Genomic DNA, 125,768 nt, shown 5'->3' with positions numbered 1-125,768 from the left:
GATTTCCAGTTGATCTCATCTGTTTTTTTTTTTTGCGGTTCGCGGGCCTCTCACTGTTGTGGTCTCTCCCGTTGCGGAGCACAGGCTCCGGACGCGCAGGGTCAGCAGCCATGGCTCACGGGCCCAGCCCCTCCGCGGCATGTGGGATCTTCCCGGACCAGGGCACGAACCCATGTCCCCTGCATCGGCAGGCGGACTCTCAGCCACTGCGCCACAGGGAAGCCCTCTCATCTGGTTTTGAAGCTCCCCATATATGCACACATGTGTGCATATACATGCATACGTACACACATACAAAGACACATGTGTGCGCGTGCAGGCTCAAAAACACATGTATATATACAGACACAGATGCGCGCACACACGTGCACACACACGCATGCATACGCACCATTCCTATTTCCCACGAAGCCCATGCTCACCGCCCTGAGAACTTTGGCACTGAGGAATTGCAGCTCCACGATGAATCTGACGCCAGCTGCTTGCTTCAGGACCCAAGGAGGGGGACCTCATGAGCTGAGCTTTTCTTTGCTTGATTTTTCTCCAGAGATTCCTCTGTTTGGACTTGTGGGAACACCACCTCCCAGTTCCTGGAATTCCTGGTCCAGGTGTGAGATTTGAGGTTTCAGCTTCAGGATTTCAGTGTCCACATCTTGATCATTTGCTTTGCCCAGAGGCAGCTCAGAGCAAAGCAGAACTTGAGGGTTTGAGTCCTCAGTCCAAATACGTCCTCCCTGTGCTGTGTCACCTGGGGTGAGTGATCCACCTATCTGAGCCTTATTTTCCTCATTTATAAAATGGGAGAATGGTAGTATCTGATACCAGGCTTCTGCGAATCAGCACCAGCATGCTTCGAAGCCCACAAACGTTCACTGCACTGTTTCCATCGTTCTGTGACACTGGGAGTCTGTCATTGAGGTTTCCTGTTGGCCTGCTCCTCCTAAAAATAAAGTCCCAAGTTCGTGATGTGATGGGAGGACCACACGGGTGATCTTACAATATTCACTTCACCCCTTGGAATCTCAGTTTCCTCATTTGTAGAATGAGGAGATTACCCCCATCCTGGAGCATCAGCTGAGAAGTGTGTCCAAGCAAGGGATCTGGAGGAAAGCAATGCAGGCAGCCAACAGGTACCTGAGAAGGGGTGTCTTTGCGGACCACACGCCCAGACAAATGTTAGACTTGCTAATGCCCAGTGGTTGCCTGTATTGGCAGGGACAGCACCTCCCTCCTTGCTGGCTGCCATGAGGATCACCCCAATTTTTTGGTTTCTTATTGATGTAAAGTTCACATAACATAAAATTCACCATTTTAAAGTGAACAATTCAGTGACATTTAATACATTCACAGCGTTGTTCAAGGACCATCTCTATCTAGTTCCAGAACATACCCATCACCCCAAAAGGAAACCCAATGCTCATTAGCCGTCACTCCCCAGTCCCCCCTCCTCCAGCCCTAATAATGTCTACTCTGCTTTCCGTCTCTATGGATTTGCCTGTTCTGGACATTTCATAGAAATTGAAATTTCATATACTATGTGGACTTTTGTGTCTGGTTTCTTTCACTCAGCATGGTGTTTTCACAGTTCATCCATGTTGTAGCATGTGTCAGTGCTTCATTCCTTTTTACGGCTGAGTAATATTTCATTGTGCAGCTAGACCATATTTTCCTCATCCATTCATCTGTCAATGGACATTTGGATTATTTACTCCTTTTGGCGATTGTGAATAATGCTGCTGAAAACACTCGTGTATAAGTTCTGGCTTGAACACCTGCTTTCAATTCTTTGGGGTCTATACATAAAAGAGTGGAATTATGGGATCCTATAGCAACTCTACGTTTAATCTTTTGAGGAACTGCCAAGCTGTTTTCCTCGGCGTTGCTCCATATTCCAGCCTTTTTTGCCAACTGATCTGGGCGTCTTTAAAAGCCATGATCCTCTCCCTCATGGGGCAAACCCACTGAGGTCAACCCAGGGCAGGACTCTCAATGTCCACAGATATGAGGCGGAATCCTGGGAACAAAGCAAATAGAGGGAAGGTAGGGAGAAGTTAAGGGGTCTTTGGATGTAAAATATGATGACGTTTTTCACAAAACAGACCCTGGAGGACAAAATCCAAAGCGTGATGTGATTTTTGTAGGATCCAAAAGGATGAAATTGCAAAGTGTGGTGTGATTTTTGTAGAAAATATATAAAATGTAGACAGATTCCCCCACGCAGAGAGTGAGAGGGGTCTGCTCCAAACTGTCTGAGTCACGGGGAGTGGGGGGGGGCGAGGGAGAAGCTCTTCCCATCCCTTCCCCAGCCATGCGCCTGGGCACACCAAGAGTGCATGCTTAGGCAGTTTGAAAAGAAAACCCATTGAAGAACATTCAAAGGAAGTAAAAATGATGAAGTATGTGCTGGCGGCAATTGTCGGTCTTTGTTTCAGAGGCAGCTGTGGTCTTAGGAGAAAAAAGCACCAGATGTGAATCTAGACAGTCTCTTCCTGTGTCAAATGGGTGACTAAACATTGCTTCCTCCAGGACTGCTGTTTGTAGGCTGCCATGAAAGTCCCTCCAGCATCTCCCTGACAGTCTCTCAGTAGCCTCTGTCCATCTATCTGTTGGTTCACTCATTCACTCACTCATTCATTCACTCACTCATTCATTCTCTCACTCATTCATTCACTACATATTTGAGAAACACCTAACTGCTCCTTCCGGGTGGAACTTTCTTTCAAGATCTAAAACCAGTATGCAATTATTGGGTGGGCCAAAAATTCATTTTTTTTTCCATAAGATGGCTCTAGTAGCACTTAGTTGTCTTTAACTTCATTCAAAACAATTTTGTTAGATTGTATGTGACAGCTGTCATATCAGCGTGCATTTAAAAAAAAGACATCAAAATTTGTGTAGCCATTTTAATATTGAAGATGGAAGAAAAAAAGCAGCATTTTCGGCATATTATGCTTTATTATTTCAAGAAAGGTAAAAATGCAGCTGAGGGCTTCCCTGGTGGTGCAGTGGTTGAGAGTCCGCCTGCCGATGCAGGGGACACGGGTTCGTGCCCTGGTCCCGGAGGATCCCACATGCGGCGGAGCGGCTGGGCCCGTGAGCCATGGCCGCTGAGCCTGCGCGTCCGGAGCCTGTGGTCTGCAACGGGAGAGGCCACAACAGTGAGAGGCCCGCGTTCCGCAAAAAAAAAAAAAAAAGCAACTGAAACACACAAAAAGATTTGTGCAGTGTATGGAAAAGGTGCTATGACTGATCAGATGTGTCAGAAGTGGTTTGCGAAGTTTCGTGCCGGAGATTTCTCGCTGGATGATGCTCCACGGTCGGGTAGACTGGTTGAAATTGATAGCGATCGAATCGAAACAATAAGTGAGAACAATCAATGTTATACTACACGGGAGATAGCCAACATACTCAAAATAGCCAAATCAGGCGATGAAAATCACTTGCACCAGCTTGGTTATGTGACTTGCTTTGATGTTTGGGTTCCACATAAGTTAAGTGAAAAAAACTTTCTGACCATATTTCCCCATGCAATCCTCTACTGAAAGGTAATGAAAACGTTCTGTTTTTAAAACAAATTGTAATGGGCGATGAAAAATGGATACTGTATAACAATGTGGAACAGAAGAGATCGTGGGGCAAGCAAAATGAACCACCACCAACTACACCAAAGGCCAGTCTTCATCCAAAGAAGGTGATGTTGCATATGTGGTGGGATTGGAAGGGAGTCCTCTATTATGAGCTCTTTCCAGAAAACCAAACAATTAATTCCAACAAGTACTGCTCCCAATTAGACCAACTGATGAATCTGGTCTAATTGGACGCATTTGATGAAAAGCGTCCAGAATTAGTCAACGGAAAACACATAATCTGGGACTTGCCTGGTGGTCCAGTGGTAAAGAATCCACCCTACAATGCAGGGGATGCAGGTTCGATCCCTGGTCAGGGAACTAAGATCCCACATGCCACAGGGCAACTAAGCCCGCTTGCCACAACTACAGAGCTCGCATGCCTCAACTAGAGCCCGCGTGCTGCAAACTACAGAGCCCACACGCCCTGGAGCCCGCGCGTCACAACTAGAGAGAAGCCCTCACACCACAACGAAGATCCCGCGTGCCGCAACTAAGACCCGACACGGCCAAAAATAAATAAAAAATAAATCTTTAAAACAACAAAACAGAAAACACATAATCTTCCACCAGGGGGCTTCCCTGGTGGCGCAGTGGTTGTGAGTCCACCTGTCAGTGCGGGGGACGCGGGTTTGAGACCTGGTCCGGGAGGATCCCACGTGCTGTGGAGCAACTGGGCCCATGTGCCGCGGCCGCTGAGCCTGCGCTCTGGAGCCCGCGCACCACAGCTGCTGAGGCCCATGCGCCTGGATCCCGTGCTCTGCAGCGGGGGAGGCCACCACAATGAGAAGCCCACGCACAGCAGCGAAGACCCAACACAGCCAAAAATAAAAGTAAATAAAGAATTAAAAAAAATATCTTCCAGCAGGATAACGCAAGACCGCATGTTTCTTTGATGACCAGGCAAAAACTGTTACAGCTTGGCTGGGAAGTTCTGATTCATCCACTGTATTCACCAGACATTGTATATTCGGATTTCCATTTATTTCGGTCTTTACAAAATTCTATTAATGGAAAAAATTTCATTTTTCTAGAAGACTATAAAAGGCACCTGGAACAGTTCTTTGCTCAAAAAGATAAAAAGTTTTGGGAAGATGGAATTATGAAGTTGCCTGAAAAATGGCAGAAGGTAGTGGAACAAAACGGTGAATATGTTGCTCAATAAAGTTCTTGGTGAAAATGAAAAATGTGTCTTTTGTTTTTACTTAAAAAACCAAAGCGGGACTTCCCTGGTGGCTCAGTGGATAAGAATCTGCCTGCCAATGCAGGGGACACAGGTTCGATCCCTGGTCTGGGAAGATGCCACATGCCGTGGAGCAACTAAGCCCATGTGCCACAACTACTGAGTCTGCACTCTAGAGCCCGTGGACCACAACTACTGAGCCCACGTGCCACAACTACTGATGCCTGCGTGCCCTAGAGCCCATGCTCCGCAACAAGAGAAGCCCACACATCACAACAAAGAGTAGCCCCCGTTCGCCACAACTAGAGAAAGCCCGCGCAAAGCAACAAAGACTGAACACAGCCAACAAACAAACAAAAAAACCAAAGGCACTTTTTGGCGCACCCAATACAAACTGCAGTCAGTGATTTGAAGGAAACATCCAAGGTACAAAGAAAGGCCCATAATGGAGCCTCGTCTGGGAGATAACATTTCACTGGAGAACTGAAGGATGAATACGGGCATGCCAGGCAGAAGGAGTGGCATGTGCAAAGGCCCTGAGGTGCAAATGATCTCAGCTGTGGGAAGAGGAGTGAGATGAAGAGAGGAGGGAGGGAGACAAGGGTGAGGGGTTTCTGGGGTGGGAGACAAGTATAGATTTTGTCCTAAGGCAATGGAGAATCACCGAAGGCTTCAGAGCACAGAAGGGGCATGGCCCAATTTATGCTTTTTAAAAATTGTGGTAAAAGTTACATAACATAGTTACCATTTTAAAGTGTTTAATGCCACGGCAGTTAGCACATTCCCAATGTTGTATAACCATCACCTCTATGTAGTTCCAGAATACTTTCGTCATCCCAAAAGGAAACCCTGTCTCTGTTAGCAGTCGCTCCCCATTCCCTGTCCCCCAGCCCCTGGCAACCACCAGTCTGCTTTCTGTCTCTATGGATTTGCCTGTTCTGGACATTTCATATAAATGGGATCATACAACATGTGGCCTTTTACATCTGACTTCTCCAATGTATAGTTTTTAAAAGAGCAACTTAGAAGGACAAGAATGCAAATAGGCACCGTGCTGCTCCATCCACACTCCTCCATCCCACTCCGTGTTTAACAACAGGCACCTGTGTGATTGCCTGTGATTGCGAGGGGCTCCCCTGGGCTGCTGGAGCACCCGTTGCCTGCAAGACCAACAGAAGGCCAGAAGTGCCTTGAGTTGACATCCCCCAGGGCAGCCCTGATCAATAGCATAAGGTGTTTCCAGATCTCCCAGCAGGAGAGAGCCAAAGTCACCCTCCAGGGACTCTGCTGGATGCACGCCCCTCACCACTGAATCCCAGTCTCTGCTCTCTCCCCTTTTCTGAGCCTCAGTTTCCTCCTCTGTAAAATGGGTCATAGGGAGGGAGCATATTGCACTCAGTGAACAGTCAAAAGTCACACTGGGTTTACAAAAAGTAAGATCCACATTAAGAGTGCAAGGAAAGGACTTTTCCGAGTGCCGATGGGGTCCACTTTGGGAGAGGTGTCAGGCTCAGGAGTCAAGACCCAGCAGGAAAGGTGTCAGGTGGTTGGGAGCAGCTGGAGGCACAGCAGAGGCTCAGCACGTGGCTGCCAGCCTAGCCCTGGGAGGTCAGCCTCTGAAGGCTGCATTCATCTTCCCAGGAAAATCACAATCCTCTCTTTCCCCTCAGCCCCTCCCCAGCCCCCTTCTCCGCCCTAGTTTATTATTTACCCATTCAGGGCCACGATTTATTTTTGGACGAGGACGTCGCCCCTCCTCACTCTCGTGGCCACCCGCCAGAGCCCCGCGCTGGCCACGCTGAGAGAAGGAAGGCCAGAGAGAATCCAGCCTAGCTGAGAGAAGGCGGGTCCTCGAGGGAGGGTCTTGGTCACGCCTGGCTCTTGATCTTTTGTTTATCCTCATAGACAGCAACCAAGGGTGCGGGCGGCCGAATTTTTGGATTTCTCCACATTCCTGATGAACGAAGAGACTGACATGCCAGTTTACAGCACTGTGTTTGCTGTAGACATAAACAACGTCATTTCGAAATTGACATGGGTGAGCCAGGCATGGTTTGGGGTGGGTTGTGAAGTGTCCAAATATACACTCCTTTAGTTCATGCAGACAAATAAGGATGCATTCATTTTCATTTTTAAAATTATGTTTATTAAATTTTACAAAGTTGAATTCACCCTTAGTCCCCAACTTCAACTTGGCAAACTCTTATTCATCTGTCAAAACCCAATACACAGACTCCATCCTCCATCCTTCACATGTCCACACAAATGCTACATCTTTCTCCTCTCTGTGCTGTGAGAAAGGAATACTCCAGTACCATGGTCACCTGTTTATGACTCTGTGTCCCTCTCTGGACTCTGTTCTAGCACCCAGCACAGTGCCTGGCATATAGTGGGTGCTCAGTAAATGTGGAGGTTTGGGGGAACATTTTTAAAAACAGCTTTATTGAGATATAATCCACATATCATTCAATTCGCCCGTTTAAAATACATAGTTCAATGGTTTTTAGGATATTCACAGATGTGTGCAGCCGCCACCGAGATCAATTTTAGAACACTTTCACCACCCCCAAAATAAACCCTGTGCCCATTTCAGTCACTGCCAGTCCTCCCCACAACCCCTGGCAACCACTAATCTACTTTTTTTTAAAAATCTTTTTTTGTGTGTGTGGTTTGAGAGATGGAAATTATTTATTTGTTTGTTTGTTTATTTATTGGCTGTGTTGGGTCTTTGTTGCTTTGCATGGGCTTTCTCTAGTTGCGGCGAGTGGGGGCTACTCTTCGTTGTGGTGTGCGGGCTTCTCATTGTGGTGGCTTCTCTTGTGGCTGAGCACGGGCTCTAGGCACGCGGGCTTCAGTAGTTGTGGCATGAGGGCTCAGTAGTTGTGGCTCGCAGGTTCTAGAGCGCAGGCTCAGTAGTTATGGCGCACAAACTTAGTTGCTCCGTGGCATGTGGGATCTTCCCAGACCCATGTCCCCTGCATTGGCAGGCGGATTCTTAACCACTGTGCCACCAGGGAAGTCCCACTAATCTACTTTCTGTCTCTATGGATTTGCTTGTTCTGGACATTTCAAATAAATAGGATCATATAAATGGGATCATACTACATGTGGGCTTTTGTGTCTGGCTTCCCTCACTTAGCATGTCTTCAAGGTTCCTCCATATGGTAGCATGTATCAGTGCTTCATTCTTTTTGATGGCTGAATAATATTCCATCGTGCAGTTAGACCACATTTTGTCCATTCTTCTGTTGATGGACACTTGAGTTGTTTCCACGTTTTGCCTACTGTGAATAGTGCTGCTGTGGACATGTACATGGATGTTTTCACTTCTCTTGGGTATGTCCTGAGGACTCACAGTAAATGTTCCTGGTTATATTGAACCCTGTTAAACTGCAAAGAGTCACCTGGGTTCAGTAAATGAATGCTCCAACCTCACAGGCTTTGAAATCAGGAATGTGGGCTGGAATCTGCCCCCACTGGCTCATCTGTGAAGGGGACCACAGAGACTTCTGGATTCGTCGATTGCCTTGTAAGGACCTCAGGGCCCCATGAGTAGAAAATGCCCTTTCATCGTCAGCTGGTGTAATCACTTCCTCTCTCCTGGGTCTCTCCAAAATGAAATTTTTGTTCTTTGAGGCCAACTGGTCCACCACTCAGGGCTTTGGGGACCAAAGACAGCCCTGTCCATGGGACTGGAAACATCTAGATCTGTGATCTGGATCAGACCTTGGGGTTTTGGTGGGGGCTGATCTAGAGGCACCCTGCCCTGGGTTTATTTTGATTGAGGGTGGTGGGCTGGGTCAGCACGTTGGGGGTAGCCTGTGCCCAGGACTGTGAAACCTGAGGTCTCGAATGCATGTCCTTGGCCGGCAGGTGTCTTGGGTGGCATCTGAGGCTGAGGGCCTGGCCTGTGTCCAGTCAGGAAGGGCCGAGGTAGGCTGTTCTTGCCTCTGGACACTCTCACTTTGTCAAGGAAATCTCATCTCTAAAAAACAAGCCCTGGGGATTCCCTGGTGGTGCAGTGGTTAAGAATCCGCCTGCCAATGCAGGAGACACAGGTTCGAGCCCTGGTCCAGGAAGATCCCACATGCCGCGGAGCAACTAAGCCCGTGAGTCACAACTACTGAGCCTGCGCTCTAGAGCTCGCGTGTCACAACTACTGAGCCTGCATGCCACAACTACTGAAGCCCGTGCTCCTAGAGCCTGTGCTCTGCAACAAGAGAAGCCACCGCAATGAGAAGCCCGCTCACTGCAATGAAGAGTAGCCCCCACTCGCCGCAACTAGAGAAAGCCCATGTGGAGGAACGAAGACCCAACGCAGCCAAAAATAAATACACAAAATAAGTAAATTTTTTTTAAAAAGAAAGAAAAAAAAGCAATGTCACTGAGCTGTGCATTACTGTGTCAAAAATTCACAGCCGCCTCTCGAGGAATGAGAGGGCAGGGGTATTTGAGAGTCCTTGATATCCATCGCCATCTGGCCTTCCCTCCAGAAGTCCCCAGTGATCAATGTCACAGGGTTCCTGCATGCTGATTTCCCTTCAAACCTTCCACTTCTTTATTTTTGGCTGCACTACACGGCTTGTGGGATCTTAGTTCCCTGACCAGTCACTGAACCCAGGTCCTTGGCAGTGAAAGTGCGAAGTCCTAACCATTGGACCGCCAAGGAGTTCCCCAAACCTTCCACTTCTGACTACAAAATTACTAGCTGCCAGTGCTCTGAACTGAGCCCAAAATGAATGAATATTCTGAACTTCTCCTGAAAGAGAAGGAAGTTCCAGGAAGCTGAGGCCACTATGTTCCTGTCCACATCATTTGTTTACAAATATTATGTTGCCACACTGTGCATGGCCCCACACCAAGTGATGCTGGACTCACGAAACCTCAGTCCTCAAGATCCCCCCAGTCTGGGGAGCAAAGGCAAACACAGATTCCTCCAGTCCCATGGGGTCAGGGCTGGGTTGGAGGGAGGCGGAATTGGAGCTGGAGGACCCTAGAACAGGGAGCTGGGCCCTGCCTGGGGGTTTAAAGAAGACTTCCTGGAGGAGGGGGCAATGACGCTGGGTGTTGAAGGATGAATAGGAGTTCGATGGGTGGGGAAGAGATGGCAGTGACCCTGACAGAGGGAATTTGCAAGAGCATGAGTCCGAGGACATTGAGCGAACATGGGGAACTGTGAGCAGGTGGACACACGGAGTCATGGGGGACATTGCTTAAGGATCCCTGTCTGTAGAGTGACCTCGGAGGGAAGCATCTCCTGCAGAAGCAGTGGAAAGTCTTCCTCAAGGTCAGCCTCATATGCTCCATCCTGAGACTAGCTTCCACGTCAACATCCTGCAAGACTAAAGACTAGAGAGAAACTTTCTCTTACGGAAAACTTACACTGCAGTGTAAGTGGGCATCATCTCTGTGCCTCTGGGAGCAATAATAGGACATCCACTGCATGCTAACTCCTCATGGCCGGAGGCAAAAACAGCAGCTCAGGAAGGTTCAGGGCTTTGGATTCGAACACTCGGCTGCAGGCCTGGGCCAGACGGGGCCATCTCTTCCTTGAATCACTTCATTTCATCTTAACGCCCAACACTTGGGAGGAGAGAGTCTGATCTCCATTTATTGAACCTCCAAGAGAGGATTTCTGCTTGAGGGTTCATAGTGCTGGTGTCTCCAAGGAAATGCAGAGCCTGAGACCCCCACCTGCACCCATCTCCCTCTACCCCGAGCTCAAAACAGCAGGAGGCTGAGGCCCACTTTCAAGGCCAGTCCCTTCCAGAGGGAGCACCTGGAGTCACCCCAGGGTTTTACATGATCATTTTCCCCTAATTATAAAAATATTAAGCAATTTCCTGATGGAGAACCAAAGAAACAGAAAAGAAAACAAACAAACAAACAAAGACACAACCTGTCCCGCAGTCGCTCGGCTCAGAGATAATCTCCCCTGGCATTTCATGTACTGCCTCCCAGCATTTAAAAAATGGCCTTATTGAGAATAAGCAACTGACAAGATAAGGAGAAAGAAAACATAAGCAGAAATTACCTATCATTTCCAAAACAAGAACTCTTACTATTTTTTTTGACTTTTTGAAAGTTATTTTATTTATTTTTTATACAGCAGCTTCTTATTAGTTACCTATTTTATACATATTAGTGTATATATGTCAATCTCCCAGTTCATCCCACCACCACCAGCCCCCAGCCGCTTTCCCCCAAGAACTCTTTCTATTTTAAAGTATTTATTTTTCTTAGTATGCAACACCTCATGTCTACTGCAAGTGATTTAGAAAATACAGCTAGACCAAAGGCAGAACGGTTTCTTTTTATTCCTTCACCCATAGATGAGCCCCGTTAACTCCAGTTCTATGGTTTCTTCACACTATGAATGCTCATGAGATGAAGAACAGCAAATGCTTATGAGCAAAGACTCTGGACCCAGACAGCTCGGGTTCAAATCCTAGCTCTGCCAGCTGGCTGTGTGACTTTGGACAAGTAGCTTCAGCTCTCTGGGCCTCAGTTTTCTTATCTATACAACAGGAAGGATGATCATCATGCTTCCAAGGCACAGTGAAGATTGAGATAATGCACTTGCTGTGCTCAGAACATTTTTTACAACTTGATTTTTATACTTCTTTCCTCTGCTTACAAAGTTAAGATGTGCATACCATATACACAAAAATACACACACACACACACACACACACACACACACACAGAGCAACAGCTAATAGGAAGGGAAAGGTTGGCAACCCCACCCAGCAAAGCCCAGCCTAAAGCAAGTTAGGGCAAGAGACAAGCTGACGTCCAGCCTCAGCCTGATCCCACGGGGAGCCCTGGAGCATGAACAGCACCCCAGAGCCTGTCTCGCTCAGAGGTGAGGGGGCTGGGCTAATATATCCAAATCCACCCTCGCAGGGGCTATTATTTCTCTCCATTTTACAGAAGAGGAAGCTGGGACCCGGAAAGGGGTAGGTGACTTGTCCAGGGTCCAGACTTGATTCATGACATGGATGAAAGAGTCAAGTGATTAGGAAAAAAGCTAATTCTTAAATTTTTTTCCTTTTGTTGTTTTATTTTATTTGTTTATTTATTTATTGGATGAAACCATTTTATAGATTAAAAAATGAAACTCCTAAAAAAAAATGAAACTCCTGCAATTAGTGAAAGTACATATTGGTCCATCCTTTTTGAAGTAAAATTTGACATTATATCCCCAAAACCTTATAAATATGCATGCCTTTTTGCTTAGCAATTCTGCATTTAGAAATTTATCTTGAGGAAATAATCACATAAGTGCTCAGAAAATGTTGTTAATAATGATACAAAACTAGAAACAAAACATTCAGAAACACAGTATTGCTTACAAAACTTATGGTACCCTTGTACAGTGAAACGTATTTCAGAAGTGAAATACAATTATGCCTGCCTATATTTATTGTTATGGAAAGACATTTATGATATGTTATAATATGAAAATCCAGGTTACCAAATAGAGTGTGCTCCTTTTAAGCTATGTATAATATGTTATTTTATTTTAAATACAAAAATACTATATGCTCAGTGTGAAAAATTCAAATTTAGAGTCCTGTTGGACAAAGAGAGAAGCCCCACTTCGCCCTTTTGAGAGCAATTTGGCATGCATCCTTCCAGGTGGTTTACACCTGCCAGGTATAAATATACAGATGCAGACATTATATACAATTTTTTTCCCTTATTTTTACAGAAATGTGATTCTACTCTACATATTAATCTGCAAATTGTTTTGTTTACATACTGTTCTGTGAATATATGTGCACATCTATACATATAGATCTACCTCATTTTTTTTCCTTAAATGGACTACTTTAATCCCCCAGTGACATTTTTTGTAATGTTTTTTAAAATTTTTGGTAAATGTAAATTTATCTTTTTTATTTTTTCTTTATTATTGCGGTATGGCTTACACCCAGGAACATACATAAAGTGCATTAATTTTAGGTGTAGATTTTAGTTAATTTTTGAAATCTTTTTTCTTTAAAATTTATTTATTTATGGCTGCTTTGGGTCTTCATTGCTGTGCATGGGCTTTCTCTAGTTGTGGTGAGCGTGGGCTACTCTTCGTTGAGGTGTGTGGGCTTCTCATTGCGGTGGCTTCTCTTATTGCGGAGCACGGGCTCTAGGCGCTCAGGCTTCAGTAGTTGCGGCTCGTGGGCTCTAGAGCGCAGGCTCAGTAGTTGTGGTGCATGGGCTTAGTTGCTCCACGGCACGTGGGATCTTCCCGGACCAGGGCTCGAACCCGTGTCCCCTGCATTGGCAGGTAGATTCTTAACCACTGTGCCACTAGGGAAGTCCCTGGTTAATTTTTGATATGGGCACACCCAGGTAACCACCTCCCAAGTAAACCTGGCAGGTCCCCTGGTGCCCTTCCCAGTATATCATGTTTCAAATAGCTGTATGCATCTCACTATCTTCATAGAGGTTGTCCCCCACTTTAAAAAATAATTTTATTGTCTTCCATTATTTTCACTATCTGATCTTAATGTCTCAGCATTGCAAGTCTTTTTCTCCCTTTCATTAAACTTTGGTTTTTGTTTTTGCTTTCAAGTTCTTTTTTGTCTTTTTTCTTTTAATTGAAGTATAGTTGATTTACAATGTTGTGTTAGTTTCAGGTGTACAACATAGTGATTCAGTTATATATCTATGTATATGATTCAGTTATATATTCTTTTAAAGATTCTTTTCCCTTATAGGTTATTACAAAATATTGAGTATAGTTCCCTGTGCTATACAGTAGGTCCTTGTTGGTTATCTTCATTAAATTTTTATTTTAAAATAATTATAGATTCACGTGCAGTTGTAAAAATAAGACAGAGACTTGAAAGCATATATTCATACTAGAACTTGCATGTGAATATTTGTGGCAGCATTATTCATCATAGTCAAAAGTAGGAACAATGCAAATGTCTACCAACTGATGAATGGGTAAATTAAAAGTGAGACATCTATACCGTGGGAAATCATTCATCCACAAAAAGGAGTGAAAATACTGATACATGCCACAGCATGGATGAATCTTAAAAACATTATGCTAAGTGAAAGAAGCCAGACATAAAATAAAAGGTCACATATTATATGATTCTATTTATATAAAATGTTTAGAATAGGCAAATCTATATGTAGAGACAGAAAGTCGATTAGCGGCTGACAGGAGCTGGGGGAGGGGAAAATGAGAAGTGATTGCTAATGGGAACAGGGTTTCTTTTTCGAGGTGATGAAAATACTCTGGAATTAGATAGTGGTGATGATTGTACAACTTTGTGAATATACTAAAAACCACTGAGTTGAACACTTTCAAAGGGTGAATTGTATGACGTGAATTATATCTCAATAAAACTGTTGAAAACAAAGAAAACATACAGAGAGAATTAGGGTACCCTGCACCCCACTTCAACCAGTGGGAACATCCTGTGTGACTACAGTACATACAGGAAATTGACATGGATACAATCGACAGATTTTATTCAGATTTCTCCAGTTTTACATGCACTCATGTGTGCGCCTCATAGAATTTTAAAGAAATAATAATGGCAGTAGCTTGAGAGCCAGCTGCACAGCAGGCCTACTGGGACCCAATCCCACCACAGCTCTGCAAGGTGGGGACCATCTCCCAGAAGAGGCTCAGAGTTTAAAAAGGTGAACTTTTGTGTATGGCATGAGGTAGGAATCAAGGTTTGTTTTGTCCCACATGGATATTCAGTTGCTACAGAAAAATTTCTTAAAAAGTCCATGCATACCCAAGCTCACACAGGTAACCAGGGATAGGGCAGGGACTCCAACCCAGAAATATTCGACTTAACCCAGAACAGTCTCCAGGTCTCCTGTGGGCCTGTCTTAACGGCTAGCCAGCCAAGTGAGCTTTGCCCTGTCAGCAAAATGGAATGACTTTTTTAGAGCGTTTGCCAGAGGAAGCAGGGTGGGGAAGCACAGGCCAGCTCTAACTCGCTTCCTTCCTGCAGGGATGGCGAAACATCTCACTCTCTCTCCTTCCCACCCTGACCTCACCTTTAAATTTTTTTCCCCTTTTTCTGCCTTCTTCCGAGGGGGAAGGTAGTTGTCTGGACTGTGTGTGCTGTCCCAGTGCGGAAGGTCCAGCGTGTCTTTGCCAAGGGGACGTTCAAGTGCATGCCTACATATAGCACTTTTGTCCACTGGGAGAGGTGAACATGAGGCTCCCAGGACACCCTCAAACTGGCCCAGTTCCCCCCTAGTCTCCCCAAGTCAGGGAGAGGCTCCATCAAGCACCCAAATATCCAGGAGTCTCCCTAGATTTCTTGCCTCCCTCAGCCTCTAGAACATTCCTCCAGTGGCCAAATTCTCCCCCTGCTCAGGCAGGCCATCTCTCCCTCAGAAGGTTTGGGGATGGTCATGAAGCCAGGAGGCCTAGGGGCCACAGTTGGTGCCTAACAAATGTTGAATGGAGCCATAGTTATACTCCATGCCTCCTGACACCACTGTCCCTGAGTCCTTTCTCCCTACAGCAGCCACTGGGGGCTTTCCAGAACTTAAAAACCATATCAGGTTACTCTCCAGCTTACCCATGTCTCCCATCATCCTAGAATCCTACTCCCTGCAGCCCCCCAAGGAGGCCCAGTCCCTGCCCATCTCCTTGGCCTCCTCTTTCTCCCTCCCCACCCTTGCTCACCCTGCTCCAGCCTCACCACCCTCCTCAATGTTCCTCAAACACTCCCAGCTCCTTTCTACCTCAGGGCCTTTGCATGTGCTGTGCCCTCCCCCTGGGATGACTTTCCTCCTGATCCCAGTGTGCCTGACTCCTTCTACCCTTTCTGCTCTCGGTTCAAATGTTACCTCTCCAAATGCACTCCCCCGCCATGCTCTCCCAGCCATCTCCCCTTTCCTGTTCGATTTCCTTCTCAGTACCTATTGTCATGTGACCTCTCCTTATTTAGATATTTGCCTTCTATGCTTTTTGTACACCCCCACACCCAGCCCAGGGCCCATGACATGGTTAGACCTCAACATATCTTTATGGAATGAATGAATGGATGGATGAATAAATGAATAAATGAAGGGACGGAAGTGGTTAAGGGGCCAGAAGTCACAAGAACCTCTTCTGAGGTCCAGCTATGGGGTAGACTGTTTACACTTTCCCCAATTTGAAGAGGACCCCAGCCATGGCCACTGGGCATCTCTGGAAGGGGCCAGGACTGGGGTGGGATGTGAGGATGCAGCCCAGACCTGCACTCACCTGGCTTGGTGCCCTGGGGCAACCCCAGCCCTCTGAGCCTCAGTTTCCTTCTCTGGAAAACAGGCATAATGATTTTTCCTCTGCTCTCCTCTACCTGGTTTGGACCAGGGCAGAGTCCAGGAGTATCAGCTGCTGCCATTGCTGGGATGGTTGAGGAGCTGGGAGGCCTGAGTGTCATGGTTACACTCCATGCCCCTTTGGGTTCATAGTTGGCAGAGCTCCAAGTTCCTCTCTGCCTCCCCTTACCCCTGCTCCAGGGGCATATGTCATCTCTGCCCTGATTGAACCCCCGGAATGGGGAGTAGGTGGGGAATTTGGTCCTTGGGGTTCCCACCCCCACCTCACCCCAGTGAGGGAACATCCACGGGACCCTGAACTTCAGGGCAGCCCAGAAGGGGAGACTGAGACCCAGAGAGGCTTCCCTACTTGCCCAGCCTTGAGAAGGGAACTAAGGTGGGGGTCTTCCAAGCGACGCCTCTCTGGACCTCTCCAGTACAGGCTGAGGATGGCACCAGGGGGCCGAAGTTCAGGGAGGTTACCTTGTGCACCCAGAGGTAGAGTGGGGAGGGGGCAAAGCCGGGGTTCTCCTGAGACAACAGGGGCCCAGGCTGGCTCTGTTCCCTGCAGCACAATTGCAAAATCAGCCCAAACACTCCTGCTTGTGAATGCTGACAAGTGTCAGGTCTATGAGAGTCCAGTTTGTAGAAAAATGAGATGATTCTGAGCACCTTTCAATGGAGACCCAGGAAATTCCCCCTTCTTTCCTCCCTCCCCCCTCCCTTCCTCCCCCTCCTTCCTTCCTTCCTCTTTCCTTTCCTTCCTCCTTCCCTCCTTTCCTCCCTCTCTCCCTTCTTCCCTCCTTCCCTCCTTCTCTCTAATATGACCCCGAAGGTCTTTAGAAACATCCTTGCTTTCTGACCTCACTTGATGCTCCTGGATCCTCTGGCCCATTTCCTGCCCAGACCTGGAATCAGCCATTCCTCCAGGAGCCCCGGCTTCTTTCGTGGGAAATGGTATTTAGAGACCACAGTTGGCATCAGGGGTGCTCATTGCTGCACATCTGGTCACTGTTTCTAGGCCTTTTCAGTGGGCAGAGTGAGAGCATACTTCTTCTGTTTGAGAGACAATACATGCTGTATTCTTACTGATTTTCCAATTCAACTATTTAGGATCGCAGAATTTTACTTAACTTCTTTGCTTTATTGGTACATCTTTCCTCTAACCCTGAAAATCTTGGTTTCTAACATTGACAAAATGACTTAGCTGCTTTATCCAAAAAAAAAAAAAAAAAAAAAATATATATATATATATATATATATATAATAGTTACAGAATAGCAACACCAGTATTATTACTCATGCTATGATTCCCCACCAGGGAATAGGATTTATGTACTGTATACTGTGTTTAAATGACTGTGTTCTAAAGTCATCTGAAATAATTCCTGTTAGTGAGGTTAAGCCAACAGCTCAGAACCACAATTAGATTCATTTGTCTCTCTCTCTCTCTCTCTTGTTTTTTCTTTTTCTGGCCACTCCGCGCGGCTTGTGGGATCTTAGTTTCCCAACCACGTATTGAACCCAGGCCCTCCGCAGGGAAAGCACGGAGTCCTAACAACTGGATGGCCAGGGAATTCCCCATTTGTCTGATTTTTATGTCAAGTTTTTTGTTTCTCTCTCTCTCTCTTTCATTTAATTTTGTTTTGTAACCGTGCAAAACATTCACATGATCCCAAAGTCACATTTACAAAACAAGATAAACTCAGATAAATCAGCTTTTAGCCTGTCCCTTTTATCCTGTTTCTTCCTTTTAAATGTTGAGGTTTATTCTTCCATTTTAAATATAAGTAAATAGACATTCATAATCCCCCTTAGATAAATGATAGCCTATTACATGCACTTTTCTCCATCTTGCCCTTTGCACTTTATAACATACCTTGGAGATGACTCTGGTAATATAGAGCTTTTACTCATTGCTTTTTAAAAATATATATATTTTTTTTTTTTTTTGGCTGCATCAGGTCTTAGTTGCGGCACGCGGGATCTTTTCGTTGGGGCGTTTGGGCTACTCGTTGCAGCACGTGGGTCTGTCTCTAGTTGTGGCGCACACGCTCACCAGTTGCAGCATGAGAGCTCTCTAGTTGTGGCGTGTAGGCTCAGTAGCCCCGCGGCATGTGGGATCCCAGTTCCCTGACCAGAGATCGAACCAGCATTGCAAGATGGATTCCCAACCACTGGACCACCAGGGAAGTCCCATTACTCATTTCTTTTTACAGTGGTGTATTCCATTGGGTGGATGTATGGATAGTTCATCCCATCATCCCCTCTAGGTCATTTTCAGTCTTTGTTATTATCATGCATTTCCCACACATCTCTCTTTGGACAAGATTCCTAAAAGTAGAGTTGCTGGTTCAAAGGGCAAATGAACATGCAGATTTGCTGCATACTTCCACCATGCCATTATACTATTCTACATTCTCACCAGAGGTGAATAAGAGTACCTGTTTCTTCACAGCCTCACCAAGAATGAAGGGTCATATTTCTATCTCCATGTATATTTTCCCCCAAACAAAATGGAAGTTTATTTTCTGTCTTGTAAAAGTCCAGAGGTAGGTGGTCCAGGGCAGGCATGATGACTGCTCCACAAAGTCCTCTGGAATTCAGCCTTGTTTTCCCTGGTGGCCTCCATGCCCAATATCTCACGGTTCAAGATGGCTGCCTCAGCTCCAGCCATCACATCTGCATTCCAGGCATAGGAATGATGAAGGGATAGAGAAGGTAGCAAAGAGAGTGCCCTCCGTGTAGTTTTAATTTCCATTTCTCTTATTAGAGCAAGGTTGAGCATGTTTTCAGGGCTAGTGCACTTATTTAATGTGATCTCTTGTCCATTTCTAAATGTAGGGTAGTTGATTTTCTTCTTTATTTTTGGGAACTCTATATTAGGTATATTAACCCTTTGTCTGTGATATATATTGCAAGTGTTTTGTCAGACTTGGAGACTGAGGCTTAGAGAGGCCTAGGAGAGTGGGGCTCAGACAGGGGCTGGGGATCACGGTCCCATTTCTCTGCAGAGGAGCTTAGGCCGGCAGCCCCCTCCCTTCCACAGTGGACAACGTGGCCCTGCAGCTTCTCGCTGGAGCTGCCAGAGCAGACACCACAGTTCGAACACAACCATGGGTGGCTGGCCTGCCTAACCTTGCCCCCAGCATATTCTCAACTTCGTGGCACACTAATGCCCTTCCCCAGCCCCGCCCACTACGTGTGACTCCACCCCGTCTCTCCCACCAAATGGAACAATCCCACCCCCTCACTCCATGGTTCCACCCAGCCGTTGTGAGTAGCCCCGCCCCACCAGCCCCGTTTAAGCCCATCCTCCCAGATGCACACGACCTCTGCAGAGGTGCATTCCAGCTGGCCCCACCTGATGGGGTAGCCCCGGCCCAACCCCTCTGGCAGCCAGATTCAAGTCTTCTCCTCGATGCCCGCATCTATGTGTCCTCCAGCACCGTGCTGACCTCTCAGCCTCACCTTCCCCCTCTATACACTGAACGCAGGAATAGTGTCACCCCAAAACCTGCTCCGGCATGGCCTTGATGTGTGACCTTAGGCACGTCACTTCAGCTCTGTGACTTCAGTTTTCCTCTCTGTACAGTGGGTATATTAAGTTCCCTCCTCAAAACCCAGCCCCTCATTTCCCAGCTATGTCAACTTGGGCAAGGACCTTAACTGCTCTGTGCCTTAGTTTACCCACTCATAATGGGCTGTTGGGAGAACTTTGAGGAGGAAGATTGGACTCTCAGTATACAGCTGGCACTCAATAAATGTTTGGAGTTGTTCGCTTGGTTCTTCCAGGTAAGGAGATAAGGAAACAGGCAGTGATTGGAGGAGGTGGTGGCTGAGGGAGACGACAGCAAGTGGGGGGGCCCAGGGCCAGCACTGCAGACCCCAGGTGTTCCCATAGAAACCACTGCCCAGGCGAAGGCATGGAGGTTGGAATATGCTTGGTGCTTTTTTTTTTTTTTTTCTGCTATGGAGATTTTTTTTTTTCTAATTTACTTATTTCATTTATTTTTTTATTTTATTTTATTTTTATTATTATTTTTTTGCGGTACGTGGGCCTCTCACTGCTGCGACCTCTCCTGTTGTGGAGCACAGCTTCCGGACGCACAGGCCCAGCATCCATGGCTCACGGGCCCAGCCGCTCCGCGGCATGTGGGATCTTCCCGGACCGGGCACAAACCCGTGTCCCCTGCATCGGCAGGTGAACTCTCAACCACTGTGCCACCAGAGAAGCCCTATTTCATTTATTTTTTAATTTTTTTTTTGCTGTGTTGGGTCTTCGTTGCTGCACGCGGGCTTTCTCTAGTCATGGCGAGCAGGGGCTACTCTTCATTGCGGTACGCAGGCTTCTCACTGTGGTGGCTTCTCTTGTTGTGGAGCACGGGCTCTAGGCGCATGGGCTTCAGTAGTTGTGGCTCGTGGGGCTCTAGAGCGCAGGCTCAGTAGTTGTGGCGTGCGGGCTTAGTTGCTTCGCAGCATGTGGGATCTTCCCAGACCAGGGCCCGAACCCGTGTCCCCTGCATTGACAGGCGGATTCTTAACCACTGTGCCGCCAGGGAAGCCTGGCACTCTTTTCTTTTTACTATTCTTTTGGCTGTGCCGGGTCTTTGTTGTGGCACGTGGGTTTTTTTTTTTTTTTTTTTTTTTTAGTTGTGGCATGCAGGCTCTTAGTTGCAGCATGTGGGATCTAGTTCCCTGACCAGGGATTGAACCCGAGCACCCTGCATTGGAAGTGCGGAGTCTTAACCACTGGCCCACCAGGGAAGTCCCTGCTTGGGGCTTTTGAGAACGAGATTGTTGAGGCCAGCTGGAGTGGGGAGAGGGGCAGGTACTAGGCAGCTAAAAGCCAAAGAGGTGTGTGGGCAGCGGGGAGCTAGCGCAGATCCTCCTGTTAGCAGGACACCCTCCCCACGTGGGCCAACCGGAATTGGGTCAGGGAGGAGAAGAATGCATTAAACCTGCAGTTTCATGGGGCACGTGGTGAGGGAGGGGCTGAGAAGCCAAGTCCAGAAGCCGAGTCCTGGCCTGGAGTCTGCCTGGCTCTCCTCACATCTGCCCCCCCAAATACACCTCACGCCAACTCACACCCCAAGCCCCATACAAATTAAGCCATTGGGGAGAGTTGGAAGGGTGGGAAGGGAGCCAGGCCCACGTTCAAACCCCTGCACTGTCCCGCCCCTCCTGGCCTGTGGGCCTGTGGCCATGGCCATTACAGTACTTGGGCTCAGTTTTTGTATCTGTGGCATGGAGATGATCACGCTGAGCTTGGGAGGTCCAAATACCTCAGAGATGGGGAGGGTCTGGTCAGGGGTTGGTGGGTGTGGGGCGGGGAGGTCCTCTTTAAATGGCTGTAGAATGAGCAAATCCAGTCCACTCAATCTAGCCACTGTTCATTATCAGTAGTAGTTTGGGGATCCCAAAGGCTGACTCCACGACGAAGACTTGAGGGCTCCTGGATTACTTGGGAGGTGACTCCAGGAAGACCTAGTTGGGGGGTAAAGACCTAAGGTGGGGGGAGTTCTGCAGGCAACGCGGTGGGCAACCGGGGCTCCATCCCACTGAAGACCACGCGAGACAGGATAGCGCACACCGCAGAGTGGTCTCACCCCAGGAGTGAAGTCATAGTGGCTCGGGCTGCTCTAGTGTCACTGACCTGGCGCTTCCAGCCAGCCCCGCAGGCCCCACTAACATAGCATTCATGTAGTATTAGGTATTATAAGTAATCTAGAGATGATTGAAAGTATACAGGAGGATGTGCATAGCTTATATGCAAATACTGTACCATTTTATATAAGGGACTTGAGCATCCACAGATTTTGGTATACAAGGGGGGTCCTGGAACCAATTCCCCACGTGGATACCAAGGGACAACTGTAAGACATCTTCTTATCCCAAAGACATCCCTTGTCCCCCCACTTCTCTCCACCCCGATGCCCCCACTCAAGGTGCCCCAGTCTCTTCTCAGAGGTCCCAAGCCCTGCTTCCTCCTCCTCTCCCTACTTTGGCTGCAGCGGGCTTCTCCAAATCCTCCTGTGGCCTCCAGCCCACTAGGAATAAAACCCCAACTCCCCACCAAGACCCTGCTCCATCTTGCCCCTCCCAATGGCCCCGCCCCCAAGTGAGTTCAGACCACTCTGTGTGACTCTGGTTACACTGACATCCACCTCATCCCCACTGCTGGGCCGTTGCACATGCAGCACCCTCTATCAGAAACACCTTCTCCGGGGGACTTCCCTGATGGTCCAGTGGTAAAGAATCCCCCTTCCAATGCAGGGGACGCGGGTTCAATCCCTGGTCAGGGAACTAAGATCCCACATGTCACAGGGCAACTAAGCCAGCACGCCACAACTACTGACCCCACACACCTCAACTAGAGAGCCCACGCGCCCTGGAGCCCACATGCCACAACTAGAGAGAAGCCTTCGCACCGCAATGAAGAGCCTACACGCCGGCAATGAAAGATCCTGCATGCTGCAACGAAGAGGCCTTTATTTTGTTGGTTGGTTGGTTGGTTTTGATGCAAAATTCACATAACATCAAATTAACCATTGTAAAATGTACAGTCCTGTGGCATTTAGTACATTCACAGTGTTGTGCCGCCATCACCTCTAGCTAGTTTCAGAGCATTGATGAAAGCATCCCCCAAAAGGAAACCCCATACCTATTGAGCAGTCACTCCCCATGCCCCCTTGGGCCCCACTGGGGGTCTCTGATTTGAAGCCACATTTTGCAAAGTAAATGCCTCTAATATTTATGTGCAAATGTCAGATGTTCAAAGAAATGGACACACTCATTTCTTTGATGAGTGTGGAGCAGAGTGAGATATGGGTATCCCATATGGAAATATAGAAGCTGGTGTGGCCCTAAGTATACATAAGAAACCCTGAAAACGTGTGATTCCACTTTTAAGGCTATCTCCAAAAAGCATCCCTCAAGGAAGCAACCTAGATGCCCAACCATAGGGGATGAGTTTAATAAATCACGGAAGAGCCCCCAGCTGGACAATGATGAAGTCTTTCAACACCAGAGGATAGAATGGTACTGATCAGCGTGGAAAGTGGGCCCTCACTGACAAATCATGTGTGCCGTGTGATTCCATTGTGGCTGAGATAAATAAAGGGAAAAAAAATCTAGAGTGAAATAGATGATCGTGTTAGTAACAGTGGTTTCTGGGCATTGATTTTATTTTTAAAATTTCAGGGACTTCCCTGGTGGCGCAGTGGTTAAGAATCCGCCTGCCAATGCAGGGGACACGGGTTTGAGCCCTGGTCCGGGAAGGTCCCACATGCCGCGGAGCAACTATGCCCATGCGCCACAACTACTGAGCCTGCTCTCTAGAGCCCGTGAGCCACAACTACTGAGCCCATGTGCCACAAAGCCTGCACACCTAGAACCCATGCTCTATAACAAGAGAATCCAATGCAGTGAGAAACCCACGCACTGCAACGAAGGGTAACCCCACTTCACCGCAACTAGAGAAAGCCTGCACGCAGCAACGAAGACCCAACGCAGCCAAAAATAAATAAATAATTTAATTAATTAAAAAATTTTTTTCATTCACTCTAGATATTTACTGAGTGCCTGGTGTGTGCCAGCCCTTCTTTGCCAGTGTTTTTTAACTTAACAGTGAGCACCTGGCACATCATAGGTGCATCATAAAAATTCACCCAGGGAATTAAATGCTATAACAAAGGACCTTATTTAGATGATTTATGTCATGCTTGTTTGTGTTTTCTGAAACTGTTTTTATACTGAGCATATTACTCTGGCAGTCAGAAGAGAAAACACATAAAGCTAATTCCGTTAGAAAACATATGCATGTATGTTTCATGCCCTCCCCCCGCCCCTCATCATGGCTGTTTATCTTCCCAGCTGCCTCTCCTTTCCTCCAGTCTGGCTCTTCCTGACTTCTCATTGAGAGTGGAGTTGATACATCCCAGTTCCTAGGGTCTGGGGCTGGGCTGGGCCCCTAGAAAGTGTACAATTAAGATGAGATGGAGAGGGAATTCCCGGGCGGTCCAGTGGTTAGGACTTGGCACTTTCGCTGCCGTGGCCTGCGTTCAATCCCTGGTTGGGGAACTAAGATCTGCAAGCCGCAGGATGAGATGGAGAGATTTCCAGATGGGGGAACTGAGGCTCAGAGAGGTAAGTTGAGCTGTTCAATGTCACATAACACATAAGTGTCAGTGGAAGCTGTCTGCCCCCAGAGCTCTTTCTGCTACCTGGAATGGACTCAGGCCAAGCCTGGATTCCTTCCTACCCTGCAGCCATTTTATTAGGCTTATATGATGGTGGCTTTATTATTGATGGGGGGAGTTGCACCCCACATGGAGTTTGATTTCTCAATGGGCCACTGGCAGAAATCGCTGGTCTTTTCCTTCGTATACGTCTCACACTGGTGCTCCTTGTTCCCCAAGAAGCCTCAGCCCCAGGCCTAGGGACACCAAATCAGATACATTTGCTCTCTGCTCCCTGGGATCAGGCCTGAGCCAGGTGCTCTGCCTGGAAAATCTGGAGGGCTGCATGGAGGAGGGGGCACAGATTTGAGGCTCGGATGAGTAGAAGTGTGCTAGGTTGAGAAGTGGAGGAGGGACTTCTCTGGTGGTGCAGTGGATAAGAATCTGCCTGCCAATGCCGGCAACACGGGTTCGATCCCTATTCCGGGAAGATCCCACATGCTGCGGAGCAACTAAGCCTATGTACCACAACTACTGAAGCCCGCGCACCTAGAGCCCGGGCTCCACAACAAGAGAAGCCACTGCAATGAGAAGCCTGCGCACCGCAATGAAGAGTAGCCCCCATGTGCCACAACTAGAGAAAGCCCGCACACAGCAACGAAGACCCACACAGCCAAAAATAAATAAGTAAAATTATTAAAAAAAAAAAAAAGAAGTGGAAGACTAGCTGGGTGGATGTGAGGATGGAGGAGCTGGGGGTGGATCATGGATGATGCCTGCATCTCTAGGAGGATAGGTAGATGGATGGGTAGGTAGGTGAATGGTGGGTGGATGGATTGATGGATGGGTGGTTGGGTGGGAGGATGAATGGATGGGTGGATGGATGGACAATGGGTGGGTGGGTGGATGAGTAGATGGGTGCATAAGACAGAGCAGGCCACTCAGAACCACTCACCACCTGGCCGACCCAGTGGGGGCCCCTCAGCCTCCCTCCCTCTTGCCTCTGATCTTCTTCTCTCTGGAAGGTGCCCCCCCAGAACAGCAGAGACACCTCAGCCCAGCCACCAGACACATCCTGCCTGGGCCGCAAGGTGCAATGAGAGACCCCAACATGTGGTGAGACTGACACCCCTTCCCCAGACTCTGAGTTCCCCTGGTCTGTGCTCACTTTGGGATTTGTTATAACAAAGAATTAAACGATTTTGAAAAGTGGGGACCCAGAGTTCCAAGTTCCACAATCCCCCTGCTGGGGTCCCCAAGATGTGACTAGGAGGCTGAGTCCTAGTTGTCCCCACTACACTTATCACACTGGCCACCATTTGGGGAGGTGGGAGGGTCCCCGTGTGTCCCTCTGCTCTTGGGCACGCCCCTTCCCTCTCTCAGACTCAGTTTCTCCAGCTGTAAAAGTTGTCCACGAAAGCTCCCAACTGGGACCAGCTTCTAAGTTTACTGCTCTGATGTCACAGTCTTAAAGATCTGAATAATTTGCATTTTCCTTTCACGCTGGGTCCTGTAAATCACGCAGGCTACGCCGCTCCCACTGCATCAATCAACAAGCATTTATGCTGCGCCAGGTGAATGCAAGCCAAGCCAAGCCATGATTCCCCTCTCTGGAAGTGTGTGGCCGCTACTCTCAGGCCTCCCGGCTAGAATGACACAGAGCAAAATTCGAACCCAGGCCTCTGATTGCAGCCTGGAAGTAGTCTCCCCTGTGTATGCGGTTGGTGTCCAACGTGTGACCCTTTCTCTGTCCCTTAGTGGGCCCCCTCCTCCAATCCAGCCCAGGGCAAAGCAGGATCCTCTGTGACCTCCCTTGGGGCTACAGGATCCACGTGTTCCGGAAACCAGATGTTTCCGTCCTGTTGGAGGCCTGGGATTTCAGTGATAAGACCAGGGCCAGCATCAAGAGCTTTTGAGAGAGAGAAAGAGGAAGGCCAGACAAAGCAAAAAGAGAGTTACTGAGATGAGCTTTCTCCTGGAAGCCCTGGGAGGGATACACGCTTAGAGCCTGGGACTGTCCCCAAAGACATAATGATAGTGCTAATAACAATGTCATTTGTTTTTCAAGCACAGAGCGGGATACCCTCTGTTTCGTGATAAACGAAGGGGCAAGTATTAGAATCACCCTCCTCACTCCATTTGCCATGTGGTGTGCTGGTGAATCTTATCGCAGCATGTAAAAGCAAATCCTGTCCCTCTCCTGCTCAAAAGCCTCCCATGGCTCCCCAGTTCACATTCTTCACTGGGACCCAGAAGGTCCCTTCTGACCCAGTCTATGAAGCTCTCTGCCCACACGGTCCCCAACTGTCCCCCCGCACTCACCCTGCTCCAGCCACACCTGCCTCCTCGATGCCGCTCCAAGGGGCTGAGTGTGTTCCCACCTCAGGGCCTTTGCACATGCTGTTCCCCCTGAATCACCACCTCCTCAGAGCAGCCTTTGCCAGCCACCTGTCTTTGCCTGTTGCTCTGCTTGATTTTCTTTCCTTCGCACAATGCTGTCAGAAGCCAGCCTGCTCTGTCCTCTGTCATCCATTTTGTCCACCAGGTAGTTGTGAGCGCCCTGAGGGCAGAGCCTCCCACAATGCTAGCATGTAGTAGGTACTCAATGAACATGAGTTAACAAATGAAGAGCCCCATCTTAAAGAGGAGGAAACGGGATTTCCTGGCAGTCTGGTGGTTAGGACTCCGTGCTCTCACTGTTGAGGGCCTGGGTTCAATCCCTGGTTGCAGAACAAAGATCCCATCAGCTGCGTGGCGTGACAGAACAAAAAAAAAAAAGGAGGAGGAAACAGAGGCCCCCAGTGCATCCATGGAGACGGGCCGTTGGAACATTTGAGTCTGAGCCCAGATTGTATCAAATCTACCTGCAGGGAAGTGAATGCCCCCCCCACCCCCTCCAATGGGTAAATAAGGTTCCAAAGGCTGCACGGAGCAGGGCCTGGCCTGTCAGATCCAGGTTCGAGGCCAAGCTTTTCCACTCGGACATTTTCTAATTTGGGGAAGTGGCCTAATTCCCCTGATCCTCAGTTTCCTCTTCTATAAAAATGAAGTCAGAGGTCAGATCAAGGAGGCAGCCTGTGGGGCCCTGCCATGGGCTGCCATAACAGGCATCTCTCTCCCTCTTTGTGCCTTCCCACACTGCGCGACGATGGGGCCCCTGAGAGGCCTTTGCCCAAGTCAGGACTCTGAGGGACTCCCAGTCTGGGGTGGTGGCAGAGCCAGACAGAGATACCCCCTCATCATGTAGGGTCAGGGTTGGGGTAGTGGAGGAAGTCTGGGAAGGCTTCCTGGAAGAGGAAGTGTTGGCGCTGGCATTCCAGGCCATAGGTGGGGTCAAGTGCAAAGGCTCAGAAATGAGGCCAAATGCATAGGTTCAGAGATGGGGTTTAGCAGCTTGGCTGATGGAAATGAGGCGCTTGATTCTCCCTCTGAAACCTAACAAGAGAGCCATAGAAGGTGCTGGAGTAGGAAAGTGAGCAATGCCACCAGTTAAGGGGTCCTGGGGGTGGGAATGCTGGTTTAGGGGCTGGCCAGAGGGGTGAATCCTGACTCTAGCCTGTGCCTGGGGACCAGCAGCAACCTCCCCTGGCAGACTGAGGGAGGAGGACGCAGCATCTGAGTCACCCGGTTCCTGCAAGAACATTCGGCACCCAGCAGCCCCACATGGGCTGTCACGAAGCAGGAACACTGCCCCCGGAGCCCCTCCATGCAGACTTCCCCGAGACCTCCTGCTCTCTGTTCCCACAGCTGTTCCTTCAAGGCCACAGAAGGAGAGTAGTAGGAGGAGAGGGCAGGTGAAGGGGAGGCCATGTAGGTTGCTTGGCCAGAATTTGGGAGCTTGGGGGAAGGGAAGATTCCCTGGCTGAGGGTCCTGAGTGTCCTGGGGCTGCCAAAGCCTCTGGACTCTGTCTGGGATTGGGAAACTGAGGCTCAGAGAAAGTCAGGGTCTGCCCCTATTCTGCGCAGTGTATAGATACCTGGTTCTCTCCTAAGAGTTGAAACCCTGGGGAATTCCCTGGCGGTCCAGTGGTTAGGACTCCCCACTCTCAATGTTGAGGGCCTGGGTTCAATCCCTGCTCAGGAGACTAAGATCCCGCAAGCCGCACAGCGCGGCTGCTCCCCCGCCAAAAAAAAAGAGTTGAAACCTTGTCTGGAGCCTGCAATGTAAATCTGATCACATCCCTCCCTCTCTGGCTCCAAACTCTCCCACGGCTCCCCAGAACCCTCAATACTTCATTGCCATCCACGAGCTCCCACCTGGCTCCTTTAGCCCTCAGCATCCCCTTAGTCTCCTCCCTCACTCTGTTCTGACCACCCTGGCCTCCCTGCTGTTCCTCCAACACACCTAGCCCATCCCCACCTCGGGGACTTTGCACATGCTGCGCCTCTGCCCAGAGCACTCTTTGTGACTTATTATCCCCATCTGATCCCCCAGCAAAGGTGCGGAGAGAGGGGATCATGTGCCCAGGAACACACATCAAGTTGGTGTGAGTCAGGATTTATACCCAGGCCTGTCTGACTACCCCCCAATCCAAGCCCTCTCCCACAGATGGTGTCACGTTCAAAACAGGCCTCCAGACCAGTCCACCGTAGAGATGAATGATTCTCAGTCTCTCTAGGTTTTGCCACCCCAGGTGGGTGCCAAAGACTCTCAGTCCTTAGGCCCAAACCCGCTGCTCAGGGAGCTCCTGGGCCAACTTGACTCTCAAGTCTCCCACTGTCCCTCCTGATGTGGCCGTGATTTTTCTGCCCCACTTTCTGCCCTTCACATGAGTAGATGGTGGAGCCTTCAAGGACAACACAGCCAAAAATAATCAGGCCCTGACCTACCTCCCAAAAGTGGGGCAGCCCCGCCCAGCCACCTGGTATCGGGGAGGTAATTAGTACATGTGGCAAATGAGGGTAATTAGGTCTGTGGGAACTGAACCATGGATCCAGATTTGAAGTTTGGAGGGGGCTCAAGGGCCGCCTCCCTCAACCCCCAACCTGCCTTGGTCCTGGGAGGTTGAGTCCATAACCCAGTGCCAGACCCCCTGCACCAGCCCCTTCATGTCTGGGCCTGAGGGGGTCTCGTTCCATTACTTCCTGAGAGCTGTTTGTTTAATGAATTAACCTTGGCCTTGGGGAGAAATTGAATTGGATCTGAATTTTAGGTGGGGTCACTTTCTAGTGAAGAAAAATCACCAATAGTAAATCATCAAACTCTCCTCTGCCATGACCCCTGTGCGTCCACCCCATGCTGGGAGATGCCAAGCCCAAGAGAGGCCTCAGCCCAGCCCTTGAGATAACTTTAGGCTGGGGGAATCAGCGCTGGACACAGGTACCCCCTGGGGTCAGTGTTGGGCTACAAGGAGGGAGGGTGTTGGGAAGGGTTCAGCAGAAGAGGAAAGAGGGTTTCTTAGAGAAGCGGGCATTGGAGGTGGGGGTTTGAGGAATGAATAGGAGTTTGCCAGGAGGATAAGGTCTAGTGGCTGGCCCAACTAGCCAGCCTGGGGCAAGAGGGAGTAGGAGAAGGAGAGTGGTTAGAGAGGCACATACAGGGCCCAGAGCTAAAGATTTAGAGGATATCATTGCCAGGTTGGACCCATTTCTGTTCTCAAGAGCGCATGCCTGGTTGGGACCCTTCAAACCCTAAAAGAGAAAATCTTAAGAACTTGGCTCAGGGTCAAAACCACATGCCAAGAATAACTATAATGTTTATAACAGCAAGCATTTATTAAACTCCTAGGGTCATACCCTCTTCACGCCAGGATACGTTGGAGCCTTAGAGGAAACCTCAGAAGTGAGCACCATTCTTATGCACATTTTATAGATGGGGAAACTAAAGTGCAGGGAAGAAAAGTGACTTCTTTAAGGTCACCCTGCTGGTAGGAGGCAGGGCTGGGATTCACTCCCTGGCTCATGTGACTCTGGAGGCCACCAAGGACCAAGGTGGGGCCTTGGGACCCCTTCCTTCTAGAAGCATTTACAGAGTTCCTGCTGCAAGTCAGGCCTTGCTCTAGGTGCTGAGACAGAGCCATGGAAGAAGTAGACAGTAACCAAATCATGACCTAAACACATCTAAGTGGCCACTGTGACTCATGCCATGAGGTTGGGCATGTGGCTTTGGGGAAGAGTGACAGACCTCCCCTGCTCTGGTGGGACAGGAGCCCTCCAGGGAGGAGAAACAATATAACTCAGCCCAAAGGTTGGGTCAGATTTAACTAGGCAGAGGCCAGAGCCTGACCTTTAAGAGCCACTCTGTAAATGCTGCTGCCCTAGAGCTGAAAAAGCTGTTCTATTTCTTGCTTGGTTCCTCCTGTGACAGGAAGCTTATTCCTTCATGTCCTTCCTCAGCCCCAAGAGAAAGCTGTTGTTACCAGTCAGCCACCTTGGGTTGGTGGCCTCTGTTCGCCCCTCAAGGACATTTCCAGTAAGACAGGCCCGAGAACCAAGCAGAAGAGGGCTCAGGCTGGGCTGGTAGTGGCAGCTCAGGGCAGCCCCCTACCCATCTATACCCAGGGGACAGTGAGAAGCTGCTGGTGTTGCCTGGATCCTTCCTGCCTCCTCCCACCACCTACAGCCCTGTAAGCATCAGCCCATTCTCCAGGTGAGAAAACTGAGGTCTACACTGACAAAATCACTCCCTCAGTTTGAACTTGATTAAGACAACTTCAGGTCAGGGCTGCTCAAGGCCAGCCACATCCCTGTCCTTCCTGGAGACCTGAGAGGGGACCCCATTCTCCTTCATGCTGTTGCCTCCTGCCCTCATAAGGGGTAAAGTCTGCCCAGGCTCCTCACCCAGCCGCCCCCACAGAACAGCCACATGGCCCCAGCTCTACAGCCAGTCAGCACACACCGAGCAGCTTCCAGAAGCCTTGGCTCTGCTGGCACCTTTCCAGTTACTGATTTTTTAATTTTAATTTTTAAATTTTCTTTTTTTTTTTTTTCGGTAATAAGGAAAAGTCATTCTTTGCACAGAACAGACGGTATTTTCTTTGTTCCCTACAGTGATCAAGCGTTTTGTGGCTTCGCGCCTGAGAGCGAAGCCAAATCCTTTGCTTATGCAGATGCCGTATGAAGTTAAAGGCAACTAGGGAAACTGAGTCTGCAGCTCTGTTTTCCTAGCTGCAGTGATACTACCTCTCATGCTGAGTGAGCCTGGGCTCCAGGATGGGCCAGCTCTGGCCACAATCGAACAAATAAACATAGATCAGGGATCCCACAGAAAGGGATGGGGTGGTGGAACAGGGGCGGGTGATATCCCTTCCGAACCCAGGATAGTTAGAGAAGCTTCCAGGAGGCGAGGGGGCAGTGGAGCTGAGCCTGGAAGGACAAAACAGAATATATGCCTTTGGGAAGGGCATTCTAGGTAGGAGAAACAGCTTGGGCAAAGGCCTGGAGGGAGGAAAAATCAGATCTTGGCCTGGGAGTAAGTCTCCGGAAATGACATGACCTGGGATTCACCTAAAGGTAATTTGAAGGAAGCTACCAGCTCAGATGTGCGATTCTTGTTCGCGGAAACAGACAGACAAGAACAGGGAAAGGAGGTGAGGAGAGGAAAAGCAAAAACCTGGCATGTGAGTCAGAGCTTCAGGGAAGTGCAGGGCTTGGTTCTGAGGAGCCCCGGTGCCTCTGCCCATGAACCCAATGGCACTCTGTGACTTTGGAGACACTGTGTGTCTCCAGAGAAAGGGCAGATACAGGACTGAAAAGCGGGCTCCACAGGCAGGGTCAGAGGAGATCCTGGCTTGGCTCTAAAAGGACCCTCTCCCAGCAAGTGTAGGAAGGGGGTGGACTCCCTCTGACCAGAGGTGGCAAACCTGGGCCTGTGGACCTCCAGGCAATTCACCCATTTGGTGGCAAGTGGACACTGACATTCCCTCCACCTGGATTTGGGGACCCTATAACATAGCAACAATAATCCTAATCCAACCTCATCGGCATTGTTACAGTTGTTTTAGGGGACACAGAAGCCCCGAGGTTGACAGAAGTCCCAACCTGCGGATCAGGGTGAGGTGGGAGAGCAGGCAGGAAGGATTCTGAGCAGGGGACCTGGGATCAAGCCCCATTAAGTGCCTACTGTTTGCCTCTCTCTCATCTACCAGCCCCCTCTCTGCTGAGGTCTCTTTCATTTTCTGGATACAGCCATTGAGAAGCTACTGTGTGCATGCACCTGGGCCCACCAAGGCAGCAGACGTGCCCTGCCCCTGGACTCCCATCGGGTGAAGAGGAACCTGATTCCCCATCACGGGCAAAAGCAGCAGAGGCCCCGAGGGTCAGGGCCCCCCTTGAAGCGAGGATGAGGCCACATTCTCCTCTGTCCACCCAGGTCTATCTGTCTGTCTCTCTCCTGTGTCTCTGCCTCTCTCCTCCATCTCTCTGTCTCTAGGTCTGGATCTCTGTCTCCGCCCTATTCCCTGTCTGCTTCCGCCCCCTTCTTAACCTCTCTTCCCCAATCCTCCCCGCTTCCTCCCTGCTCGCGCCCCTCCTTCTCCCTCTCCCCTCACCTGCCGCCAGCAGGGGGTGCTGCGGTGCGGCCTCGGCTGCCCGGGGAGGCGGGGCGGGCGGCGGCCGCGTCGGGACTCGCCGCGATGGGACCGGAGACGGCGCGGGCGGCGGCGGCGACGGCGCAGACAAAGGCGCGGGCGGTGCGGAGGGCGGCGCGGAGGGCGGCGTGGAGGGCGCGGGCCCCGGAGCCAGCGAGTGAGCGGGGCGCCCGTCTGCGGGGACTCGGCGCCGCGGGGCCGCACCCGCCTAGCGCCCGGACACTTGCGGGGTGCAGAGCCGGCAGGGTGAGCCCGGCCAGCTGAGCCAGCGCTGGGAGCGCGGGGGGCCCCGAAGTTCCAGGGCCGGGGAGAGGGCGCTGGGAGTCCCGAAGTTCCGGATACGGAGGCTGGGGGCAGCTGGGGGAGCCCCGAAGTTCCAGGGCTTGAGAGGGCGCGGGGACCCCGAAGTTCCGGAGTCGGGGTCGGGGAGGGGACAGTGCGAGCGGTTCCCGAAGTTCCGGACCCGTCATTGGAGGAGGCTGTGAAGATGTCTCCGACGTTTCGGACCTGGGGTGGAGGGGCGACGCGAGGGAACCCCGAAATTCAGGACCCGGGGATGGAAGGGTGGCAGGGGCGTCCCCGAAGTTCAGGAGTCAGGAACAGCGCGCAGGATCCCCTAAGCTCCGGACCTGCGGTTGCAGGAGGTAGATAACGTGTCCCCGAAGTTCTGGACCCGGAGTGGGGCGGGGCGTCGCAGGGATCCTGGAAGTTCCAGGGTCGGGGGCGGCACTTCACGAAGTTGGGGCGCGCATAGGGCACCCTGGTCCTGACCCTGGGAACTCGATCCTGACTGAATATCAGATCCCCTGGACTGGGGCTCCTGGGGTGGGGCTTCGCCCCCGCACGCGATTGTGGATCCCGGACACCGGGCGGAGTCGGGCTCCCCTTTGGAGCCCCGCGGCCGGCAGCGTCCGAGGCGCATGACTTTTGGTGAGTAACTTTTCCCAATGCCGCAAGTCGCTGCAGGAACATCCGCTGCAGGAACGTCCGGGCAGGAGGGGCCTGAGTTTCTAGGATCCCTGCGCCCCGGAACCCTGGCTCGACCCAGGACTCACCCCCAACCCCGGCCAAAGTCTCTGCCCCTCCCCCACCCAGGGGCTCCGGTTTCAGACCCTGTGACCGGGACAGAAGCTGCCCAGGACAGAGTGGGGGGGCATTCCCCCCTCTAACCACGGAGGCTACCGAGTCCAGGCCTCCCTTCCCTTAGTTTGCCTCCCCCCCTCCCCCAGGTCTTTCGTGGACCTGGATCCCGCCCAGCCCCATGGCACTGGGATTGAGTGGTGATGGGTGGGCACCATGGTAGACCTGTTCAGCTACATCTTGTCTTTTTAACTAGGCTGGAGGCTCCCTGGGGATTTGGACTTTGACTCCAAGGTGTGCCTCTGCCCTACAGTGGAAGCTGAGGGGTCTCTTTGTGGGTCCAGTGGGGGACGGGTCTCCCAGTAGGCACCTGTCAATGCCCCACTTTTTGATGGAGGCCCTGCTTTGAGAAGTGATGGACGAAAGTGTCAGGAAATACTGAACAGGAGTTGGCCACCTTGGCCTCCTCCACCCAGCCCAGAGATTGAGAAGACTTCACTGGGGGTCCAGTAACCAGGAAGATGTGAGGTATATGCTGGGCTGTTAGATGCCACCTGGCTCCTATCAGAGGCCGTCTCCTGCCCAGGGTGTTGCAAGAGTTTCCTCCCAATGGAGAGAGTTGGGGTCTTTTTGCTGAGTGATTCCCTCACTTTTGGATTGAAGTTCTATGAATGGTGTACTTGGAAGTGGGTCCTGGGGCTGGACATGCTTGGCCTCCCACAGCTTGGTCTGGGGAGACACTCACAAACCTTCTGTCCCCCCAGAGGCCAAGCCAGCTGTTCCTACCATCCCCTTGGCTGTCCCTTGGAGCCCACCCAGACAAGCCTGACCAATGTCCACAGCCAGGTGAGCCCCTGCTTCTACCAAAGCTTGGCCTTGAGTCCGCTGGGGGGCCGGTTCCTGGCCCCCGCTGAACACCCTCTCCCCATGCAGGGAGCAGCCCATCTTCAGCACACGGGCGCACGTGTTCCAGATCGACCCGGCCACCAAGCGGAACTGGATCCCTGCGGGCAAACACGCACTCACTGTCTCCTACTTTTACGATGCCACCCGCAACGTCTACCGAATCATCAGCCTTGGGGGTGCCAAGGTCCTGGTGGGGCTTGGGTGGGGTGGCAGGTGCCAAGGATCCTAGGGACAAGCCCGGTTCAGTCGCTTCCTTGCTGTGTGCCTTGGGGGCCGGGGGAGTACCCTGAGTCTTTCTGGGTCTCAGTCTTCCTCCTGAAATGGCTCAGACCAAGGACTTCTGAGGTGCTAATACAAAGCTATATCCCTGGGGGTTTCACATTCATTATTACCAGTCCCATCACCCGGGAACTTTTCTCCCCACCGCCTTCCCCAGGCCATCATCAACAGCACTGTCACCCCCAACATGACATTTACCAAAACGTCCCAGAAGTTCGGGCAGTGGGCAGACAGTCGCGCCAACACCGTCTATGGCCTTGGCTTTGCTTCTGAGCAACATCTGACTCAGGTGGGCCTGCAGGGATACATGATGGGAGGAATGGGGCTGGGGCTGGGTCTTCTCTTGGGTGCACTGGGGGACCCTGGACAGATGCTGGGCCTCCATCTTCCCAGCTGCAGAATGGGCCTACAGAATTGGACAAGCCAGTAGCTCCTTCCCAATTTTCTGGTTCACATTCCAGCTCTGTTGGCCACCTGCTCTGATTTCGGACACACCCTGCCCCTCTCTGGGTGCCTAGGATGGGCTGGGTGCTTCCCCGCACCGCTGGCATTACCTTCTTTATCGCCTTCCTCCACCCTGTGCTGTTTCTAGAGTTCAGTATTGTCCTATCCATTGTTTCCCTGTATGGTTCGTGCTCTCTGAATCCTATTGAGTTCGTGATGCTTTTCTTCTAGAAGCATTAGTTTTCCTTTCAAATTTAGATCATTGAATTAATTTCTACCGGAGGTTTAAAGTAGGAGTGTTTTTTTCCCACATGAGTATTCAGTTGCTCTTGGGCCATTTTTTGAAAAAAACATCTACCCCCCCCAACCCCCAATGAATTGCACTGGCCCCTTTGCACAAATCAAGTGGCTGTATGTCTGTAAATATGTTTCTTTAAAAAATTACTTTCAAGCTGAGGAAATTTATTTTAAAATGAAAAAAAAAAAAGTGTATCCTACCCTAGCTGGAAATGAAAGACAGATTAGCACCCACCTGAGGCTCTCCTTGCTGAAATAAGCCTGACTGAGAGGGAAAGGGGGCCCCTTTCTCAAGGTGGCTCAATGTGATACACCTCCATGAACATCCCCCCCCATCCTGATACCCACTCTGCTCACTGGGCATCGTTTTCCAAGCCTACTTCCCACTCTTCCAGTTCATGAGAGGAGGGGATGCACTCAATTCTAAAGTTCCTTCCAAAGCGACAGAGGTGCTACTGGGTGGAGCTAATGTGGTGGGACCCTGGGAGAGGGGGCTGGGGGTTTGTTGACTGTCTGTTCCTACCCCCCATTCCTCAGTTTGCTGAGAAGTTCCAGGAAGTGAAGGAAGCAGCGAGGCTGGCACGGGAGAAATCTCAGGATGGGGGAGAGCTCACCAGTCCAGCCCTGGGGCTCACTGCCCACCAGGTCAGCACTCCCTGTCCCATGCGTGCCAGGAGCTCAACTGATATTGGGGGGGGTCTAGGTGCTGTGCCGGTTCCCAGGACCAAATGCTCACAGATGATGTAAAACTAGATCCATGGCAAGGACCATGGAAGAGGGCTGTGGGTGCCATGGGAGCGTGTCATAGGCTGTCCAAATGTTAGATCAAGGAAGGCCAGAAAACCAGCTCACAGGGCAGAGTTGAAATGTGGGAGTTGAAATGGCTAAGTAGAGCGGCAGAGTAAAAAACTGTCCCTGGGTGTTTTCCCCCACTAACTTATTCGTATCATTTACTTATTTAGTTTAAATATTTATTATTTATTTTACTTATGTATTTTGGCGGCACCGGGTCTTAGTTGCGGCTCGTGGGATCTTTGTTGCGGCATGCGGGCTTCTTAGTTGCGGCATGCATTCTTAGTTGTGGCACGCATGCAGGATCTATTCCCTGACCAGGGATCAAACGCGGGCCCCCTGCATTGGGAGCACGGAGTCCCACCCGCTGGACCACCAGGGAAGTCCCTCAGCATCATTTATTGACCACATACTGTGTGCCAGGCCCAGGGCTGGGCACAGGGATTAAGGAGATGAAAAAGTAGGTTGGTCCAGGCAGCAGGTGGATTCATACTGAATTTAGCCTGATGGAGTGCGTTTCCTGTAGGAATTTTAAATGGATGTTGAAATTTGGCCCCAGGGAAGGTCATTGCTCTGAGGGAACAGCATGGAGGTTTCAGATTGCTCCCCGCTTTGCAGATTATGAGTATCTCCCGGGGTTTAGGCTAGCCTGCATCAGGTTTGCTCCTGGGGGTTGGTGAGAGCCCAGCAGGCAAGGTAGGGGGGCAGGGCCCAGAAAGGGGCCAACGGGAGCCATTGGTGGTGGGTGAGGAGGGGAAAGGAGCAGTCAGATCCCAGTGCTGGGAAGGACCTCCTGCCCTCAGTCACGACCCACGTAGCATCATGCCTCACTGTGCCCTCACTTCTGCCCATGCTCTTAGGTGCCCCCGAGCCCCCTCGTCAGCTCCAACGGCCCCGGCGACGAGAAGCTATTCCGCAGCCAGAGCGCGGACGCTCCCGGCCCCGCTGAGCGCGAGCGGCTCAGAAAGATGCTGTCCGAGGGGTGAGGGGGTAGGGCGGGGCACAGGGGCGTGGCAGGACGAAGGGCTGGGGAAGAGGGGAGAGGAAGTTCTCAGAAACTGTAGGGGCTTGTTCAAGCGGCGGGATCTGACACTGGACCCAAGGCCTGTGGTAGGAGAGGAGACACCCAGATTATGCCCCTTCCAGAGCCGACCCCGCTCCTGCCTCATCCATTACTCGGGGCTAACCCTGGCCTGTCCACATCTCCCCCGGCTAATTCTAAACCCACGGGTGCCTCCCCACCCACTTTGTTCTGTCCACATCCCCTGGGCTGATCCTGCTTGGCCTTCCGACTGTGTCTCACTTAACTGACACCAAAGCGCCTACTTTGACCCCACCCCCGACAAGACTCCGCCTCCCCGGGACGTCCCCACCCCCTAGTCCCGAGGTACCTTGGCCCCAACCATAACCCCGCCCCCAGCCCAGCACCTCCCTCACCCTGCCTCAGGCCTAGTGAGGCCCCGCCCTGCCCTCTGCCGACTCCAGCGTCCCCGCAGCTCGGTGGGCGAGGTGCAGTGGGAGGCCGAGTTCTTCGCGCTTCAGGACAGTAACAACAAGTTGGCGGGCGCCCTGCGAGAGGCCAACGCCGCCGCCGCCCAGTGGAGGCAGCAGCTGGAGGCCCAGCGCGCAGAGGCCGAGAGGCTGCGACAGCGGGTGAGGAAGCCCCTCCCTCCCAGAGACCCCAAGTGGCCCGGACGATTGTGAAGCCCCGGCCTCCTATCTGTCCCGGGTTCCCTGGCTGGCTGTGTGATCTTGGCAAATCACTTCCCTGAGCCTTAGTTTCTTGTTCTGTAGTATGGGTCTGAAATAATGTCAGCCTCAGAGGGTTGTCAGACCCTAAAGACCTACCTGCCAGAGGCGGGGTGGTGGCCCCAACCAGAAGGGGTTAGTGCCCAGTCATGGGCTTGGCTGGTCAGGCATATTCCCCAGGGATCAGGAGAGTACTGGCTGGGGCGTCAGGGGCTGACCTTCCTGTCTGCACAGGTGGCTGAGCTGGAGGCCCAGGCTGCCACCGCCGAGCCACCCGCAGTCAGTGAGAAGGAGGGACCGGGCCAGTCGCTGGAGCAGCTGGAGGCACTAGTGCAAACTAAGGACCAGGTGTGTGAGTGTGTCTGTATGCGTTTGTGTTTCCTTGGGCCCTGCCTTCCCTGATCTCCCATGGGGGAGCCAGGACTCTCAGAATGGATTCTGGGAACTTCTCCATTAGGAGATCCAGACGCTGAAGAGCCAGACTGGTGGTCCCCGTGAGGCCCCAGACAGCACCGAGCGTGAGGAGACACAGCAGAAGGTGCAGGTGTGTGCGGTTGCTGTGAGGCGGGTGGGGTGACCACCCAGGGCAGCCAGCCTGTGATATAGGACAGACCTGGCATCTTCCCTACCTGGTGGGTTCTGGGCAGCTATGTGCCTCCCTGAGTTTCAGTTTCTTCACCTATAAATGGAGTAGGAAGACATCTAAGGTTGTGAAGGATTTGGATGGCCCGGTGCATGGAAGGACTGAATCAGTGGGTGGTTTATAAAACATGGTTATTAGTGCAATGTTTCATCTCCTTCCGTTCAGTCAACAAGCAGTTTTTGAGTCTCTGTTGAATCTTCATTCTTGCCCCCATCAAATCCTCACACATTCCCAGCCTGAGGTCAGGAGCTTGCATTTGTAGCCAGGTGTGCTGGCCTGGCCCTCACTGTAGACTTCATCTGAGAAACCTTCAAGCACGTCCTGTGAGTCCAGCAGGAGGGAGAAGTTAAAGGAGCTGGTGCCCCCAAAGAGAGAGAGGTTGGGGGAATGCTCCCTGTTGTTTCCTGGGCAGAGTGCACAGCATATGCAAAGGCCCTGAGGTGGGGAGAAAGTATGTTCAAGGAGCCACAAGGAAGCCAGCAAGCCTGGGTTGGAATGAGCGAGGAGGGGTATGGATTTCATTCCCAGCATGATGGGTGACGAGGGTCTTGAGCAGAAGAGGAATGTGGTCATTTCAGTGATGTTCCAATCAGGGGACCGGGGAGTGTCTTGGGTAGAGGTGGCAGGGAGGAGGCCAGGAGACAGAGAGGGCTTGGCCCAGAGTGGAGGCTGTGGGGATAGCATTCAGATGCTGGACCCTTGAGACTTGCTGGGGCCCCCAACCCTGCTTGCCCTCTCCCTGCAGGAACTGGAGACCCGAAACGCGGAGCTGGAGCACCAGCTGCGGGCAACGGAGCGCAGCCTGGAGGAGGCACGGGTAGAGCGGGAGCGGGCACGGGCCGAGGTGGGCCGGGCCGCGCAGCTGCTGGACGTCAGGCTGTTTGAGCTGAGCGAGCTGCGGGAGGGCCTGGCCCGCCTGGCCGAGGGCACGCCCTGAGTCCGGCCTCTGGGTCTACGTGGGAGCAGGGGCCTGCGGGAGCTAGTTTTACATGAACGATTCCCGCCTGGGGCACGGGCCAGGCCGCAGGCGGCACAGTGGGCCATTCCCCCGGCAGGGACTGGGGCCCGACTCAGCCTGGGGAGGGCCTGTCCACAGTACTCCAGCCGGCCCTGGCTGTTCACAGCTCACGGGCTGTTTTTGAGCTCTTCATCGTGTAGAATTTCTAGACTCCCCAGGGCATGTGCTGGTGCCCAAATTACATTTCTAAGCGTGGCTGTGTGTGTGGTGTGTGAGTAGCCAGGTACCTGGTCGCCGTCACTGGACCCGCTGCCCTCGGTCTGTGTAGGGTTTGGTAAGCCCCTCAGAGATGAGAGGGAGGCTCAGAAAGCCTCAGGGGCGTGCCCAGGCCACATGGCTCTGCTGCCCCATCTTCTTGGGCTCTGCCCATGTTGTCTGGACCAGTTTGGACTAAGGTGGACCCTGGTTAAGGACTCCTCCCACCACTTCACTCTGGCCACAAACCCCAAATACAAGCAGGTGGGCAGGAGGGGAAGGTCCTAGCCCATGGCTGTGTTCACTGGGCATGGGAGGAATCTCACCAAAACATCTGCATTTGCAGAGAAGAGCAGTTGCTATGCCCATTTTCCAGATGAAGAAACCAAGGCCCATATAAGGGGGCTTCACCAACCCAAGGTCACTCGGCTGGAATGGTCAGCACTGCAGTTCAAAGCTTTGGGCCTGGCCCCACAGGAAAGGAGACCTGGGGGGTGGGGGGGGGGTGGTAAGTGGTGTTCTGGGAGACTTGAGAAGTATAGGCAGTCATACCCTCCCCCCTCTGCCCCTGCTCCCCGAGAGTCAGACTGGGGAAGTCAAAAGACTCATTTATTGAGCATCTCCTGCAAGCGACACACCTTCGCTCTGGGGCCCCACGGCACCCCCAGGGTGACCCTGGGCTGGGGTTACTGTACGTGGACTTGGGCCCAACCTCATAGCTTTCTTTCCTCCTCTGCAGCCTGCCTCTTGGCCAAGGTTCTGAGGAGGGGCCACCAGGGGCTGCAGGGTGGGGTGGAGGGCTGCGCACTGCACGTGGGTGTCCGTGGGCTCCACTGAGGGGGACTGGGCAGACTAGGAGGAGAGATTATCCTGAGGGGAGGACCCTCCAACCTTCAGCTGGATGAAGGCGTCCCAGGCTGGGCAGACGGGGGCCGTGTGGAACTCAGGCCGGGCCCTGAGCGGGTGCTGGGGACAAGCAGGCCTCAGGCTGGGCCCTGGATGGACACCCCCTGCGGCCAGCCCCGCTGGCCTTCTGCCGCTGCAGTGCCTGCTCTACTTTCTCCTTGAAGCGCCGGTTCTTCTGCTTGATTTTGGCCAGCTCGGCCTTGCGCTTGGCCTCCAGGTCGGGATCCTGGCATGGGGAGGACCGGAAGGTGGCTAAGCTGATCATCCGTGGGGAAGCTTGTGCCCCATGCCCACTCCACCACCGGCTCAGCCCTCACCTTCCCCTCCAGGATCATCTGCTTCCGCTTATTAATCTCTTTCTTTTCATCAAAGTTGGCTGCCTCCAGTTTCTGCAGGGGGGTGAGGGAGGGAGAGGCCGCCTTGGGGGTCACCATCTTGCAGGAAGCACCCTGGGCCCCGAGGACCAGCCCCTTCCCCGACACTCACAATCTCACACTCCCTTCGCACCACGTTGACCTGTGTGAGGATCTCTAGCACCTCAGGTTCCTCCACCGAGAACTCCTCCAGCTTCTTCTCTGTGGGGACAGCAGGGTCACAGGGGGGCAGGCACGACATGGAGAGGGATTTCAACTATGTAGTGAGTTCCCTGTGTAGCAGGGCATGCAAGGCCATCCAGGGCCGTAGCAGATAAGAATCAGGTGGACAAGATCTAAGATTTCAGACCCAAAGAAGGTACAGACTGCTCTTTTTTTTGTTGTTAGCAATACTATGAATTTGACTACGGATTTTTTTTTTTTCCTGGAAACAGTGTCCTTTAAAGTAAGACATTTCTGAATCTTAGGACAGTCTGTGCAGTGGCCGGAGGTGCCCCAGAGGTTCTCGGTCTTGGCTACCCATTAAGCCACCCAAGGGGGTTTTTCAAACATGCCCAGGCCCGAGCCCTGGGGCTTCTGACTTATCCACAGGGACCACCCACACACTCTGGTCTGAGAAACCACCAAAGTCCCTTCCCACCAGATGTGGCTTTCAGCTGCTGAAGGCCACTGCAGAGCTTGTTTCAACAACTGGGCAAAAGAAACTTCTTTGAGGGTTGCATAAGAAGGAAAGCACAGTTTAAGCCTGCTCATGTGAGCAGGCTAGCGGGTGTCTGATAGGGTTGAGTGGCATCTCACCCAGAAGCACCCGCCTCCCCTCCCCTCTCCTCCTCTGCCCCTCCACTCACTGATCTGCTCCTCGATGGCGTGTACCAGGTGGATGTCATACTGCGTCACCAGCGTGATGGCCTGTCCCTGCCGCCCTGTGGGGACACACCCAGGCTGTGTGCTGGAGGCCAAGACAAAGGGCCGACAGAAGCAGGTCCTGACCAGCAGGCGGCTCAGGGCTCCTCTCAATCAAGGGGAACAGAACAGGAGCTCGGTGGGTGAGTGAGGGAGTGGAAATGAACGACGCTCAGGGCGTCAGGGCTCAACCCCCTGCCTGACCTCTGCGTAGTAGGTAGTTCTGCCCCAGGGGAGCTGCAGGACTCCAGGGAGAGGCAGCTCTCCTGCCAGCTTGGCCTTATACAGGTGATGTGGCTGATTTCCCATTTCGGTGTGGCCGCCAGGGAGCCCAGGCCAAGTTCTGTCAGTAATAAGCCCAGACAGGCTTCAGCTCAGATCTCTGCACACCACTTTCTCCATTCCCCGTTCCTGTGACAGTGACTAGTGCTGGAACAGCACTGGCAGCTGGCCAGGCCCATGGCCCTCGGAGCAGCCCCAAACAGGTGTCACCTTCTTATTACCCATTGTTGGATTAGGCAGTGGGGGCCCAGAGAGCTGATGTGACCTTCCTGAGGCCACAGGGCAGGAGAGAAGGGCCAGGCCCAGTCTGGCCCCAGAAACCATATCTCTGCCCACTCCAGGTGTGAGAAAATCTCCTGGACTCCGTGCCCTTCCTGGGTGGGGCTGGGGAGCAGACACAAGGATGCCTCCTTGGCTCCTAGCCAGAGTCACAGCGAGGGGTTGAACTTGGACGCCAAATCCCACAGGGCAGCGTTATACCCACCAGGACTCGTACACCTATTTGCTGCTGGGCATGGATTGGCAGCCCTGACGGGTAAAGGGGCCTGGGGTGAGGCAACAGGGAGTGGTGGGGATGGGGCCAGTGTGTGCTGTGTCCCCAGGGGACAGCACGTGTCACTGTTAGTGCTGCTGGGGGTGAGAAGACAGAGCATCCCCACCTACGGTTTTGAAAGGCTGATTCCCCCAACTTGCAAGTGCTTCCTCTAGTGTCTTTCACCTGTGGCCTGTAGCCCTCCTGTGTCCCACCAGCTTGTGACTCTGGCTCCTCGTGGTGTGGGCAGGCAGGAAGGGCGGGTGCCAAAGGCTTTCCCGCCCTGTCTGCTCACCTGCACGGGCTGTCCGGCCGACTCGGTGGATATAGATCTTCGGGAGCCCGGGGGTGTTGTGGTTGATGACCACCTGTACCGTGGGAATGTCCAGGCCCCTGGAGAGAGAGGTCGGTCAGCAGCTCTGTCCACGTGGGGAAACTGAGGTTGGGACTCACCCAAGGTCACTCAGCAGTGAAGCTGAGGCTGCCTGACCCACGCCTGAAGTCAGTCCCTCCCTCTGGCCCTTTTGTGGGGGGCGTCATGGGGAAGGGAGTACCCTGGAGCTGCTCACCGGGAGGCAACATCTGTCGCGATCAGGATCCGGTAGATGCTGGACTTGAACTTGGACAGGGCAGCAAAGCGTTCTTTCTGTGCCGGATTGGGGGGAGAATTGGGGGTGGGGGGCGGGGTGTGAGGTAGCATCTCAACAAACGTTTGAGCGCTTACTGTGTGAGGCCTGGGGACAGGGCAGAGGCCAGGACAGTCTCCGCCCTCAAGTGGCTCACAGTCCAGTGAGGGAGATGACCTTGAGGAGGCCGGACTGGGGCAGACAGGTGGCAGGAAGAGTGTTCCAGGCAGAGGAAAGGACCTGGGCAAAAGCCCTGAGGCTGGGAGAAGTCCCCAGGGCAAGGCTGGCGGGTGAGGGGATCTGTGGGGCTGCCCAGTGCCTCACCTGTTTCATCATGGAATGCAGAGCCACGGTGGGGAAGTTGAATTTGCGTAGCATCATGCACAGAATCTGACAGGTCCTGGCAGGAAGGATGTGCTGTCAGCCCATCTAGCGCCAGGGTCCTCGAAAGGCGCTCCTGGCCCTCCCACCCCCCGAGTCCCCAAGGAGGTGTCCCTGCACAGCTGGGGAAGGAGAAGCCGGGGTGCAGTGTCCTGCCCACTGACCCCTCCCCTGGCCGAGGCCAGCAAGAGTGGGTCCTACACCCAGACTTTTCTCTTCTGGTGGCCAAGAAATTCTTGGGGGGCAGCAGTCAGGAGGTCTCCTCCACGTGCTGTGGACTGCCCTTCTACGCTGGCTCAGGCTAGGCTACTCTACAGCTCCTTGACGCTCTCCCTAAACACCTCAAAGGATTCTGAAATCCCTGGGTCTGCGGAGAGGACAGCCCCAGGTGTTGGTGCTGATGTGCTGGGCCTCATTGATATCCTGAGACCACAGCGAACAGGCTGCTCCAGGGCCTTCTCAGCTGCTGCAGGGGTCTCCTGGAGAGAGCCTGAGGCCCTGAGCCCTTCCGGTTAAAGGCAGGTCTGAGAAACCCCAAATCCTGGCTCTGCCTTCAGGAGGGGTGACCTTGGCAAACTGCTTGACCTCTCTGAGCCCCCTTGAGTGCAGCCTCTGAAACTGCTGGTCTGAGCAGAGGCCCCGGAGTGCCAAGACCACCTGTATGCCTCATACCTCCAGCCTTGGGCCACCTCTCAGGCCTCCGTGAGGGGCTATGGGAGGGGCGCCCGGGGACGGGAGAGGCAGGCCTGCCCACACTCACTTGCATGTGTTGGTGAAGATGATGATGGACCAGTCCTCGTGCTCGTCTTGGAAGTTCTGGATCAGGTGGACCAGGTAGGCATCCTTGACCTTCTCAGGCACTAGCAGGTAGCGCTGGTCCAGCTGTTCTACTGTACGCACACTGGGGACAGGTGGGCCTGTTTCCCCTTCTGTTGAATGAGGCCAATAGCCCACCCTGCCCATGGGTAGTAACCTCTGTTGCGTGTGACCCCCACTTGGACTCCCGCCTGCCCTGCTCCCCCAGGAGCGTGGCTATGGACTCACGGGGCCTGAGCCTCCCAGAAGAAGGGCTGGTTGGTGGCCAGGCCCTGCAGCTCCCTCAGCGTGTCGGTCAGCGTGGCACTGAAGAGCAGCGTCTGCCTGCGGGCCGGCACAGCCGCCAGGATGGCCTCCAAGTCCACGGTGAAGTCAGTGCAGCCCTGCTCCAACAGCCGGTCCGCCTCATCCATCACCTGTAGTGCCGGCAGCAGGAGGTAGGGATCTGGGGTGAGGATGCTGTCCAAGTCCTGACTACATGCCTGGGCTCGATCCACCTTCCCCATGTGCCTCCTTCCTGGTCTAAGATGTGGGCCCTAGAGCACTCTCCCTCTAGGTCTTGGAGGCCTTCTCCCTCACCCATCTCAGCTCCAATGTCACCTCCTCAGAGAGGCCCAGCCCCCAACTATCTTTACTAATACAGGCCCCCTTTTGTTGGTTCCTGAGCTGTTCTTATCACCACTCCCAACGTGGTACTGGTTGGCCTGTGGGACACACATTTCCCACATGGATGTATCAGGGCCCCAGGCTGACTTACCAGGAAGCGAATCTTCTTTATGCTGAAGGTATTGGAGCTGCGGAGGTGGTCAGCCAGGCGCCCTGGTGTGGCGATGACCACATGTGGTTTCCGGGAGAGCTCCAAGGCCTGGGCCACCATGTCTGTGGGTGGAGGGCGAGAGGTGGGGCTGGGTGGATTGTCTGAGGCTGCAGAGGGTCCATGCCCAGAGCCTCCCTGGGCCCCCCATACCCATGCCGCCGACAACGATGCAGTCTTTCAAGCCCAGAGGCTTCCCCAGGACCCGGAACTGCTCTGCGATCTGGTAGGCCAGCTCCCTGTGGGCATGAAGGGGCCAGCCTGGGTCAGATAGCGGTTTTGTGCTTGCCTCTCATTCCCATCTCCACCCTACGGCCTCCTGCCTGGACCTCTCCTGTTCACACACCCTCCGAGGCTCCCAGTCCCCTTTGGACAAAGGTTCTGATACTGAGTGTTGGAGGCCCCTTGTGGCCCCTACCCTCTCACTAGGCTGGATCCCCAAACAGCCCATGGCTTGTTCCCTGCCAGTCCTACCCACACTGGCCTTTCTTCTTCCCACGTCCTCAGCAATGGCCTCAACACCACAGTCATCAAAGCCTGAGACCCAAGTGTCAGTCCCCCCTCCCCCAGGGCTGGTCAGTGTCCAAGTCCTCTCCTCTCTGCCCCCAGCCCCAGCTCCGCCCAGGCCTTTTCTCCGCCTGTGTCCCTACTTCCCGGCCTTCCTGCGTGCCCTTGAGTCAAGCCCTGTGCTCAGAACTTTTCACACACTGTCTTGTTAATTCTTCAGCACCTCTAAGAGGTGGGCATAATTTCTGTCCCCACCTTGCACACATGGAAAGTGCGCTCAGAGAGGTAAAGGCGCTTGCCCAAGAGAACACAGCTGGTTAACTCACCCACGAGGCCTTTGGGGCGCTCACCTGGTGGGTGTTAGGACGAGGCAGAAGATGCCATAGGGATCCTCAGACAGCTTCTGCAAGATGGGCAGGACAAACGCTGCTGTCTTGCCACTGCCTGTCTTGGCACAGCCCAGGCAGTCCCGACCTGGGCAGAGGGCAAAGCAGTGTCACAGGTGTAGACAGGTGTTGTATCGGGCACAGTTTACAGTAGCTAACATTTAATGAGCAATTACTGTATGCTCAGTACTGGCCTGTGCCCTTCCCGTTCCAGGCATTCTGACAACTTTCCATTTAGAGCAACTGACACAATTTAGAAGGGCGAAGCCATTATAATCCCCATTTAACATAAGGGGAAACAAAGTGTCAAAGATTTTCCCAGGATACACAGTGAGTATCAGGCTGGACTGGAACCCACATCCATCTGACCTGAGATACCTGCTACTAACCACGACCTCGTTTTGACTCCTTCCGGGGTATCAGGGCTTGGGAAACCCAGAATGTCCTCCCCGCAATCTGCATCCTACGCTCCCTACTGACTCCTTCATCCTTGTTTATTTAATGCCTCAATTTGTCACATCCTAGGCTTCCTGAAGGCGTCCATTTAATGGCAAAACTGGGTTGGACCAGAGGAGTGGGGAGAAGAGCAGTCTAGGGACCAGAGCCGTGGATTTACCAGTAATCTTGACAACCTCAGTTTCCATTTGTAAAATGGAGATAGTAATCCAAGCTCTACCGAATTTTCCCAAGACTATTAGTTTTACATCAAACCCTCCCAGTGCTCTGAGGCTATAAAAGTTTCAGAGATTACATCACTTGGGTGCGGGCACACAGCGAGTCAGCCGTACACCCTAAACGCCGACGCTGCCTAGTCTGCCTCCGGAACCCAGGATCGCCCGTAAGGGCCAAGACTGCCCTTCGCCTCACGGGGCCGGCGTGGGCAAAAGCTGCGAGAAGGCAAAGTGAGGTGACAGGAGCGGGGACGCCTCCTGGAGAAGAGGCCTAGCCATACTCACCTTCCAGGATGGCGGGAATGCAGCCGAGCTGCACGGGCGTGGGCTGCTTCAAACCCAGCTGCCGACATTGTTCCACGAGCCAGGATGACAGCCCAAGCTCCGCAAAGCCAGCCATCCTCGCCGCCAGCCCAGTGTAAGCACCAGTGTGAGCCGTACTTCCGGTGCGTGTTGATGACGTCAGGAAAGCGTTCCAGTTTATTGGATCTGCCTCCTGCCTGGTCCCACCCTCTGCCACTCTTCCCCGAATCCCGTTGGCTCTCAGGATCGAATCGAATTACAGATGCCTGCGAGACGCACTTGCGTCTCCCGCCCCTTTGACTCCCGTTTGAGTCTCCCATTGGCTCATCTCTAGGGATGAACGAGTAAACTACATTTCCCGGCGTGCCCCGTGGTGACTCCCTCCTTCCGGCCGACGTGTCTCTCAGTGGGAGTAGCGGGTGAGCGGCCAGCAACATGGCTCCTCCGGCTCCTTGCTCATCCTCTGGAGGCTCCGGGGAGGTGGACGAGCTGTTCGACGTGAAGAATGCCTTCTACATTGGCAGCTACCAGCAGTGCATCAACGAGGCGCAGCGGGTGAAGGTGCGGCGGCTGCGGGGCTGGGGGACCTTGGGGGCGGAGGCGGAAGACGCTTCCTGGTGGCTGCGGGTCGCGCTCTGGTTTTAAAAACCCTCCCTCTTCACCTCGCGCCGTTTCATCCCCGCGACCCCACCACGCCGCCACATCTCTTCAGAGCGCGGTGAAGAATTATCCTTGTCCTATGACCAAACTCAAAGCAGTAACACTTTAACGATACTTCTCACTCTGAGCGCTCTCTCAGACTGAACCTTGGGAGGCATTTGAGTAAGAGAGGGGTTCATACCGCTATAGTAATAATAACAATGGTAATGATACTACGCTACAGTAGTAATCATAAAAACAGCAACAACAATGATAGTTTCCATCTATTGAGCACCCACACTGTGCCGCCATGCCCTCAATACCCATGAAGTAGGGACTGTTGTTTATTCTCATTTTACAGGTGAGAAAAGGGAGGCTCAAGAGAGAAATGGCTTCTCGCTCGTTACCCTGCCCCGCTAACTAGGTTATTTCTCCCCAGACTTGCGCATTCATTCATTCACTCATTCCTCATTGAGCATCTGTATGGGCCAGGCAGGATATTAGTGCTGGGCTCAAAGCAGTGACAAAATAGACAAAACTCCCAGCTCTCTTGGAAGGCTCAGCTCCCAAGGGAGACAGACAGCAAACAAGTAAATAAACAAGATGATAGGAGGTGGTGCGACTTAGAGTGGTGGGAGTGAGCCTGGCTGTTTGAGAACCTTCAAGGCAGGGCCCGGGCAACCAGGTGGTGAGTGGGTGACAGGAGAGGGAGCAGCAGGGCCCACGAGCAGCACCATTTGGGGAGGCACATGGATGGTACTGTCACTTTGAGAGTGAGCCATTGGAGAATTTTTAAGAGCAGTGAACATGACAGGGTCTTTGCCTGCCCTCATGGTGTAGTGTCCTGAAGAGAGTAAACAAGTAACGAAGCGAGAGAATACATAGTTTTCAGTTTGAGTTCTCTAGGGGAGAAGGGAGATAAAAAAGTGCTGATCAGAAATGGGGGTGGGGGCTGCTTCACGTGGGAGTGGTCAGATCAGGGCTCTCTGACTGCCATTTTAACCTGTGACGAAACCTTGAGAAGGCTCTAACCCCATAAGTTGCTGCAAAGGTGCTGAGGCGACAGTGAGCTCCATGTAGTCAAGGCATGAGGGTGGTGTGGCAGGAGTGAGGTGAGCACAGTGGAGCAGATGAAGAAGGAGGTGGGCAGAGTGAGGGGCAGGGCCTGAAGGGCCACAGCAGGGGTTTGGATTTTATTCCGAAGGTGTGGGAGGCCATCGTGGGAGGCCATCAGAGCGCCACACAAGGGAGTTGCAGACATCTTCCCAGAGGCAGCCAGAGGGTCGGGAGGAATTTGGATTCTGGAGTAGAGAAGGCTCGCTTTCCCTTCTGGCCTTTGGCAGTGAACCCCATGTCCCTGAGTGTCATCTGCATAATGGGGGGTAAAACCTCAAACAGACTTCAGTAAGAGATTAGGAATCGTTGAAATAACATTTGCATGACTGTATTAGTTTTCCATTGCCACTGTGACAAATTACCAAACGACAGCTTAAGTCAGGCCGCACACGATTACTATCTCGCAGCTTCTGTAAGTCAGAAGTCCAACACCGCTCTCACCAGGCTAAGATCAAGGTGTTGGCCCAGCTGTGTCCTTTTTTGGAGGTTCTGGGGAAGAAGCACCTTCCTAACTTGTTCAAGTTGCAACTTGTTCAAGTTGCTACCTCTTGGCCAGGGACCACCCTTAGCTCCTGGAGGCTTCTGGATGCTTCTCTCCAGTCCTCAACCCCGCATATCACCCTTCCATCTCAGAACCAGCCACAGGGTTCTCACTTGGAGTCTCTCGAATTTCCCCTTCTTCATTTCTTTTGTCTAAAAGTCCTCTGCTTTTAAGGGTTTCCGTGATTAGACTGGATCCTCCCAGATAACCTAGCATAGTGTCTCCATTTTTAGGGTCCATAATCTTAATCACACCTGTGAAGTCCCTTTCGTGATGTAACGTAAGCTGTTCACAGGCCCCAGGGATTGGTATGGACATCTCTGGGGGACCTTGTCCGTTTGGCGCCATGGTTGTTACATGCCTCCTTGCTGGGGTAGTGTAGACCATGAGAAGATTGAGACAGACCTGGGCTCAGATTCTGTCTCTTCTGTGTTCTCTCTGCAGCCAGGGCTGAGTCACTGCACCTCTCTGAGCCTCACTTTCCCCTCCTGTCAAATGGGAACGATGACATTCATCTCAGTAGGGTCCCTGTGAGGTTCAGCGTTATACTCATGATCCACCATCTGTCTTCTGTTGTGTGTCTATTCTGCTTACATTACAGCAATGTGTTCTTTCCGTCTTATTGTGTCATAATATGCAAACTTTACCTCCCTGCTGAAGGAATCGGCGTGACCTGCTGTATGTAGAGAGTGATGGAAAACAAAGGAAACCAGATCAGCACTCTTATTTATTTATTTACTTATTTATTGGCTGTGTTGGGTCTTCGTTGCGGTGCGCGGGCTTCTCATTGCGGTGGCTTCTCTTGTTGCAGAGTACGGGCTCTAGGCGCGCAGGCTTCAGTAGTTGTGGCTCGCGGACTTAGTTGCTCTGCGGCATGTGGGATCTTCCTGGACCAGGGAGTGAACCCCATGTCCCCTGCGTTGGCAGGCGGATTTTTAATCCCCAGGGAAGTCCCAACAGTTTTTTTTTTTTAATTTTTTTTTATTTATCTTTGGCTGCGTTGGGTCTTCATTGCTGCACACAGGCTTTCTCTAGTTGCGGTGAGCGGGGGCTACTCTTCGTTGTGGTGCGCGGGCTTCTCATTGTGGTGGCTTCTCTTGTTGAGGAGCACGGGCTCTAAGTGCATGGGCTTCAGTAGTTGTGGCATGCGGGCTCTAGAGTGCAGGCTCAGTAGTTGTGGCTCACGGGCTCTAGAGTGCAGGCTCAGTAGTTGTGGTGCACGGGCTTAGTTGCTCCACAGCATGTGGGATCTTCCCGGACCAGGGCTCGAACCCATGTCCCCTGCATTGGCAGGCAGGTTCTTGACCACTGCGCCACCAGGGAAGCCCTCAGCAGTCACTCTTGCTGGAGGCACACTGCGGCCAAACCTCTGAGCTGGGGAAGCTACACCCTCTTTAGCAACGTGGTAAAGATGCACCGGCACCAAACCAAGAGGTTCTACCTGACGCATCCAGAAGAGTGGGAGTCCTGTCCCTGCTGAGCCATTTGACGTGATTTAATTCTGGTCCACAGGCCACCTAAACCTTCTTAGGCAGCCTGTACTGGGTTGAATGGTGTCCCTGAGAAGATATGTTCACCCGGGACCTGTGAATGTGACTTATTTGGAAAAGAGTCTTTGCAGCTGTAATTCAGTGAAGGATCTCTAGACAAGATCAGCTGGGATAGACCCTAAATCCAGTGACTGGTGTCCTTCTAAGAGAGAGGCTTGAGGCAGACAGAAAAGATGGAGGCAGAGGTGGGGGTGAGGCAGCCACAAGCCAGGGACTACCTGGAGCCACCAGAAGCCGGATGAGGCAAAGAAGGATCCTCCCAGAGAGCCTACGGAAGGCGCACAGCTCTGCCTGATCTCGGACTTCTGGCCTCCAGAGCCATGAGAGAATAAGTTTCTGTTTCTTTAAGCACACCCCCCCAGCCCAGCTGGTGGTTAGCTATAGCAGCCCCAGCAACCTCAGGCACCACCAGAGGTGGCGCCAGGTAGAACACCTGGTGTGTCTCAGTGCTGGCACCATGATGATGTTTGTTTCCCTACCTGTCAGACATTTCGCAGGCGCCCACAAGATGGCAGGCACTGCACAGGTGTTAGGGATGAAGCAACTAAGAAAGCCTCCAGGAGCTGACCGTCGAGTGTGGTCAGGGGACACTGATGGCCAGTAAGGGGAGGGAACGTGATCCCCCTTGCCAAACCCCATCACTGACTTCCCTTTACAGTAGCCCTTGCTCTCAGGTCTGGCTGCACCTCTGAGCTGTTTGAAGGCAGTTTGAGGCCACCTCGGGGTTGGCTGTCGTTGGTGGGCATAAGCCTCCTGGCTTTTCTGGTTTCTGAGCTCCCAGGTGATTCTGATGAGCTGTCAGGACTGGGGACCAGACCACTCACCTGGTGGCATGCATCACAGTCCTTGGTGTTCCCTGGTCTGTACATCTGTCCTTGTTCTTATACCTCCCAGAAGCTCTTCTCTCTTTGGCTGATTGAGAGGGTCCTGAGCGTCTGTGTGTGGGGTCTCGGTGACCCCCCTTGGCAGTCCTGCAGGGTCAGTGGTGGTGCCTGTTTTACAGAGGGGGCAGCTGAGGCTCAGAGTTGCCTCTGGGACCCTGGTCCCCCACAAGGCATCCCACTGTGTCCCTGCTTCAAAGGTAGCAACAGCCAACATTTGTCTCTTTTTTTACTGAGGGTGGTATGGGGACCCCAGGTGGGTTGTCCTCACCAGTGACCACCTCTGAGGGTCATTTCAGAGTCACTCATATAGAGGACACCGTGTTCCAAATCATGGCCGGATCCCCAGCCTGGCCACCAAGGCCAGAGCAAGCTGCTGGGACCCCCAGGCAAAGTTGGCCTAAGTCTGGCTGGGGCCAGGAGCCAGGCTTCTTGTTCGCAGTCTCGCTTGGCCTGGGAGGAGGACACATTCAGCGCCCTCGCCCCCTCAGGCTGGGAAGAAGGCCTGGGGACTAGGAGTCTGGTTCTCAGCCTCGGGGGAGAGCAGTCCTGGCGTGCTCCCACCGGCGGGGCTCCAGAACATTTGTCCCTGTGCTCTGGCAGCTGGACAGGCTGTTCATTCTCTCTGTGCTTTTCCTCAGGCCCTGTGGTTTAGAGGTTGTTGGAGTAGTGACTCCAAGGTGGCTGGGCCCCCTTCCCCCATGTCACTTTCCTCTCCCAGCCCCCAGGTGGCCTGTCCCAGCACCCGCGTGCCCTCTGGGCTGAGTTGCTCTGTGCCACCCCAGGTGCCACAGGGCCCACAGGAAGTCAGCCAGCACCCTGGGGCGTGGTCCAAAGCTGCTCTTCCCAGGAAGGGTCCCTCGCTTGCCCGTAGCCTCGTGGGGGCCTCCCTCGCAGTCCCACAGTGAACCCTGTAGGAGGTCACCTTACACCTGCTTCTGGGTTCTGTGTGGTGGCTGGGCTGAGGGAGTGTGGCCCGTGGGCCTCGTCCCCGAGTATAGGGCAGTCCCCAAGGTCTCACCCAGCCTGGCTAGACCCAGACATCGCTATGCTGGGGCAGCCAAGCTGAGCTCTCCCAGAAAGGTCCTCTGAGTGAGGCAGACCTTCATCTCTCCTGTTTGTCACGTTTAAAGAACGTTTTGAAACAAAAGCAGGACAGGAACAAGAGGCATGGAAGTATTCATTACAGAAAGTAAGTCCCTTTCGCACGTCTCCCGCTGGGTCCCATCCCTTCTTCAGTATCCACCATTCATGTCCGGATAGGAATCCTCCTGGGCCTGTTTGCTCGGCTTGTACAAACTTGGGCATCAGGGTGTTCCCATACCTACCCCCACCCCCACCCCTTGCTCTCCTCGGACCACGTGAGCAGCTTCATACTGTTGAGCAGCTTCTGTTTTGATCCACTGCACCCTGGGATCCTTCCTCCTTGACACCAGCAGCCACATGTCCAGTGGTCAGAAGCGTGGGCTCTGCCCTGGCCCCTGCTGTGTGGCTGGAGCAGTTTCAGCACTTTTGGTGTCCCCATCCCTCACCTGAATGGATGGGGGTGACGGTCGAACCTCCTTTCCCAGGGAGATGTCAGGGTGGCACAGAATGAGGTGCCCGGCACACCGTGTGCCCTCAGTGGAGGCTGCTCTCCTGCTGCCTAAGGTCATAGGCACCTGAGAGCCAGGGCCGGGACTAGGACCCAGACTCCACTGGGAAAGCTGCCCACTTGTGGCCTCAGAGGGCCTGTTGGGCACGTAGCCCCCAAGAGTTCTGACCTGATTTTCCACAGCCGTCAAGCCTGGAGAGAGATGTGGAAAGGGATGTCTTCCTGTACAGAGCGTACCTGGCACAGGTGAGTGTGGGCCCTTGACCATGACTGCCAACACCCTGGGGAAGGAGAGTAAGGAACAGAGTGTCGGCAGGGGCAGGGACCACGAGCAGCTGGTGTGGCCACCACAAGAAGGTGGCAGTGTCCCTGAGGCCCTGGAGCACCAGGCCAGAGGGCCAGTGTTGGGATTTCTTGCTTTTCTTATTATACTTAATCGATAGATTTCACTTGTTCAGTACAGTTCTGGGTTTACAGAATAACTGAGCAGATGGCAAAGAGAATTCCAAATGCCCAACCCCCACACACAGGCATTTTCTCTTATTAACATTTCGGGTTGGCAGGGTGCTTTTGTTACAATCAATGCAGTGATATTGATACTGTTATTAGCCAAAGCCCACAGTTTAGACTGTGGGAGGTTTTTTTCTTTCTTTTATTTGGGGTATAATTGATTTATAATGTTGTGTTAGTTTCAGGTGTACAGCAAAGTGAATATGTTATACAAATACATATATCCACTTTTTTTGGGGGGGATTCTTTTCCCATATAGACCATTACAGAGTACTGAGTAGAGTTCCCTGTGTTGTACAGTAGGTCCTTATTAGTTATCTATTTTGTATACAGTAGCATGTGTGTGTCAATCCCAATCTTCCAATTTATCCCTACCCCCAGACCCCTTACCCCACTCTAGTAACCATAAGTTTGTTTTCTACCTCTGTAATTCTACTTCAGTTTTGTAGGTAAGTTCATTTGTAGTCTTTTTTTAGATTCCACATATAAGCGATATCTTATGATATTTTTCTGTTTCTGACTTACTTCACTCGGTCTGAGAATCTCTAGGTCCATTCACGTTGCTGCAAATGGCATTATTTTGTTCTTTTTTATGGCTGAGTAATATTCCATTGTATATATGTACCACGTCTTCTTTATCCATTCCTTTGTTGATGGACATTTAGGTTGCTTCCACAGACACTAGGGTTTTTAAAAAGCAGCATTACCCTGATAATGCAGTAAGACTGCATTCTTCTGTTCTAAAAACAATCTGGACTCTGCAGACAGGATTGAATCGTGCCCCGCCCTGTTCCCACCCCAGACCCACCAGCCTCCCGCCAACCTCGTCCCACAGCCACAGCCATAGACTGTTCTGTTGTGGGTACATGGCTCCACAGATGCCCCCACCTCACATCAGGCCTCGGGTGGCTTCCCAGGTCTGTTTGCATCTTTCCCTCTATGGAGCGTTCTGGAGCCTGATGGAACTTCCACCTTGTGGACCAAGCCCCCCTCACCACCCTCCCCCCACCAACCTCCAGGGTGAAGCTGGGGCCCAGACAGTGTGTGTGGTCCCCAGCAGAGTAGGGTGCCCCGGTGCGCCCCAGAATCTCCTTGGATGTGTTCATATATTCGTGTGTGTATATATATCTTTAAAAGATAAATACATGTCAGTGGCAACGAAAATACTGAAACTACCTAGAAAGGAAGATAGTGAATAAGGGGTCCCTGATTCCAGTTCCCCTCCCTGCAGTGACCTCCCTGCTGGGTGTCTGTCGGTGGGGTGCATGTTCTGCTCAGTAGAAGCCAGTGCCCAGACCCCCTGCCCCTGGTGACACCATTGCACCCCACCACCCCCAGAGCTGGCGGGGCCCTCACCCCGTCACTTCACCACCAGGGGGTGAACAGTGAGCTGCCAGGGTCTCCAGCTAGAGCAGTGGTCAGCGTGGCACGACAGCTAACGAGTGATGCCGTGCTGGCTTCCACAGCGCACTCCAGCGGGGATGGCACCCATGGGCTGAGGGGGTCCCTGGGAGTGGTGGGCACCGGCCCCTGGTATTGGGGCTCCACCAGGGCAGTGCTAGAGCCAAGAAGCCCTTGTATGTTCCTGGGGTCTGAGAACATATAAACCCCACGGGGAGTTCGGGCGGAGCTGACAGCCTGCTTGTCTTGCCCACAGAGGAAGTACGGCGTGGTCCTGGATGAGATCCAGCCCTCCTCGGCCCCAGAGCTCCAGGCCGTGCGCATGTTTGCTGAGTACCTGGCTAGCGACAGCCGGCGGTGAGGTTGGGTGGGGGGCAGGCCTGGGGCACGGTGGATGGGCCTGGGTGGGCAGAGGATGTCTAGTTGGCATCCCTCCTCTGCCTTCTCACCTTTCTGAGCTTCAGTTTCCCTCATTTGCTCAGTGGGAGGCTGTGATGAACCCTGCTTCAAAGGGGGCGGGGGGCTGGGGATCAGAGATGAGGACTTGTGTACAGATACCTAGGGACTGTGAGGGCTTCATTCTTGCCAGGAGGACCTCCCCTGGTACATAAGGGTGGGGACCCTGCAGCCAGTCTTCCAGCCATTGCTGCTCACCCACTGTGCAGGGGAGGGAATGGCAGCCACACCACGCATCATTCATCTCTGCCCAGATGGAGGGTGGGAGGGGACAGCAAGTCTTCACCCTGAGCTGAGTGTGTCCACCTGTGCCACAGACCGGCAGTCATCAAACTCCCTCAGGCGATGGCCAGGAGAGGTGGGGTGGTCTGGGCTATGGGGACCTGGAAGTGCTGAGCATCCCAGGACCAGGCCCGCCTGTTACCTGCTGCTCCGTTGGGGTCTGAGACAGCTCACAGTCCAGCCCTGCTGACCTCAGGTGGTTCCTGCACAGGCAGGTGCGTGGACTGTTCCTTGCTGGCTGGGATGCTCGCCCAGGTGCACGTGAACTCAGCCTCTGCAGGTGGGGGCCGTGTGGCCCTGCCTCACCTGTGCATGGAGCACCAGCCTGACGCAGTAGGCCCCGTGGCCCCTCTGCACCTTGGTTTCCCCCGCCCCTCGGAATGGGCTGGTCGTGAGGCCCCCTGGGATTTCGGAGGTAAAACACTCCGCAGAGGGCGGCTGGGATGGAAGGCTGGGGCAGCACAGCCCACGACAGGGAGCCACTCTCTTCTCTGAGCCGATTCCCGCCTACCTGTCCCAGCCCCAGGGCCCTTCCACCACCCAGGCCTCTCCTCACAGCACTGTGACGCCTCACAGAGGGGCCCTCCCCCCGATCTCTGCCCTGTGGAACTTAATAGACCAGGATGTGGTCATGACCTTGTTGACAGTATGCTTTCCTCGGAGGCTGCTGCAGCCATCTGTGAGTCCCAAGTGTGGGTACGACTGTGCTGTGACCCCCACCTCTGCTCCTTCCTCGTGGAGGGCAGCGCCCTGTGCTCCACCTTCTGTGATCAGGCTCCTTCGTCCACAGACACTTGAAGGATTTACTCAAAGAGGCTTAAGCAGTGGCAGCTGAATGGGGACTCCCAAAAGACATGTCCATGTCCTAACCCCCAGAACCTGTGAACCTGACCTCATTGGGAATGGGGGTCTTTGCAGATATACGTGGTTAAGGATCTTGAAATCATCTTGGATATAAGGTGGGCCCTAAATGTGGTGACTGGTATCTCCATAAGAGATGGAAGAGAAGACACAGATGCGGAGGCCACATGAAGATGGAGGCAGAGATTGGGGTGAAAGAGACACAAGCTAAGGACTGCTGCAGCTCCAGGAGAAAGGACCAGGACAGATCTTCCCTTGGAGGAAGGAACCAATCCTGCCAGCACTTTGATTTTAGACTGCTGGCCTCCAGAACTGGGAGAGAATAAGCCCCTGTTGTTTTGATCCCCTCCCTGGTTCGTGGGCTCTGTGACAGCAACCCCAGGACACTAAGACAGGCAGCCTCCTGAAGCCATCCCTTCACCCTCTCTGTGCACGTCTCTAGCTGGGGTGACAAACCCCATTCTCCTTTCGGAAGGGGAAGGAGCCCAGGGCTGCTGTGAGCACTACAGAAAAGAACCCGCAGGAAGCCCACGGCGTGGAGCAGGTGCACAGGAAAGCAGAGCGGCTCTTGGTGCATCCATCCTGGCAGTACAAACCACCACCTCATACAAAGTGCCCAGCGAGCAGGTGGTGGAGAAAGTGCTGGAGCCCGTAAGGGTAACCACAACGTGTTCCAGTAACAACGTACAGCACTGACGTTACAAGGACAAGAGCAGGCACCATGTTCACAGCCTGTGTGCCGGGAGTCAGGCAGGAAGCTTTGGGACGTGGCCTTGGGGCTCCTCACGCCAACCCTGTGTGATCCCTGTGCACAGTCCTTCTGTGCAGAGCGGGGAAGAGACTCAGATTTGAAGTCATTTGTCCGTCAGGCACTCTCTGGTGGGCGCAGAGGGAGTAATAGGCACATCCCTGCCCTCCAGGGGCTCTCAGGTACACAGGCACTTGGCCACCAGCCCCCAGCAACCCGCATGAAACGTATGCGCTTGTTGAGACTGTGTGTCCCAAGCCACAGCATCTGTCCAGCAGTGACACAGGGCCGGGCCCTTGCCTCCCTTCATTAACCGCTCAGCAGCCCTTTGAAACAAGGAGTTGCAGCTCCTCGTTTCAGTTAAGCAGACCGAGGCTCTGGTGTCCTGTGGCGGGTGAGGGCGTCTGGCTGGTCCTCGGGCAAGCCTGAACTCCAGCCTGCTGCCGGTTCCCAGCCCCCAGTCGCGCACGACGTTCACTTGCCGGGAGCAGCCTGCACACCAAGCTCGGGAACCGGGGGCAGCCACCCTGTCAGTGGGGTGTCGTCCTGCACAGCCGCCCTCAGGACCCAGGCCCGACGCTGACCAAGTAGATCAGGACCCTCTGCTGAGACCACTGGCCTCCTCGGGAAGTTGGTGACGTCGCCAGTGTGAGGTTCACCTGTGTGGCCTTATGTCCCTGTGGAGGTGTCCCCATTGAGCTAGCCTGTCCCTGTGCATGTGGGGCGGTGTGGACACCTCAGCCCCCGAGCACTGAGGGCCAGTGGAGCTCGAGACCTGGATGGTCATTTATGCTGCTTCGTGGGCAGAGCCAGGCATGGCCCTTCCTGCCCCACATTCCCCATAGGGCCTGGATCACCCAACCCCGCTTCTCCTGGCCTTGGTTTCCGTGTTTATGCGAGGGGTGAGGAGTGCCTGGTGGGGAGGTGGCGAGACTGGCACCTAGTGGGGCTTGGCAGAGACAGCTGGGCCTATCCTGCCCTCCGCTGCTTTGTGCTCCAGGGGGCCTGACTCGCCCTCTCAGGGCCTGTCGGTTCCCACGGGGGAGAGGCCGCCTCCCGCCCCTGCCTCGGGCTCTGAGCAGCTGCATCTCGCAGGGATGGGATCGTGGCCGAGCTGGACCGGGAGATGAGCCGGACCGTGGACGTGACCAACACCACCTTCCTGCTCATGGCTGCCTCCATCTACTTCCACAACCAGAACCCGGATGCAGCCCTGCGCACCCTGCATCAAGGGGATAGCCTGGAGTGGTGAGTGGCTGTCCTGCACTGGGGGAACGGCCAGCGTGAGTGGCTCCTCTGGTGTCCAGGCAGCTCAGGGCCTCATCAGCCATCGTCATAGGAACGGCAAGGGGGGCTGCTCTGAAAGAGAGGGGCTGGGATGGGGCATGGGCCTCCCATTTAGGCTGCAGCTCTTGTTCTCCGTCCAGGAGACACACTTTTCCGCATGGCTGGGCCATTGCTCTGAGGACACATCACCCGGGGCTGAAAACCCTCTGTTCCCAGGAGCAGAGCAGAAAGCACCTTTGTCTCTGCCTGAGATTTCTGCACCCTCCCTTCTCCCATAAAGCCTTGTGTTTCTCTGCCCTGGGCCCTGGATTTCCATGTCCTCCCTGGGCCCCACGGACCCTCCTCTGAGACCGGCCCTCAGGGCACTCCGGGCCTGGGCACTGGAGCGCCCTGCAGCCTGCTGTCGGCTCCACCCCCACCCCAGGAGGTGGCTCTGGGCTGTGCTGTGTCCGGCCCCCTGCAGCCAGGGCTCCAGCCCTGCAGGGTGCAGCCATTCTCCCCCATGAGCGCTCTGGTTTCTGCCTTCCCTTGGTTAGTTGGTCACCACGTATTCCTTCATATCCGTTTATGTCCCATCTGATCCAGAGAAGGGTTTGCAATAGGCATGTTACACGGCTGGTGAGGCAGCGCACCCCACGAATGTTTCTCATGCTTCTCCTCGGGCTGGTCTGGGTGCTGGGTCACGTTCTGGCGGGAAAACTCAGGAACAAGTGGCCACATCAGTGATCGGTGGTCACAGCTGTCTGGGCTCGAGGCGAGGGGCTGTGGGTGTGGGCGCTGAAAGCACGGAGCAGGTGTTCCCCTGCAGCACTTCATCTGGGACTCTGGAAAGGAGAGGGGGGTACAGATGGGATGGCCAGCCACGGGGCGGGCAGGGAGCGGGCCACAGGCCTGGGGACCCCATGGGAGCTCCCGGCCCAAGCACACTCAGCAGAGACAGGTGGGAGTGCAGGGCCTGGGAAGTGATGGGGTGCTGAGCCCAGCGAGCAGCGCCCAGGTCTGAGTTTGGCCCAGCTGGGCTGACAGTCAGCCTCAGTGTTCCCCTCTGTAAGGCGGGGCTGGTGGCCTGAGCACTCAAGGGGAGGTTTCTGGAAGGTGGTGCTTACACAGAGTGAGCTCCTGGTGGAGGATAAAGTGGGGTGGGAGTTCACTGACTGCCCGCCCTTCCCACAGCATGGCCATGACGGTGCAGATCCTGCTGAAGCTAGACCGCCTGGACCTTGCCCGGTAAGCCCCTCCCCACCGGGGCTGCTGGGCTGTGGCCTGTGCATGGAGGGGGGGGTATCTTAGCAACGGCCAGGCCATGTTGGGACCCTGTGTTCTCCAGCAGCCAGGCCGCTGTCTTCAAGGGTGCACGCGGCATGGGGACCACCCAGAGCCCTCTCCCTGGCTCTGATTATCAGTGACACGAGTGTTTCTCCATTTATTTCATTCTAGTCCATTGGGGTGACTGCACTATTGTTTACCTGCTCGTCTCTGCAGGGTGTTGCCTGGGACAAGGGGCGTCACTGTCTGTGCCTCAGTTTCCTTCTGTGAGGCAGGCAGTGGGGCCCATCTTGCAGGGTTGGGGTGGGCTTTGCAAGCACGCAGAGGCGTGTGCAACCGTGGATGGGGGGTGGCCAGGCCGGGGCCTGAGGTCCTGGGGCCTCGTGAGCAAGGAACTCGGGCTGGGGTGGGGCACAGTGACTGGCCATTCAGCTACCGGGCACCTCCCGCCTCTCTCCTCTGCCCCCAGGAAGGAGCTGAAGAAAATGCAGGACCAGGACGAGGACGCCACCCTCACCCAGCTGGCCACCGCCTGGGTCAGCTTGGCTGTGGTGAGTACCCGGCTTGTGTGCGGGCGTGAGAGACAGGAGTATCCGGGAGCCAGGAGATGGCGGCGACCCCCTGTGCGCAGCGCTGGCTGCTCCTGTGGGGAGGGTGCAGGTGGGGTTCCACAGACGCACTGGACCTCCTGCTTTCTTGGGGACTAGTCCCCTGGAGGAGCCCCAGCACGTTTTCCCCCTCTCTCGGGCTTGACCCCTTCTGGCTCCTTGCAGCCGAGAGGCTTGGCCAGAGCCAGAGTGAACAAACTGGGGGTTTATGGAACCGGACTCGGCGTACCTCTGCCTGCACGTACCCCCTCCCGCCCCCCAGCCCGGGTGCACGGAGCCAGCCAGCTGGCAGCGCACCCTCCTCTGGGGTCTGGCCCTGCTCTTGGCTGCTACTCAGCTTGCTCTCTGGGCTCCCAGCACAGGGTTGGTGCCCGTATCCCCCTCGCGCTTTCCCCCCTGGAGCCCAGCCCCCCACCCCCACGTGCCTGGGCACCCCTCTCCTGGCAGCAGCCCCATTTCTGGGTTTGGACATTTGGCTTCCTTTCTCTGAGTCCTTTGTACGGGCCTTTTAAATTGTGCTCCTCGTCTGTGTGCACCTGCACATGCTTTTGCAGGGCTGAGGCCTCACCCCACAGTATCCATTCAGTTTATCGCGACAAACCCGAACAGCTCTCTCCCGTAGCCTAGCAGTCTTTCACAAGCACATCTTGGTCTCAGGTTCCCCTGCAGGTGTGGCGCTGTGTCTTTACCAGGCGAACAGAACCTTCTTATTCAGAATTCGGGCGGTCGGGGTCACGGCTGCTGGAGCAGAGGCCACCCCGATGGGCCATGTGTCCCAGTGGTCCCAGCTCAGACCTTGACCCAGCTGCCCATGCACTGATTCTCCCTCTTGAAGCCGAGGCTTTCGAGTCTATAAACGTAGGGCTTGGGGAGCCGGGTTTGAGGGGGTCTGCGTACCGCTTCGGCCCCTTCACAGCACTAGCTGCACAAGGGTCTCTTCGGGGAAGGGGGCGGTGTCCAAAGACTGCCTGCCGTGGGCCGGCTGCACTGGGATTGTCTCCACAAAGTGCTGGGATCCCTCCAGGAGGGAGCAGGCAGGGTAGGGCCGGGCAGCAGGGTGACAAAGCGGTGATGTCGACTGTCCCCGCAGGGTGGTGAGAAGCTGCAGGACGCCTACTACATCTTCCAGGAGATGGCTGACAAGTGTTCGTCCACCCTGCTGCTGCTCAGTGGGCAGGCAGCCTGCCACATGGCCCAGGGCCGGTGGGAGGCCGCGGAGGGTGTGCTGCAGGAGGCGCTGGACAAGGTATGGGCAGGCGCAGCCCCAGCCCAGAAACGGGTGTGCCACAGACCCCATGGCCTGCCTTGTGGCCATGTGGGGATTTTAGTGCCATATCAGTTAAAACTCAGGATTGCAAGCGACAGTCCTGATTCTAACTTCTCTTGGAAATGCGAGGATCCCGTCAGCCTGGGCCCCCGTCGGCCTGAGCTGAGCAGACCCACGCTCTGTCTCCTCTTCACTGACACCTTGGCTGCCTGGTTAGGGGCCTTTCGCGGTGATCCCTCACCTGGGTCTGTGCTTGGGAGAGACAGCTCCCGTTTGCTGCCGAGGGGAGAGCAGGCTGCCGACGGGATGTGTCACCTCTGCCCATCCTTGTCGAGCAGAGGGCCTGGAGCGCTGCCCTCAGGGCTGCCTCAGTTGTCTTCTCACGGCTGCCATCCGAAACGTTGTTTGATATAATGAGACACTGACACCAGTGGGAAGCTTTCTCCATGCTCGTCTCTGCGAGGGGCCGAGCTATCGTCAGGTTGTTGGCCGAGTGGGGCCAGGCTGAGGGGAGTCAGTCGGGTGCTCCTGCTGGCTGGCGTCGTCAGGCTGCCCGTGTGGCGCTGCCTCGCCTACCAGAGCGCCCCGTGCTGGTGGGGAGAATGCGGGTCTCTGCAAAGAAGGGCAGCATGGGGTGGAGCCAAATCTGTGCAGGAGGCCTGGGTCCCTGCAGCCCCTCGAGCCTGTGGCGCCCTGCAGCCTGAATGGCATGTCCCTGCCTCGCCCCAGCCAGGGGCTCTGGCTGGGGTTCCTGGCCAAGGCAGCGGCCGAGCTGATTCCCAGAGTTCCCTGTGCCTCAGAGCCCAATATGGGCGGGTGGGGTGAGGTCACCCCCTTGGAGTTTCTGGTAATTTCCCGCAGCTTCCTGCCAATGCCCCTGGGGAGCAGGCAGGGCGGGAGGGGTCTGTCCCACGGTCTCAGGCCTCATCATTGCAGCAGGAGGAGCAGCTAGCTGGGCTGTGATAGGTTGAGGCCGCCTTGGTCTGGACTCCATTGCTTTGAGATTTGTGATAAAAACGCCCCTCCCAAGTTGCGACAAGCAAGGGGGCTCTGTGTCAGACTGGTCTGCACATGAAGCAACACGCTCGCTGGGAAAGCAGCCGGTGTGGGGAGGCAGAAGGGAGGGCCCTGAGGTCACTGTCTTGCGGAGCGGCCAGTGGTGGGGGCGTGCTGGGTCTTGCAGCCCCAGCCCTGCTTGAGATGGGGGCCTGGAGGAGCTGACCCTGCCTGTCTGGTGTCCCCTTGTGTTGCCAGGACAGCGGCCACCCTGAGACCCTGATCAACCTCATCGTCCTGTCCCAGCACCTGGGCAAGCCTCCCGAGGTAGGACCCTCCCCACCCTCAGCCAGGTGCAGGAGTGTTTTCCGGCCCTCACGGTGCCAGCCTGGGGTGGGCAGGGGTCTCTGGTGTGGCCCCGGCTCTAGAGGGAGCTTGGGGCCTCAGGGTCTGACCTTCAAGATTGGCCTGGCCTTGGGGCGAAAACCTGTTCCCCACGAGTGGGTACAGCTGAGATCGGCCCCGGGAAGCTGGCATTGCGAGTACTCTCCCAGGGTCCCCACCCTGGTTGGGGCTGCAGGTCAGCTGCTCTGTGGGTCCTACAGACAAGTGGGCTGAGGCTCAGGGCTCCCAGGCTGGGACTCGGCCTGTGCCACCTCAGGATTGGGGGCGGACACCAGGACAGAGAAACAGGGCTCAGGGGAGCAACCCTGCTGGGCCTACCTTGTCTGAGGGTGGGGAGGAGGACGCTGGGGCGCTGCCCCATGTAGGTGCCTTGCCCAGCCGGCCAGGGGCCTGCCTCAGGGCTTCATGGTGGTCTGTCACCAGTTTCTCGAAGAAGAGCCCCCCAGACAGCCTCAGGGCTGGGGTGGTGCAGGGCAGATAGGACCACTCTCCCACTCGCCGCAGAGACATCCCCAGACTATCAGTTTTGGAGAAACAGAGCCAGACAGATGCCCCTAGCCCCACATGGTCAGGGCTGAGCCTGGCAGGTAGGGCAAGGCTGGGAGCGAGGGCCCACCTCTGAGGTGTCTCCATACGACGTGCCCAGAACAAATCCATCTCCTTTCCCAGCCCCATGCTCCCTGACCTGCCTTCCACTCCTGGCCTCCTGCCTCTCCCAGGGCCTGGGTCCCTGCCCAGCCCACATCCCTGAACCTGGTGCATGCTTCACCCATGTACCAAGTGCAGGCTCTGTGCCAGGTGGTGCTCCCCACCCGCCAGGGTCCTCTCTAATTCAGCATGGTTCCGGGGCGGCAGGTTGTGATGGAGAAAATGTGGGGAAACCAGGGCTCTTGCCTGGGTCTGGCCAGGTGGCCCTTGTTTCACCCCACTCCCTACCCTGCAGGTCAGAGCCACCATGGAGTCCCCATATTTAGCTAACCTTGCCTCCCCCACAGGTGACAAACCGCTACCTGTCCCAGCTGAAGGACGCCCACAGGTCCCACCCCTTCATCAAGGAGTACCAGGCCAAGGTGAGCTTGTGCAGGCGGCCCGTCTCTGAGCCCTAGACTCCCCAGGCTTTGCCAGGCAAAGCGCAGAACTTGGGGCCTGGCTCACAAGTTCTCCCCTTTCTCTGCCCACCCCCATCCCCCTTCCCCGCCCCCGTTCACGTTGAAGGAAAATGACTTTGACCGGCTGGTGCTGCACTACGCCCCCAGCGCCTGAGACCGGCCCCAGACGCGTTTCCGGAGCTGTGGGGATACAAGGCCAGGGCTGTGCTGCCCTCTCCACCGGGCACTTGCCGTTTGGCCAGAAGCAGAGGCTGGAAGCCCAGCCCAGCCCCCTCTTTTGTCAATAAATGTCTCCACTCCAGGTATCCCCAACGGATCCATGTTTGCTCTAGCCATTTTGAGGGGAGCATGTGGGAACCAAGGCTCAGATGGGAGGGGCCTGGGCACCATCACCCAGGGCTGTTGCTGGGAGGGGGCCCTGGTGACCAGGGTCTGTGAGCAGCAGCTGTACAGACTCCCCTGCCCTCAGACAGCCACCTCGTGTTGCTGAGCTGCAGGTGGCACAGCCATGTCCCCCAAGCCCAGTTGGCATCCAAGGAAACTGCAGCACAGAGGAGTCAGAGCCATCACAAGGGGCACCGGGATTTGAACGCAGGACCCCTGGGTGGTCTGCAGGTGGTGAGGGTGCCAGAAGCACTCAGGCTCAGCCAAGTGGGGAGGGTGTGTACCGGCTCCTCACAGGAGTAAACATCAGCCGCCCAGACCCCTGCTCCTTGCTGCCCTGTGGTGAGTCATGAGCCAAGACAGACCCGCTGTGGTCGGGGCTGTGGGTGCCGGCGCGCTGCTGTGGCCAAAGCAGCGAGCTCCCTGCCCAGAGAGAGAAATGCATAGTGAGCGCCCCTTGATAAGAAGCAGCTAAGGGCTTCCCTGGTGGTGCAGTGGTTAAGAATCTGCCAATGCAGGGGACACGGGTTCAAGCCCTGGTCTGGGAAGATCCCACACGCCACAGAGAAACGAAGCCTGTGTGCCACGACTGAGCCTGCGCTCTAGAGTCCGCGAGCCACAACTACTGAGCCCATGTGCTGCAACTCCTTGAACCCCGCGTGCCTAGAGCCCGTGCTCCGCAACAACAGAAGCCACCGCAATGAGAAGCCAGTGCACCGCAAAGAAGAGTAGCCCCCGCTCGCCGCAACTAGAGATAGCCCGCACGCAACAACGAAGGCCCACGCAGCCAATCAATCAGTTTCTTAAAAAAAAAAAAAAGCTGAACAACAGAGGGAGGGAGGGGGAATGGCAGGGGCCTCTGGGATGAGGTCACCATTGAGCTGTGTCCACCAAAACAAGAAGAAGGATCTGCCAGGACAGGTTCTGGGGCGACGAGCATCCTGGGCAGTAGGAACAGCCTGTGCAAAGACCCTGAGGCCACACTGGACTCTGAGCTGGACAGGGCTCTGTCTCTGGGCCAGTGTCTGGGTAGGGAAAGAAAGATACTTGGGCTCCGAGAGCCTGGCCTCGGAGGTGGTCTTGGGAAACGCTGTGCTTGATTGCCAAGACAAGACAGAGAGCAAGGGACCCCCAGCATCAGGACCCACCCCCAGCCCCTCCCTGCCTGGTGCGGATGCCCCAGGGCAGGGGCATCAGTCAGGGGCAGTGGTGTGTAGGGGGAGTGAGGGCTGAGATGAGCTCCCTGGGGAAGAGGAGGCCTGCCCTTTCAGGTGGGGCAGGGTATGGGTGCCATCCTTGGGACCTCGGCAGCCCCTCACTGAGCCCCTGGTGCCTGGGAGCTGTTTCTCAGCTGCCAGCACCAGGAGCCACTTTCTGTTTCCACTCTGTACCCACACATTGGCAGCCTCCTATGTGGGCCCTGCCAAAATGAAACTCGAGGCTGGGCTGTGGCTGGTGGTTGGGGGCACCTCTCCCATTACTGATGGGTGCCATAGTGACCAGATAGTGCCTGGGTGGGAGGGCAGAGGTGGGTGGTTGGGATGGTACAGGGCTGCCCCACAGGCCCGACTGGACCTATGAGGGCATGTCCAGCAGCCCGGGACCCCTTAGCCCCCGTCTGCTTGCCACGCTGCCTGTGGCGTTAGTTAACGGGCAGATGAACCCTTGCCCACATGGAGTGCACATTCAAAAATAATGAGTAAGAGGTACAGCAGGACAGATGGTGATAAGTGCCAAGGAGAAGACTGATGGGGGGATCAGGGAGGTGCAACAAGCAGGTGACATTTGTAGGTAAAGCCTGAAGTTGGTGAAGGAGGAGCCCTGCTAATACCTGGGGGAACAGCATTCTAGGCAGAGGGAACAGCCAGTGAAAGACCCTGAGGCAGGACTGTTTGGGGTGTTGGAGAGCCACCTCCAGCTAGGAGGCCACTGTGGCTGGAACGGAAGGAGAAAGATGGAGAGAGAAGGGCGTTGAGGATAGGTTGTGGGTCACAGTGAGGAGATGGGCTTTTACTCTGTGTGATGGGAGCTATGGAGGGCTGTGAGCAGAGGAGGGACAGGTAGGTTTCCTCTGGCCTCTGAGCGGGGTAAGGAGGAGGCCGAGACACTAGGAAGGAGGCACAAGGGTGGCCGAGGGTCGCATAAGGCTGTACAGGTGCAGAGAAGTGGCTGGATTCTGGGAACATTTGAAGGTGGGGAGAATTGGATTGCTGCAGGACAGAGGGTGAGGGAAAGGAGGAGGGATGAGGGCCCCTTTGACCCCCCCCCCTCTGTTTTCACCTGTGCACCTGAAGGTCAGGTCACGCTGGTGGCCATATGGGACCCAGCCTGGCTCCTGCAGGGCACACACTGATTCCTCCCACCTCGGAAGGCTGTGGGAGGACTCCTGGATGGGGAGGAGGGAGGGGCACAGGTGTGCGGGAGTCCTGGGGCTGGGATGAGGGCTACCAGTGGCAGGCGAGACGATGTCCCCAAGAGGTGACCGGTGCCTTCGGTGATGGCCATTGGGGGCTTTGGACACAGGGCCTGGTCGGTGTACAGTGGAGGATCATGGGGGGTGGTCCCAATGAAGTGGTGGTCTTGAGCCAGCCTGAGTTCCCCCACATGGGCGCTCACTCCCTTGGCCTCCCTGAAGGCCTGTGTTAACCCGCTTCAGGGAGGCCTGCCAGGTCCTCAGGGTCACAGAGAGCAGCAGGTGGCCCTCAAGCGGGAGTATGGTGAGGCCTGAGTGTGGGACAGGGCAAGAGAAGCGTGCTGGAGGGCCTGGGAAAGAGAATCGCTGGTCCTGGGCACGGCTTACTGGTGCTCACCTTGCCCCGTGTTGCGGACACAGCCTGGTGGGGTGAAGGAGCCCAGGATGGGCAAGGGCATCCAAGCGAGGACGAGGGATGGGGACACGGGGCCGCTGCGGCCCTACTCGGGTTCAGGTCAGGCGGGCGCCAGGCAGACACCCCCTCCACCCCCCGGTCGCCCCCCTCCCCCCTCCCCCGCGCCTGGGTTTCCTCCACTGGAAAATGAGCCAGATCGCTGGCCCGGCTCCAGGACGCGGCGCGACAACGCCAGGACTTGTACGCCTGAGGTCGCCGCTGCTGCCTCCGGGGGACCCAGCTCCTGCGCGCCCCGGCCCCGCGTCCCTGCGGGGCGGAGCTAGCACTGGCCCCGCCCCTCCGTCCCACGGGCTACGGCCAGCGCGCCCCCGGCCCAACTGCGGCGCGTGACGCGGGGCGCGCGGCTCCGGAGGCCACCGTGGGCGGGCGCAGACTGCCGGGACGACCGGGAGCGGGAGGCATGGCGGCGGCGGGGACCGCGGCGGGTTCGGCGGGGCCTGAGCCCATGCCTAGCTACGCGCAGCTGGTGCAGCGCGGCTGGGGCAGTGCGCTGGCGGCTGCGCGGGGCTGCGCGGATTGCGGCTGGGGGTTGGCGCGCCGCGGCCTGGCCGAGCACGCGCACCTGGCGCCTCCCGAGCTGCTGCTGCTGGCGCTCTGCGCACTCGGCTGGACCGCGCTGCGCTCGGCGGCCACTTCGCGCCTCTTTCGGGTAAGTGCTGCTGGCGGTTGGGACGTGGGGGTCCCGGGCTGGGGGGCCGGGATGTTAGGGAGTCCGGGGCGGGGACCCAGGGCCGCCGCGCGCCCCTTTATGTCTCCGCGGACCAGGGTGACTGGAACGTGGCGAGCCTCAGGCTGGAGGAGCTCGGGACGCGGAATCTTGGGCGGCCGCGTGCCCCTCTGGGTCAGGGCGGGGTGGGGTTGCGAGTGGATGTGGGGGTGTGGCCGGGCTGGGGGAAGCCTGGAACGTGGGGACCCTGACAAGGGTAGGATGCTCAAGATGTGGGGGAACAGGTCCGGTCAGTGCGGGACAAGGGGGCCCCGGGCGGTGGGAGGGCCTTGTCTGCTGCGCACTCTTTCGGACCTAGCGGAGCTGGGTATAGAGGAGCGGAGGACACGGGCAGGGAAGGCTCGGCGCACAGGGGCTGCGTGTGCCTTGCGCCTCCGGGTCATTTGGGGCGCGCTCGGAACCGGATCGGTGTCCGGGGTCGGTGCGGCGGCGGGACTGGCTCGTCCGCTGCGACCGGGAAGAGGCAGGAGCTGCCCAGTCGCTGCCGCTCGTCTGTCTGGAGTCAGCGCCACCCTCCGATCAAGGGATGCAAAGGCCTGGGCTCCCTGGCCACGCCGTGTTCGCAGGCTTTGGGGGAGGTGGCACGGCCTGGGTCTGCGAAGCTGGACTGTGCGGGCTCCAAGGGGTCGCCACAGAATTGCTCAGTTTCCGGCGAGCCTGGGAAGGCCACCTCCCCAGCTGGAGAGTGACTGTGGGGTGACATTGGCGCCTGGCCTCCCTCCCATCCTTGGGGAGGGGTCGCTGCTATGGGAGCTTGTTGGAAGGCGTTTGGGCTCCAAGCTTGGCTGTGACTTCCCTGAGGACCAGCTGGGGTCACTCCGCCCGTCTGACTGGAGGTGGCAGGGGGTGCAGGGACAGAGTGCCTGGAGCCAACAAAGGGGCCTTTCTCTGCTGGCTGGGCAGAGGCTGGCCCTTGTTAAGTCAGGGATGGTGTGTTGTCTGGCTGCCATTGTCCCCACTCCCACCCCCATATGACCCACATGGGGGTTAGAGACCCCAGCCACCACGCTGCTCCAGGGAGGGGGAGGCAGGCATGACTATGGCCCCTCCGTAGGTGAGCCCTGGTCCCAATCTTGCTTTGTTGCTTCCCCCACCTTGCCAGTTTCCAGCTGGGCAGTGGGAGGTCCAGGAGGACGAGGGCCAGAGCCCAGGAGGGGGATATGGTTGCTCTGGGACTACCAGGGTGGAGCAGGCTTCCTCCCCACGTTCCTGAGGGAGCTGGGTGGGGGACAGCAAGGTCACGGGCCCCTCACTTTTAGAATCCCTGGACGTCGGGCACTCACTCCAGTTCGTGGCTCGCCCTTCCCAAGAAACGGGCGGAGGGGCTGCCTCGTTCTCCAAAGCTCATCTTCTTGGCAGTCGTGTGGTTGCCAGGGGTTACCGGAGCTGGCTCTGGCTGTCTCCATGGCGACTGTTGGTGCTCCGGCCCCCTCAGCCGCTCCTAGGGGAGGGGGGCGGGGCTTGGCCGGCAGCTCTGGAGCCCTGCCCCCAGAGAGATCGAGGCTCTGCCCCCAGGACTCCAGGGGCGCAGGGTCCCTGAAATTCCTCCATGCCTCACCGTTGCATGCTCCCACTTCTTTTGTCCCCTCCCTGCTGTCCCCTCAGGTCCCCCCATCTGCGATGTCCTTTCCTTGGCCCTCTTTCTTCCTCTGCCCCATCCTCTCTTCCTTTTCTCCCCTGAGTTCCCATGTCCTCCCCCACCTACCCACCCCATCTTCCCCAGCCCCCGTTCCTCTCTGGTCTCCCCAATTCCTCCTCTGAGGCACCCCCTTCCCTCAAGTTCCTCCCCCATGGGGATTGCTAGGGTTCCAGCCCCCCATGTTCCCCCGGATGCCCTCATATTCCCCTCCAGTTCACTCCCATTGCCCCTTCCAAGTCTTCTCTTAAATCCTTCTTCCTTTCTGTCATACCTCTAGCTCCCCCTGAGACCCCCCAAGCCCCCCAGTCCCCTGGACTGACCCCACTGGTCTCCCTTGCTTTACACCCACGTGTCCCCCTCCTCCCCTCACAGCCTCCCCTCACATTTCCGCCCAGGTCTCCCCCATCACTCCCCTCCCCTTGCGGCTGCGGCTGGACAGCTGGGCCCTAAGTTTAGCCCTTGGCAGGTACACGTGGGCTCTGGTTACTTTCCAGGAGGCTGTGGGTACCGGGCCCGGCACTGCCTGGCCTGGGGAGTCCCTGGGCCTTGGTTTCCCTACCCTGGAGGAGCGGCCCTTGGCTACCAGTGCTGATGGCCGCCCGCCTTCTCACCCGTAGCCCCTAGCCAAGCGGTGCCGCCTCCAGCCTAGAGATGCCGCCAAGATGCCTGAGAGCGCCTGGAAGTTTCTCTTCTACCTGGGCGCCTGGAGCTACAGCACCTACCTGCTCTTCGGCACTGACTACCCCTTCTTTCACGACCCACCCTCCGTCTTCTATGGTAGGGGACCTGCAGGGATGGGGCAGGTTGGGGGAGGGCCCTGTTCTGAACTCAGAGAAGGGTACATGGGGGAGCTGGACACTCATCAGACATCCCATGCTGGATGTCTGCTCTGAGACAAGGGCGATGAAGGGGCCCTGGGGCCAGAAAAGGGGGCACCTGTCCCTGTCAGGACTCAGGGAAACATCCTAGAGGAGGGGACCCCTTGTGTGGGCCCAGGCAAGCAGTCCAACACGTGCAAAGGCCCTGGGGCTTGCATGAGCTTGATAATATGGGGACGAGAGGAGGATGGCAGGAGCTTGAGTTTCGTCCTAAATGGGATGGGTTTGTGGATTATAAAAAACCTTCTTCTGGCTGCCATGTGGAGACAGATGAATCTTGGGTAAGGAGGGGAGCTGGGCCCAGGGGTTAGGCAAGGGACCAGTGTGGTTTGGACCAGCTTGGCAAGGAGATAAAGGTGGTGAGAGGTGGCTGCATCCATTGATTGGATTCGACGTGGGTGTCATCAAGGCCTGAGCTCTGGGTGGGATGGGCAGGAATTTGACTGCAGTGTCCTCTGTTACCAACCGGCAGGCCGATGTGGAAAACTCAGTCTGCAACGAGGGGTCAGGCTTCTCTACTCTTGTGCTGACCACCCAGACCGTGTATCAGGGACACACATGGACATGTTTCCTGCCGTGTGATATAAACATCCTGGGAGGGCTCCTGGTGGCACCAGGGAGCTGGGCATGGGACCCCTGCGCTGCCCCTGTCTGTCTTGTGACCATGCTGCCCACGTGGCCACTTTTCCCGTGTAACACACGCACATTTCCCGTGTCATAAATCCCTAGAGGGGAGGTTTGAGCTGTCATTCAATTTTCCTTTATGAGAATGAACTGTAATTGAACTCTGTCTCTGTAATTGAAGTTTCGAGCATGGAGTTGCCTCTGGTTCCTGCTTATAAATTATGCTGTGATAGCACACTTACAAGTTAGCTGCTTCTCTGCAGGCACGCTTATTGAGTACCTGCTGTGTACCGGGTGCTGTGCTGACACAACTGTGAGTAGGTCAGAGAAAGCCCCCCACCCCTGTGTTTTGGGGTGACAGATCTGTTAACGTGAAATAGGAAATCTGTTAACGGTGATAAGTGCAGATGAGAAAACTTGAGTGAGCAGAGGAGCATGGGTTGTGGGGTGTCTAGGAGGTGGGGAGGAGGGCATTTTCTACAGGGATGGGGATGGTCCCACCAAAGGTGACTTTTGAGTGGGGACTGGGAGGAACCTGGGGCAGATGGGAAATGCAAAGGCCACTGTCGGACAGACACGCTACTGGCTGGTCAGAAGCAGCAAGGAGCCCAGTCAGGTGGGGTGGGGGCAGTGGGGGTCTTTTCCATAGGGCCACGAGCAGAGGGGGGACGTTGACAGGACGACCTAAGGGTGGGGCTGAGGGCAGGAGCCCGTGTGCTCTGCCCAGGACAGGGTTGTGGTGGGGAGAGAAGTGGCTGATTTAAGAAATGTTTTGGGGCTTCCCTGGTGGCGCAGTGGTTGAGAGTCCGTCTGCCGATGCAGGGGACACGGGTTCGTGCCCCGGTCCGGGAGGATCCCACATGCCACGGAGCGGCTGGGCCCGTGAGCCATGGCCGCTGGGCCTGCGTGTCTGGAGCCTGTGCTCCACGACGGGAGAGGCCACAACAGTGAGAGGCCCGCATACCACAAAAAAAAAAAAAAGAAAAGAAATGTTTTGAAAGCAGAATTGATAGGATTCACTGCCAAACCATAGGTGGGTGTGAGAGAGAAGGAGGGTGGGGCTGACCCCAGGGTCTAGGGGGCTGAGGGTGGGGCAGGTTTGGGGGAGACCAGGAGCTGGGTGTGGGATGCCCAGGTGGCTGATCCTGGAGATCGGGGAGGGGGATGAGGCAGGAGTGACATGGAGAGGCCAGAGCAGCAGGCGGGGTGTGCGTGGAGACGAGGTTGGAGGTCCACAGACAGAGCCCGGCCCACCTCACCCCGCAACATGCAGGGAGGTGCAGACGCAGCCCAGATGGGGAATTATCTGCTGCCCTCTTCCCTCTGCCCCAGATCTGGGGCCCAAAGCTGGAGAGGGGGTGCTCTCCACTGTAGCAGTCTCGCCAGTGTGATAGGTGGAAAAGAGGGTGTCCCGTTTCCATAGAGGGTGCCTCCGCGTCCCTTCCTTCTCAAGAGGGACAGAGACACTTGGCAGGTGTGGGGAGGCCCCCCTCTGCTGACTGCAGCACTGCCACAAGGCTGTGCACGGAACGTGGGGGGAGACCCAGCCAGGAGTGTGAGTTTTGCTACTGAGCCCAATTGGGGAGCCCTGGACGTGTTCAAGTGGGGGGGATGAGTGATCTGTCAGGTGTCTTTCTTTTTTTTTTAATTAGGTAAAATTTACATAACATAGAATTAACCATTCTATTTTATTTATGTATTTTTGGCCGCACTGTGCCGCTCGCTGGATCTTAGCTCCCCGACCAGGGATCGGACCCGTGCCCCCCGCAATGGAAGCGCGGAGTCCTAGCCACTGGACCACCAAGGAATTCCCAGAATTAACCATTTTAGCCAGTCACAGAAACACAAATATTGTGTGATTCTACTTATGTGAGGCACCTAGGCTCGTCAGATGCATAGAGACAGAAAGTAGCATGGTGGGTGTCAGGGGCTGGGCAAGGGGGAGCAGAGAGGGAGTGTCTAATGGGAACAGAGTTTCAGTTTTACATGGAAGAACTTTTAGAGATTGGTTACGCAACAGTGTGAATACACCTAGTGCTACTAAACGTAAAAATGGTTAAGATGGTAAATTTTATGTTATGTATATTTTTACCACAACTTTTAAAAATTCACCATTTTAAAGTGAGCAGTTCAGTGGCATTTAGCACGTTCACAGTGTTGCGTAAGCACCGTGTCTATCTAGTTCCGGAACATTTCCATCATCCCGAAAAGGAGACCCGTCCCCATGAGCAGCTTGCCATCCCCCCTCTCCCAGCCCCTGGCAACCATTAATCCGCTTTCTGTCTCTATGGATTTGCCTGTTCTGTGGACATTTCATATACATGGAATCATTGGTTTGTGATTGCATGTGCCCGTTTGTGTCCGGCTTCTTTCACACAGCGTAATGTTTTTGAGGTTTATTCACATTGTAGTGTGTGTCAAGCCTTCTTTCCTTTTTAGGGCTGCATAATATTCCACATGATGTGGCTACACGAAACGTGGATTTACCACATTTTGTGTACCCAGTCACCTGCTGATGGACATTTGGGCTGTTCCCCTTTTGATGATTGTGACTAGTGCTGCTGTGGACATGAGTATACGGGGGTCTCTTGAGTCCCTGTTTTCAGTTTCCTTGGGCACAGGCCAAGAGTGGACTTGCCAGATCATGGGGTCTGTGTATTCACAGCCATCGAGGCTGCTGTGGGGAGAATGGACAGTCGGGAATAGGCTCTGGAGGCCGGGAGAAGCTGGGGCAGCGCTGGGAGGAGATGACGGTACCTGGACCAGGGTGGGGGCAGTGGGGGCAGGGCAAGTGAGTGGAGGTGGGGACCGAAGAGGGACCCCCAGATAGAGGTCCAAGTGGATCTCTGTTGCAGGCAGGACCAGGGTACAGACGAAGGGCTGTCACTGAGGTGGCAGCATAGGAGGCATCTAAGGGATAGCTGGCCTCCAGGGGGACTTGAGGGTCTAGCTCCAGATCACTGAGGCTTGGAGGGGGAGGGACGGGAGACCGGGGATGGAGCCCAGGGAGGCCGTTACGGGGGATGGACAAAGAAGGAGCCGCAGACAGCAGGGCACGGTCTGGAGTTCTAGATCGATTCGGGCAGAGTCCTCGGTGATGGACTGAGGAGGGGAGGCGGAGGTGGTGGGGGGAGCGATGTCCCCTGGGAAGGCATGAGGCCTGAGTGCGGGTGGGCGCATGTGCAGGGGCAGGGGGCAGGAGGTGGCCGCAGGAGGGGAGGTGGAGCCAGGCCCGCTCTGCGGGAGAGCCCGCACTCATGGGCGTTGGAAAGTGTGTGATTTCTGCCTCAGCTGCTTGGCCGGCACAGCAAGGCAGGTGGCAGCCTCCATGGGTTTGGGGATTTGCTGGGAGGGCGGCACCCAGGACCGGGTGTCTTGAGTGAGCCTGGTAAGAGAAGATGGGGAAGGGGGCCTGGGGCACAGTTGGAAATTCTGCGAAGGACCAATTTCAGGGTAGGAGCACCTTTTTCTGTAGATCTAGAACTGTTCTAAAAAGTAATGCCTATTCATAAACAATGATGGGTGGAGAATGGGTAACAGAAAACCAGCGACCAGAACAGCTGCAGAGACGCGTGGCACGCCCAGCATGCAGAGGACCCATGCGCGGCTTGAGGGAATGCTCGGGGTCGCCTGTGGGTCCCGGAGGCCCTGCAGGTCCCTGACGGCATGGTCTGGCCCTCCCCAGGCTGGAAGACGGGCATGGCGGTACCACGGGACATCGCAGTTGCCTACCTACTACAGGGAAGCTTCTACGGCCATTCCATCTACGCCACGCTGTACCTGGATGCCTGGCGCAAGGACTCAGTGGTCATGCTCATCCACCATGTGGTCACCTTGGTCCTCATTATCTCGTCCTATGCCTTCCGGTGAGTCCAGGAGGGGACAGGAGGGTGGAGGGCACTGGCGTGAGCAGTGGCAAGAGGCTGGCACAGGGCAGAGGCTGATGCCTGGGTGGGGGGTATGGGGGTGTCTGTGGGAGAGGTTTCTGAAGAGAGATTCTGAAGTGATGGGGCAAAACAGGTGCAGAGGGGCACCACCTGCCCCTACCCCATCTGTCCCCCTCCAGCTCCTCCTGGATGGCAACCTTGGCTGGGTCACAAAGCAAGTGTTTACTGAACACCTGCCATATGACAGGTGCTGCTGGGGGCACAGCCGTGAGCACAGTAGACAGAACGTTATGTTCCAGAGCCCACTGTGGCCACCACACGTGGTCATAGTTCTTCAAGGCAGAGCCTGTGCAAACCACAGCATGCTGTATGTGTAAAAGCCACCTGATTCCAAGGGTAAAGGAGAGTGAAAATATCTTGCAGTCCCTTTGTTATGTCATTTACATGTTGAATGACGACATTTCAGATATACTGAGTCAATTGGAATATATTATTAAAATTAATTTTACCTCTCCCTATTTACTTTTTTTTTTTTAAACGTTGCTGATAGAAAATTTAAAACGAAATTGGGATTAGCAGATGCAAACTATTATAAATAGGGTGGATAAACAACAGGGTCCTACTGTATAGCACAGGGAACTATATTCAATATCCTGTGATAAACCATAATGGAAAAGAATAGTAAAAAAAGAATGTATATATATGTATAACTATAACTAACTATAACTAACAGCAGAAACTAACACAACATTGTAAAGCAATTATACTCCAATAAAGATATTTAAAAAAATAAAAATTGAACATGGAAACTCAAAAAAAAATTTAAAAAGAAAATTTAAAACAACATATACAGCTCATATTCTATTCATTTTTTAAAATTTATTTTTATTTATTTATTTTGGCTGTGTTGGGTCTTTGTTGCTGCGCGCAGGCCTTCTCTGATTGTGGCTAGTGGGGGCTACTCTTCATTGCAGTGTGCGGGCTTCTCATTGTGGTGGCTTCTCTTGCTGTAGAGCATGGGCTCTAGGCGCGTGGGCTTCAGTAGTTGCAGCATGTGGGCTCAGTAGTTGTGGCTCACGGGCTCTAGAGCACAGGCTCAGTAGTTGTGGCGCACAGGCTTAGTTGCTCTGCGGCATGTGGGATCTTCCCGGACCAGGGATTGAACTGTGTTCCCTGCACTGGCAGGTGGATTCTCAACCACTGCGCCACCAGGGAAGCCCCTCAAATTCTATTCTTGTTGGACTAGCTGTGCCCTCCAGCACAGTAGCTGCTGGCCACAGGTGGTCATGTCAACTTTAATTAAACTTAAATAAAATCACACATTCTGTACCTCAGCCCAGTGTGTGGCTGGTGACTCCTGTATTGGACAATGCAGATTTAGAACATTCCTATCATTCTTGAAAATTTATTAGACAGCCCTGCTCTAGAGGGTAGAATCAGATAACAACCCCCCCACAAAAAAAAAAAAAAAAACCATGAAAGAAAAGGACTAACAGTTTGTTTGAAGGTGATCACTATGGAAAATTCAAGTCGGAAGATAAGGACTGCAGAGGTGGTGAGGTGAGGTGGGGTGGTCAGGGGTGACAGGTGAGCCGAGACTGGAAGTTGGTGAAGGAAGGCTCCGGGAACACCAGGGATGTTAGGGGATGAGAGCAGCCTGTGGCTGTCAGGAGGGCAGAGTGGGCATGAAGACGGTGACAGAGGTGCACAGCCACATCCAGGCTGAACTCAAGCAGCTGTGAGGCGGAAGGCTGGATAGGGACGGCCCTTCAGCCTTCGTCAGATCCTGGTGGGGGTGCGGCCTTTCCCAGGCAAGCCTGCAGTTTGCAGCAGTGTTCAGGTTAAATGTACAAACCTGGGGGCATCAGTGAGGCAGTCGTGTTGAAAGTGTGGGGTATCTGGACACAGAATGACCCAGGCCTGTGAGGGTCAGGGGTCATGGAGGGTCAGAGGTCACAGAGATGAGGAAGGATCAGAGAGGGCACTTCCAGGGAGGTTCCTGAGCCTGGGGTGTGGCTGCCACAGGACGGGTGCAGCCTGGGTGTTACTGCTGACCTAGCCCTGTGAAGGGGGGATGGGCAGGGCAGATGGGCCAGGGAGGACAGCTCTGAACAGACCCACGGGAAGCCTGGAGGGGTGGCCCAGGGGGCCTGTGCTTGGGAGCCTCGGTGCGGATAGGGGTCCCGGGGTAACCAGCCCTCTCTCCTCTCCCGATTTCCTCCTCAGGTACCACAAGGTGGGCATCCTTGTGCTCTTCCTGCATGACATCAGTGACGTACAGCTGGAGTTCACCAAGCTCAATGTCTACTTCAAGTCCCGCGGAGGATCCCACCACCGGCTTCACGCCCTGGCTGCAGACCTGGGCTGCCTCAGCTTCAGCCTCAGCTGGTGAGCCGGCAGGGGAGGAGGCGGGCCTAGTGGAAGGGGAGGGGACCTGGTGGAGGTAGGCGGGGCCAGGCCGGGAAGGAAGTGGGGCTTATGAGAGTGGGCGGAGCCAAGCAGGAAGGAAGTGGGTCCTAGAGAGGCGGGTGGGCAGGGAAGGGGTGGGTCCTGGTGAGGTGGGTGGGGGCTTGGTGAGGTGGGAGGGGCCAGACAGGGCCAGGGTGATGTGGGCGGGGTCTGGTGGGACAGCAGAGGGCACGAGTTGGGAATAAGCAAGCTGGGCAGGAAAGGACAGCACAGGAATGGAGACAGCTGGGCAGGAATGAACAAGGGTGGGGTAAGGAGACATGGATGGGTGAGGATGTGCAGGGGCAGATGGATGAGTCCACACGGGACAGGACAGGGACTGGGGGGAAGGGAGGGGGCTCCCCTCCCCCTCTCCCCCACAGCCTCCTCGACGCGCCCCTCCCTCCTGCAGGTTCTGGTTCCGCCTCTACTGGTTCCCGCTCAAGGTCCTGTATGCCACGAGCTACTGCAGCCTGCGGTCGGTGCCTGACATCCCCTTCTACTTCTTCTTCAACGCACTCCTGCTGTTGCTCACGCTCATGAACCTCTATTGGTTCCTGGTGAGTTGGCGCTCACAACTCCTCACCACCCCTTTCTCCTCAGATGCCAGTCCTGTCCTGGTCCCCGTCTCCAAGGGGCGCTCCAGGTGCACGCCCTTCTCACGCACTCCCAGGGAGGAGGGGCATGTTAGGCAACGTGCAAAGGGCCGGTGGCAGGAGCACCCAGCCATCAGGAGGGCAGCGAGGTCGGGGACGGGGCTCTCTTCTCACCTGTGCCTTCCCCTCCCACAGTACATCGTGGCTTTTGCTGCCAAGGTGCTGACGGGCCAGGTACGCGAGCTGAAGGACGTGCGGGAATATGACACAGCAGAGGCCCTGAGCCCGAAGCCCAGCAAAGCTGAGTGAGTGTGGAGGGGCCCCCAGCCCTAGTTCATTCCTTAACCACGTCTGTCTGATCGAGCGCGCTCTGTGGGTAGGCCCCGGAGACACGGCAGCGGATGAAGCTGATGCCGACGCTGCCCCCCCCGCCGCCGCCCCGGAGCCTGCATCCAAAAGAGAGACTGCAATAAAGGCATGGACAATGTAGCGACAGGGTTAGATGCTGTCAGGACAGACAGCGAGGAAGGTGGGGGTAGAGAGGTGAGGGGTGAGAATCAGGGTCTCGGTGGTGGGAGCCGTGAGGGCCAAGCCCAGTGCTGAGGATCAGCTGTTTTCCAGGCCTGACGGCAACCTTTAAGCAGGTGGCAGTGGAAGGGGGCGGTGAGGGGGTGCCATGGGCGGCCCAGGGAGCCCGGGCTCTGTTCGGGCTAATACTCCCTGGTCCAGCGGGGCAACCACTGGTCAGCCAAGCAGGAGATGGGGCCGGGGGTTCGGGCCCAGGTGGGAGTTGTAGGGATGACGGGCCAAAGGGGCCTCTTCGACTGTCCTGGAGGTAGGGGCCTCGGGACTGCCAGCCCTGGGATGTGAGCCAGATGGCACCCAAAGCCCCTGGCCTGGAGGGGCCCCAGGAGTGAATGGAGGCAGGTTGGGATGACCAGCAGGGTCCAAGGTGCGCAGCGCCTTGCAGTCAATGTGAGGAGTGGTTGAGCAGCAGTGAGATGGGGGCTGCTGAAGGCTCGCAGGGCGCTCCCCAGCAGACCCTCTGATTTGACCCCTGGGAGGTCATCAGTGACCAACCTGGGAAAGATGGTTTTGGGGAAGCAGTGGGCTCAGAGTGCAATGAGGTGTGGGTCAGAACGGGCAGGGAGGAGGATGAGAGAAGCAGAGATTTTTTAGAAATCTCCTTGAAAGACATGAGAAGGGGAGCAAAGAACTGGGGGAATTGCCAGAGCAGCCAAAAAGCCAGCGCCCAGGTTAGAGGGGAGTCAGGCAGGTGAGCAGGGATTGTGGACACAAGAGGGCTGGGCCGCAGGTGAGGTCACCCCAGTGGTCAGATCCCAACTCTGGTGTAGAACTAACCAGACTTGCTTTGGATGTAGGTGAAATAGAAATAAAAAATTCAAAGATGACCCAAGACCTCTGGCTCGAGCTGCCATTTACCAAGATGGGACTCAGGGCAGGGCCATGTGCACCGGTGGGGGTAGGGGGTTGGGAGTCTAGTTTTGAGGGTGTCGGATTGTCGATGTCCAGCGAACGTGAGTTGGGAATTGCGTGTACAGGTCAGTGAGGTCTCACCAAGGAGTCTGACCAACCCTCAGAGGCTTCCAGAAGAAGCAGTGATTAAAGAGAACTCCAGGGGTGAGGTTGGGGAGGCACCTGCTTGGCTAAATCTAAAACTGAAAGACCTTTCTGCTGTAAAACAGTGAACTCCTAGAGATGTCCTTGTAAACGCAGAGCCCAAGGCAAAGAGCAAGCCAGACAACCTAGCTCCACCCTGCTCCCTGCTCTGTCTCCCCCAAGAATGTCCAGCCAGAATGTGAGTTGGGAGGCTGGCGCCTCCAGCCCCAAATGACAGCATTCCCACTAGGATGGCAAAGAACAAACTCCATACAGAAATGACAGGGGACTGGGGACATGCTGCCATGGTTGGCCCCATGGGCACCACCCGCAGAACCTGGTCCCTAAGGATGGCTAGAGTTAGCACAGTTGGGTATAAAACAAGATGGGATAAAAAGCAATGAGAATGTGGAATGTGCCACAAAAGAGCTGGTCAGGACACCTCAAAATCGCCAGGTCATGGAAAACAAGAGACTGAGGAACCATCTCAGCTCAGATTGACTGAATGCAATGTGGGATCCTGGACCAGAAAAGGGACATCTGTGGAAAAACTGGTGAAATTCAAATAAAGTCTATGGTTTAGCTCATAGCAATGTTCTAGCATTGGTTTCTTAGTTGTGATAAATGCACTGTGGAGATATAAAATGTTAATGTTCGGGGAGACTTGGGCAAGGGCTACCCTGGAGCTCTTTATGCTATCTCTGCAAATCTAAAATTATTCTAAAATGAAAAGTTTATTAAAAATGTAAAAGGCATGAGAGACCATGAAAAACAGCATTGGATGTTAAATATATTTCTTTCCTAGGGCTGCCGTAACAAAGTACCACAAACTAGGGGGCTTAAAACAACAGAGGTTTATTCTCTCACAGTTCTAGAGACCAGAAGTCTGAAATGAAGGTGTCAGCAGAGCCCCTCTTGCTCTGAAGGTCTAGGGGAGGATCCTTCCTTGCCTCTTCCAGTTTCTGGGGGTTCCAGATGTTTTTTGGCTTGTGGCTGCATCACTCCAATCTCCATTTCCTGTCTTCAGATGGTCTCTCTGGCTCCTATAAGGACATTTGTCACTGGATTTAGACCACTCTGATCTCATCCCAAATTCCTTCACTTAATTACATCTACAAAGACTCTTTTTCCAAATAGAGTCACAGTCACAGTTCTAGAGATTAGGATGTGGACATATCCTTTTAGGGACCACCATTCAACCTATTATAGATGTTAAGTCTCCAACGATTAGATACAGCTGAAAAGAGAATCAGTGAATTGAAAGCTGTGGAGAAATTACCTAGGATGCAGCCTAAACAAATGGAAAATATGACAGCTAGAATAGTAAGAATATGTGGCTGAGTCCTAATAGGAGATAGATAGACAGGGAGAGACAACATGAGAAGACATAATGCTGAGAATTTTTCCAGAAAGTGACAAGACATAAATCATAAGCAGGATGAATACAAAGGCATCCGCGCCCCAGACACATCATAGTGAAATGTGAAACAGCCACAGAAAAGAAGAGATGACCTACGAGACAGTGACAGACTAACAGCAACGAGGGAAGCTGGAAGACTGGAGTCAGATATCACCTCAAATGCTGAAAGGAGGTAACAAGAAACCGGGACTCTCATACACAAGTTTAAAAACAGTTACTCAAGAGAAAGGATACCTGTTGGCTTGCATGAGATCCTGGGTTTGGTCCCCAGCATCCCCACCAGAAAAAAAAAAAAAGGATATCCGCAGGAACAAAAACTAAGAAGGCTTACCATTCACAGATCTTCTCTAGGAGAATATTTCAGAAAACTACCCCAAGAGATAGATCAGCAGAGAAATTGATACATGTCTGGGTAAAAAAATTTTTTAATGCCTAATTTGAGAGATTTTAAAAAATTAGAGCTGAAATATTTAATATTATTGAAACAGGATTGGTGGCTTTGCATTTTGCAGGAGGGTAGGGCATTACCTTTGGGCTATATTGAGTATTTATGTTAACACTATTAGGGTGTAGAGGGGAGAATGGAACCAAAAACAGGTACAACAAAGTAAATGCAGGAAAGGAAAGCTAGAAAAAGCAGGGTAAGTAATGCAGAATGAGGGTAGAATCTCAAGTATTGCACATGCAAATAAACACACATGGAATAATCATGACAATTACGCGACTGGGCTTTTAAATAAATCCACCTCTGACCTGGTCAAAAGACTTCAACTCCAGGATAAATAAAAGTTGTAAGTAAAAAGACAGGAGGAGAAAGTCAGGTGTAATTTTTGATGTGAAAGGATCCGCGTGATGCAGCCCTAAACCGTGGCAAGATGGGACCGCAGGAGGTAAAGTCCACGTTGCTCATCAGGCAGCTCCGAAGCAAGAAAAGATGTTCTTTTTAAGCACAGGAACACTTCTCAAAATTGAAAAAAACCAGGGGCAACCTCAGTTGCTCAGAACCAGGATCGTGCAGACCATGTATGATGAAGATGCAGTTAGATTTGAAAACAGTAAGAAAACAATGACTGAGAGCCACTTTGAAGGACCCCAGTCTTCCATGGCAAAGCAGCACTGAGGACTTCTTTGCTCCTGCTGGTTCTCTCTTCTGAACCCCCCTCCATGGGGCCCCTCCTGGACCTCTGTCTTCGGCCCCCTGCAGTAGCCCCTGCACCCGGGTCACGACCTCGGTCTGAAGCCCCCATCGTTCTCTTGGGCTGCTGGGAGCGCCATCCATTGGGGGCCCTCACCCCGCTCTGGGTCTGCTGACCTGCCCGAGGCTACCCCACCCCTCCGTACACCGGCTTTCTCCTCCGTGACACTCTCAGCTGCCCCCGCTGTATCTGAAGAGCCACGACCCACACATCTGGTCCTCGCTGCAGCACTCATGGGGGCCAGGGGTCCTCAGCGATGCCTGGGCAGTGCCTGATCTCCTGAGACTCTTCCTTCTCCTCGGCCACCAACTGTCCTCACCATTGTCCCCTCACCCGATGACTTGGCTTCCGTGTCCCCAGGAAAGCAGGGGTAGCCAGATGAGGACATCCACCCTCTAGTGCTGGCTGGCTGCTTTGGTAGATGGTCCATCTCCCTCTGAGGCCACCGTCCCGGGCCACCGATGTCCACCCCTTTGCCTGCTCAGGGACATTCTGATCAAGAAGGGAAACCTCCTCTCTCCGCTCCGCTTACAGCCCAGCACCCCCTTCTCCTCCCTTCTCGAACCCAGCTCCCTCTGGGGTCTTCCCCCCACCACCCCGAGACCACTCCTGTCCGCTCCGCTGATGCTAAACAAATCTGGTGGTCACTCCCCCCCCCCGCCTTATTTTGAACAGTTTTATTGAGATGGAATTCACACACCATGCAATTTGCCCATTTGCCGTGTAGAAGTCAATGTTTTTAGTCCATTCACAGAGTTGTGAAACCATCACTGCGATTTTAGAACATTTTTGTCACCCCCGCAAAAGAAACCCCATACCCAACCCAACCTCTCCTTTTGCAATCGCCAGTCTGCCTCTGCTCCCTGCTTCCCTTTCTATTTTTTTTTTTTTAATATTATTTATTTACTTGGTTGCACTGGGTCTTAGTTGCGGCTCGCAGTCTCCTTAGTTGCGGCACGTGGGCTCCCGCTTCACTTTTTAGTGCCTTCCTGCTCCGCGTCTGGCCTCCCCCTCTCCCAGGGCCCTTTCACTTAATCCACCCCGACTTCCAAGTTTCTCTCCCAGCTCACAGTGCTCCTCTGAGTGCCATTGTCTGTGTCAGCGTCTGCTTGACATTCCAAGCACCTTCTAAATATCCAGAATCAACCCCCATTCCCACCGCAAACTACCTCTCGTGAACATTTGTCCATCGCAGTTGATGGCAACTCAGGGTGAAAACCTTGCAAAACCCTAGGGAGCCCCCCTTCTCTCCCTCTCCTCCTTATCCTCAAGGAACCATCCAGAATCCACCCGAGTCTCTGCCTGCCCACATCCCCCTGCAGCTTCCACCCTCGTCCTGATTTTCTCTTTCCCGCTGTGGTGCACTGAGACGAAAAAGTGTAAATCTGATTCTGCAGAGAGGCCATCTCGCCCTAGTTGGGTACTCCCCTCCCCCGCAAATACACTGTTTTTTGAGGAGGGAGGGGGCACTTGGAAGCTTGTGCAGAAAAACAAACCAGAATCACCACAGGAAAGCTCTGATAAAGAGGCACAGGGCAGGGGTACGGATCCTTGGAGGTATTAAACCTTCTATAGAAGTATAGGAATTAAAACAGTGGGAACAGAGCTGAGCCCATCAAACTTTAGCAAAGAAGCATCCCGGGAGGGAAGAACTGTCAATGGGGACGCTTGCTTGGTAACCATCTTTATCTCGCATGAGCCCCCAGTGCAAACTCCCAAAGCATCAAAGATGTTGATGCAGAAATGGAAGCTGTGCAATCAAACAAGAGTCGAAATGAGAGACTGCCGTCCAGCAGCTGAACTATGAGAAGACTCAAGAAGCTGGGAACCCCACCTCTGCTCTGTCTAAAAGACCAACAGGCCAAGCTGAAGATACAGGACAGATGGGAGGTCCAGGGGGGGGCTTATCTCTGATCTCCCAGATAAAGGGCTCCCGTGGTGGCAGCGAGAGAAAACAGCAGCCCACGGAGAAGCGGGCCGAGGGCGGGAGGTGTGCTCCCAGGAAGGGGCATCCAGTGGCTCCAGCCCCAGGGAAGAGGAAACCGAAGTGACTGAGACCATCTTCTCCAGGAAAGTCTTTACGTTCTCATATGGAACGGTGTCTGAGCTAGAGTGCTCCACAAACCAAGGGGCTGCAGGGTACGGTAATGCACATACGCTAGTATCTGAGGATACACAGAAGTCAAAGGTGGTAGATCCCTAGGAGCCGCTCGGTTGAACTGTGAGTTTTCTATGCTTTCTGAGGTCTAGATCGTGAGAATATATAACTGGCTCAGAAAACTTAATACAGTTGTACATAAACTAGACTGTAGAATTCACTTCAGCAGAGACCGATGGACCATGTGCAAAGGCACGAAGAGTTCTCATACGTGGGAATAGGAATGGTCAATGGCCGTGACCATAAGACTGCGGGGAGATGCTGTCTTGGCATCAGCAGGCTGGCCAGTTAAACGGGACACAACACCGAGCAAGTGATGGCAATAGCGGTGAGGGGCAGGGGTTGAGTCCAGTAAGGTGGACCTGGGCAGATCCCCAAGGTGCAGGTCCCCTCCCAGTCGGAACCCCAGAGACCTGCCACTAACACAGGCAGGGAAGATGGAATTAAGGAGAGCATCAGTGCACATGGGAGCGATCTCGGTGGCACATTTTTGGAAAATTGAGGTGCAGGAGAAGACATCTTCGTAGACAGTTTGAAATATGCAAACCATGAACGTCGTTTAGACGTTAGGGGTCTTTCTCTGGGATCTTACAGTACTGGTTCGTTTTAAAACACCACATAACTTGTTTTAAGGCCATGGAAGCAAAGTAGGGGCTGCGGCAGGTGTAGACAGAGGGCAGTGGATGGAGAATCATGGGCTGGGAAGCCTTTCCTGGTAGGGCCATTGTAGTTGGGGAGGAGCCTGCCCGGTGGGATCGCCGGGGGCTCTGGCCAGTTCTGCCTCCCTGAGAGAGGAGGAGGATAAAGTGCTGGTCCAGGTCCAGGCGATGGGCTTAAATCAGGCAGAGGTTGGTAGGTGACTTTTGCCCTCCAGCAGCCGCGGGTGGCCCAGGGGGGAGGGGAGAGGAGGGTTTAATTGTGGGAAGGAGCAGGGACCACTTGCCCAGCAGGCAGATGGCAGGGTCTTTTGGCCTTGTGGGCTGGGAGGAAGAATGGGGCGGGGCTGGGAAAAGGAGGGCAAGGAGGGCGGGACGGTGGTGGGAGGCGCTACGTGGTGGCGTGGGGTCCCTAGGCTAACCTGGGCCGGTTCTGGCTCGCAGGAAGCCGCTGAGGAATGGACTGGTTAAGGACAAGCGCTTCTGAACCCCTCGACCCCGGCCCCGCCGCCCAGGACCCAGCCCCACCCAACCTCGCCCTCGGGGACCAGCCACGCGGCTCCCCCATTCGCTCCCTGTACCCTGGCCCTATCAGGCTCCGCCCCCGCCGCAACCCACCCCGCCCTGGCCACGCCCGGGACCCCTGCCCCGCCCCCTCGAGACCCCGCCCCCGTGATTGGTCCCTATTCGACTTCAGGATCGCGGCCACGCCCCCCGAGACCCTGACCTGGCCCAGGTCTTTCCAGGGACCCCGGTCCCGCCCCCAGCCCGCAGGTCCCGGAGCCCAGCAGCCCCTGAGCACTCGCCCGGCCGCCGCCTGTGACGAAGATGCCACCGCTGTGCCGGCGTCCGGGCCGCCGCGTCCTTCTTCTCCTACTGGCCATGCTGCTGCCCTCGTCACCCCCGGCCCGCGCCCCCGCGCCCCCGGGCCCCGCCGCCGCCCTACTCCAGGCTCTCGGGTTTCCCGACGTGCCCCGGGGCGCCCCCAAGTCCCGGCCTGTACCCCCTGTCATGTGGCGCCTGTTCCGCCGCCGGGACCACCAGGAGGCCAGGGCGGGCCCTCGGAGGACACCCCTGGGGACTACCCTGCGGCCGTGCCATGTGGAGGAGCTGGGGGTCGCCGGAAACATCGTGCGCCACGTCCCGGACCGCGGTGAGTGGGATCTGCGCTGGGGGCGTGGGTCTGGGAGGCCGATACCCCGCTGGGCGCCCCGAGCCCGCCACGAGCCTTCAGCGGCGCGTGAGGAAGGCCGGAGAGCCCTGAGGGTCGCCACCCTCCCCGTCCAGCCCGCAAGCAACCTGGGCCTCTGAACTCCCTCAGCTCCTCCGCGTGGACACCTGCCGGGACAGGGGATGGGGTGGGGGAGTGGTCCGAAGGCCAGGCTCCCTTGCACCGAGCAGGGCCCCTTGATTGCAGCTGAAGCCCTGCCCCCACTCCATCCCACCCCCTCTGCCGCTTCACACCACTTGATGCCTTCCTGCAGATGCCACCCTCCCTAGCATCGCTTCCCCACTGGCCCCGTGCGTTCGCTCATTTCCCCCCCACACCACCTCCCCACCCCCGCCTATGTCCCCAACGGCGGGCTGGCCGCCCTACACTGGTCGGGGCCTCTTCCTTGCAAGTGACGCCCTGCCCCCACTCCATCTCCCTCACCCACCGCCGCTTCACACCATTTGACGCCTTCTAACAGATGGTGCGACCCCCAGCTCCGGTCGCTCACCTTCCCCCGCTGTCCCCAACCAAGACCCATTCGCGGGCCGGTCGGCACCGAGTGGGGACCCAGCGCCAGCCGAGCCCTCTCCCCTCCTCCCCAGGCGCGGCCGCCCGGCCCCCGGAGCCCGCCTCAGCTGCGGGACAGTGCCCTGAGTGGACCGTCGTCTTCGACCTGTCGGCCGTGGAGCCAGCCGAGCGCCCGAGCCAGGCCCGCCTGGAGCTGCGCTTCGCGGCTGCAGAGGCGACGGCGGGGACGGTGGGCGGCTGGGAGCTGAGCGTGGCGCCGGCGGGCGCGGGCCCCGGGCAGGTGGTGCTCCGCCAGGCGGTGTCCACCCTGGGAATGCCGGTGCGCGCCGAGCTGCTGGGCGCCGCCTGGGCCCGCAACACCTCGGCGCCGCGCAGCCTCCGCCTGACTCTGGCGCTGCGTCCCCGGGCTCCCGCCGCCTGCGCGAGCCTGGCCGAGGCCTCGCTGCTGCTGGTGACCCTCGACCCGCGCCTGTGCCACCCCCTGGCCCGGCCGCGGCGCGAGGCCGAGCCCGCAGTGGGCGGCGGCCCTGGGGGCGCGTGTCGCGCGCGGCGGCTCTACGTGAGCTTCCGCGAGGTGGGCTGGCACCGCTGGGTCATCGCGCCACGCGGCTTCCTGGCCAACTACTGCCAGGGCAAGTGCGGGCTGCCCGCCGCGCTGTCCGAACCCGGCGGGACGCCCGCGCTCAACCACGCGGTGCTGCGCGCGCTCATGCACGCGGCCGCCCCTAGCGCCGCCGCCGGCCTGCCCTGCTGCGTGCCCGCGCGCCTGTCGCCCATCTCCGTGCTCTTCTTCGACAACAGCGATAACGTGGTACTGCGGCATTATGAAGACATGGTGGTGGATGAGTGTGGCTGCCGCTGACCGGGGGCGGGCGGGAGAGGTAAACAATAAACACTGCGTGGTCCGCTCTGCTGCCTTCTCGGGTCTTGTCACCTGGGAGTGGGGAGGGAAGCAGCTATGTCCATCACCATCGACCACCAGGATGGTGGGTGGAGGTCCTACAAGTGACGCCGCCGGCGCAGCCTTTCCAGAGCCCATCTCTAGGGGGCCCAACGTCTAATGTACACGGGCCCCAGGAACTGACCCTGCGTAGGCCCAGATTCCCCCACTCCCATCCCTGCTGCACAGGTTTGGCCCGTCTCAGTTTTGCCGATGAGGTGGCTCCGAATCCCCCACCCCCAACCAGGCAGAACCCCAAACCAAGTGCTCTGCCACCCCCTGTAGTTATCCAGCCCCAGTGTGAATGCAGAGCTGTTTATTAAGATTTTATTGGTGACAAAAGAAGTTAAAACAACAAATTGACTGAAAATCAAAAAGTTACATTGCCTTGGTACAGATGCTTCTTGATTTGGGGGACTCATAGCAACTGTTGCTAAGGTGGAGAAAAAAGCAAACAGCACAAAGCAGAGGCAAAGCATTCCAAGGAACAGAACAGGGTGGGTGGGTGTGTCACCCATGGGGACAGTGCACAAGGGGTCATAGCAAAAACCTATCCAAACTCTATGCAGCTACCAAAAGAAGTGGGAACCGAAAGCACTACAGCAATGGTAATAAATAAGAGGCCTTGCCAGAAGGAAGGTGGCCTGTGTGTCCCCCATCTCTCCCATGTACCAGCTGGAATCTGGAGGCTTTGGGATAAGGCACATGGGGAGGGGGATGCTGGGGGTCAGGGTCATCAGGGCCTGGATAGGCAGGGTTAGGGTTAGACAGTCCCCAACTAGGTCCCGCCAGGGAGGCTAACCCCCATCACGGTGTGCGAAGAGCTGGGGGTGACTCCACCAGCAACAATAAATGCAAGTTGCAACCCAGACCCAGGCAGAGGCCCCTTGTACCACTTATTTCAGAAGCGTATTCCCTTTCCCCGCCAAAGTTAAAATGACCCCACCTCATCAAAACTGTGCCCGCAGGTAGAAGGGCTCCAAACTAGTCAGGTAGGGTGGGGAACAAGAGGGGATGGGGCATTCAGTGAGCCTAACTGGCCACAGCGACGGTGGGAGCCTCCCTGGGAACGGGGACAGATCCTCCTGGCTGGTGCTTTCCACCAAATCCTCAGGAAGGACCCTGGGGAAGGAGCCACTGGCCAGGGAACTGCCACCTTCCTGCCCTCTGGCCTCACGGCCAGTCCTGCCCGAGGCCCCTCCTGTGGGGCCGAGTCCACGGCACACGGGAAGCGCTTTGCTTCTCGGAGTCCAGCAGAGACCACGGAGTCGCCTGCCCGGCCCGGGACCATGCTCCCTCACTGCCCTGACCTACAGGGAGAAGCTGCTGGAAGCTAAAACTGAAAAAAAAAATCCTCCTCCCGTCACAGGTGTTGATCCTAATCTTGAGTTGTTTTGGCATGTTTAAACTTCGTTTCTGGAAGCTTCTCGCATCTCCCAGGTCCACCACTAAGATTTGAGAGACAAATTCAGGAAAGTATATTTTTCAGTACTCCTTTGAAAGAATCTTTAAAAAACAAACAGAAAAACACAAACCACCATATTTTCTTTAAATGAAAACCCTCCTAGAACACAGGCAGTGTGAGCGCGGCGATATCAGAGCCAGCGTGGACAGAACCCACACTCTGAGGGGCTCTCCCAGCATGGCCGCCACCGCAAGGAGCCTGCTCAGCACAGAAACGCTTAGTTTTTCCTGCTAAAACGTAGTCCCCTTTCAATAAAAGAGAAAAAGAAAGAAAAGAACAGAGGAAAGGGCTACTCTGAGATGAGGGTCTTCCTCCCTCCGCCCTGGTCGCAGACCCAGGTGTGGACGCAGCGGGCGAGCGCTGGGCTCCTCGGCGAGCAGGGCTGGCGGGGCTCGCTGGCGGGCGGTCCTCCGTGGCCGCCCCACCTCCCGCTCTCCCTTCTCCGTCTCCTCGCCGCCACGTGCCAGCAGTGGGCGCTCGCTCTGTCTCGGGCTCCTCTCTCCCTCGGGTACTCCTCTCCCTCTCCTGTTGCTCACAGTGGTGCTTCAGTTTTAGCAGTGGAAAACAGGTATCCATTTATTTTTATTTTTTATTACCCAGAATAAGATGCTGATGGACTAAGCCACGTAGCTTAGCTCTTCCGCTGCCACCTGTTGGGGAGGGAGGAAGGGCAAGAGGCTTCAGAGAAAGTGGGAGCCGGAGCAGCTCCCGGGCCTGGCCCAGAAGGCACGGACGGGGCTTTCTCCCCGACTCCACTTGGCACCTGCGTCCTCATGTGTTAAACATGACCTCAGAGGCCGGCCGGGTACCCAGACCAATGACTTCCCACCCGGAGAGAAGGCAGCCAAGAGTTAAGGCTGCTGAGCCTGTGTTGTTCAACAGCGGTAGGCAGGCCCCTTCTCCCAGCATCACTGCATCCCACTTTCCCTGCACACCGTCAGGAAGGGGCAGAGGTGCAAGCCCCAGGCCTATGCTTGCCCTGCTCGGCCTCGTTACAGATGGAGAACCATGAGGCCCCTTCTCCCAGCATCACTGCATCCCACTTTCCCTGCACACCGTCAGGAAGGGGCAGAGGTGCAAGCCCCAGGCCTATGCTTGCCCTGCTCGGCCTCGTTACAGATGGAGAACCATGAGGCCCCTTCTCCCAGCATCACTGCATCCCACTTTCCGTGCACACAGTCAGGAAGGGGCAGAGGAGCAAGCCCCAGGCCTATGCTTGCCCTGCTCGGCCTTGTTACAGATGGAGAACCATGAGGCAGGGCCCTCGCGGGCACCTAGAAGCACCCCGAGGCACCCGTGCACCTAGGAGCTGGGGCCCTCGCCACCCTCATGACCTGCCTCGTCAGGGCGAGGGGTACCTCCACTTCCTGGCTGCCCACCAGGAGCAGCTCTAAGACTCTCTGGAGAGGACCGTGGCACAGACGGTGTGCATGAAGTTCACATCCCCCAGACACTAAGAAGAGGTGCAGGGACCCAGAGTGACAGGTGACAGGATGCACTGGCCCCTCGAGGACTTGAGACTCCCACACTTCCCAAATTTTCCTACAAGTCCAGATCCCAGCGAAGACCTCCTCCAGAGGCCAGCTTGCCTTCTAATACTGGGACAGCCCCGTCACTCCGCCGTGCTGGTACGCCCGCTCCCCCTGGTACGTGGAGTCTTGCGACAGCGCCACATCAATCTGTGACTTAAACTCATCTCCAAGGTAACTGTCCTGGAAGACAAGGTTGGAGAGATGAGCACCCAGTCGAAGGATGCGCACTCACCCTCCCAGGCTTGAGAACCTGCTCTGTGTCCAGCCCATCACCAGCCGCAGGGAATCATCTGGAAACTTATCCTCAAGCCTAAGTGGCAGGAAACCCACACTGGTTACTTCACCATTGGAGACATGCTACCCAGGACAGTATTGTGGATGGAATGTTCTAGACCTACAGTCCCCCTGCTAAGGTCTTTAGGGGTGAGTGTCACGGGGTCTGCATGTGTGAAGAGGGCTCCCTGGGCTGGTCTGACTTTTCTGTGGGTGTGAGACGTCTCAAGTTAAAGTGGCAGAGGGCTCACCTGGGACAGCTCAGGCTGGGAGAGGCCGGGCTGGCTCATCTGGGAGGGCTGGCTCATGGAGATGTAGCCCTGGGTCAGAGCGCCCTGTGAGAAGGGCTGTGACGCCACATCCTGGCTGGCCTGGCTATTGGGGAGATTCGTCTGGCTGGGCCCAGGAAGCCCAAAGCGGTTCTTCTGGCGTCCCCCACGACCAGTCTTGCCTTTTGGGGTGCCCCGGCCTGAAAGACAGCCATCCAGGGTTCCTTGAACGAGGTTCTGAGCCTCACAGACAAGCACTCCTGCTCAAACTCCAAGGCCAAACTGCTTTTCCCCATGGGATGCCACTCGGTGCTCACCTGCGGCTGGCCCATTAGCTTGTCCAAAATACCCCGGTGGCGGCATGGGCGGCATGACCAGGTTGAAGGGGATGGGAATGTTCATGGCAGCCACGTGGCTGGGGCCAGCACTGATCATGCCAATTTGGTCATGGGTCTGGAAGTACATGTTCGAGGGCCGGCCTATAAGACACAAGGTGAACGGCAGGCATCACACTGCATCCAGCTGAAATGTCTGTTTGGTCCTGTCACTACTTTGTCTGCCCCAGCGTTTCTTGGTGCATCCCTAACAGCAAAGTCACCTGATGCAGAAATCTCACAACTCAACCCCCTCCCCCTCCCTGTGCCCAACAGCCTCCTTGAGGCTGGTGCCTGGGAAGGCACCTTTTCTCCCAGGGGATTCTGAGAATCACTGGCCCATGGGGATCTGAAAAACTGAAACCGCTATGCATTTCTAATTTCTTAAAAAAAAACCTTTTATGGCAAATGTTATATTCATATTACATGCTACCACTGCCACCCTGCCACCCCCCAATCAAAAGAAAAAGACCAAGCTTGACAGATCAGCAGATCTCACTGAAAGCAAGAGCCCCCAGGGCAACCTTGGGTGTAGCCAGACCCACGGTGGCATCAGGGATGAAGTATGGACCCAGGAAACCCCCAGCCACACGGGGACTCATCAGATATGGCGATAAGAGATCTGTTGTTCTTCAAGAACACAATCCCTGGGACTTCCCTGGTGGTGCAGTGGTTAAGACTCTGCGCTCCCAGTGCAGGGGGCCCAGGTTCGATCCCAGGTCAGGGAACTAGATCCCACATGCATGCTGCAACTAAGAGCTCGCATGCTGCAACTAAGGAGCCCATGTGCTGCAACTAAGGAGCCCGCTTGCCACAACCAAGACCCAGCGCAACCAAATATAAGTAAGTAAGTAAATAAATAAATATTTAAACAGACAAAAACAAACAAAAAAACCCAATCCCCTGTCTGAGCCCAGGGACAGGGAGAACACTGAGGCAGGGAAAGGGGCCTTGCCAATTTAATGTGGAAAAGGAGCAGCTGGGGTGCGCCTGCCCTCAGGGTGAGTGGCAAGCACATGAGAGGTTTAAGGCCAATGTGAAACTCGGGGAGGTGGCACAGAGTCATGGGTGAGGCAGTCACCCTCCATGCGGCTGGTGCAGGGAAGGGTCCCAGGAAGCAGGGATCTGGGGGATGAATGGGAACCGTCTACAGACTGGCTCAGGCAAGAGTCGTCATCCCAGGCAGCAGGATAAGGCTCAGCCTCAGCACATACAGAAGCCTCACACAGGAAAAGCGGGCATGCGCAACCCTGAGGTCTGACAGATGGAGCTGAAGCTTGGGGAAGCCGCGAAACCTGAAATGAGGCGGTGGGTGTGACACCCCCACTGAGAAGGCGAGCGAAGGGCAGGCAGGGTCGGGTGTGAGCACAGGGGCAAACTGGCTGAGCTGCGGTATTTGCTGAGAAACCGCTGTCCACTGAGCTGTACTATTTTAAAAACATCTGGTTTTTAGAAATGGCCAAAGACCAATTATTTGATTTCTGACAAGGGAAGCTGAGAAAACTCTGTCAAGCAGGCGTCTGTGGACCAAGGCTTGGGAGGCCACTCCAGGAGTAACAGGGCTGGAAGCTGTGGGCGTGGGAATGGTCAACAACTGTGGGGCCGGGGCGGTCCCCTGCAGAGACTCACCCTGGCTGCTCCGGTCATAGACCGATCCTGGGATGATGGCCTCCCGGGCATCATACATGGCTGTTGTCATGAAGCGGGCTCCCTGCAAAGGGTTCAGATAAGTGAGGAATTTATCATGTTGACACAAGGAAGAACTTCCAAAGATCTGGTGGCCTGGGAGGTGGCCCGCTGCACTGAGGACTACCCCGAGGCTTGCCGGCTTGGGGCCTTGCCTGCCCCTCCTCACCTGACCTGGTCTTTGTTGCCAAACATTTCCGTCTCTGCGCTTCAGCTCAAGCAGCATCCACTCCCTAGGCCCCCAGAGCACCTTGGGTTTGCCAAGTTCCCTAACTGCTTGGGTCTGACCCCTAGGTGCCACCTGTGACGTAGCATCCCATCGAGTCCAAGGCCAGAAAGGCCTCAGAACAGCAGGGAGACCTGGCGTGGGGGGGATCTGTGGGGACAGACCGGCACATGCATGGCTCCTGTTCACACTGACACTCTCGGCGTACCCTCAGCTCACACTAGTCACGTGTCACACCTGCCATCGCTCACTGCCACGTGCCCGGAACACCGGCTTGGGGAGGACGGGGCTCCCAGCAGTCTCCTCCCCGCCTCCCCGCCCCCTGCCCGCGGCCGGCCCTCACCGGGTTGATGGTGTTGACCAGCTTCCTGGGCTTGCTGAACTGCATGAGGCTCTCCCGCAGGTTGTTCAGCGGCCCCTCCACCAGCACCTTCTGCTCCTTGTAGTAGTTCAGCAGGTGGTTCCAGAGCGGCTGCTTGGACAGGGCCTTCGGGTTGCCCACAATAATGACCCCGTATCTGCGAGACGTGGGCACAGAGAGTGCCGTGCTTAGGACTGCAGTGAGCAGAGCACTACGCAGATCGGTCCAAGGCAAGAGCAAACAAACTCAAAACCCAAGTCCAGAGTAAAAGGTGCCCAGGCAGCTCTCCTGGCACCCCGCCCACCAGACACCCCTCCTCTTGCCACACAGGAGCCTTGGGTGCCACCCTTGACCTCCCTAACCAGACGCCTGCCCTGCCTGTGCCAGTGCCCGCCGTGAATGCTGGGGACAGGTGGGTAACTGCGAGCTGAGGTGACTTTCACTGGAGCCCACCCTGTAAGCTGCCGAGCCTACACTCAGGTTTATTTGAGGGCAGATTTCTGTGGAGCCCAGATGTCAAAACACCTCTGTGGGCCGATGAGCTCAGAGATGAGTCTCCTTGTTTGCAACCATGAGTCAGCCTCCTGGGCACTATGTCGCAAGTGGCCCAGGCAGGCTCCACAGCGGCTTCGGGAGCCCTGACGGGCCGGGCATGGAACTCGAGGCCCACGCTGAGCGGCTAATGGATGCTCACACTCATCAGGCTGTGCTGGGGCCACCCCCGCCCCTGCCAAAGCCGCCGCCAAACAAATGGGGTAACAGACGAAAACCAAGGCGCCCTCAGTGGGGAAGGAACCAACATGCAAACGTGAGCCCTGCTTGGGGCTGGTACGATGGTGGCTGTTGTCTGGTGTCTCGTGGGGGTAACACGGGGTCCACCTTGCCCTCTGGGTCCCTCACCATTTCAGAAAAGTTTTATTCCAGAACTGAACAGGCAAATAGGACTAAAACATTGGACTCATGGATTAAACAACTCGACAAGGACACTCCGCTGTTGGGATGGAATTTCCTTCGAGACTGAGGCCACAGAAAGCCACCAGGACACAGAAACAAAGACAACTCATGAGTGAGACGTTCTTTCCGAATTGCTGCTGGGAGCCCTCTGACCACTAGCACTGGCGAAGCCCCTCTACCATGCCCCGTGCCCCAGCCCAGGGTGCAGCTGGGGTACGAGAATTAATAGGAAGAGAACCAGGCACCGAGTAGCCTCTTGGGCCAACCCCTCCCAGAGCCTCGGAATGACTCCTATGCAAGAGAAGCCACCAGCAAGGCCCAACAGGACTCAGTCCTCCATACCGTGCTCTGGTCAAGGCCACATTAAGCCTCCTGGGGTCGTTTAAAAACCCAATGCCTTGGTGCTCATTCGCCCGCACACAGGAGAGGATGATGAAGTCCTTCTCGCGGCCCTGGAACGCATCCACGCTGGCAATCTCCACCTCCTGCACGGGCAACGGTCATGGTCAGCCAACAGGCTTCCTTCAGGGACCCCTCAGCCTGGGGTGCTCAGCCTGGTGTTAAGATGCACCATCAAATCCCAGCGATGAGCTTGGGACCTGAAGCCTGCAGAGCCCCTAGGTGCTGGCCACTGGCTCACTGCGCCCCTGCTACAAGGCGGTCACAGGCCAGTGCCTGGGGTGGGAGCGGCAGACGGGACTGGGCGCGCACCTGGTAGAGCTTGGTGTGCAGGGAGCCACTGAACTGCATGTACTGCACCAGGTAGGAGCGCTGGCCCTCGTACGGCGTGATGATGCCGATCTGGTCTGGCTTGGCGCCTGCCTTCAGCAGCTTCGTGGTGATCTTCTCCACATTTGCAGCCTCCGTCCTAAGAAAATCAGGCTTTCACTTCCCAGGCTCCACCTGTTGGCTCCTGAGACCCCCCCCAAGGCTGGAGGCTGTGGGAGGCTCAGGGGCAGTTCCGCCTCCAGCACGACCCTGGGAAGACCCTGCCCAGTGCAGCCACAGCTGGGCTGCCCATCCTTTACCAAGGGAGTCATGAGGGATAGAAAGGCTCATGCGTGGGCTTATGAAGGATCTGCTCAACATAAAAACATACGCTGAAAAGATGAGATTGGAAGTAGGCTGTTGGTTTAAGTGTCTGAACAGAATAAGGATGAGGGGGACAAGGAAAAGTTTCACCACCACATTAAACAAAACCACAGGTTAGCAGTCACTGGACAAGCCGTCACTGAAGCCAGGAGACGCCACAGATGAGTCTCTGCTTACCTGTTTAGGTAGGAGGTGCCTGAGCTGGCAATCTCCTCTTGGCCCTGGGTCACGTAGAAGAACATCGGTTTATCCGGTTGGGGCCACTGGAAGTCAAACCCCTTCTTCACACGATCCGCTGTCATCGTAGAGGAGAAAGAAAGAGAATATCCTATCAGAGAAGAAAGTGTAGGCAGTCTGGACTGAGCTAAGGTGGAGAGCTGAGTGGAGGCCATGCCATCCTGGGCAGGCACACGGTAGGGCAGGAAACCGCAGGCTCCAGGCAAAAGACCCAGGTCTGCGGGCCCGGGCCAGGCCACCAAGTACCGAAACTCCCAGGAACACCTGGCACCGTGTCTGGGATGAAGCCGGCTCACTGGCTGAAAAGATCTCACTGGTTAGTGCTTTCTGCAGTCTGTTTAAGAAACCTGTGTCTGGGGGCTTCCCTGGTGGCGCAGTGGTTGAGAGTCTGCATGCCGATGCAGGGGACGCGGGTTCGTGCCCCGGTCTGGGAGGATCCCACGTGCCGCAGAGCGGCTGGGCCCGTGAGCCATGGCCACTGAGCCTGCGCGTCCGGAGCCTGTGCTCCGCAACGGGAGAGGCCACAACAGCGAGAGGCCCGTGTACCGCAAAAAAAAAAAAAAAAAAAAAAAAAACAGAAACCTGTGTCTGCCTCAGGGTGACGAAGATATTCTATTTCCTTCCAGAAGCTTTATGATGTAACTTAAGGGACTCATATGCCCCTACAACTGGCTTTTAAGAATGACACTGTTGGGACTTCCCTGGTAGTCCAGCAGTTAAGACTCTGCACTTCCACAATGCAGAGGGTGCAGGTTTGATCCCTGGTTGGGGAACTAAGATCCCAAATGACGCGTGGTGTGGTTAAAAAAAAAAAAAAAAAAAAAAAAAAAGAATGACACTGTTGAGCTGACCCCATCTTGTCACACACCAGGGCCTGTGGACACACGGGTCTGCCTCTGGACTCTATCCTGGGCATTGTGCCCAGTGTCTCTGCAACTGCAGCTTTACAGTAACTCCTGACATCTCCTAGTATGAGTTGCCACCTTTGTCAGGCTCTTCATGTTCGTCTTGGGTGCCTGGTCCTTACAATTTAAAAAAAATCAGCTTGTCAAATCACATACCCCTCCCACACCTTTGGGAATTCTGACTGGAGTTGTACCTGATCAACAGATTAGTGTAAGAAAACTGGTATTTTTGCATGAAAATAGCCTAACACTGATGAAGGAAGCTTGACCCATGAGAACACGTTGTATGATCCGTTTTATGTCAAGCTGAAAATGAGGCAAAGCCTCAACCTTTCAAGCGAGGGCAGTGGCTGGCAAGCTTGGTGACCCGCTCACTGCTGGCAAACGCTTAACCACCTGCTGGGGGTAAGGCGAGGGCTAATCTACAGTGCTGGCCAATTTGTGTGGTGTAAACACTCCCGCCACCACTGATGTCAGGCTATCCTGAGTCCGTGGGTCTGGGCAGGCACCCGCACTGCCCTGGACAGGGGTCACTTCAAGGCTGCAAGGAGCTGGTCAGGTTGTGCTTTTAGATGCAGGTGCTAGTTACACAGGTGTGTTCACCTAGTGAAAACTCACTAAGCTGAACACTTAGGATCTGGGCACTTTTTTACACTTCAGTAGAGAGTTTAAAAAAATATACTCATGGGCAGTGATGGTTCAGCAGTGAACCACCACCACCAATCCCTGCCCTACGGAGCCGACGCCATGGAGGCAGGTGGAGCAAGGTGGGCAAGGGTGTGAATCATGGTTAAGCGGTGGCTTTCCCAGCAAGTGTCAACCGTGTCAGAGAATCACAAACAAGCTCCTCATGGCCTGGCCTTTTCTAGCCCCACCACCCAACAGACCAGCAGCATTCTAAGTGTCAAGACTGCACTGCACAGCAGCCAGGGGGCCCTGGCCAGGCACGCACACTTTCGGCCTCAGTCTTCTCACCTATAACGTGGGCTCAACAGGCCGACGTGCTGGGCTCTTGGCATTAATGAGACACTAACTGGTTCTTGAATGAATGCTGGTCTCAGAACCCCTTTACACTCTGAAAAGTTGAGTTCAAACAGCTATTGTTTTTATGGATTACATCTACTGATATTTATTGTATTTTAAAACCCAGAAATCTAAAATATTTTAAAATTCATTTAAAGATAAACATATTAACTTACAAATTTTTTTTATGAAAAATAACTATTTTCCACTAAAATATATATTTAGTGAATTTTCGCAACTCACTTCACTATCTGGCTTATTCTAGTCCTGTTCCCAGTCTCCCATGAGCCCTTGCTGCATGTGAGGATGGTCACAGATGCACATGGTTGGAAAAGGGAAGCGTGTTTTATGACCTTTCCTACTACTGTGGAATTCTGCCCGATTCTACAGGAAAGCTGGACGGGAGGTCACCCTGCAGGTCAGTGATGATGGCCTTTCTACTCTGCCCTGCACCTGCATGGCCTTTGGCCCCCCAGTGACTTGGGAGCACCCTTGCTGGCCATTGGAATGGCAAGTGCCTGCTCACCCCGTCAAGCAGAGCTTCCAAAGGCTGACGCACCTGACATCTGTCACCACCAAAGATCTCATCAGAAAATCCACTCAGCATTGGGAAGACTTGATCAGCTTATGCTAGGGGACATGGGTTTTCCAAAATTCTAATTTTGGTGTGAATTCTCAGATTTTATCACTGGTGATGAATATTCTCAGTTATTTTCCTTGAAGCCACAGGCTCACTTTGGTCACTTTTGGGAAAACGCCTGCTAAATACCCCAGTCTGTATAACCAGCGTGTGAGTCCTTCCTTCAAGCACCTCACACCCCTGCCAAGTTTCTTAGGAGAACGTCCTCTCCCATCACACATAGAATCACAAGAACACGCACTCAGGGAGTACTCTTCGCTTGTGTACCCAGGCTGGTGCCTGCCACAGGTGCGTGGTGGTGACGACACACAGCAGCCTGGTTGCACCACTGACTCATGCTGAGGCTTCTGTGCCATTAGCGTAAGTGTCAGCACAGCCAAAAGGCACACGATGTCCCAGTGTTACTACAGAAGTAGTCTGGCCTTGGTCGTGCAGAGGTCTTTGAGACCCCCACGGCCCGGACTTTGAGAACCACCGATAGAGGAAGGAGCGGGACAGGCAGTCAGCTCTGCCACCCCCTCTTGTGTGTGTTGTGTGTGACGCGCCAATGGTGGGAATGCTCACATAGTGACTCTGAATTTTACGAGGACGCGGGCTCCCCCTTGCCCACACCCCGAGAATGTCCCAGAGTGCACTTTCTGTCCCACTGACCACTGCATCTCTCTGAGGCGGCCCCTACCCACAAGCAGTCACCAGGTAAGGCCACTTAAGAAGGAAGTGACAGGAGGTACTGTCTCCCCAGGCCCCCCGCTCTGGGCCGAGTATTACCTGCAGTGACACCATTCTGAAGAGAGCCCTCATAGAAGATGTTGGATGGGAAGGCACTGAGCGCAGGATGCATCCGATACTGGACCTGCAGGCGGATGGGACGGATGCCCAGCACCACCAGGCGCTCAAAGAGCGACTGGGACAGCCCGGCCTTGGCCGCCTTCTTGCACATCACCACGGGGCCCAGCTGGCAGTGGTCGCCCACGAGGATCAGCTGTGGTGAAAGGCCCACACAGGTAAGAAGCTCAAGCATGGAACAGCCTAGACGTCCACTCAGGGGACTAAGAGGGCCAGGGTCCATACAACCACCCGACTATGTGAATTCAAGTGGCAAGATATGGACTAGGGGTGGGAAAACTGCCCACCACATACATGGAACACGCAAACTTGCACTCAGAACCCACACAAAGGCACTCTGTGCCAAGTCCACCCTTCGAAGACCCCCTCAAAGGGCCTGCTATGCATCCCTCTGTGCTCTGGCAGGGCATCAAACAGCACCACAGGACACTTAAAAACAAACCCCCAGCACTAAGAATTACACAGAACTGGAACAAGAGAGAATGCACACCAATTTTCAAACAAGACTATAATGGATGGGCTGTGGCCCACCTGCTTGGCTCCAAGGACCACAGGGACCATACACTCTGGCTCGGTGGCCTGGGTGCTCTCGTCGATTAAAATGGATCGGAACTGCATCTTGGCGAGCCTTGGGTCCCCGGCGCCCACACACGTGCAGCAGATGACATCTGCATTCTGGGGAAGAGAGTGCGCCAGGCATCAGGGCACCTGCACGGCCAATGTTCCCAGATCCCCAAAGCAGGCAGGACGGGACACAGACACCATTCCGGTCCACGCCCTCCTCAACAACTATGGAAATAAGTGGCCCCTCCCTGACAACATCTGTCCAGGGTGCAATGACCCTAACTTTCGAGATCCTAAGTGGTTGGGCTTCACTCCTAAGAAAGAGCTTGGCGCCTTGAGACAGCCTCTGAGGGGCAGCGCTAAGCCAAGGACACCATGCTCAGGCTGAGATCCACTTTTGGTTGGTTCATCAGCAAAGAGCAGGAGACAGCGCTCCAGACCTGCCCCCTGCCCCCTGCCCCACTGCGGGTACAGACCAGGTTCCCAAGATCCCAGCAGCAGGGAGGCTGGCGGGAAGTGGAATCTACCTCAACAAGATGTCTCTGTGTGATCTCAGAAAAAGCATACAGAGGAGGGTATCAGAGTTCTCTCCTCAAATGCAAAAGAACAAACTAACTAAAGGTGCCATCGTGGACTTAACATATCCAAGCAGGTCCTTTGGCCCAAGTGAACAAGACAAACGCCCAAAGGCCCAGGCCAGTTCCCCCGGCAGCAGGGCAGGTGAGTTCACCATGAGCAGCTCCCTCTCGGCAGTGCGCTTCAGGGCCCGGTACCGCTTTTCGTCCGCAGACGACAGCTCGCCCGTCTCATCCTTCAGCTGCTGCAGCTTCTGGAGCTCTGGCATGCTGCAGACACAGGGGCACATGAGAGGGAGGCGTGTGCAGCCAGGGCCCGCCCAGGGGAGACACACCTCGCTTAAGGCCGGCTACCCGACACCCACCTGTCCATGTTCCTGATCTGGTTGTGCAGGGCCAAGAACGACACCGGGGAATCGATGGCCTCTCGGCTCTTGGCACAGAGCCGCACGACTTTCAGCCCAGTCTGGTGGATCTTCTCAGTCAGCTGATCCACGGCTATGTTGCTTGGAGCACAGACAAGCACGGGCCTTCAACACAATGTGAGCAAACGTCAGTGCTCGCCCAGAGAAGTGGAATTAGCCACGACTGTTGTTTTGAATCACAGGCGGTAGAGCCAGCTCAAGCTCTGAGACTAAAGCCAGGAGTGACACGATGCTGAAGGAGCTAGGAGCCAGATGGTCTGGAGCTTCCTGATCTTCACTCTGCTCAAGCAACCCACCGCTAACACCCGAGTCCAACAGCCTCACCTCCCGTTTGCACTGTAAAGTCTCTCAAAGCTCCAAGGTGCACGCAGGCACAACACGACCCAGGATGGACCTACCCACTACAGCCTTTACAAGAATGGCAGGTTTGCTTGTTAAAAGCAACCACAAAGGCCAGATCTAATACAAACGGCATAGAATGCAGCATGCCAGACACCCTGGGCCCCGAAGCCTCCTGGAAGACAGGCCTCCCTCTCTCCCCCACTCGGGCCGTGCAAAGCCCTACCCATTGCCTTGCCGAGCCAGGTGGTAGACAATGGTGGCTGAGGTCACCGTCTTCCCTGTGCCCGGTGGGCCCTGGATCAGACTCAGTGGTCTCTGCAGCACAGTCTTCACGGCGTAAACCTTGGGATACAAGTGGCCGTCAGGGGCGCAGACACGGCGGAGGGCCGCTCACCAGGCAGGCTCTGCAGTCCGGGACCCTCCTGCCCCCGGGGCGGGGGAGAACCTGAGAGTGGTTGAGGTCAGGGAGCCCCTGCGCCGTGAAGCGCTTGGGCAGCTGGCACTTGATGATCACATCCTCCACTTCGTGGCCGAGAAGTTTGTGGTAGATGTAGCCCGACACGGAGGTCTCGTCCACAGCAAAGGTTTTCAACGCACTCTGCATCCTGAAAGGAAAGCTCCAGGTCAGGGGCACGCACCACCGTGGAGTTGCTGTGCAGACCTGCCCCTCTGTGATGAGGAGGAGAAGCATGGAGACGCCGGAGGCAGCAGCCACGCCAAGGGCAGGTGACTGCAAAGTAGACGCAGGGAAGTAGAGGCTGGGGAGGAGGCAGACATACCTGTCGAATGAGGTTGACTTCCACACGAAATCCACCTGGAAGTTATGAGTCACCTCCACGGGTGCACCCACACTGCTCCGAAGCTCAATAGCGATCTCATCGCCATAATCTGTGCCGCCGAGTTAAGTCTCATCCTGGTCAAAAGCCTTTCTGAGGAGACCTCACTCTGTTACTGAAGAGACAGACCCTCCTCTGCACCAAAGACAGAAAACGCAGCCAGAGATCCATGTTCTCAGTGACAGATTCTGCCCACCGTGTCCAGGGCCAGCGCAGCCAGCACTGTCCTCCTCCTCGTGAGCCCTGGGGCAGCAGCCAGCACCCAGCATGGAGCAGCCAAGCCCAGGGCCCAAGTTCCAGGCCCTGATTGTGAATTTCTGCAGAGCCCTCAGGCACATAGCTCGGAGCACCCTGGCTTCTGCGTAAGCAGCTCTCTTCATCCGTTTTATAGAAACGGTGCCCCTCAGAGGACACCTGAAGAAAGGGCGTTGCAGCCGCAGCTGTACACACCCTTCCCTCCACCTGAGGCCCTGAGGCTGCTCTCAGCAGTGACCCCCACGCAGGTCTCCTGTGCTCTGGACAAGCTCGTCAGAGACTTGGGCAGACAGTGCCTGTGCCAGCCCTTCTTTACACAAAGGATACTATCAGGGACCTTGATGACGTGGCCGATCCCTTTCCATAGGGGCGCCAGGTCCCCTTTGTACCGCAGGCATATCTCATCCCCTTGCATGAGCCGCATGTCTTACAGGGAAAAGACAGCAAGAAAGTTAAAGTTTTCACATGTGCCACAGACGCCACCATGAAGAGTTCAAATTAAGGGACACTTTACAAGGGTGAAACTAGGAATTTTATGCTACTTATGGTCACAAATATTTTAAAACTTAAAATCACCTCTTAACCAAATTATGACTAAATCCTCATTACCAGAGTCAGTCTTGGGCAAAGTGAAGTAGGCGATTCTCTTCTTGTTAAGGCCCAGGTCCCACCTGACCGTGATGTTATCTTGAGTCTGAGCACATAAAAAATAAGAGCCCTGTTAGCCTGCAACACAGACACAGGCCTGGACTCCTTGTGTCTGGGTTTCCACAGGTGCGTGCCCTATGGCGAGCAGCACCGGACAGCCTGAAACACCAACAAGGGCACATCCAAGAGAGAAGTCATTAGGACCCCGAAACCTGCGCAGGACGACCAGGAGACCCCCACGTGATGTCTGTTCTTGGAGGCGGCTTCTCTGTGGGCTGCGGAGGGAGAGAAGGAAGCCGATGGCCGAGGACACATCTCGTGAGCCTCAGGGCTCCTGCTTCCTACGCACAGTCTCCGAGGGACGGGCACAAGGAGTGTCCTCAGTGTGCTGTGGGCTCCTGAGGTCTGACTCTCATGGCTGTGGCAAAGGCTACAAACCCAAACGTAAGGAATTTTTGTTGGATTTAAAATCAGAAAACACCCAGGCGGGTGTCTGGCTTTGAGTGATGGGGCGTCTGCCCACAGGCCTGTCCTCAATCCACGGTTCTGTCTCTCAGGGGCTGGGCCTCGGCCCACGTCAGCATTTGCAGTCTGCAGAGAAAACCACCCTCCCCAGACCTTAGGAGAGATGCTTTGTTAAAATGACCAAACCCTCCTGCACACACATCACCTGCGACTCTTTGAGTTTCTTATCGTAGTCAGCCTCCAGCTTGACCAGAGGACCGAAAATGTTCTGGTACTGGTAGGCATCCTCATACCGCAGGAGGACATGCTGCGGCTCCTCATCCACTCCCGGCTTCTCGAGGTCCTCCAAGGTGGCAGAAGGATTTTCCTAGAGGACAAGAACGGCACCACGTTCTTCCCTGTTCTCACCTCTAAAATGAACTATATGCGAGCTCCCCAGTCAACAGAGGCACAGTCACACCCACCATTTCTCAGAACGAGCTGATGTTGGGCTGATGCGGAGAAGGGCACCCGGTGGTCGGTGGTGTCCACTCCGTAAGGAGAGCCCTCATATCAGGAAGTCCACGTGGCACACAAAGGTGGACACCCCAGGTACACAGCCCTGACACACCTATACCATCAGATGGCTGCATTCTCCAACAAAGGCCTAACCCCTGACCTGGGAGAGATTACACTTCTTCCTGGCTGCCAGAAAGATTACTGGCTTCCCTGGCTGTGTAAACAGAAAGGAAGGCCCACCTCCCCACTGCCTCCGGATCCTATGCTGCACCAACAGGAGCAACGCACACTTCCTTGGCAGGGACAAAACAGTATGTGGGCTGTCTGGATACAAACAGGAACAGTGAAATAACTGTGGCAACTTGAAAGTCAAGGTGGAAAGGTTCCTTGCTGGACTGCCCTTCAAAAATATTTTGACTTGCACTTGAAGATAAATTCACATCCTTGATTATATGGGTGCCTAATGAAAATTTCTAGCCTAGTTACTAAAACTTTATCGTAAAATATAAACAGCCAGAACCAGAGATGGGCTTCCCTGGAGAAACGGTCTGTGGGCGGGGCAGGAATCCTGCACGCCCCCAGCCTGGTGTCGCCCTGGCTCCGATGCGTCGCAGGCCCGACCAGGTTTTATGGAGTACACCCGCAGTCCTGTCTGTCCACTCAGGCCTGGCTCTTCCTGACATGTCCACACACAGTCACCAATGGCCAGTTCCCAACCACTTCCTTCCCACCACCTACCCTTGCCCTCAGCAAGAGAAAAATTCCAACAGCCGGAGCGTTCCTTTCCCAGAGGCCTGGCGGGAGGTACCCGTGGCGCCCTCGGCCCTGCTTCCAGAAGGAGCTCGAGGGGCCACTCCAGGTAGAGGCTGCAGAGTCCCCCTCGAGCTCCTTCCGGAACCTCCTGTTTCTGAGACACCACCCCCAGCTCCCCTCTCCACCCCCCGCAACACTTGGTGCTGAGATGGGTGTGCATTCCCAGCAGGCCCTCACCTTCCAGAGCTCCTCCAGCTTGTTGATCTGCTGGGCGGTGATCTGCCGCGCCCGCAGCTGCTCCTGCTCAGAAGGGATCTTGACCAGCCAGGACAGGAAGCAACGGTCCTGGATCAGGGGCTGCCACTGCGAGCTGTCCCAGTTAATGTCCTTGAGGCTGCTCTGACTGGCACAGGGCTGCCTGCAGAAGCCCCGAGGGTGGGGAGAGCCCAGGTGAGGATGACCTCTAGCCCCCCAAAGGCTTACTGCCTTTAACCTCAAAGGGGCGTTTTCCCTACATTTTACTGTATGAGCACATTACCTTTAAATTGTTAGGAATAAACTGTGTGTCCCCACACACTTGAGCTCTGAACTCTTGAAACTCAGAAGAGACTTTGCTTTTACAGAATTGTTTTCATGATTTAACCAGAACACACCCCAAAAGGGTTACTTGACATTCCCAGCTCTCTAACAAGCCCCAGCCCCCCGAACCTCCTTACACCTCGTCAGTCGGCAGAAACTATTTTAAAGCTCCATGGAGTCAGAGCCATGGAGTGGCTGAGTCTTTGGGGAAGACGACTGGGGCTGAAAGGCAGTCCCCCAGGGAAATCGCGGCCCTGCCCTCACCTGCATAGCAGCACCACAACCGAGTCAGCCTTGGCAGGGATGAAGCCGAGGAGGAAGACGTTACGGCAGCCGCAGTTATAACACTCCAGAACCGTCTCCCCCAGGGGCCCATCCTTGTGCAGAGTCACCTCTTTGCATTTTGCCCTCACGAGGTGATTTACAATGTGGCTGAAACCAGGAAATGATAAATAGTTAACACCCGAAGTTTGGCTTTTCACCACTTCCAATTTTTGAGCTCCGTTAAAAGTTCCGGTACCGTTCACGGTCCATTAGCAGGAGTGGTCACACCTCATCCATCTGGCATCCCGGGGGACCAGCCCGCCCCTGAACTGGCTCCCCACGGAGCACAAAAATCAATCCGACTTGAACCATTTTTAAGGAAAACTTTCCTAACACGTTTCACACAGTTCCTGCTTTTTTCTCTCCCCCCCCAGTTCCTGCTTTCTTAAATCCAACTTACTGGACCTAAGTGAATCTAACGCTGGGGCCAAGGCTGCTGTCCTGGAGAGGCAGGAGGCTCGCCCCTTTCACTGCTCCTCTGCTCGTTGTAGTTTCTCTCCTCCTCCTTTCAAAGTCACTTCTCATGGCCCCTGTGCCTGCTTCCAGGAGCAACACCCCTCCTCATTTGCTACAGGCCAGGAAACCTGATAACCAAATGTATTAGAAACCTGAGGACAGTAAAAAATACCGAGTAGTGGGGCTCAGGGCTACTCTCCGGAAGCACAGGGCCAGCCCTGAACGGTCTGAAAGCCCCACCGCCTCAGCTCTTTCCTTGCTGCGGGTGGCCAGGGCTCTGACGCCTTTCTCATTTCCGGGACACGGCTCACCTAAACCAGGGCCTGAGTGCCCCAGCCACAGAACTCTACCCTTTGCCACGCCAGCCTCATTCAGGGCCCACGGGTGGTGCACGGTTCTGCCTCAAGCCCTCCCAGCCCCCGCAGCGATCTGCAGCCTGGCTGCAGGTTTGTCACACGCTGAGCATGCCTGCCAAGCCTCCAGCCTTCCCTGCTGCCGCCCTCACATCACCTTGGGAAACCCCTCCTGTTCAAGCTTCGGCTCAGATGCCAACATCTTAATCCCCTCTTGGCCCCACGAAGACTGTCAGATTACCTAACTAATCATCACTGCTCTCCGTACTTCCAAAGCCACCCCCTCCCCCCACCCCTGGGCCTTCTACCAGGATCAGTGATTTTCTCTTGTCTTTTCTAGGCCCACCTCACTCCATTACACTGGCAGCTTCCTGAAGGCGAGTGGCTGTCCCATCACCTTCACAGTCTGACCTTGCACAGAACACACAATCTGGCTGGCCGAGTCTGTTTTCTCTTAGAGGCCCTCCGCTCACTTCCCTTATCTTGGCTCTGCTGACCGGAAGCTGGGGTTGCCAGCCAAGGCAAGTTTTATTTAACTGCTTTTCCTGCAGGAGGGGAACTAATGTGAACACGGTAACACTTATCATTACCCAGAAAGTTCGGAAAATGGTATACCAGTCTCTTCTGGTTATTCTGAAGATGCTTTTCCCTTCCAATCTCTAAAAAACATCAGCTCCCTTTCTTGCCTCACTCAGAACCCCACAATTCGCATTACTAACTCCAAGGTGACACGAGATCTGACCATTCTGTGTCCTCAGCCACAGCTGCCAAAGGCACAGGAAGGGTACGGGCTCTATGCAAATAAAGCTGCCTATGGAATTCTGTCACTTTATTTCTATAAAACATGAACCTCAGAGGAAGATGCCGCTTTCTTGCAGGCAACCTGGATCCCTGCCCCACGGAGACTCTGCTCTGCTTCCCTGTGGTAATGGAGTGAGTCGCTGCACACCATGGCAGCCTCGGAGGAGCCACCCGGACCAGACCCATGCCAGTGGTGGAGGCTGAGGAGCCTCAGCACTCGAGCTTAGCCAAACGGACTCTCCCCTGGAATCCAAGCACCCTCACAATGCGGGTCTCACCCCAAACACAAAACAAGGGACCTAGTCACAGCTGCTGCTGATCAACAGCAGGAAGGGAAGCCCAGAGCCGACGGTCAAGTGAACTTAATTTAATCTGATGATTCAGGATCTGGCCCATATTAGCCTCAGGACTGCTCTGATGAGCTAATGCCAGAGGGAGCCTTCTCAGGAAGCGGCTCCCATGGATGCCCATTACTGTCTTGGGAACATCTTCCTCAGGCACCCAGTAATGAAGATGAACAGGCGTGCCAGGAGCTCATCTTGCAGAAAAATATAAATAAAAACTGGGAAAGAGAATTAAGCCAACCCTACTTGCATAATAAAAAGAACCACAGAGAATAAATCAAGGGTAAATACATTAAGGCATTCACACACCACCATCTGTTTCAAGTTAAACCAGTCACAGAGGAGGGAAAAAACCAGGTTTGTTAGCGTGCTTTTATATTGTGCTTCACTTCAACATTTCCATAATTTACACACAAATCTGAGCACAGCACTGATTAAAGACACATGCGCGGTTTGATTATCTACCTGCCAGAAGTATTTCCACGTCCATTACAGAACCACTTCTTGCTGGTATTACAGTAAACCACGCAAGCAGGATCGTGTATTCCGCAGTAACTAAAAAAGTCAAAACATCAACAGTTAAAGCTAGAAGACCACTCTCTGGTTTTAATTTGGCAGGATGTAAAATTCTTTCCTCTTACAACATTTTTAAGCTTTTCATTAAACACATACTCAAACCCAACGATCCCACTAACAAAATCCAATCAGTTAACTGCAGAGGCTTCCTGACCCTGTGAACGCAGGAAAGGGTTTAGGGGTGCTGTGGAGACTCCTCAGACAGCAGCAAAGCCCCTTCCAGGGTGAGGTGGGGGTGGGGGGGTGAGAGCAGTGCAAGGTACCAGGTGAGCCCAACAACGGAGTCCTAAAACCCCCAAGGTGACCTAGTCACTCCCCTTGGCCTCAAGTTTCAGGAACCCAGACTTATAAGCAAGGAAATCGGCATCCCTAGCTCTGGGCACACAGAAGGTAAGCTGAGACCACGCTGCGTTCACAGTGCCTCCCATGCTCCAGCAGAGGGCTCCCTGCTCCTGGGAACACTCAGCTCAATCCAGCAGCGGAGGGTCCTGGGGTACAGACGGAGCTCAGCTCACAAGGAGCACCTAGGGAGAGCCCCCTGGCCTCCCTTTTCTGAAAATCAACACACCCAAAACAAAAATATTGGCTCTCCACAGAGTTCTGTATGTGGATGAAGCCAAGACTCAAGTCTCAAATGAGAATGTCCTCTGGCCAAGAACCTTCCCTGCAACACCTCACGCCAGGGGGCTCTCCCTACTCCACTCCCCACGGACGGCAGGAGTGCGACGGGGTGTGCAGACTTTAACGACCTGCAGCTTCACCAGGACCACTTCACAGGCATATTTGGTACAATATGGAACAGGAACGCGAATACATATGTAAAAATGTACTGTAAATGAGAGTGAACAAAGAGCCAACAAAGTAAAAAAGTGTGCCCACCAAGCAGGGAAAAGAGCGGCCCTCTGTCTCGTGATGGGTGCAGACCTCAGAGGGGCAGCATGCCCAAGGGGCAGGCAGAGCTGAGTAGAGGCCCAGGCCCACTGCCCTGACTGGCGGGGTGCCCTCAGCAAGATCATTTCACCTCTTTTGGTCTCAATTTCCTCATGTGCGTGTAACAAAAAAGCAAGAGTAAGTCCAAACACAAGGGGTGGGTCCTCCTCTAGATAAGAATTCCAAATTTGGTCAACACGCAGGTCTATCCACTGACTACTCACTTCCAATTTTTCAGGAATCTTCAACGCAACAAGGAGGCAGATGTTTTAAAGAAGCCTACAGTAATCTCTTTGTAAGAGAAATCTTAGCTGCTGTATTCACCCTCCAAATGCTCACCCCATGTGATGAGTTCTTTCTGATATGTGAGTGGGGCAGGTACCGGGTAACAACCCAAGGGCCTGAGGAAGGCAGAGAAGGGGAACCTTTCCCCCTCCAGCTGGGAGAATCAGGGATGACAGAGGGTGCTGATCCCATTCGCCTGCCCAGTAATAGGGACTTATGTGTGTATAAAGGCTTGAGCAACCTCCTTATTCCCAAGGACAGTGTTTCCAAGTGTCACAGTCCATGGTCTTAGAGGGGCCTCTGTAAAGTTAGCAAATGCATATAGAATGTGGATGCTCTGGGAGGCGAGTCCTCTCCTCCACTGAAGGTGCTCACCTGCAGGCATGTATGGGGAGATCCTTCGTGTAATAGGTATCTTCCTCATCTTCTTCGAAGTTCAACTCGGCCAACAACTGGCTAGTCTTGGCCACGCTGTCATCCACGGCCCCGTTCTGCAGGATGCCCTCAGGTCCACCGACCTATGGCAGAAGGCAGCGTCACCATGAAAGACTGCAGCTTCCGGGCCTCAGCCCAGGCACGTGGCTTCTCCCCATATGAGCAGTCATGGCAACCTTCCCATGAAGCACTGGCCTGCTCTCTACTGTGCAACAGTTCAGCGTCTTCTGATTTGACTTTTCATACTCTCCTCTTCCCTATCAAACCTACCTGGCCAAAAACAGGGCACAGGTGGCTGAGGTCATCCGCCCTGCCACCTGCACACCCAGGCCCAACCCCATCTAGCCATAGCGCCATGACTACAAGCAGGAAGCTGAGGGCCACAAGAAGCAAGATGACTTTTTACAAACCAGATATGGTCCCCCCCTGCGGACAGCTGCACAAGGGTCCTCCTCCTTTAAAGCCTAAGCACCAGAAGTAAAAGGTTGTGACCCCTGCAGATGTGGGAATGCAGTTCTCTCGTTAGTCCACATACTTCCTCCACTGTCAGTTCCCCTCTCCAGAAGGCAGCCCTTCTTAATTATGAATTAGAAATTGAATGTTAGGATAATCTTCCAGTTTCAGGACACAATCTTACTAAATGTACCCTTTATATGTCATAACAGCAAAAACATACAAGTAGGCAACTTTAAATAACTAAGCGATGAATTTCACAGGCACCTCTGCTGAGCTCACACATCCATTCACGAGTGCACAGACTCAGCTTGTCCGAGGGAAACAGGTGCTCCTAATGCTGCCCCCGTAGGAACTGCCTCCTCAGACAGCAGCCAACAGTCCCCATCATGGTCCCCACGGGCCACAGCCCACACAAGGCTGGGTCAAGCAGTGGAGGCATCATGCGATGAAAGACGGGAAGGAGTGACAGGAGCCCCAGGGCAAGCACCAGGTTTCTCTGAGCTGTGAGACGGGATCAGACACTGACTGGCCTGCCACGCAGAGCTGGGAAACCAAAACCCACACCCATGCCATGCGGGGTCGGCTCAGGCCAGTCCCTGTCCACTGCTCCAGTCACCTATATGGGCCTAAGGACAACGGGTCTCCTGAGCGGGGGGGGAGGGCGCATCCCAGAAACTCCAAAGGTGCATTCAGGTTGTCAAGGAAGCCAAGAACCCATTACAGGAACACGTGTCTCTGTAATGGTCTCAGCCTGATCAGTACCCCATTTCACTGTGTCTGCCACCACTTTAATATACTATCTTTTTTTCTTAAGATTTTTTTGATGTGGACCATTTTTAAAGTCTTTATTGAATTTGTTACAATATTGCTTCTGTTTTATGTTCTGTTTTTTTGGCCACCAGGCATGTGGGATCTTAGCTCCCCAACAAGGGATCAAGCCCACACCCTCTGCACTGGAAGGCGAAGTCTTAACCACTGGACCACCAGGGAAGTCCCAACATTTTTTCAGAAGGCAACAATCAGGTTAAATGCAAGAAGACTGTATGCTTTGTTTGGGGGAAGTTTTTTTTTTTAATGAAAAATCAGTATTAACTTTTGGATTTTAATGTAATGAAGACAGTATTATTAACATCACAAGCACCTCTTTGTAAATCCCTGACCTCCTTTTAAAAAAAATTTTAAGTGGTTCTGTGGCGTTAAGTACATTCACATGGTTGTGCAACCACCACCACCATCCACCTCCAGAACTTTCTCATCTTCTCAAACTGAAACTGTCCATTCCCCCTCCCTCAGCCCCTGGCAACCTCCATTCTACTTTGTTTCTATGAATCTGACTACTGTAGGGACCTCACATAAGTGGAATCATACGGTATTTGCCCTTTTGTGACTGACTTATCTCACTTAGCATAATGTGCTCAAGGTTCATCTATGTCCTGTGTCAGAATTTCCTCCTTTTTTAAGGCTGAATAATATTCCATTGTATGGACACACAACATTTTGTTTATCCATTCATCAGTCAGTGAATACTTGGGTTGCTTCCACCTTCTGGCTGCTGTGAATGATGTTGCTATGAACGTGGAGTACGAGTATCTCTTCAAGTCCCTGTTTTCAATTCTTTGGGTATATACCCAGAAGTGAAGTTGCTGAATCATATAATTATTCTATGTTTAACTTTTTGAGGAATTGCCATACTGTTTTCCACAGCAGCTACACTATTTTATATTCCCACCCACCAGTAGTGCACAAGGGTCCTAATTTCTCTACATCCTTGCCAACACGTGTGATTTTTCTGTTGGCTGTTGATAGTAGCCATCCTAATGGGTGTGAGGTGGTATCTCATTGCGGTTTTGATTGACACAACCTGGATTATAATGATGCTAAATATCTTTTCCTATGCCTGTTGGCCATTTGGGTATCTTCTCTGGAGAAAGGTCTAGTCAAGTACTTTGCCCATTTTTAATCAGGTTGTTAAATTTTTTGTTGTGCTTTGTTTGAAAATATTTTAAACATTTATTTATTTATTTAGGCTGCACTGGGTCTTAGTTGCGGCACGTGGGCATGTGGGATCCTTAGCTGCGGCAAGCAGACTTCTTAGCTACAGCATGCGGACTTCTCAGTTGCAGCATGCAGACAGACTCTTAGTTCCCCGACCAGGGATCGAACCTGGGCCCCCTGCATTGGGAGCATGGAGTCTTACCCACTGGACCACCAGGGAAGTCCCCTTTGTTTGAAATTTTGATAGCAAGTTACTACTTCAAAAAGTTACCTCTCCTTTTGGCAACACTTCTCCTGACACATGCAGTGGCAATACTGGGATGAGGCTGCCGACAAGGGACCAAGACACCTCTCAGTGTGACTGCCTCAGCACACACGTTTGTTTTCTGAAAGTGTGTGGCCAGATTATGGTACCTGGATTTCACTTCATGGCAGTGAAAGAGCCACATATATCATGCTATAGGGGAGGGCTGAGAGGGTGTGGGCCACAATCTTGGGCTCAGAATGGTATTTACATTTTTAAATGGTTGGATTAAATACCTAATAGTAGGTATTTGCTTCTTGTCCCACAAAGCCTAGAACATTTACTACCTAGCACTTTAAGGAAATGCTTGCTGACATTTCTCCAAAGAAGACATACAGATGGTCAACAGGTACATGACAAAACACTCAATATTGCTAATTATTAGAGAAATGCAAGCCAAAACTACGAGGTATCACTTCACATGAGTCAGAATGGCCATGATTTAAAAGTCTACAAACAATAAATGCTGGAGAGGGCGTGGAGAAAAAGGAACTCTCCTTTGCTGTTGGTGGGAATGTAAATTGGTGCAGCCACTATGGAGAACAGTATGGAGGTTCCTCAAGAAACTAAACATAGAGCTACCATATGACCCAGCAATCCCACTCCTGGGCATATATCCGAAGAAAACTCTAATTCGAAATGTACATGCACCCCAATGTTCACAGCAGCACTATTTACAACAGCCAAGACATGGAAGGAGCCTAAATGTCCATCGACAGAGGAATGTATAAGAAGATGTGGTACATATACATAAAATGGAATATGACTCAGCCATAAAAAAGAATGAAATAATGTCATTTGCAGCAACATGGATGGACATATCATATTATCATATTAAGTGAAGTCACTTATTAAGTGAAGTCAGACAAAGACAAATATCACATGATATCACTTGCATGTGAAATCTAAAAAAATGAAACAAATGAACTTATTTTCAAAACAGAAATGGACTCACAACTATAGAAAACAAACTTATGGTTACCAACAGGGCTGATGGGGGGATGTTAATTAGGAGTTTGAAATTGACATATACACCCTGCTACTATAAAATCGATAAAACAACAGGGACCTACAGTATAGGGTGCTACATTCAGTATCTTGTAATAACCTATAATGGAATAGAATCTGAAAAAGAATATATATATAACTGAATCATTTTGCTGTATACCTGAAACTAACACAATATTGTAAATTAACTATACTTTAATTTAAAACACGGTTGGGGGACTTCCCTGGTGGTCCAGTGGTTAAGACTCCACGATCCCAATGCAGGGGGCCCAGGTTCGATCCCTGGTCAGGGAACTAAGATCCCATATACCGCAACTAAGATGGCACGCCTTAGAGAAGCCCGTGCCAAAATAAATAAATAAATAATTTTAAAAAATAAAATAAAAAATGGTTAATTTAAAAAAAAAAGAAAAAAAAATGCTTGCTAACTCCTAGTCTAGAAGAACTCTTAAAATGTCTCATCAGGTTGTATAAACTTTTATGTGTAAAGAAATATCCTTAGTGATATGTGAATCTTTACTTTCCTCAAACATAAAAATTAGTATGTGGAGTAATACGGACACCTGCGTGACACCAGGTGCCTTCATTCCACCCACTCCTGCTTCATCCAGGCCTCAGATCCCACACTTCATCTCCCCTCACAGAGGGAAGAGTGAACCAGCAGAGGGCACATCAGGAATGTGTGAGGCTCTTAACAGAGCCTGACCAACCATGTGACGACCCTTTCTCTGCATCACTCATACCCCTTCGGGCTTAATAAGGAGCAGGAAATCTAAATCCGTTCTAGGACCTGCTCTAGGAACTCTCAAGAGACAATACAATACCGACACAACACAAGGTCAGATGGATTCTCCCTCACCCCCCACTGAAGGCAGGGAGACTAGAGAGAGAGGAGTCCAGATTCCCCAGTAGGCCCTGTAGCTGTGTGGCTGGGGGGCGTGGGTGTGTCCCTCCTCACAAGTACTTACGCACACCTACACACCACGTGCACTTGTCCAACCCCTGCCCAGCCCCACTCCTGCCCAGCTGTGACCTGACCACAACACAGACTTCTATAGCGGGCTTGTTAGTTTCTCCCTCTACTTTCTGGAAAGTTTTAAGATAAACATTAACTTCAAAAATACATTTGACCTTAGCAACTATAATTAAATGAGTTAAAGCACTAAAGAGTGCCTGGCACAGAGAAAGCCCACAGTCCAAGCCAGGCGACGTAATGGAAGAAGGGAGGGGAGTGTCCTTGTCTGGCACAGGACTGAGGTTATCAACCCATCACCTCCAGCCAGGACCCCTGGGTCCTGCTGGGCTCAAGAGGGGAAAGTCCTCCCTGCACCCCTGGCACCAAGCCCATCCCCAGGCACCGTGTCACTGGGTCTAGAAAGCGAAGGAAACAGTTCCCCCTCCACCCCTGCTCTGGACACTCATTATTGAAGTCCATCTATGAGCTGCCGAGCTGATCAAGGTCTTGCAGAGGTTTTCTGCCCAGGGAGTTTCTTACGACCCACTGCAGAACTCAGTGCACCTCAGAACAGCAGGAAGAGAGGTCACTTCATTCCCACAAAGGAAAAGCACATCAGTTCAAACATTACCACTAACTGTGCTGGTAAGAACTTTTAGACCATAAATTTTTACCCCAAACCTCATAAGCGTCATACCACTCAGCATGAAATAGACATTCCTGTCCCTCAATCCCAGACTATGCCAATGTCCCAGGGCCTTTGCACTCACTATCCCCCTGGCTTCTACACAGATGGCTCCTGGTCCTTCAGTCCCGGTCCACAGGGCACCTCCTAGGGAGGCCTCCCCTGACCCTATCTGAGGGGCACCAGTGGGGCCAGCTCTGCCGGTCCTGCTCCCTGCTCTGACCCCCGCACCTAGAACTGAGCCCACACCCCAGGAGGCTCTCACAGTGTTAGCTAAATGAACATATCTTCTCAATCAAAATATAAAGGTTGAGATGTAAAATGACATCATTTATTCTTTTCTGCCACAACTTAAATAAAAAAGAGCGAGTGGGAAATCGCCTTTCCCTCAGGTGACCTGAGGCAGAGAGGAACTACCAGGTCTCTGAGCCCTGCCTCAGCAAAAGGCTAACAGAAGATCCGCTCTCCCTCAGCTTTTGAAAAAGTTTCAAAGCTACAGAGAATGAATGACCCACACACCCACCATCTGGATCCACCAGCCACTCACATTTTGCCACATTTGCTCTCTCCCTCTCTTGCTCTGCACACATATGCACACATGTGTTCACACACACACATAGTTTTTTTTTCCTGATCCATTTCAGAATCATAGGTCCCAGGACAAGGGCTTTCTCCACACAACCACAATATAAACATCACACTCGGGAATAATGCTGATGTAATACTGATATCTAATACACATAGACACATTTTCCCAATGTTCTAATAATGTCCTTTACAGTTTTTTAAATCCAAGACCCAGTTAACAATTACACATAATTTGTGATGTAATCTCTTAGCCTTCTTTAATCCATTAGTTTTAACCACAAGAAATTGTTGAGATTTGACCATTTTTGACCTACAATGAAGGGAACGTCACATGGTCCCACCCAACACAGCAGTCCCTGAGCTTTGGGTTAAAGGAGTTCTACCTGCCTCCCTCTTTTCAGTAGACCCTTGTTTTGACCAAATGCTAAGTCCACCCCTACCGTTCATTTCAAAGCTCAAGAATATCCTCGACCTGTCTGGGGTGTCTGCAGCTCACCCTGTGCTGCCCCTGCCTGCCCAGCTCTGGGGTCAGCCACTCGCAAAGGAGCTCACAGACTGACATGGAATCCACCCACACCTGCAGGGAGAAGCCAGGCTGTGAGGAGAGGTTCAGTCCAGAAGGCAGGACACCTCACAGGACAGTGACCTGGACCGGATCCTGGCTCAGTAGCATGAAAAGAAGAAGAGGGAGGGGCTGCCCAGAAGAGCAGGGCTGGAGACGTGCCAATCAATCACATTAACACTAGACCTCACGGGGATCCGGACCAGGTAAATAATCTGACTGTGGAGAAAGGGAAGCCCCATGTATTCAATATTAGATGATCCTGAAAAACTACTGTTGGTGCTGTTTGTCTGACCACAGCAGTACGGCTATGAAGGAAAGATGCCCTTTTCATGTTTTTAGAAATGCATTCTAAATAGCATAAGTCTAAATGGTTGAGTATCACTAACTCATATGGCTCAACCTCAGAAGAGTGAAATGACAAGTTGGATTTGCTTTAAAACACTTCAGCAAAGAAAAAGAAAAAAGAGAGAAAAGAAAATCTTCACAACCATCAAATCAAGAAGACAGATGGGCAGGATTTGCTTTATCTACTTATACACGAGAGAATTCCTAATAAACATTTTTACACAATACAGGTGGACAAGGTGGCTGCCTGGAATCTGTGTTAGCTCTGCAGAGCCATGCACTTGAAAGGAGTGATGGAAGATGAGCACAGCTTGTACCAAATGGCTTCTGCCTCGGGATGAGGCAAGCAACCCCTCCAGGTTCACTGTCAGCCCTGGCTGCTGAGCTATGCGAGGAGCTACAGTAGATAGGAAGGTGCTATCCTCAGTCATGACAAAGGGCTACTCACAGCTCAGCAGGCAGCCTAAATCAACTGTACTGTCTAGAAGCCGTCCTGGCAACAATCCGCAGGGATCCTGAGAAACCCGGCTCAGTTGTCCAACTTGCAAGCTGCTAGTGGACCAACACACATAAAAAGGCACAAGGACCCTATGCCAGCCATGGGATCCCAGGACTCGGCATTCCTGTTGTTTATCAGAGGAAGTAGGATTTTGCCCTCAAGGAAAGCTCTTCCGGCAAGAAGAGTTCAAAGCCCCCCAAGACTGGGGCCCCATAAGACTTGGAAAAGGGAGCACTAAAGACCCGGCCCGACTCACTGCCCGCTCTGCACCTCCCAGGCCACATTCTGCTCTGGGTCCCACTGAACACAATGGTCATCTTGGCCCTTCTCTGTGAGCTGGACTGTCCTATACCACCAAAAGACCACCCCTACCACGCTAACCACCACAACTGCCCCTCAGTTGAGAGCCACTGCCCACAATCTGCCCCTCCAGCCCCTGCGCACAGCGCTCTGGTGGGGCCTCTCCCTCCTGCAAGGCCTCTCACCCAGCTCTCAGGGCAGCACCTCCAAAGGTCTGCTGACCCCCTACTCACACCTCCCATCCAAGGGGAGCCCTGCCTCAGCCCAGGGGGATCCCGGGCCCTGATGAAAACCATCAGACAAGGGCTTCCCTGGTGGCGCAGTGGTTGAGAGTCTGCCTGCCAATGCAGGGGACATGGGTTCAAGCCCTGGTCTGGGAAGATCCCACGTGCCACGGAGCAGCTGGGCCCGTGAGCTACAAATACTGAGCTCTGCGCTTATGGAGCCTGTGCTCTGCAGCAAGAGAGGCCGCGACAGTGAGAGGCCCGCGCACCGCGATGAAGAGTGGCCCCCGCTTGCCACAACTAGAGAAAGCCCTCGCACAGAAACGAAGACCCAACACAACCAAAAATAAATAAATGAATAAATAAATTTATAAAAAAAAAAAAAAAAACCATCAGACAAGAACTCACGCCTGCTCTGGAGGAGTTATGAGGACTCGGGGACAACGGGGTGCTCGGCGCAGTGACGAGCATGTGCCTGAGGAGGAGTGGCCACTGTGGCCACCTGGTACTGTGGTGGTTCACACATGTGCGCACCTGAGGGCACACATCTGACCCCAGCGCTCTCTGCCTGAGCTCCCCTTCTAGCCTCAGCCAAACTCTGCCAGGTCTCCCTGCCACCTAAGGGCCCTTCCTCTCAAGGGAGGTCACGGCACCCCTCAGCAGCAACACAAGGCTCCAGGATCCAGCCCGAGCCCCTCGTCGTGGACAACAGCCCTTTTCCCTCCATGCCAAGCCCTGTGCCCAAGTGGTTCAGAGTGCACTTCCTGAACAACTCAAGGACCACCACTCACAAAGGCTTTTTTCCCTTTCCCTCCTCTGGGCCCTCACTGTCCCCAGGGTCAACTGCAGACTGGGCAGCACCTGCCATTTCTAACAAAGCAGCTGCAGTTGGCAAAGGACTCACTTTGACTCCCAGTGGGAGTCAGCCCTCCCCAAGCACAGCAAGACAGTGAAACAGAAGTACTGAGAGGACGGGCGTTGAGAACCAGGCTGAGGAGGTCAGCCTGAGAGTCTGTGCAGAGGGAACAAAACAAAACGTGAACAGACACATGAGGGCTCCCAGGCTCACCACATGAGCAGTGTGGCCAGGCCTCAGCTCCTACCTCTGAACCCCAGCACAGAACCTACCTAGCACACGATGCACCATATCTCCCCAGTGTGTGACCTGGAATGGGAAGCGCGGGGTCACCCGATCTCCCTACCTTAGAGCTTTAACAAGAAACTACCAAGATTAGAAGGAGCAAAAATAGAAGAGTAAAGGAAAGGTGGCATGAAAGAGAACTCAGGACAGTGAGTGACTGTTGGGATGGCTACACAGCCCAGTAAATTTACTTTAAAAAAAATGAACAAAAAAAACACAAAACACTGAATTGAACACTTAAAAACAAGAGGCCTCGGGAACTGCCTGGCGGTCTAGTGGTTAGGACTCAATGCTTCCAATGCCAGGGGCCAGGGTTCATTCCCTGGTCGGGGAACTAAGATCCTGCAAGCTGCTTGAAGCCAAAAAAAAAAAAAAAAAAAAAGTCTTACCTGCTTATATCTATGACCCAGATCAAGGTGTGTGAAATTGTAAAAATTATAAAAAACAAACAAGAGGACTCTGGTATATGACCATACCTCAGTAAAGCTATCATTTATTTATTTTATTATTACTTTTTTTTTGGCTGCGCTGGGTCTTCATTGCTCTGCACGGGCTTTCTCTACCTGCGGCGACTGGGGGCTACTCTTCATTGCGGTGCACAGGCTTCTCATTGCAGTGGCTTCTCTTGTTGCGGAGCACGGGCTCTAGGCACGCGGGCTCAGTAGTTGCAGCTCGCAGGCTCTAGAGCACAGGCTCAGTAGTTGTGGCACACGGGCTTAGTTGCTCTGCGTTATGTGGGATCATCCCGGACCAGGGCTCGAACCCGTGTCCCCTGCATTGGCAGGTGGATTCTAAACCACTGCACCACCAGGGAAGCCCAGTAAAGCTATTAGAAAGATGCCTCTCTTTTTTGGTTGTGGGAGCTAGATTGATAGAGAACTTTGTTCTGCTGTTAATATTGGTATTGTATTAGTGTTACCTTTTCCCCCCAATCATGCTGAATCTGGGTAACAAAACTAATTGGGTAAATAGAGTTAGGAGTTATTTCGCTTATTAAGCAGTAACTGACACGTAAGCCCTCCCTTTCGGGGGTTTGGAACCAAACGCCAGAAATCCAATAAGAGGAAAGTACAGGTAGAACACATGCCAGAGCTCCTGCGAGGTTAGCAGCATCTCATCTCCAATTTTCTCAAGGCGTACTTATGTCACAGCTGTACTGAGTGTTCACGGAACAAAAAAAGGCCGACTCAAATTTTAAACTCACCACTTTTAGGAACCCCGGAACTATATGAAACTCACTCCTCATCATAAGCTGAGGGCCAGGAAGCAGAAGATGATCTGTTTACCTGGACAATCAAGGATATGCTGGAACAGCCTTCCCTGACTTCTGAAGGCAGCAGGTTTTGAAAAGTAGGTAGCAGCTCTTTATAATTTTATAAATTGACACACATCAATGTACATAAACACCGGTGATTCCATCAATAAAGGTAACAAACACATCCATCACCCTCAGTCTCCTCTTGCCTTTGCCATCCCTCTCTCCTTTCCTCCCCTCCCCACAACCACTGATCTGCCTTCTGTCACTGTAGGTTACCTAGCACTTTCTAGAGTTTTATATGAACAGAATCAAAGAGTATATACTCTTTTTTAAGTGCATCTTTCACTCACTGTAATTATTTTAAGATGCATCCATGTTGCTGGCTGTATCAATGGTTCATTTCCTTTTTTTTGTTTGGCAGTGTTCCCAACTCTTAAGATTTTCACCATAATTCCAATGTTTGGAGGAAACACGATAGTAGCAACAGTCAAGGGGAAATATTCCAACTAGGCAGACCAGAAGGTCTGTAGTACCAGCTATTATGCAAAGGACTTCCAAAATTACCTTTCCCTGCCCTTTGAGGGGCAGGGGAAGGGGCCAGGAAAGGGTCAAATACCCAAAAGAAAACTGTCCCTTTATCTTAAGGACACCTGTCAGGGCTTTGATAAATATCAGTTTCAAATCATAAACAAGAAAACAAGTGTTATTGGAACCAACTCAGAGCTCAGCAGGAGTCACCTCTGCCTGCCATTCTCCCACCCTGGCCAAGACACACATGTGTTACCTCAACAAACTTTCAGATAAAACCAACTGTGCAAAACTGGCAGTCAAGACTGATATCAAAAGTGGCTACACACCGGAAAACAGTCTGGCAGCACCCGAAAAAGCAACAGGCAGTTGTTACCATACCACCCACCAATTTCACTGAAGGCTTACGTCCACACAGAAACCTCTACACAGACGTTCACAGCAGCATTTTCCATAACAGCTAAAAACAAAAACAACTCAAATGTCCACCGACAGGTAAGTGGATAAACAAAATGTGGTCTGTCTGTGCTGTGGAATATCATTCAGTCATAATAAGGAATGGAGCAGATAACATGCCACAACATAGACGAACCTTGAAAACATGCTCAGTAAAAGAACAAAAGAACACATACTATATGTCTATTTATATGAAATGTCCAGAGTACGTAAATCCAGAGATAGAAAGATTAGTGGCTGCCTGGGGTAAGAGAAGGGAGGACTGACAGGCTAAGGGGTGCAAGGCTTCTTTTTATGGTGATGAAAATGTCCTAAAATGGACTGTGGTGGTGGCTGCACAACTCTGATGTACTGAAGTCACTCAATTGCACACTTTGAATGGGTGAAGTGTATGGTATGTGAATTCTACCTCGGTAAAGCTGTGAAACAAAAGTGGTTGCCCAGCACTTGACAATCCACAGCCACTCATCCAATAAGATAAAATCAAAAGGCACTCAGAATAGAAGCCCAGGGACTTCCCTGGTGGCGCAGTGGTTAAGAATCCACCTGCCAATGCAGGGGACATGGGTTTGAGCCCTGGTCCGGGAAGATCCCACATGCCGCGGAGCAACTAAGCCCATGCGCCACAACTACTGAGCCTGCTCTCTAGAGCCCGTGAGCCACAACTACTGAGCCCACGTGCCTAGAGCCTGTGCTCCGATACAAGAGAAGCCAACGCAATGAGTAGCCCCCGCTCACCACAACTAGAGAAAGCCAGCACACAGCAACGAAGACCCGATGCAGCCAAAAATAAATAAGTATAAATATATTTATTTATTAATTAAAAAAAAAAAAAAAGAACCCAACTAGAACTCAGAGCTGCTCCAGGCTTGCTGTTTTATAGGCTACAGTTTAAACAGGATTTCCAATAAAACGATTACCTCTCACAACCCTGAGCTGCCACGGGTCATGGCACACTGCTCAACCAAGAGATCTTTATCCTCAGCCTTCCGGACATGCTGGACACAAATTACAGACAGCACTATCTGGTCTATCCATCCATACATGAATCCAGATTTCACGTATGTTTAAAAGTAACAAAAATATAGCTGTTATCCCCATTTTACAGCTGTGGAAACAGGTCTACAGAGTATGAAACTACAGGCATTATCATGAGCCTCCAGCAGCTCATTCATTTCTCCATGCAAACTCTCCCCTCTCTCCTACCTTCCCCCACCATATGTAAACAAAACCGAAAAAACATACATATGGTGCACACCTGTTCTCCCTGATGCCCCACCCATCAAGCTTCTATTTTTAAGGAATCTGGGGTTAGCATGAGTCAAATGTTTTCTGCTTCTATTAGGGGCTAAAAGAAAGTCCAGGTGGGTGGTCTACCCACGGGAATGACTCATCCAACTAGAATGTAAGCCCCCTCCTCCAGGACAAGGTTTGAGCTCACTCTGGCTGAGGATGGGTTAGCTCCCCACACCCTGGCGGTGGATCCTCTTGCTAAGGGACACCTATGACAAGGTGAACCCTATAGCTCCTCCCTGGCTGAGAATTCAGGAAAATAAACCTGAGGGAGGTGCCAGGCACAGGAATGGAATCTGAGATCCACAGGAAGATGGCTACATTCCTGGGGAGCCCAGCCCAAGACCACTGCCAGTCCCTTCTCGCACCCCGGGGCAAGGACCCAGGTCCAGGAAGTGTATGCCCAACACACTCTCGTAACACAAACCCAAATTTAAAATAACTGAGCAGCCTTCGCTAAATGTTCACATTATTAAGAACAAAACTTTCTGACGTGGCAGAACCATTTATATGAAACCCACTACCACTGCCCCATTGGAGGAACAAACTCAAAACCAACTTTTCCAAGGCAGGGCTGTGGAGTTACGTAACAGGTCGATTTCAGCAACAGGCAATGCAAGAAGGAAAAACAAAACGCAAACTGCTTCATGAATAATCTTAAAAGCCAGAGAGTGTGGGGTTCTCGATTGGATGCAAAAATTCCGTGTCTGCTGGGGAAGCCTCGACCCTCCTCTCGCCAGCATCCCAGGGCCCGGTGAAATTTGAACCCGCCGCACAGTGGGCATGAATGGGGGCGGGGGTGCCCCGATGGCTGCGACCACAGGTAAGGGAGTGAGGCAGGGCGGTCACATCAGCCAGAGGGGGAACCGGAGCAGATCACCCCGGAGCTGGTTTGAGCAGGGCACTGACCCAGCTGGAGGAGAACTCGGGGACAAGTCGCCCCCAACCTGGCCAGAGACGGACCTAGGGCCGCTCACCTCGGACAGGACCGGAAGAGGACTTGGGACAGATCACCTAAGACCCAGCCTGAGCTAGGTCCTGAGATCACTCGGACGCAACCAGAGCGGAACTTGAAGGAGATCTACCCGGGTCCGGCTGGAGAGCGGAAACTGGGGCAGGTTACTCCGGGCACGTCCTGAGCGGGAGATGCCCGGCCAGGTTACTCCGGACCCGGCCGGGCTGTGGGACCCGAGCAGATCAGCCCGGGACCGGCTGGAGGGGAAACCGGGGCAGGTCCCCGACCGCCGAGGCCCGGCCCTGGCTTCCGGCGTCGCCATGTGCCGCTCACCTGTGCGTCGAGCTGTCCGGCCGCCGCTCCCGGGCCCGCGCAGACCGGGGCCCCAGCGCCGCCACCTCCGGGGCCGCCGGGGGGCGTCTGCGTCTGGCTGGGGAGAGTGAAGTCGGTAAACTCGAACTCGGAGCCCTGGGTGTCGGCGCCGAGCAGCTCGGCCTCCTCAGTGTCCAGGAAGGTGAGCGTCTGCGAGCTGGGCCCGTACGCCTCCACGCTCATGGTGCCGCCGCGTAGAGCTCTCAGGCCGGCTCCACACCTCACTCGAGCCCGCCGCCGCGCTGAGGCCTAGGCCGCAGGCCTCGGGCTGCCGCCGCCGCCGCTGCACCCGCGCCCGTGAAACGGATCAAAACGCCCGCCGCAGAGCGAGCAGGGTCGAGAGTCACGCCCGCCAAACCGCCGCCGCTGCCGCCGAGCCTCTCAGCTTCGCCGCTTCCTTCGGAGCCGCCCGCCCTCGCAGCCCTCGGCAGGAACCGCCGCCACCGCTGCCGTCGCCGCCGTGCGCGTGCGCGAGCCCGACG

At 54.0% G+C, this 125,768-nt stretch overlaps 6 protein-coding genes across 11 annotated transcripts; 4 read left to right on the top strand and 2 right to left on the bottom strand.

Annotated features, from left to right (window-relative positions):
• Window positions 1–33,729: 33,729 nt before the first annotated feature.
• Window positions 33,730–39,936, top strand: HOMER3 (homer scaffold protein 3). Its single transcript, XM_065873794.1, has 9 exons — window positions 33,730–33,739; window positions 34,771–34,979; window positions 35,232–35,363; window positions 36,353–36,460; window positions 37,468–37,589; window positions 38,104–38,260; window positions 38,591–38,704; window positions 38,814–38,900; window positions 39,745–39,936. Exons 1-9 carry the CDS (start codon window positions 33,730–33,732, stop codon window positions 39,934–39,936), a joined length of 1,131 nt encoding a protein of 376 aa, XP_065729866.1.
• An 827-nt stretch (window positions 39,937–40,763) lies between these two features.
• DDX49 (DEAD-box helicase 49) lies at window positions 40,764–47,815 on the bottom strand. Its single transcript, XM_065874632.1, has 13 exons — window positions 47,696–47,815; window positions 46,704–46,827; window positions 46,000–46,085; window positions 45,790–45,911; window positions 45,261–45,448; window positions 44,977–45,117; window positions 44,160–44,235; window positions 43,779–43,855; window positions 43,505–43,602; window positions 42,341–42,415; window positions 41,605–41,693; window positions 41,436–41,507; window positions 40,764–41,344 (listed from the first exon to the last, which is right to left on the bottom strand). Exons 1-13 carry the CDS (start codon window positions 47,808–47,810, stop codon window positions 41,156–41,158), a joined length of 1,452 nt encoding a protein of 483 aa, XP_065730704.1. The 5' UTR covers window positions 47,811–47,815; the 3' UTR covers window positions 40,764–41,155.
• Window positions 47,816–48,097: 282 nt separating this feature from the next.
• On the top strand, window positions 48,098–65,539 carry COPE (COPI coat complex subunit epsilon). 4 transcript variants are annotated; one of them, XM_065873207.1, is made up of 10 exons: window positions 48,098–48,274; window positions 54,218–54,280; window positions 56,202–56,302; window positions 59,388–59,540; window positions 60,753–60,806; window positions 61,315–61,396; window positions 62,544–62,699; window positions 63,975–64,043; window positions 65,117–65,191; window positions 65,337–65,539. In XM_065873207.1, exons 1-10 carry the CDS (start codon window positions 48,149–48,151, stop codon window positions 65,382–65,384), a joined length of 927 nt encoding a protein of 308 aa, XP_065729279.1. In that variant the 5' UTR covers window positions 48,098–48,148; the 3' UTR covers window positions 65,385–65,539. The 4 variants fall into 4 exon arrangements, with proteins under 4 accessions (XP_065729279.1, XP_065729278.1, XP_065729280.1 ...); XM_065873206.1 differs by having other exon boundaries at window positions 48,149–48,274; window positions 60,708–60,806; XM_065873208.1 differs by lacking the exon at window positions 59,388–59,540 and having other exon boundaries at window positions 48,149–48,274.
• A 3,363-nt stretch (window positions 65,540–68,902) lies between these two features.
• Window positions 68,903–86,838, top strand: CERS1 (ceramide synthase 1). Of its 2 annotated transcripts, XM_065874633.1 has the most exons (7): window positions 68,903–69,151; window positions 71,486–71,645; window positions 76,056–76,236; window positions 78,484–78,645; window positions 79,118–79,265; window positions 79,497–79,606; window positions 86,796–86,838. In XM_065874633.1, exons 1-7 carry the CDS (start codon window positions 68,903–68,905, stop codon window positions 86,836–86,838), a joined length of 1,053 nt encoding a protein of 350 aa, XP_065730705.1. The 2 variants fall into 2 exon arrangements, with proteins under 2 accessions (XP_065730705.1, XP_065730706.1); XM_065874634.1 differs by lacking the exon at window positions 86,796–86,838 and having other exon boundaries at window positions 78,529–78,645; window positions 79,497–79,610.
• A 341-nt stretch (window positions 86,839–87,179) lies between these two features.
• On the top strand, window positions 87,180–88,954 carry GDF1 (growth differentiation factor 1). The gene is made up of 2 exons (XM_065873793.1): window positions 87,180–87,504; window positions 88,167–88,954. The coding sequence occupies exons 1-2, from the start codon at window positions 87,180–87,182 to the stop codon at window positions 88,952–88,954; spliced, it is 1,113 nt and encodes a 370-aa protein (XP_065729865.1).
• A 3,135-nt stretch (window positions 88,955–92,089) lies between these two features.
• Window positions 92,090–125,469, bottom strand: UPF1 (UPF1 RNA helicase and ATPase). 2 transcript variants are annotated; one of them, XM_065873965.1, is made up of 23 exons: window positions 125,248–125,469; window positions 111,300–111,442; window positions 109,599–109,688; window positions 107,120–107,287; window positions 106,514–106,694; window positions 105,231–105,392; window positions 104,489–104,606; window positions 104,240–104,338; window positions 103,601–103,709; window positions 103,267–103,426; window positions 103,045–103,163; window positions 102,420–102,584; window positions 102,210–102,324; window positions 101,447–101,590; window positions 100,838–101,051; window positions 97,442–97,559; window positions 96,884–97,040; window positions 96,515–96,657; window positions 95,201–95,375; window positions 94,575–94,656; window positions 92,889–93,050; window positions 92,554–92,771; window positions 92,090–92,209 (listed from the first exon to the last, which is right to left on the bottom strand). In XM_065873965.1, exons 1-23 carry the CDS (start codon window positions 125,467–125,469, stop codon window positions 92,090–92,092), a joined length of 3,384 nt encoding a protein of 1,127 aa, XP_065730037.1. The 2 variants fall into 2 exon arrangements, with proteins under 2 accessions (XP_065730037.1, XP_065730039.1); XM_065873967.1 differs by having other exon boundaries at window positions 104,522–104,606.
• Window positions 125,470–125,768: the final 299 nt, after the last annotated feature.

The sequence above is a fragment of the Phocoena phocoena genome, chromosome 3, assembly GCF_963924675.1.
Source record: "Phocoena phocoena chromosome 3, mPhoPho1.1, whole genome shotgun sequence".
Classification (NCBI taxonomy): domain Eukaryota; kingdom Metazoa; phylum Chordata; class Mammalia; order Artiodactyla; family Phocoenidae; genus Phocoena; species Phocoena phocoena.
Note: the sequence above shows the minus strand (reverse complement) of the source record. Positions and strands in the feature narration are given on the sequence as shown.

Coding starts and splice junctions, on each gene's coding strand:
- HOMER3 (XM_065873794.1), top strand. Junction 34,980..35,231: donor TCAGCCTTGGGGGTGCCAAG/GTCCTGGTGGGG, acceptor CGCCTTCCCCAG/GCCATCATCAACAGCACTGT. Junction 38,705..38,813: donor TAGTGCAAACTAAGGACCAG/GTGTGTGAGTGT, acceptor CTTCTCCATTAG/GAGATCCAGACGCTGAAGAG.
- DDX49 (XM_065874632.1), bottom strand. CDS start 47,810: ATGGCTGGCTTTGCGGAGCTTGGGCTGTCATCCTGGCTCGTGGAACAA. Junction 46,086..46,703: donor CTCGTCCTAACACCCACCAG/GTGAGCGCCCCA, acceptor TCATGCCCACAG/GGAGCTGGCCTACCAGATCG. Junction 41,508..41,604: donor TGCGAAGGGAGTGTGAGATT/GTGAGTGTCGGG, acceptor ACCCCCCTGCAG/AAACTGGAGGCAGCCAACTT.
- COPE (XM_065873206.1), top strand. CDS start 48,149: ATGGCTCCTCCGGCTCCTTGCTCATCCTCTGGAGGCTCCGGGGAGGTG. Junction 54,281..56,201: donor ACAGAGCGTACCTGGCACAG/GTGAGTGTGGGC, acceptor TCTTGCCCACAG/AGGAAGTACGGCGTGGTCCT. Junction 61,397..62,543: donor CCTGGGTCAGCTTGGCTGTG/GTGAGTACCCGG, acceptor CTGTCCCCGCAG/GGTGGTGAGAAGCTGCAGGA.
- CERS1 (XM_065874633.1), top strand. CDS start 68,903: ATGGCGGCGGCGGGGACCGCGGCGGGTTCGGCGGGGCCTGAGCCCATG. Junction 78,646..79,117: donor CTCAGCTTCAGCCTCAGCTG/GTGAGCCGGCAG, acceptor TCCCTCCTGCAG/GTTCTGGTTCCGCCTCTACT. Junction 79,607..86,795: donor CCGAAGCCCAGCAAAGCTGA/GTGAGTGTGGAG, acceptor TCTGGCTCGCAG/GAAGCCGCTGAGGAATGGAC.
- GDF1 (XM_065873793.1), top strand. CDS start 87,180: ATGCCACCGCTGTGCCGGCGTCCGGGCCGCCGCGTCCTTCTTCTCCTA. Junction 87,505..88,166: donor GCGCCACGTCCCGGACCGCG/GTGAGTGGGATC, acceptor CCTCCTCCCCAG/GCGCGGCCGCCCGGCCCCCG.
- UPF1 (XM_065873965.1), bottom strand. CDS start 125,469: ATGAGCGTGGAGGCGTACGGGCCCAGCTCGCAGACGCTCACCTTCCTG. Junction 97,560..100,837: donor TCAGAATGGTGTCACTGCAG/GTAATACTCGGC, acceptor CTACGATGACAG/CGGATCGTGTGAAGAAGGGG. Junction 92,210..92,553: donor CCCAGCCTGAGCTGTCCCAG/GTGAGCCCTCTG, acceptor CTTGTCTTCCAG/GACAGTTACCTTGGAGATGA.